At 43.6% G+C, this 144,179-nt stretch overlaps 2 protein-coding genes, 1 long non-coding RNA gene and 1 pseudogene across 6 annotated transcripts; 2 read left to right on the forward strand and 2 right to left on the reverse strand.

The window, feature by feature from the left end:
• Positions 1–6,688: 6,688 nt before the first annotated feature.
• On the forward strand, positions 6,689–27,655 carry LOC112228413 (metalloreductase STEAP4-like). 2 transcript variants are annotated; one of them, XM_024393718.2, is made up of 10 exons: positions 6,702–7,014; positions 7,157–7,264; positions 7,561–7,631; positions 7,751–7,838; positions 18,895–19,173; positions 19,258–19,352; positions 23,654–23,764; positions 23,873–23,915; positions 24,778–24,942; positions 26,408–27,514. In XM_024393718.2, exons 1-10 carry the CDS (start codon positions 6,793–6,795, stop codon positions 26,669–26,671), a joined length of 1,446 nt encoding a protein of 481 aa, XP_024249486.1. In that variant the 5' UTR covers positions 6,702–6,792; the 3' UTR covers positions 26,672–27,514. The 2 variants fall into 2 exon arrangements, with proteins under 2 accessions (XP_024249494.1, XP_024249486.1); XM_024393726.2 differs by lacking the exon at positions 18,895–19,173 and having other exon boundaries at positions 6,689–7,014; positions 26,408–27,655.
• Positions 27,656–43,960: 16,305 nt separating this feature from the next.
• Positions 43,961–60,722, forward strand: LOC112244616 (annotated as a pseudogene).
• Positions 60,723–65,661: 4,939 nt separating this feature from the next.
• LOC112244624 (metalloreductase STEAP4-like) lies at positions 65,662–70,484 on the reverse strand. Of its 2 annotated transcripts, XM_024412357.2 has the most exons (5): positions 70,176–70,484; positions 69,989–70,083; positions 69,731–69,884; positions 66,427–66,597; positions 65,662–66,184 (listed from the first exon to the last, which is right to left on the reverse strand). In XM_024412357.2, exons 1-5 carry the CDS (start codon positions 70,473–70,475, stop codon positions 65,951–65,953), a joined length of 954 nt encoding a protein of 317 aa, XP_024268125.2. In that variant the 5' UTR covers positions 70,476–70,484; the 3' UTR covers positions 65,662–65,950. The 2 variants fall into 2 exon arrangements, with proteins under 2 accessions (XP_024268125.2, XP_042176061.1); XM_042320127.1 differs by lacking the exon at positions 69,731–69,884.
• Positions 70,485–118,754: 48,270 nt separating this feature from the next.
• On the reverse strand, positions 118,755–120,688 carry LOC112244923. 2 transcript variants are annotated; one of them, XR_002952659.2, is made up of 3 exons: positions 120,468–120,688; positions 119,620–119,718; positions 118,755–119,269 (listed from the first exon to the last, which is right to left on the reverse strand). It is a non-coding gene; the product is annotated as an uncharacterized LOC112244923 (long non-coding RNA). The 2 variants fall into 2 exon arrangements; XR_006080590.1 differs by having other exon boundaries at positions 118,755–119,210; positions 120,468–120,685.
• Positions 120,689–144,179: the final 23,491 nt, after the last annotated feature.

Raw genomic sequence — 144,179 nt, forward strand, 5'->3', positions numbered from 1 at the left:
GATGGGAGAGGAGGGCAGATCAGAGGAACCATAAAGACAGTCAACCACTTATACCTTAGACACACACACACACACACACACACACACACACACACACAAAATAACACCCTCCGTGTGATGACAGCTTTGTCTTCAAGGCATGAACTCTTGTTTCTTTGCTATTATACCCTCAAAGGTTGGCTAACATTCAATCATCGTTTGTTTCTAGGATAAAAAAAACAACAATTTATGTTATTTTTTTATTTCACCTTTATTTAACCAGGTAGGCAAGTTGAACAAGTTCTCATTTACAATTAGACCTTGCTATGATAAAGCAAAGCAGTTCGACACATACAACAACACAGAGTTACACATGGAGTAAAACAAACACAGTCAATAATACAGTAGAAAAATAAGTCTATATACACAATGTGAGCAAATGAGGTGAGATGTAAATACAATATAGCAAGTAAAACCCTGGAATGGTTGATTTGCAGTGGAAGAATGTGCGAAGTAGAATTATAAATAATGGGGTGCAAAAGAGCTAAATAAATACATAAATACAGTAGGGAAAGAGGTAGTTTTGGGGATACATTATAGATGGGCTGTGTATTGGTGCAGTAATCTGTGAGCTGCTCTGACAGCTGGTGCTTAACTCTAGTGAGGAGTTAAGTGTTTCCAGTTTCAGAGATTTTTGTAGTTTGTTCCAGTCATTGGCAGCAGAGAACTGGAAGGAGAGGGGGCCGCAGGAAGAATTGGTTTTGGGGGTTACCAGAGATATACCTGCTGGAGCGCGTGCTACAGGTGGGTGCTGCCAGGTCAATGAATATGGCTGCACAGTATTGTTTCTTATCGATGGCGGTTAAGATGTCGTTTAGGACCTTGAGCGTGGCTGAGGTGCACCCATGACCAGCTCTGAAACCAGATTGCATAGCGGAGAAGGTGTGGTGGGATTCGAAATGGTCGGTAATCTGTTTGTTGACTTGACTTTCGAAGACCTTAGAAAGGCAGGGTAGGATAGATATAGGTCTGTAACAGTTTGGGTCAAGAGTGTTACCCCCCTTTGAAGAGGGGGATGACCGCAACTGCTTTCCAATCTTTGGGAATCTCAGATGACACGAGAGGTTGAACAGGCTAGTAATAGGGGTTGCAACAATTTAAGAAGAACATTTTTAGAAAGAAAGGGTCCAGATTGTCTAGCCCGGCTGATTTGTAGGGGTCCAGATTTTGCAGCTCTTTCAGAACATCAGCTGACTGGATTTGGGAGGAGAAAAGGGGAAGGCTTGGGCGAGTTTCTGTGGGGGGTACAGTGCTGTTGATCGGGGTAGGGGTAGCCAGGTGGAAAGCATGGCCAGCCGTAGAAAAATGCTTATTGAAATTCTCAATTATAGTGGATTTATCAGTGGTCACAGAGTTTCCTATCCTCAGTGCAGTGGGCAGCTGGGAGGAGGTGTTCTTATTCTCCATGGACTTTACAGTGTCCCAGAACTTTTTTGAATGTGTGTTGCAGGAAGCACATTTCTGCTTGAAAAACCTAGCCTTGGCTCTTCTAACTGCCTGTGTATATTGGTTTCTAACTTCCCTGAAATGTTGCATATCACGGGGGCTGTTCGATGCTAATGTAGAACGCCATAGGATGTTTTTGTGTTGGTTAAGGGCAGTCAGGTCTGGAGAGAACCAAGGGCTATATCTGTTCCTGGTTCTAAATTTCTTGAATGGGGCATGCTTATTTAAGATGGTGAGGAAGGCATTTTAAAAAAAATCAGGCATCCTCTACTGACAGGATGAGGTCAATATCCTTCCAGGACACCCGGGCCAGGTCGATTAGAAATTCCTGCTTGCTGAAGTGTTTCAGGGAGCTGACCCATTACAGATGCAGGCAATGCGACAGTGATCGCTGAGATCTTGGTTGAAAACGGCAGAGGTGAATTTAGAGGGCAAGTTGGTTAGGATGATATCTATGAGGGTGCCCGTGTTTACGGCTTTGGGGTGGTACCTGGTAGGTTCATTGATAAGTTGTGTGAGATTGAGGGTATCAAGGTCACCTAGCAGCACGAGCTCTGAAGATAGATGGGGGCAATCAGTTCACATATGGCGCCCAGAGCACAGCTGGGGGCAGAGGGTGGTCTATAGCAGGCGGCAACGGTGAGACTTGTTTTTAGAGAGGTGGATTTTTAAAAGTAGAAGTTCAAATTGTTTGGGTACAGACCTGGATAGTAGGACATAGCCTTTGCAACACTGCCCCCTTTGGCCATTCTATCTTGTCTGAAAATGTTGTAGTTAGGGATGTAGAGACAAAGCACAAAGACATACTCCCAGAAACCACTTGTACCAACACTAAAAACACAGGAACAATGTGGAAACAGTGTTGATTCAACCAGAGTCTGACAAGTGGGATATTTTGGACTACTTGTATTTATTGCATCAATAAAATAAATGGGTATATATTTTCCTTCACTTACTTACTTAACCTCTCTAGGGTATGTGGGACGGTAGCGTCTCACCTCGTTAACAGCCAGTGAAACTGCAGGGCGTCAAATTCAAAACAACAGAAATCCCATAATTAAAATTCCTCAAACATACATGTATTTTACACCATTTTAAAGATTTACAACAAGTGTTTCATGCGAATATTCTAAAATACACATAAAAACAAAATGTGCATTTTCCCACCAGAGATGTTTCCATCAAATTGACTTGTGGGTAAAATGTTGTGCGTGATGTAGTCAACATAAAAATACATTCTGTGGTTAAATTCCCATGTACCAAATAAAAAATAGAAGCTAAATTTGTTTGCATTCCATTTTCAACTCTGCCAATAGAACAGCTGGCAGATACAGTGCGGGTAAAGCCTACATGATGAGATTATTATGGACAGAAGAGTATTTGTATTTCTCAAACAGCAGCCAAGCACATCAATCATGATATTACCAGAAAAAGACCCTTAATATTTCTTGGAAAGGAGCATCAAGCTCATAACTGTGCACTTTCACCACTCTGAAGTTTGTCATAACTTATTTCATCTGTAGATTATTAAACTGCATGCTTTCCTGAGTCGTAATGGGAGGACCGCACACTATCATCGTGTTTACTTCAATATGATGTTTATTATATCAATATTTGGCATTTCTCACAATTTATTTTAGACTCAAAAAAAGATCCCACCTTGTCTAGCATGTTTTGTCAAATTCGGAAGGTTTACCGACATGTGCTGTTTCTATCAGGCCTGTCATGTCCTTTTTTTATCTGACAGTTTACTCACAAAGGTTGGATGGAAACCTGGTTCATTAGGAAACTAAAAATGCACAGGTGAATGATGCAGGATGTTTCAAATGCACAATACTGTTTAAATGTACCTTTTCATTTGTTTATGTTCAAATTTTCCACATTTGAAATGTTCTGTTGATTTGTTTGTTTCCCTTTCTGTTGCTTTAGCCTCATCTCCTTTTCTTTCATTGTATGTACTTTGGTATAATGCTATTTTTATGAATGTGTGTTGTGAGTGTTTGTAAAGTACTACATTATCAATGTTATATCAAAACTTGTGACTGCTATTGTTCACCTGGATCAAATAAATATTTATATTGTTATGTTCTTCAATACATATCTACAGTATTAATGAAAACCCTGATGTAAAATTCCCGGTTTAGGAATCATTTCTTGACGAACTCAAAAAAAAAAATGAAGATCTATTGAAGTTCAAGTTGTCTATTATGCTGATGTTTCCTCTTATGTGACTGAGTCAATATTTCTATAAGTAAGGGAACTGGTGAATAATAATACCTGTTTAGGTCAATAATGCCTGTCATGTTTGCATGATATGCCTGTTTCCTTTTTGTGTCATAACTGCTGATGATATAAATGAAACAAGTAGAAGATAAGTATTCAGCTCTCTCCCTCACACACACCAACAAGGCATTTTGACAACCCACAAGGTAAGTTCATGTATTTTACAAATTGATGTTAAACTGGTTGCAATGCTAATATCACCTTGTGTCACGCCCTGACATTAGAGAGCCGATTTATTTCTCTATTTGGTGAGGTCAAGGTGTGATGTGGGGTGTTAGGCCGAGTGTGGTTCCCAATCAGAGGCAGCTGTCTATCGTTGTCTCTGATTGGGAATCATACTTAGGTAGCCTTTTTCCCCACCTATGTTGTGGGATCTTGTTTTTGTACAGCTCTTGTAGCCTACGGAACGGTACGGTCGTTTTGGTTTCACTTTGTTATTTTGTTGCTGGTTCTCATTTAAATAAATATGATGACCATAAATTATGCTGCGCCTTGGTCTCTTTCAAACAACGCACGTTACACCTTGAATCTAAATAAAATGGTCCGCTTTTTAGCATACAGGGCAAATATTTTCATCACAGCTATGATAAATGGTACATTACTGTTCTGCTCAGTAGCATAAAGGGCAGATGTTTTTCATATGCATTAAGAAAGTTCATTAAGACTAACTTTTTTTATTCTTACGAGATGGAGAAATCCCTAATAGTAATTGTGGTGATTACAACATGCTGTGCTGTACCTCAATGTAAGATAGTCACTGTGATAACTGCAATGAAATGTGACAGTAAATAGTAGATAGTAAAACTTATTCTGTTTAGATATGTTTAACGGTTTGTCTTTGCTCACTACTATTTAAACTTTTGGTAGAGTGCACAATTTGCGCCTGTTTATTTTTTCAAGTCGAATGAAATGTAAGCTGAAAAATGCACATAGTCTTTTCTGCTTGAAAATAAAGCATCCAACATTGAAAAGAACAAGAAAGCATTCCATTACAGAACACAACATGTTGTTGTTTCCTATTTCAAGATCAGGATTCGTTCAGCGGGCGTTTCAACCAGCATTAGTCATTTGTTGGCCTGCTGACAGATGTCCACATTTGGGAGTACGTGCTGTCTCCATGTGAGATCCAGAGGTACAGAAACCAGATGAAATTGACCACCAGCGACATGCTCAACAGGCCTTGCCTTCCAAACTAAAGGCAGAACAGACAATCAGACTGTAACCATTATCCCTCAAACAAATTACAACCAAGTATATTTTATGCTATCTGGTAACTTTCCATAATTGTGTAAATTGAAAAGGCCATGACACTAGATGTCATTCAGCTGACAGTATACCATAAGAAACTGACAATGTAAATAAACGGTGAGCTTACAGTCCATACTGTGTCGGTTGCGTGATTTAGCTGTCAGAGGTTCTATCATGCTAGGATAAATATAACCTTGTTACGAATGCCAGAGCTGCTTGAAGGCGTGAAATTAAACATTAATGCAAAGGCAGGATGTAAGCCCGTGTGTTTCACAATGTTGCTGGTGTCGTTACAACTTAATACCGTCCTGAAGATATGCACTGATATCTAATTTTGTAGATCAGCGTTCACCCATGCACTACACACACACATGCGCACGCACGCACACACACACACGCACACGCATACACACACACACACACAAATCAGAACCATTGACAGCCACATCTTATTTAGCTTAACTTGATTGGACTAAATTGTTTTTGGTGTCTTTTAGTTGTCACTGTATTAGACTAATCAGAGGTGATTTGATGATGTTGAAGTTGAAATGGTGCTGGAATAGTGGAGGCAGCTCCTGTTTTCTTTGCGACTTGCGGTAGAATCACTCTCCGTGGTTGTAAATCAATGATTGTTTATTAGTCCGAAAACATTAAATTACTTGACCATGCTGTAGGTCATGTTACTGTTTGTTACATTTAATGTTTTGTGGACTTCACTAGACAGAGGTTGCTCTCTGGTGTTGTGATGAAAAAAAGGTGTGGTTGTATATTATTCTGCCACTGTGTCTTCATATTGTCTCTGACTTGTATATCACAGTCCCAAGGCAAATTAACTAACAGTTTATGTAACAAACAATGGAATTATCACAACACAGGTTGTAATTTGGCTATTTTTTTACTGGCTTAGCTTCCCCAGTGATTTTATCCACACGCTGGTTTAATGTGACTAAGAAAACGTTTAAAAAATATTTTTGCATCTGAGCTCCTAGAGCGTGCGGCTCTCCTTTATTTTGTTAAGTGTTCCACTCCGCTAGCCAGCACCTCGCCTAAATAGGTATGCATTTCTTTCGCCTCTAGATTACTGTAAACTAAGCCCAGTCTAAATCTTGGGTTCACTAATTCTACTGTGCTCTGACCCCACCTCAAGCATTTTGATTGTTCTTGCTTTCATGAAACCAGTGTTTCAAGACACTGTTCATGGTGATGTGACACAGTTCTTCTGGTATTTCACATTCTGTGCTTTTTGAAGATACAAGCTTATTGTTGCACACAATGGAATGTTGGCATCTTTGAACAAAAGCCATTAGAGGTAAGGTAGTATTACAACAAACCAAAGTGCATCTGCTGTTGTGTTATTGTCATGAACTGTGGACCTGTGCTTGTGTGAACCCAGAAAGACCACAGTGATCTGGCATCTCTCCAGGTCTGGTATTCCACTATTATCTAACCTCAGTGCTTCCCAGAAACCATTGGCCTCTCCTCAGAGACACTGAAGAGTGAGTGCCATGGGTTTCCTTCCCACACACACACACACACACACATGCAAAAACACACCGCTCTTCTTCCAAAATAGTTTCCGGCATGGCAGAGAGACTACTCCCTCCCCTCCTCCCTCCAGGAGCATGCCCAGACACAAATAAAGACTCCGTCTGTAGTGTCAGTCAGACTTTCATCTCTGGTCTTTCTGACACTTTCTGTTGACCATCTACGACTCGAGGAGGTATTTGAGGAGGTACTATCTACCTCGAGGAGGTATTTGCCTGTCTCTGTTCAGGCATGACGGGTCAGGAGAGGAGTGAGGAGAAGAGTGAATGTGTGTCCCTGTCTCCGATGAGGGAGGCTGTGCCTGCCCCACCTGAATGTGAGAGGGTGTGTGTGTGTGGGACGGGGGACCTGGGGCGCTCTCTGGGCCTGCGTCTGCTGCAGGCGGGGTACGGGGTGGTGTTCGGCAGCCGACGGCCCCACAGCAGCAGCAGCCTCATACCCCACGGAGCACAGGTACAAAATAAAATAGATCTGGTGACATGTTTTTACTGTGTTGTAAATTTATTTCAATATATTTGTTTGTTTGAAGGAGTATATGTGAATATACTGTATTTGTGTTTATGTGTGTATCAACATGTTGATGATGTATGTGCAGGTCCTGGGCCACGCTGCAGCTGCTCAGTCAGCCCATCTGATCTTCATTGCAGTCCAGAGAGAACACTACGACTTCCTGGTACCACTGGCCAATCAGCTAAAGGGAAAGGTAGCATATATGTTTTATCACTTTTGAAATATGCATGAATGTCTGTTTTGTCAGCATGTAACTGTAAAGTTCCCGAATATATAATGTATATTCTATGTCCCAGTGTATTTCAAATCAAATTTGTATTGGTCACATACACATGGTTAGCAGATGATATTGCGCGTCGAGCGAAATGCTTGTTTATTTAGCCAATGTATTGTAAGTACCAGTGCATTTAGCCAATATAATGTGAATTCCAGTGTTTTTGGCAAATATAAAGTATGAATCAGTGTATTTGATTCCATATTGAATTGCAGGTGTTGGTGGACCTCAGTAACAACCTGAGGAAGAATCAGTACCCAGAGGCCAATGCAGAATACCTGCAAAGGTGAGCGCTATACAGTAAATGTTGTTATTATGTGTATGTTTTTTTGTAAATTAGGAATGTTTTAATATGTTGATGTGTATGTTGATGTAATGTAAATGTGGTTATATGTACATGAACAGCCTGGTCCCTGGAGCTGAGGTGGTTAAAGGCTTCAACACCCTGTCTGCCTGGAGTCTGCAGAATGGACCTTCAGATGCCAACAGACAGGTACACGCATCACGGTTCAAGCCATGCCCATGAAACCAATTGGCTACTAGATTCAAGTCTATATACACTACATGTGTAGTGTGTACACTACATGTGTACAAAAGTATGTGGACACATGCTCGTCGAACATCTCAATCCAAAATTATGGGCATTAATATGGAGTTGGTCCCCCCTTTGCTGCTATTACAGCCCCCACTCTTCTGGGAAGGCTTTCCACTAACATTGTTGCGGGGACTGGCTTCCATTCAGCCACAAGAGCAGTAGTGAGGCTCTCTGTCAGTGTTCCAATTCTCTCAAAAGGTGTTCAACGGGGTTGAGGTCAGAGCTCTGTGCAGGCCAGTCAAGGTCTTCCACACCGATATGACAAGCCATTTCTGTATGTAGCTCGCTTTGTGCACAGGGGTATTGTCATGCTGAAACAGGAAAGGGCCCCAAAGTTGGAAGCACAGAATCGTCTAGAATGTCATTGTATGCTGTAGCGTTAAGATTTCCCTTCACTGGAACTAAGGGGCCTAGCCTGAACTGTGGAAAACAGCCCCAGACCATTATTCCTCATCCGCCAAACTTTACAGTTGGCACTATGCACTGGGGCAGGTAGCATTTTCTTGGCATCTGCCAAACTCAGATTAGTCCGTCGGACTGCCAGATGGTGAAGTGGGATTCATCACTCCAGAGAACGTGGAGCCCATTGGCGGTGAGCTTTACACCACTCCAGCCGATGCCTGGTATTGAGCGTGGTGATCTTAGGCTTGTGTGCAGCTGCTCGGCCATGAAAACCCATTACTTAAAGCTTCCTACGAACAGTTCTTGTGTTGATAGTGCTTCCAGAGGCAGTTTGGAATGTTGTGAGTGTTGCAACCGAGGACAGATGATTTTTACTACGTTACGCACTTCAGGACTCAGCCGCCCCGTTCTATGAGCTTGTGTGGCCTACCTTATCATGGCTGAGCCGTTGTTAATCCTGGACATTTCCACTTCGCACTTACAGGTTATGGGGCAGCTCTAGCTGGGCAGATATTTGATGAACTGACCACCACAGACCAATACTGGCACTAAGACCACACTCAATGAGCTGTATACCACCATAAGCAAACAGGAAAACACTCATCCAGAGGCGGCGCTCCTAGTGGCCGGGGACTTTAATGCAGGGAAACTTAAATCTGTTTTACCTAATTTCTATCAGCATGTTAAATGTGGGGAAAAAAACTCTAGACCACCTTTACTCCACACTCAGAGAAACATACAAAGCTCTCCCTCGCCCTCCATTCAGCAAATTTGAACACAATTCCATCATCCCGATTCCTGCTTACAAGAAAATATTTAACCAGGACGCACCAGTGACTTGATCAATAAAAAAGTGGTCAGATGAAGCAGATGCTAAGCTACAGGACTGTTTTGCAAGCACAGACTGGAATATGTTCTGGGATTCTTCTGATGGCATTGAGGAGTCCACCACATCAATCACTGGCTTCATTAACAAGTGCATCGATGATGTCATCCCCATAGTGACTGTATGTACATACCCCAACCAGAAGCCATGGATTACAGGCAACATCCGCACTGAGCTAACGGGTAGAGATGCCGCTTTCAAGGAGCGGGACTCTAACCCGGAAGCTTATAAGAAATCCCGCTAGGCCCTCCGGCGAACCATCAAACAGGAAAAGCGTCAATACAGGACTACGATCGAATCGCACCACTCCAGCTCCGACACTCGTCGGATGTGGCAGGGCTTGCAACTATTACAGACTACAAAGGGAATCACAGCCGAGAGCTGTCCAGTGACATGAGCCTAACGGACGGGCTAATTACATCTATGTTCGCTTCAAGTCAAGTAACACTGAAACATGCATGAGAGCATCAGCTGTTCCGGATGACTGTGTGATCACGCTCTCCGCAGCCGATGTGAGTAAGACCTTTAAACAGGTCAACATTGACAAGGCCACGAGGCCAGACGGATTATCAGATTGTGTACTCCGAGCTTGCGCTGACCAACTGGCTAATGTCTTCACTGACATTTTCAACCTCTCCCTGTCTGAGTCTGTAATATCAACATGTTTCAAGCAGACCACCATAGTCCCTGTGCTCAAGAACACTAAGGTAACCTGCCTAAATGACCACCGACTCGTAGCACTCACGTCTGTAGCCATGAAGTGCTTTGGTCATGGCTCACATAAACACCATTATCCCAGAAACCCTATACCTACTCCAATTTGCATACCGCCCCAACAGATCCACAGATGATGCAATATCTATTGTACTCCACACTGCCCTTTCACACCTGAACAAAAAGAACACCTATGTGAGAATGCTTTTCATTGACTACAGCTCAGCATTCAACACCACAGTGCCCTCAAAGCTCATCACTAAGCTTAGGACCCAGGGACTAAACACCTCCTTCTGCAACTGGATCCTGGACTTCCTGACGGGGTAGGTAACAACACATCTGCCACACTGATCCGGGGAGCCCTATAGGGGTGCATGCTCAGTCCCGTCCTGTACTCCCTGTTCACTGATGACTGCGCGGCCAGGCACGACTCCAACACCATCATTAAGTTTGCCGATGACACAACAGCCTGATCACCGACAACGACGAGACAGCCTATAGGGAGGAGGTCAGAGACCTGGCCGTGTGGTGCAAGGACAACAACTTCTCCCTCAACGTGATCAAGACAAAGGAGGTGATTGTGGACTACAGGAAAAGGAGGACCGAGCATGCCCCGATTCTCATCGACGGGGCTGTAATGGAGCAGGTTGAGAGCTTCAAGTTCCTTGGCATCCAGATCACCACCAAACTAACATGGTCCAAGCACACCAAGACAGTCTGGAAGAGGGCTTGACAAAACCTATTCCCCCTCAGGAGACTGAAAAGATTTGGCATGGTTCCTCAGATCCTCAAAAGATTCTACAGCTGCACCATTGAGACACCCTGACATGTTGCACCACTGTCTGGTGTGTCAACTGCTTGGCCCCCGACCGCAAGGCACTGCAGAGGGTAGTAAGTAAGGTCCATTACATCACCAGGGCCAAGCTTCCTGTCATCCAGGACCTCTATACCAGGCGGTGTCAGAGGAAGGCCCTAAAAATTGTCAAAGACTCCAGCCACCCTAGTCATAGACCTTTTTTTTAACCTTATGGCAAGCAGTAACAGAGCGCCAAGTCTAGGTCCAAGAGGCTTCTAAACAGCTTCTAATCCCAAGCCATAAGACACCTGAACATATAATCAAATGGCTAACCAGACTATTTGCATTGCCACCCCATCTTTTACACTGCTGCTACTCCCTGTTATTATCTATGCATAGTTACTTTAATAACTCTACCTTCAAGTACATATCAAATCAAATCAAATGTATTTATATAGCCCATCGTACATCAGCTGATATCTCAAAGTGCTGTACCGAAACCCAGCCTAAAACACCAAACAGCAAGCAATGCAGGTGTAGAAGCACGGTGGCTAGGAAAAACTCCCTAGAAAGGCCAAAACCTAGGAAGAAACCTAGAGAGGAACCAGGCTATGTGGGGTGGCCAGTCCTCTTCTGGCTGTGCCGGGTGGAGATTATAACAGAACATGGCCAAGATGTTCAAATGTTCATAAAAGACCAGCATGGTCAAATAATAATAATCACAGGCAGAACAGTTGAAACTGGAGGTGGACTGGGGACAGCAAGGAGTCATCATGTCAGGTAGTCCTGAGGCATGGTCCTAGGGCTCAGGTCCTCCGAGAGAGAGAAAGAAAGAAAGAGAGAAAGAGAGAATTAGAGAGAGCATACTTAAATTCACACAGGACACCGGATAGGACAGGAGAAGTACTCCAGATATAACAAACTGACCCTAGCCCCCCCGACACATAAACTACTGCAGCATAAATACTGGAGGCTGAGACAGGAGGGGTCAGGAGACACTGTGGCCCCATCCGATAACACCCCCGGACAGGGCCAAACAGGAAGGATAGGATATAACCCCACCCACTTTGCCAAAGCACAGCCCCCACACCACTAGAGGGATATATTCAACCACCAACCTACCATCCTGAGACAAGGCCGAGTATAGCCCACAAAAATCTCCGCCACGGCACAAACCAAGGGGGGGCACCAACCCAGACAGGAAGATCACATATTACCTTGATTGATTACCTTCTCTGGTGCCCACTTTACATTGACTCTGTTCCTGTATCCCCTGTATAGAACCTCACTATTGTTATTTTACTGCTCTTCTTTAATTATTTGTTACTTTTATTTCTCACTTTTTTGGGGGTATGTTTCATAAACCTGCCTTGTTGGTTAAGTGCTTGTATACGGCGCGACAAATAAATGTTATTTGATTTCCAATATCTCGCAAAGGGCACCTATTGACAGATGGGTAAAAAAAGGAGACATTGAATATCCCTTTGATCATGTCCAAGTTGTTCATTACACTTTGTATGGTGTGTCAATATACCCAGTCAATACAAAGATACAGGTGTCTGTCTGTACAGGGTTTATGAGAAAACTGAGGCTGGATCAACAACATTGTAGTTGAGTGAAAAGAAGAAAGCCTGTACAGAATAAAAATATTCCAAAACATGCATCCTGTTTGCAACAAGACACTAAAGTAATACTGCAAAAAATGTGGCAAAGCGATTCACTTTTTGTCCTGAATACCAAGTGTTATATTTTTTGGGCAAATCCAATGCAACACATTGCTGAGTACCACTCCATCTATTTTCAAGCATAGTGGTGGCTTCATCGTGTTATGAGTATGCTTGTAATCGTTAAGGACTGGGACATGTTTCAGGATAAACAATTAATGGAATAGAGCTAAGCATCAAAGCCTACTTCACTCAAACATACCCTCGTAAAACTGACTATCATACCGATCCTTGACTTTTGTCATTTACAAAATATCCGCCAACACTTTACTCAGCAAATTGGATGTAGTCTATCACAGTGTCATCCGTTTCGTCACCAAAGCCCCATATACTACCCATCACTGCGATCTGTATGCTCTCGATGGCTGGCCCTCGCTACATATTCGCATATTCATCGCCAAACCCACTGGGACCAGGTCATCTATAAGTCTGTGCTATGTAAAGCCCAGCCTTATCTCAGCCCACTGATCACCATAGCAACACCCACCTGTAGCATGCGCTCCAGCAGGTATATTTCACTAGTCATCCCCAAAGCCAACACATCCTTTTGGCCGCCTTTCCTTCCAGTTCTCTGCTGCCAATGACTGGAACGAATTGCAAAAATCACTGAAGCTGGAGTCTTATATCTCCCTCTCTAACTTTAAGCATCAGCTGTCAGTGCAGCTTACCGATCACTGTACCTGTACACAGCCAATCTGTAAATAGCCCACCCAACTACCTCATCCCCATATTGTTATTTATCTTCTTGCTCTTTTGCACCCCAATACCTCTACTTGCACATCATCATCTGACCATCTATCACTCCAGTGTTAATGCTAAATCTTGCAACTGAAAGGTTGTTAGAGCGTTGGGCTAGTAACTGAAAGGTTGCTAGATTGAATCCCGAGCTGAGAAGGTAAAAATCTGTCGTTCTGCCCCTGAACAAGGCAGTTAACCCACTGTTCCTCAGCCGTCATTGATAATAAGAATTTGTTCTTAACTGACTTGCCTAGTTAAATAAAGGTAAAAAATAGATAAACATAGATTTTTCTGTTGTGTTATTGACTGTACGTTTGTTTATGTGTAACCCTGTGTTGTTTTTGTCACACTGCTTTGCTTTATCTTGGCCAGGTCGCAGTTGTAAATGAGAACTTGTCCTCAACTGGCCTACCTGGTTAAATACAGGTGAAATAAAAATACAATAAATAAAAGCATGAGCAAAATCCTACAGGCGAACCTGGTTCAGTCTGCTTTCCACCAGACACTGGTAGCTGAATTCACCTTTCAGCAGGACAATAACCTAAAACTCAAGACCAAATATACACTGGAGTTGCTTACCTAGAAGACAGGGAATGTTCCTGAGTGGCTGAGTTATAGTTATGACTTAAATCTGCTTCAAAATATATGGCAAGGCCTGAAAATGGTTGTCTTACTTTCTCTCCTCTGTGCTGAATAAGTACATCTTCATTCTGGAGCTAGAAACCTGTATTGTGCATTGTGGGGGACAATTAACCAATTCTTTGTGGATTTTATTAGTGCTTGGGGTTATTGTCTTGCTGGAAATACACTTTCATCCGAGTACCGGCATCCTGGTAGAGGCAATCAAGTTTTTTGTAAAAAATCCAGGTACTAGGTAAAGTTAATGATGCCATTGACCTTAACAAGGACCCAAGGACCAGTGTAAGCAAAATATCGTCTCGATTCTGTCCTATGTAGCAACATTTGAAATGGTGTTTTTTTACATTTGACAAAGTAGAGGCTCAGAGCTAGAAAATAGTGTATCATACACTACAGTTGAGAAACAATGGGAAAGTAATTCTGCTTTGAAACCTCAGTTTTAAGAAAGAACACCCATTCAGCATCATTCACACCCTCTTAAGCCTTACCCCCACCCATCTCTTTTAGGATTCACGCGAGGCCAAATATTTCAAAACTAAAGGTTAGTTTAAAATAAGTCTATCGACATCGACATGTGACATCAGGAACATTCTATTGTCGTCCGGCATCAAACTTGTCGTTGTCGTTAGGAAAAAGTATAAACACAAAAACGAAAGGCTGCATTAGCAGCTTGGTGGTCCAAAATAGAATAACTAATGTATTTAAATAACTTCTTAGGGCTAGGCCTCTTTTTTTCTCAATTTCCGACTGAATGACATGCCCAAAGTAAACTGCCTGTTGCTCAGGCCCTGAAGCCAGGGTATGCATATAATTGGTACCATTGGAAAGAAAACACTTTGAAGTTTGTAGAAATGTTATAGTAATGTAGGAGAATATAACACAAAAGATATGGTAGGAGAAAATCCTAGCCTAGCCCTTAACACCAATAAACCCACCCATTTAAAAATGTATTTAGTATACGTCAATCTAGCAAACCAGGCAACTAAAAGCAACTTTCCAAACAATGTTTTGACTTGTTTCTAGCTTGTTAGCTAGCTAGCTAATGTTAAGTTAGCTGGCTAGCCAGTTCAAATAATGACCATATCATGAAGCTGACAACACCTTAGCTTATTTGTCTTCATTATTACAGGAAAATAAACTCACAACAAGATCGTTATTTACAAGTTGATGGCGAGCCAATTACAGAAAATAGCTTACGGTTGTGAGTGTGACGAAATAAAAGCAGGGCATTCTACCGTAGCATTTTAGTACTTGGACAATGTCTCGTTGGCCTAACATTATACCCTAATTTGACTTTGGTGCAGGTCATGTTCTTCACGTTACCATCTCTGTTAAAAACATACAATATCAATTAAAATCAAAGCTACTTGCATAGTGGAGTCTTCTGTTTAGACATGTAGTGAGCCAGCCAGCTAACTTTAGCTAAACAATGAACCATAATCCCAACTCATAATGTCACTACCCTTCATGAATCTGCATGAATCTGCAACCAACCAGGTTCAATATAATCTAGCTAGCTAATTTTAGGCTATAACTAGCAATGCAAATGGATCATAGATACAAATAATATTACTACACAGATCATACACGTAACGTTAGTAAGCCAGCCAGCCAGCCAGCTAAAGTTAGCTAGCTAGCTAAATATACGCTTTCATTTGAAATGAAAACAACTTTCTGACAAAATAGAAATATATAATATCTGAAAATGTAGCTAGCTAGACTATCTTACCTGGATAGATGGATAGACACTTCCCCCTCTCTGTCACGGATACCATGGTTGTCCTTAGTTTTAAGATGCATTTTATATGTGTTCTCTTTTCGACTCCCTCTGCATATTTGCAATCAAATGCCAGCATTTCCTCCATCTCCTTAGCTATCATAATCTAATTCCACTGGCATTCCACTGATTTCAAAACTTGGTCCTCCAGAAAGTGGTGAACAACACTTTTGCAGTTCTGCATGTACTACGTGATATCTTTTTTTTAAAAACACATTCGAAAGGATTACCTACACAAACTGACCAGATCATGTTATAGACAGAAGCGTGCTACATGGCAACCAATCCGAATAATGGATGGGCATGTCCAGCCCATCCATTATCTCAGCCAATAATGGCTGGCGGGAAGGTTCCTGACTTTTCCATAAAGAAATCAACTAGGCAATTTTATTTGTATTTACTGATGGCATACACATTTGTTATTCTTGGATATAGGGGGCGCTCTTTTAATTTATGGATAAAAAAACGTGCCCGTTTTAAGCGCAATATTTTGTCACGAAAAGATGCTCGACTATGCATATAATTGGTAGCTTTGGAAAGAAAACACTCTAAGGTTTCCAAAACTGCAAAGATATTATCTGTGAGTGCCACAGAACTCATGCTACAGGCGAAAACAAGATGAAACTTCAACCAGGAAATGGGCAGAATTTTTGAAGCTCTGTTTTCCATTGTCTCCTTATATGGCTGTGAATGCGCCGGGAATGAGCCTGCCCTTTCTATCGTTTCTCCAAGGTGTCTGCAGCATTGTGACGTATTTGTAGGCATATCATTGGAAGATTGGCCATAAGAGACTACATTTACCAGGGGTCCGCCCGGTGTCCTTTGTCTAAATTGGTGCGTAAATCTACAAGCTGCACGCAGTCATCCAGTGATTGAGAGGAGAGAGGAGGCTTTCAACGAACGATAGAGAGATATGATGATCATATCTCATGAAGAGATATGTGAAAAACACCTTGAGGATTGATTCTAAACAACGTTTACCATGTTTCAGTCGATATTATGGAGTTAATTTGGAAAAAAAGTTTGGCGTTTTGAAGACTGAATTTTCATTTTTTTTTGGTAGCCAAACGTGATGCACCAAACGGAGCAATTTCTCCTAAACAAATCATCTTTCAGGAAAAACTGAGCATTTGCTATCTAACTGAGAGTCTCCTCATTGAAAACATCTGAAGTTCTTCAAAGGTAATGATTTTATTTGAATGATTTTCTGGTTTTTGTGAAAATGTTGCCTGCTAATGCTAATGCTAAATGCTACGCTAGCTGCGCTAGCTGTTACACAAATGCTTGTTTTGCTATGGTTGAGAAGCATATTTTGAAAATCTGAGATGACAACAGTGTTAACAAAAGGCTAAGCTTGAGAGCTAGCATATTAATTTCATTTCATTTGCGATTTTCATGAATAGTTAACGTTGCGTTATGGTAATGAGCTTGAGGCTATATTCACGATCCCGGACCCGGGATGGCTCGACGCAAGATGTTTTTAAGGCACATGAAAGTTCACATGTTCCAGAAGGCATTTCTGACTAAAAAAGCATTTGGAATTTTTTAATAAAAATTATATTCAAATATCTCTCCTGTGAAGTAGTGACGCGCAACATACGCCTAGTGTCCTGAAATGAGTCAACTATTTAACAGTGTGTTTGAAGTACATTTCTGCATATACTTGTGTTTTTCAATGCCAAATCCACAACTGGTGTGCTCAGTCTTGATTTGGTCTTATGTAGCAACATTTGAAATTGTGTTTTTTACATTGGATAAAAGCAGAGACACAGAGCTACACAATGGTATATCATATATTGCATTTGAGGAACAATGGGAAAGTACTTCTGCTTTGAAAGTTGATTAACTTGTAACCTCACTTTTGAGGAATTGTTTTGGTACATACTGGAGAGCTCTAGTTGAGGTTTGCCTAGTTAAATAAAGGTACAACAAATACTGGAGGACTCTTCTTTGTCTACGCCCATTCAACACCTTTCACACCCTCTTAAGCTTTAGCTCCACCAATTTCTTTAAGGGTTGATCTGAGCATTCTGTCCAAACAACAGCAGTCAAGCACCCAAGCTAACTGGCTAACAGTTGTCGCAGTGACATTCTATTAAAATGGACACTTGCATAGTGGAGTCTTTTGTTAAGACATGTAGCTAGCTAGCTAACCACCCAGGTTCAATGTTAGCTAGCTAACATTAGGCTATAACAAGCAAAGCAAATTGCTCTGAGATATTAATAATAAGATCGTACATGTAATGCTAGCTAGCGATCCAGCCAGCTAACATTAGCTAGCTAGCTAACAGTATACTTTATGAAAAGACTTTATGTCAAAATTAGACACGTGTAATATCTGAATGTAGCTAGCTAGACTATCTTACCTATGGTCTAAAATCGGAGTAGATTGCCAGAGCGAATTTACCAGCTACTTCTATCAGCAGTTGTCGCAGTGACGCTCTATTGAAATGGATACTTTCATAGTGGAGTATTTTGTCAAGGCTAGACTAGCTTACCCGTGTATACATTATGGTTGGATGCTTCTCCTTGTCATGGATGCTTAAAGATGTAATCCGGAGACAAGGGTTTTCTCCATCTCCTTAGCTATCATACTCTAATTCCACAGATTTCAAACTCTTATGCAGTTCTGTTTTAGAAGCCGCGTTAGACAGGATTACCTACACATACTAACCAGCTCAAGTAGATAGAAGCGTGCTATATGGCAGTCCAATCCGAACTCATCTCTCAGCATATCCAGCCCACTCGTTATTTCAGCCAATCATGGCTTGCGGGAAGGTTGCTGCCTTTTCAGTGGCTAAACCAACTAGGCTGGTAATTAAAAAATATATATTTGGTATTTACAGATGGCATACAAGTTTGTTACTAAGGCACATGAAAGTTCACATGTTCCAGAAGGCATTTCTGCCAATAAACGCATTTTGCTTAAAAAAAGATTACGTTGAAATGGCTCTTGTGTGTAGTTGAGTACCCACGATATACACCTAGTTTTCTGAAACGGGTCACATTTTAGAATAAGGCTCAGTGTCGTTAACCTCACAAAGTGAGGTATTGAAAACAGGGGTGTCAATACCTTTTTTAAAGATTATTACTTGTTAAACAAAATATCTTTCACAAAGCACAAGTATTAGTATAAAATAATATAATGTCCCACATTTTTGGAACATACATTATAGCTCAGTATTTTAATGATTTATTTTATGTAGGTATTTTTGTGCATATTTATAAAGGGTGTCAATAATTTCGGGCTTCACTGTATGTGCATAAATATATGTCAGGTGTATATCTGCGGGGAAAGTGTGGAGGCCAAGCAGGCGGTGATGGCGGTAGCCACCAAGCTGGGTTTCAGTGCCCTGGACCGGGGCTTTCTCTCAGTGGCCCGGGAGCTGGAGGACTTCCCCCTGCAGCTGTTCCCCCAGTGGAGGCTCCCCCTGTACATCGCCACTGGCCTCAGTGCTGCCTTCTTCTTCTACCTGCTGATCAGAGACATCATCTATGCATACGTCACCCAGGGCAAAGACATCTCCTTCAGAATCATAGTCTCACTGGCTAACAAGGTACTGGCCACAGGCCCTCGATGTGTTTGTTTCTGTGTGTGTTATCAGCTGTTCAAGGTGGGTGTGTGGGTGTGTTCTCGCCAGGTGTGTCCCATCGTGTCTCTGATCATGCTGTCTCTCTGTTACCTGCCTGGTGTCCTGGCTTCCTTCCTGCAGCTCTACAGAGGCACCAAGTACAGGTCAGACCTCTGTGTGTATGTGAGTGTGTTTGCATACATGTATACAATACAATGTATGTATATGTGTGCATCTACACTACATGACCAAAGGTATGTGGAAACCAGCTTGACAAACAGCTCATTCCAAAATCATGGGCATTAATATGGAGTTGGTCCACCCTATGCTACTATAACAGCCTCAAATCTTCTGGGAAGGCTATCCATTCGATGTTGGAACATTGCTGCCGGGACTTGCTTCCATTCAGCCACAAGAGCATTAGTGAGGTCGGGCACTGATGTTGAGCAATTAGGCCTGGCTAGCAGTTGGTGTTCCAATTTATCCCAAGGGTGTTCCATGGGGTTAAGATCAGTGCTCTGTGCAGGCCAGTCAAGTTCTTCCACACCAATCTCGACAAACCATTTCTGAATGGACCTCGCTTTGTGCACGGGGCATTGTCATGCTGAAACAGGAAAGGGCCTTCCTCAAACTGTTGCCACAACATTGGAAGCACAGAATCATCTAGAATGTAATTGCATGCTGTAGCATTAAGATGTCCCTTCACTGGAACTAAGGGGCCTAGTCCGAACCATGAAAACAGCCCCAGAAAATTATTCTTCCTCCATGAAACTTTACAGTTGGCACTATGCAGTCGGGCAGGTAGCGTTCTCATGGCATCCACCAAACCCAGATTCGTCCGTCGGACTGCCAGAGAACGCGTTTCCACCGCTCCAGAGTCCAATGGTGGAGAGCTTTACACCACTCCTGCCGACACTTGGCATTGCGCATGGTGATCTTAGGCTTTTGTGTGGCTGCTCGCTATGGAAACCCACCTCATGAAGCTCCAGACAAACAGTTATTGTGCTGACGTTGCTTTCAGAGGCAGTTTGGAACTCTGTAGTGAGTGTTGCAACCGAGGACAGACAATCTTTACGTGTCACACGCTTCAGCACTCGGCGGTCCTTGATATGTGAGCTTGTGTGGTCTACCACATCGCGTTTAAGCTGCTGTTGCTCCTAGACATTTCCACTTCACAATAACAACGCTTAACTTTGACCGGGGCAGCTCTAGCAGGGCAGACATTTTAGGAACTGACTTGTTGGAAAAGTGGCATCCTATGACAGTGCCACCTTGAAAGTCACTGAGATCTTCAGTAAGGCCATTCTACTACCAATGTTTGTCTATGGAGATTGCATAGCTGTGTGCTCGATTTGATACACCTGTCAGCAAGGGTGTGTCTGAAATAGCCAAATCCACTCATTTGAAGTCAAAAGTTTTAGAACACTTTTTATTTATTTTGTACTATTTTCTACATTGTAAAATAATAGTGAAGACATCAAAACTATGAAATAACACATCAGGAATCATGTAGTAATCCAGTAGTAATCATGTAGTAATCCAAATCAAATCAAATTCTTGTGCTTCTAGTTCCGACAATGCAGTAATAACCAACAAGTAATCTAACTAACAATTCCAAAACTACTGTCTTATACACAGTGTAAGGGGATAAAGAATATGTACATAAGGAGATATGAATGAGTGATGGTACAGAGCAGCATAGGCAAGATACAGTAGATGGTATCGAGTACAGTATATACATATGAGATGAGTATGTAAACAAAGTGGCATAGTTAAAGTGGCTAGTGATACATGTATTACATAAGGATACAGTCGATGATATAGAGTACAGTATAAACGTATGCATATGAGATGAATAATGTAGGGTAAGTAACATTATATAAGGTAGCATTGTTTAAAGTGGCTAGTGATATATTTACATCATTTCCCATCAATACCATTATTAAAGTGGCTGGAGTTGAGTCAGTGTCAGTGTGTTGGCAGCAGCCACTCAATGTTAGTGGTGGCTGTTTAACAGTCTGATGGCCTTGAGATAGAAGCTGTTTTTCAGTCTCTCGGTCCCAGCTTTGATGCACCTGTACTGACCTCGCCTTCTGGATGATAGCGGGGTGAACAGGCAGTGGCTCGGGTGGTTGATGTCCTTGATGATCTTTATGGCCTTCCTGTAACATCGGGTGGTGTAGGTGTCCTGGAGGGCAGGTAGTTTGCCCCGGTGATGCGTTGTGCAGACCTCACTACCCTCTGGAGAGCCTTACGGTTGAGGGCGGAGCAGTTGCCGTACCAGGCGGTGATACAGCCCGACAGGATGCTCTCGATTGTGCATCTGTAGAAGTTTGTGAGTGCTTTTGGTGACAAGCCGAATTTCTTCAGCCTCCTGAGGTTGAAGAGGCGCTGCTGCGCCTTCTTCACGATGCTGTCTGTGTGAGTGGACCAATTCAGTTTGTCTGTGATGTGTATGCCGAGGAACTTAACTTGCTACCCTCTCCACTACTGTTCCATCGATGTGGATAGGGGGGTGTTCCCTCTGCTGTTTCCTGAAGTCCACAATCATCTCCTTAGTTTTGTTGACGTTGAGTGTGAGGTTATTTTCCTGACACCACTCTCCGAAGGCCCTCACCTCCTCCCTGTAGGCCGTCTCGTCGTTGTTGGTAATCAAGCCTACCACTGTTGTGTCATCCGCAAACTTGATGATTGAGTTGGAGGCGTGCGTGGCCACGCAGTCGTGGGTGAAATTGTAATCCAGAAATTGTAACCATCTCAATTTGGTAGAGGCCAGGTCATCTGATGCAGCACTCCATCACTCTCCTTCTTGGTGAAATAGCCTTTACACAGCCTGGAGGTGTGTTGGGTCACTGCCCTGTTGAAAAACAAATGATAGTCCCACTAAGCCCAAACCAGATGGGATGGCGTATCTCTGCAGAATGCTGTGGTAGCCATGCTTTTCTAAATAAATCGCAGACAGTGTCACCAGAAAAACACCCCTACACCATAACACCTCCTTCTCCACTCTTTACGGTGGGAAATATACATGCAGAGATCATCCGCTCAACCACACTGCGTCTCACAAAGATACGGCGATTGGAAACAAAAATCTCCAATTTGGACTCCAGACCAAAGGACAAATTTCCACTGGTCTAATGTTCATTGCTTGTGTTTCTTGGCCCGATCAAGTCTCTTCCTCTTATTGGTGTCCTTTAGTAGTGGTTTCTTTGCAGCAATTCAACCACAAAGGCCTGATTCACGCAGTCTCCTCTGAACAGTTGATGTTGAAATGTGTCTGTTACTTGAACTCTGTGAAGCATTTATTTGAGCTGCAATTTCTGAGGATGTTAACTCTAATGAATTTATCCTCTGCAGCAGAGGTAACTCTGGGTCTTCCATTCCTGTGGCAGTCCTTATGAGAGCCAGTTTCATCATAACACTTGATGGTTTTTGCGACTGCCCTTGAAGAAGTTCTTCAAATTTGAGCCAGTTTCATCATAACACTTGATACTTTTTGCAACTGCACTTGAAGATCAAATCAAATTGTATTAGTCACATGCGCAGGATACAACAGGTGTAGACCTTACAGTGAAATACTTACTTACTAGACCCTAACCAACAATGCAGTTAAAAAATAAAGAATAAGAAATAAAAGTAACAAGTAATTAAAGAACAGCAGTAAAATAACAATAGCGAGACTATATACAGGGGGCACCAGTACAATGTGTGGGGGCACCGGTTAGTTAATATGTACATGTGGGTAGAGTTATTAAAGTGACTATGCATAGATGATAACAACAGAGAGGAGCAGCGGTGTAAAAGAGGGGCACTCCGGTACCACTTGCCATACGGTATCAGAAAGAACAGTCAATGACTATTATTATTTTCAATGACGGCCTAGGAACAGTGGGTTAACTGCCTGTTCAGGGGCAGAACGACAGATTTGTACCTTGTCAGCTTGGGGATTTGAACTTGCAACCTTTCGGTTACTAGTCCAACACTCTAACCACTAGGCTACCCTGCCTCTTCACGACTGTCTTGGTGCAAATAGGGTTATCTTCCCTACCTTGTCACCACACAACTGATTGGCTCAAACTCATAAATAAGGAAAGAAATTCTACAAATTAACTTTTATCAAGGCACACCGGTTAATTGAAATGCATTCCAGGTGACTACCTCATGAAGCTGGTTGAGAAATGCCAAGTGTGCAAAGCTGTCATCAAGGCAAAGGGTGGCTATTTGAAGAATCTCATTTATTTATTTAACACTTTTTTGGTTATTACAGGATTCCATGTGTTATTTCATAGTTTTGATGTCTTCACTATTATTCTAGTAATAATAAAGAAAAACCCTTGAATGAGTAGGTGTTCTAAAACTTTTGACCAGTAGTGTACTTTTGTATATATATATATATATATATATAATATATATATATATATTGTATTTTTGTTGATTATAAGTGTTTATGTATGTTTAACATCAGGCGCTTCCCTGATTGGCTGGACCGCTGGATGCTGTGCAGGAAACAGCTGGGTCTTCTGGCACTGGGGTTCGCCTTTCTGCATGTGCTCTATACACTTATCATACCCATACGGTCAGTGGAACATTCACTCAAATGCACACGCATGCACGTGCACACACACACACAGTGGAATGTGTCTTCCTTTGATTTTAGTAAAGAAAGTATTGATTTTGTTCCCAGGTACTATGGGAGGTTCAAGGCCACTGAACACACTGTCTCTGTGGTAAGAACACCTACACATTTTCAAACAGTGAACAATGGATAGGCAAAATAGTGTACAGATTTAAGATCTTAATTTGATCACTCTGTTGTCGCTGAGAATTTTATGCGCCGCAGGGTTTACATAAGTTCACACTAATGCATTATATTAAAGAGATTCTCTGGAACTTTTTGTATACTTTTTGGCCAGTAGCTCTGAAAGTAGCACTCACGAGCCAAAAGTGGCGAAAACTAATACTTTGTGACACCACGTCATTGCTTTCTCTAACTGCTGTGGCCACTGAGTCAACCTCATTGGTTAATGCTGGGCTGGCCTCTTGCTAGCTGTCACTCAAATGCGAGGGGCTGAAGCTCTTTGGCTAGAACTCAAATTGCTAGGGAGCTGGCCCACATGGGGGAAATGTAGGGAAAATGGCGATGCACAGCTTCAAGAAAACAGTCACTTTTCAAGTATTTTGTGGCTAATTAAGGTAAGAAAGAAATGTATGAACCACATATTGAGCCATCCAGCCCAATGCAGGAGGTTTAAAAATTCAAGTATTATCTTAGTCGCCAAAGTACTCAAACATGTCTTAACAGCATAGCACTTTTCATGTAGCCTAATTTTGGCCAGCTAATAGCCTAATCACCAATCACGTAACATTACATTGGTGGAAAATTGTGAACGGACTAAACGTTCAAGTGCTGTTGCTGAAGGATTATTTTTTGCTTTGACAAAACTGGTCATATTAAGATCCTACATCTGTATATTGGACACACACCTACAGTATATAGCAGTATTCAGGCACTGGTTTTGATTATAAACACTGGTTTACACCTCTCTCTTCCTCGCTCTTTCTCTCTCTCTCTCGCTCTCTCTCGCTCAGATCAGAGAGAACAGGACCACTGAGTTTGATACAACTACGGCCTGGCGTGGCGACTCCTACTTGTCCCTGGGAATTCTGGGATTTAGCCTGTACGTCCTATTGGGAATCACATCTCTTCCCTCCGTCAGTAACGTTCTCAGCTGGAGGGAGTTCAGCTTCATACAGGTGGGATTACCAGAATGGAGCACACTGAATACTTAGACCAGACATTTTTACTAGCACTGGGTGAATAAATCGACACATTTACATATCGCAATAATATTTTGTACAATATTATATTGATACTTTGACTCCAAGTATCGATTTGCCTAGCGCTAGTCAGCTGTGCCCCTGGTATTTTTCATCCTATAGCTTGTTCTCCATCTTCTTTTTAAATAGTAAGCCAACATGTTTTCAGCACTTTTATTTCCATGACTGATAAAAAAACATTTTTCTCACCCTCTCTCGTCTTTCTGCAGCAGACATACCGTATCGCACCTAAGTATCGTGATAATGTCGCATTGAGGTCCCTGGCAATTCCCAACCCTAATTTGTACACTTATCTCCTTCAGTGTTTCCCTTATTAACGTATTCATGTGGGGTGCAGAGCCAACATCTAGGCCAGAATGCAATAAAACTCCAGGAAAGTAATCTGATTTTCAGCAGACAAGCCAGAGGTTATGCGCTGGGGATATGAAGCTGTATTCCCATCACTACAGGGAACACACACACTCATTCATAAATGCAACTGGGTCAGGAGAAACTCCGGCTCATTCTCTAATTCATTCATTTCCCTCAAATTGATGCAGTGATTTAAATGTTAAATTATTCATCAGATGTAATTTAGGAGGAATATATTACAACAGGCCAGAAGAATTCACCTAGAGATGTGTGTGTGTGTGTGTGTGTGTGTGTGTGTGTGTGTGTGTGTGTGTGTGTGTGTGTGTGTGTGTGTGTGTGTGTGTGTGTGTGTGTGTGTGTGTGTGTGTGTGTGTGTGTGTGTGTGTGTGTGTGTGTGTGCGCGCGCAGTGGCGGAATGCACCCCCAAAAATCTGAGGGGCACAAGGTACGTGAGGATAGCTGGGTGATGGGTAGGCCCCCCATCTGGAAGTTGTAGCATTTTGCGTTTGTCAAACACCTGAAGCAGCTTTTTCCTGTAATCTAGAGCCATAATCATTATGCTTAATTCCATGTATCCTCCTGACTGGTGGTTCTTTTTTTAAAGAAACTAAATATTCTTCTCTGCATCTCTGCTAAAATCTGGGTAAAAGCTTGAAAGGAATGTGAGTCTTATTCAGTACATTTAGTAACTGCTTGCTTTTTTCAAGTCTACCAACCTTGCCAGCAGGCATGCCAGCTAAGATGGTTATACAAGCTAGCTACTCTAACTTGATTGATAGCCAAGAATGGCTTCTTGGCAGCTAGGGTGGGATGAGATAAAAACAATTAAATTAACTAGTTAGATGGGCAATTCACTTAGATAACATTCAAGAAAATAGACACAAATTTACACAAAAAAGTTACATTTCTCATGGGATGGCAAAAGGGCAGGTGCTCAAGCTCCCTTAGACCTCTATCTGTGCACGTGCCTGGCATGTGTTTGTATGTGTGTGTGGTTCATGTGTTTATGTGTTCTTTTCTCCCCCACCAGTCCAAGCTGGGTCACCTGACTCTGCTGTTATGTACGGCTCACACCTACCTGTATGGCTGGAACAAGTTTCTGAGTTCCTCCACCTACAAGTGGTACACCCCACTGGGCTACATGCTGTGTCTGGTGCTTCCCTCTGTGGTGCTGCTGCTCAAGCTACTGCTCATCACCCCCTGTGTGGACCGAACCATCACCCGCATACGCCAGGGATGGGAGAGGAGGGCAGATCAGAGGAACCCTAAAAACAGCCAACCACTGATACCTTAGACACACACACACACAGACACACACAAAATAACACCCTCAGTGTGATGACAGCTTTGTCTTCAAGGCATGAACTCTTGTTTCTTTGCTATTATACCCTCAAAGGTTGGCTAACATTCAATCATCGTTTGCAATGTTTCTGGGATTTAAAAAAAACAGCAATAACATTTAATTGATATGCAGTCATATTTATTTTTGTATTACACTGTAAACATTGTTGCATTTTAATGCATATATTTTCAACCATACGTAAACCAGACACTAGCTTTCACTGGTGAAAGCTCTCTCTCTCTCGCTCTCTCGCTCTCTGTGTATATCCTCTCTCTTCTTTGACTGATTGTACAGTTATCCCCAGATGAAACACAGGTTTCAGAGATGTATAAAAGTGTTTCAATTTATATTTTGTGTCTGTCTGATACATCTCCAGTTGCAGGTCAGACACATAAAACCACATTTATCAGTGTGATCCTCTCTGGGGCTGAGTGTTTTTATTTCCTCCAGAAAACAGACTCTCTGAAACACAGCAACAGGCTTCCCTTTCATCACTAGATAGACAAATTGGCCCACATGTCTTCTGTTATAGGGAGCACTTCCTTTGTGGTGAATATAACTGGCTGTTTGTGTAGATGCCAAAGATCTACATACATAGATGAAGAGGCAAAGCACAAAGACACACTCCCATAAACAGCTTGAACCAACACTAAAAACACAGGAACAATGTGAAAACAATGTTGATTCAACCAGTGTGTGCCCAGTGAGATCTTTTACATGATCTTAGACATGATTGAAGTGACAAGGTTAATTATTTGTATTGCATCAATAAAATAAATGGGTATATATTTTTCCTCACTTACTTACTTAATATTTTGTGTGTGTAGTATTTTATTAAGTGAAGTTCCATTAGCCTATTAGACTTTTGGAGAAATTTGTGATTTCTTCATGAAAGAACAGTTAGTGGCAAAAGTGACACACAATCAGTGGCAACCCATCATTCAGCCCCACCTGTTTATCTAAATAAATGTAATGTTTTTGTTGACTGTTTTGCATGTTATTTTAATAATAATGTAAAAAATATATATAATTGAGTTAATAAAGCTGCATACAAAAATCTTAGCTAGCAAGTTAGACAAGCAGTCATTGTCATGATTCCAGTCGATAATCTACTGGCTAATCCTTTTCAATCCTTGTCGTATGAAGAGAAATTCTAGATAAAATGTATCGGTGCTCATCGGCCATTGAACATACAGTTGAAATCGGAAGTTTGCATACACTTAGGTTGGAGTCATTAAAACTAGGTTTTCAACCATTCCACAAATTTGTTGATAATAAACTATAGTTTTGGCAAGTCAGGTTAGGATATCTAATTTGTGCATGGCACAAGTAATTTTTCAACAATTGTTTACAGACAGATTATTTCACTTATAATTCACTGTATCACAATTCCAGTGGGTCAGACGTTTACATACATTAAGTTAAATGTGCCTTTAAACAGCTTGGAAAATTCCCTGAAAATGATGTCATGGCTTTGGAAGCTTCTGATAAGATCATTTACATCATTTGAGTCAATTGGAGGTGTATCTGTGGATGTATTTCAAGGCCTACCTTCAAACTCAGTGCCTCTTTGCTTGACATCATGGGAAAATCAAAAGAAATCAGCCAAGACCTCAGAAAAACAATTGAAGACCTCCACAAGTCTGGTTCATACTTGGGAGCAATTTCCAAAACACCTGAAGGTACCACGTTTATCTGTACAAACAATAGTACACAAGTATAAACACCCTGGGACCATGCAGCAGTCATACCGCTCAAGAAGGAGACGCGTTCAGTCTCCTAAAGATAAATGTACTATGGTGCGAATAGTGCAAATCAATCCCAGAACAACAGCAAAGGACGTTGTGAAGATGCTGGAGGAAACAGGAACAAACGTATCTATACCCACAGTAAAACGAGTCCTATATCAACATAACCTGAAAGGCCAATCAGCAAGGAGGAAGCCTGTCTCCTAGAGATGAATGTACTTTGGTGCGAAAAGTGAAAATCAATCCCAGAACAACAGCAACGGACCTTGTGAAGATGCTGGAGGAAACAGGAACAAACGTATCTTTATCAAGAGTAAAACGAGTCCTATATCGACATAACCTGAAAGGCCGATCAGCAAGGAGGAAGCCACTGCTCCAAAACCACCATAAAAAAGCCAGACTATTGTTTGCAACTGCACATGGGGACAAAGATTGTACTTTTTGGAGAAATGTCCTCTGGTCTGATGAAACAAAAATAGAACTGTTTGGCTGTAATGGCCATCGTTATGTTTGGAGGAAAAAGCGGGAGTTTGCAAGCCGAAGAACACCATCCCAACCGTGAAGCACAGGGGTGGCAGCATCATGTTGTGGGGGTGCTTTGCTGCAGGAGAGAATGGTGCACTTCACAAAATTAGATTCATCACGAGGAATGGAAAATTATGTGGATATATTGAAGCAACATCTCAAGACATCAGTCAGGAAGTTAAAGCTTGGTCGCAAATGGGTCTTCCAAATGGACAATTGTTAAGATATTTTATCAAGGTTTAAGATAAATTATTAAATAATTATACCCGGAAACGTAACCATTAGGGATTAGAGTTTGTGTAGCATGAACAAAGAGTAACTAAAAATAATAAACACAGCTCCAACTACAGTAGGGAGAACAAGTATTTGATACACTGACAATTTTGCAGGTTTTCCTACTTTCAAAGCATGTAGAGGTCTGTAATTTTTATCATAGGTACACTTCAACTGTGAGAGACAGAATCTAAAACAAAAATCCAGAAAATCACATTGTATGATTTTAAAGTAATTCATTTGTATTTTATTGCATAAATATTTGATACATCAGAAACGCAAAACTTAATATTTGGTACAAAAACCTTTGTTTGCAATTACAGAGATCATACGTTTCCTGTCGTTCTTGACCAGGTTTGCACACACTGCAGCAGGGATTTTGGCCCACTCCTCCATACAGACCTTCTCCAGATCCTTCAGGTTTCGGGGCTGTCGCTGGGCAATACGGACTTTCAGCCCCCTCCAAAGATTTTCTATTGGGTTCAGGTCTGGAGACTGGCTAGGCCACTCCAGGACATTGAGATGCTTCTTACGGAGCCACTCCTTAGTTGCCCTGGCTGTGTGTTTTGGGGTCGTTGTCATGCTGGAAGACCCAGACACTACCCATCTTCAATGCTCTTACTGATGGAAGGAGGTTGTTGGCCAAGATCTCGCGATACATGGCCCCATCCATCCTCCCCTCAATACGGTGCAGTCATCCTGTCCCCTTTGCAGAAAAGCATCCCCAAAGAATGATGTTTCCACCTCCATGCTTCACGGTTGGGATGGTGTTTTTGGGGTTGTACTCATCCTTCTTCTTCCTCCAAACACGGCGAGTGTAGTTTAGACCAAATAGCTCTATTTTTGTCTCATCAGACCACATGACCTTCTCCCATTCCTCCTCTGGATCATCCAGATGGTCATTGGCAAACTTCAGACGGGCCTGGACATGCGCTGGCTTCAGCAGGGGGACCTTGCGTGCGTTGCAGGATTTTAATCCATTACGGCGTAGTGTGTTACTAATGGTTTTCTTTGAGACTGTGGTCCCAGCTCTCTTCAGGTCATTGACCAGGTCCTGCCGTGCAGTTCTGGGCTGATCCCTCACCTTCCTCATGATCATTGATGCCCCACGAGGTGAGATCTTGCATGGAGCCCCAGACCGAGGGTGATTGACCGTCATCTTGACCTTCTTCCATTTTCGAATAATTGCGCCAACAGTTGTTGCCTTTTCACAAAGCTGCTTGCCTATTGTCCTGTAGCCCATCCCAGCCTTGTGCAGGTCTACAATTTTATCACTGATGTCCTTACACAGCTCTCTGGTCTTAGCCATTGTGGAGAGGTTGTAGTCTGTTTGATTGAGTGTGTGGACAGGTGTCTTTTATACAGGTAATGAGTTCAAACAGGTGCAGTTAATACAGGTAATGAGTGGAGAACAGGAGGGATTCTTAAAGAAAAACTAACAGGTCTGTGAGAGCTGGAATTCTTACTGGTTGGATTTTTGTTTTAGATTCCGTCTCTCACAGTTGAAGTGTACCTATGATAAAAAATTACAGACCTCTACATGCTTTGTAAGTAGGAAAACCTGCAAAATCGGCAGTGTATCAAATACTTGTTCTCCCCACTGTAGGCTGGAGGGGGGAAGAGAGGAATGCATGTGTGTGCCTAACGAAAACAAAGAGGATCCTTAAGCAGTCCTCCAGGACTGTTTCCAGGTATGGTCGTTTCAATTCGTGTTCAGTGGACATATTCCCCACAAAGTGGAGTGGTCATTCGCAACGACGTGATGTGTCAATTCTGTTCAAGGTGGAAGCAGATCGACTTTTCGAAGCGTTTGTTGATGGTTGAAACACAAAGCCTGTGTTTGATGGTTGATTTTGGAGAGCGTTCACAATTTCGTCTGTTTTTTCGCTAATGACATAATTAGGGTTGGTATCGCTGCTGAGGTCAGAGATCACTCCTTTTATGGGTGGAGGTTCACTAATTAGCGGAGAAGTGGTGACCACCTCATTTGATAGCTTGCACATTATTAGAAAAATTTTGAGGAAAAATGTTGGGAACATTCACAACTATGGTACACTCCTCCCTAAGGCCGAAGCCACATGGGATTCCCGCTGGTGCGGGACTTCTGTCAGTACTGGATTACTGAATGGGTTTTGCAAAAACCAAATTTTACTGATTGATCAATTTAATGATAAATCAAACCTGTATAGGCTATTTGGGAATTAAACTTTAATTAACCTGAGAAGTTGCTTCATCTAGGTTAGTTTGTAAAACGTTTACAAAGTCTTATTTAGAAAACTCTTCAATTTGGATATTATTTAAAATATCTATTTGAGAATGTAAATCTGGCAATTTCACTTATTAGTTCAATTGAATAAGACATTGATATCCGTCTGGAACGAACCATGAACTGCACCTTGGTCTACTCGCGTGGAAACACGAGAGAGACAGAGAGAATTATCGCTGGTCAAGCTAATATCTCCTGAATTTCAATCGGCTGGCTCTTTGTCCTCGCTCGAGAAATTAATAATGACCAAGCCTACACGCATCTGAAACACGAGAGGCAGAAATAGCCCTGCATTTGGCCAAAGGCTCTATTTCTCAGATTTCTATAATTAGCTTTATCAGCCCAAATACAGAAATGTATTCACTTACGTTACCCACTGACTACGTCAGAACACAACACGGGGAATCTTTCCAGAACACACACACACACACAATAATGCTGCTTGTCTACCACTCCAAAAATGTGTATAATAAACTTAGTATATTATGTAATCTGCTTTTCAATTTTATACAGGCTGAATCAAAATGAAAGCGTCATTCTATTTTAGATTCCTCGCACGTGGGCACCAATATGTTTATGTTCAGACCGTTTTCTGATCATCGAACAATGTTACATTCTTGGTTATCTTCACGAACCCTGGCTAACAAGTTGAATCAGCAATGCAAAATTGTGTTTAATTATTTATTTACTAAATACCTAACCAATCACACAGAATTACATATACACAGAATGAATCATACCTTGATTACAAATTACATCATAAAGGAAAACGTCCCTAGCGGACGGAACAGATATGACAGCTGGTTACGCAAAAGAAAAGGGGGCTGGGTTTGAGTGAAAGAGCGGGATTGTCACGACTCCCACCGAAGGTGGCTCCTCTTCCTGTTCGGGCGGCGCTCAGCTGTCGTCGTCACCGGTCTACTAGCTGCCACCGATCCCCTTTTCCTTTTCTGTTAGTTTTGTCTTATTGGTTACACCTGTTTCTTGTTTAGGTTTTGGTTAGGGCTATTTAAGCCGGTTATGCCCGCCTGCTTTTATGCGGGCTAGTTCCTCTGTTCATTTTGGTGGTTGTGCTATTTTCTTGTTTTCTCCGGACTGTTTGGGTCCTGTTTTTGGGCCGGTCATTTGTATGCGCCTGGTGTTTTGGCGTGACCGTTTTCTGTGCCGAAATAAACATGATTGTCCTTTACCCTCTGCTCTCTGCGCCTGACTCCGCACCCACTACTCCTAGAAGTGCGTAACAGGGATGGATTGAGGAACAAAGGGAGAAGCCATGCTATCGTAAATACAGTATCTTATGCATTCTAAATTACCGCCCATTTGGAAAAGGAAAATGCTATAAATATTTACTCTGAGCTGCACTTCGGTAGGTTGGTGGTAGATGGAAGGCCGTGTTGCCCAACAGAGTCCTTTGTCCTTTGAAGAATGTCTCTGGTGGTAATTTGGATACGTTGTAGTGTCGTCGTTGGGTGGTAGACGGAATACTCTGTCTGTTCATTCCTAGCCCACATTTGCAGCTGCTGTTGCTAACTCAACGGCGAGGAGGTATCACTTCTTTAATGAATATGAGTTCAAAGTTCATACCATTCACAACCAAAGCTCACGCTGAGGTTGGCTTAGTTCTGTAGTTGACATGTTAGTCCTTTTTAACTTCTTGACGCCCCCATCCCGTTAGCGGGATCATTTTCATCAACATCCACTGAATTACAGAGCGCCAAATTCAAATTAAATTACAAAAAATATTTAATTTTCATGAAATGACAAGTCCAATATAGCAAAAAACAGCTTAGCTTGTTGTTAATCCACCTGGCGTATCAGATTTCAATAAAGCTTTTTGGCGAAAGCTATCCAAGCGTTTATGTAAGCACATCTCTCTCAGTAGACAAAATATTACAAACAGCTAGCAGCCAAGTAGATTGGTCACGAAAGCAATAAATTCAATCGCTTACCTTTGATGATCTTCGGATGTTTGCACTCACGAGACTCCCAGTTACACAATACATGTTCCTTTAGTTCCATAAAGATTGTATTTTTATATCCAAAATACCTCCATTTGTTTGGCGCGTTATATTCAGAAATCCACAGGCTCGAGCGGTCACGACATCGCAGACAATTCCAAATGGTATCCGTAAAGAAAGATAGAAAGATGTCGTAGAAAGATGTCACATGTTTTTTATAATCAATCCTCAGGTTGTTTTTACAATATATAATCGATAATATGTCAACAGGAATGTAGCTTCTTCCATAGGAGAGAGAGAGAAAATGGCTGTTGCGCATGAAAAACTCTGCTGGCACACAGCCATCCACTGATGCGATGGGTTCTTTCTCGCTCATTTTTCAAAACTATTTCTAAAAGACTGTTCACAGCCTGAGGAAGCCATAGGAAAAGGAATCTTGTTGATATTCCTTTAAATGGAGGCAAGGCATCCAATGGAACAGAGATCTTTCAGGAAAAACTGCTTTTCCTCAGGTTTTCACCTGCAATATCAGTTCTGTTATACTCACAGACAATATTTTGACTGTTTTGGAAACTTTACAGTGTTTTCGATCCTATTCTGACAATTATATGCATATTCTAGTTTCTGGGTCTGAGAAATAGGCAGTTTCAAATGGGTACGTTTTTTTTGCCAAAAACTAATACTGCCCCCTACACTCAAAAAGTTAACGTATGGACCGTCGTCCTCACGTCCTCGGAACAGGAGATTACATTTTCGTCAAGGCTTTATATAGTGGAGGGAGAAGGGTGTGTTTTCTTAGTTTTATAACCCATGTCTCTTCACAGGGGCGGGCCACTGATTGAGCAGAGCCCTATCCTTATGAAAACCCAAATCTCTCATTTGGAAGCTAAAATCTTTTCACCAATTTTATATTCAAACATTTAAATTGCCCAACAATTTCATGTGAATCTGATAACTCTAATGTGTAGACTTTCCACTGTAGGGTTTATGTCATCCTATCATTGATGAGAATGTCTCAGATGACAACCGAACTGACATCATATTCATTAAGTACCAACCCATATGTTCAACTGGTTGGATTACCAAAATATGGTTAATTTCCCCCACTTTCTGAATCTTTCCCAGAATCTCTATGTTAACCCAGGGATTTTCAAATGTCACATCAGTAGGGTAGAGAGAGGAAAAGGGGGGGTATTTATGACTGTCATAAACCTACCCCCAGGCCAACATCATGACATTGGTATAATGCTATTTTTATGAATGTGTTTTGTGAGTGTTTGTAAAGTACTTAGGGCTGCAAGTTTATCAATGTTATATCAAAACTTGAGACTGCTATTGTTCACCTGGATCAAATAACAATATAAATATTCATCATTTCTTGACAAACTCAAAAAAATGAAGATCTATTAAAGTTCAAGTTGTCTATTATGCTGATGTTGTAATGCTCCGGGTGTCGTGGGTGTGGAGTCAAACGCAGGAGACAGAGAGTGCAATGCTGTGCGTCTTTAATAGCACCAACGCACCACAGGGTGCTCACAATAGTAACGGCCCCAAACACAGGGAATGAAAATGTATAACGGAAAAATCACGACCAGGCACTAACACGTACCTCTACAACAGAGCCAAAGGTTACACTGAAATAATTCCCGCACAACAACCAGGCGGGCCGGCTGTCTAATAAAGACAAACTAATCATACATAAACAGGTGCTACCAATAAACATACAAGGAGGGGGAGGAAAGACAATCAGTGGCAGCTAATAGACCAGTGACGACGACCGCCGAGTGCCACCCGCCCGGGAAGGGAAACCACCCTCGGTCGGACTCGTGACAGTACCCCCCCCCCTGACGCGCGGCTCCCGCAGCGCGCCGACACCGGCCTCGATGTCGCCCCGGAGGACGAGGTGCAGGGCGATCCGGATGGAGGCGATGGAAATCCCTCAACATGGATGGATCCAAGATGTCCCCCACCGGTACCCAGTACCTCTCCTCCGGGCCGTACCCCTCCCAGTCCACGAGGTACTGCAGGCCCCTCACCAGGCGTCTTGAGTCCAGAATGGCCCGGATCGTATACGCCGGGGACCCCTCGATGTCCAGAGGGGGGGGAGGGACCTCCGGCACCTCACTGTCCTGCAGGGGACCAGCTATCACCGGCCTGAGGAGAGACACATGAAACGAGGGGTTAATACGATAATAGGAAGGGAGTTGCAATCGATAACACACCTCGTTTATTCTCCTCAGGACTTTAAAGGGCCCTACACACTGCGGACCCAGCTTCCGGCAGGGCAAGCGGAGAGGTAGGTTTCGGGTCGAGAGCCAGACCCTGTCCCCCGGTACAAACACGGGGCCCTCACTGCGATGGCGGTCAGCACTACTCTTCTGCCGTCCACTCGCTTGTTGTAGAGATTCCTGGACGGCCCTCCAGGTCTCCTTGGAGCGCTGTACCCATTCCTCCACCGCAGGAGCCTCGGTCTGGCTCAGATGCCATGGTGCCAGGACCGGCTGGTACCCCAACACACACTGAAAAGGGGACACGTTAGTAGAGGAGTGGCGTAGTGAGTTCTGAGCCATTTCAGCCCAGGGAATGTATCGTGCCCACTCCCCTGGCCGATCCTGGCAATACGACCGCAGAAACCTACCCACCTCCTGGTTCACTCTCTCCACCTGCCCATTACTCTCGGGGTGATAACCGGAGGTCAGGCTGAAAGAGACCCCCAAGCGTTCCATGAACGCCCTCCATACCCGAGACGTGAATTGGGGGCCCCGATCAGAAACGATGTCCTCCGGCACCCCGTAGTGCCGAAAGACATGGGTGAATAACGCCTCCGCAGTCTGTAGGGCTGTAGGGATACCGGGCAACGGGAGGAGACGGCAGGACTTAGAGAACCGATCCACAATCACTAGAACCGTGGTGTTCCCCTGAGACGGCGGAAGATCGGTCAGGAAATCTATGGACAGATGTGACCATGGCCGCTGTGGAATGGGGAGGGGTTGTAACTTCCCTCTAGGAAGGTGCCTAGGAGCCTTACTCTGAGCGCACACTGAACAGGAGGAGACATAACCCTTAACGTCCTTAGCCAAAGTAGGCCACGAATACCTCCCCTGAAGGCTCCCCACTGTCCTCGTCACCCCAGGGTGACCCGAGGAGGGTAGGACGTGAGCCCACCGAATCAGTTTGTCCCGAACACCAAGCGGCACGTACCTTCGCCCCGCTGGACACTGAGGAGGCGCGGGTTCAGCCCGTAACGCCCGCTCGATGTCCGAGTCCACCTCCCATACCACTGGTGCTACCAGCTTTGAGGCGGGAAGGATGGGAGTAGGTTCGGTGGACCCATCCTCCGTGTCGTAAAGGCGGGACAGTGCGTCAGCCTTTACGTTCTGGGAGCCCGGTCTATAAGACAAAGTAAACCGGAACCGGGTGAAGAATATGGCCCACCTTGCCTGACGTGGGTTAAGTCTCCTAGCTGCCCGAATATACTCCAGGTTCTGGTGGTCGGTCCAGATGAGAAAGGGGTGCTTAGCCCCCTCAAGCCAGTGTCTCCACACCTTCAGAGCTCTAACCACCGCTAGCAACTCCCGGTCCCCCACATCATAGTTACGCTCCGCTGGGCTGAGCTTCCTTGAGAAGAAAGCGCAGGGGCGGAGTTTTGGTGGCGTACCCGAGCGCTGTGATAGCACGGCACCCACCCCAGCCTCGGACGCGTCCACCTCCACTATGAATGCTAGAGAGGGGTCCGGATGCGACAACACGGGCGCATCAGTGAACAGCGCCTTCAACTTGTTGAATGCTCCGTCCGCCTCTGCTGACCACTGTAACCGCACCGGGCCCCCCTTCAGCAGTGAGGTAATGGGAGCCGCTATCTGGCCAAAACCCCGGATAAACCTCCGGTAGTAGTTGGCAAAACCCAAAAACCGCTGCACCTCCTTTACCGTGGTCTGAGTCGGCCAATTACGCACGGCCCTAATGCGGTCGCCCTCCATCACTACCCCCGAGGTGGAAATGCGATATCCCAGAAAAGAGACGGCTCGTTTAGAGAACACGCATGTCTCAGCCTTGACGTATAGGTCATGCTCCAGCAGTCTACCAAGCACCTTGCGCACCAGAGACACATGCGCGGTGTGAGTGGCCGAGTAGATCAGAATGTCATCGATATAAACAACCACTCCCTGCCCGCACAGGTCCCTGAGAATCTCATCTACAAAGGATTCAAAAACGGCTGGAGCATTCTTTAACCCATACGGCATGACGAGGTACTCATAGTGGCCTGATGTGGTACTAAATGCGGTTTTCCACTCGTCTCCCTTCCGAATACGCACCAGACTATACGCGCTCCTGAGATCCAGTTTTGTGAAGAACTGCGCTCCGTGGAATGATTCCACCGCCGTAGCGATGAGAGGTAGAGGGTAACTATACCCCACTGTGATGGCGTTTAGACCTCTATAATCAATACACGGACGCAAACCTCCCTCCTTTTTCCTCACAAAAAAAGAAACTCGAGGAGACGGGTGAAATGGAGGGCCGAATGTACCCCTGTCCCAGCGACTCCGTGACATATGTCTCCATTGCCAACGTCTCCTCCTGGGACAGCGGGTACATGTGACTCTTGGGAAGCGCAGCGTCTACCTGGAGATCTATCGTACAATCCCTTCCCGGTCGATAAGGTGGTAATTTAGTCGCTTTCACTTTACTGAAAGCGATTGCCAAATCGGCATACTCGGGGGGAATGCACACCGTGGAACCCTGGTCTGGACTCTCCACTGACGTGGCACCGATGGAAACTCCCAAACACCTTCCAGAACACTCCTCTGACCACCCCTGGAGAACCCCCTGTCTCCACAAAATTTTAGGATTGTGCCGGGCCAGCTAGGGAGTCCCCAGCACCACTGGAAACGCAGGTGAATCAATAATAAAAAAACTGATACGCTCCCTATGATTCCCCTGCGTCACCATGTCCAGTGGGACCGTGGTCTCCCTGACCATCCCTGACCCTAATGGCCGGCTGTCTAGGGAGTGCACGGGGAAAGGAGAATCTATCGGCACCAGCGGAACCCCTAACTTAAGGGCGAGTCCGCGATCCATAAAGTTCCCAGCTGCGCCTGAATCGACTAGCGCCCTATGCTGGGAAGAGGGAAAAAAGTGAAGAAAAAAGGTTAAGACAAACATGTGGCCAACAGGGGGTTCTGGGTGAGTTTGATGCTGACTCACCTGGGGTGACCGAGAAGCGTTCCGCCTGCCATCTCTACTCCCAGATGGACCCCCCCAGCACCGATCAGACGTGTGTCCTCTCCGACCACAGTTGGTGCAGGGAAGGCCTCCTCTCCGGTACCCCTCGGCGCAGCCCCTCCCAACTCCATCGGAATGGGAGCGGAGGGGCTGGGTGGTGGAACGCACAGGACCCTCTCTGAACGCCCACGGGCAGCCAGCAGATTGTCCAGTCGAATGGACATGTCAATCAGCTGATCCATTGACAGAGCGGTGTCCTGACACGCTAACTCCCGGCGGACGTCCTCTCGGAGACTACACCTGTAGTGGTCCATAAGGGCCCTGTCGTTCCACCCAGATCCTGCTGCCAAGGTCCGGAACTCCAGCGCGTAATCCTGGGCGCTCCTCCTCTCCTGCCTGAGATGAAATAGTCGTTCTCCCACCGCTCGGCCGTCTAGAGGGTGATCAAACACGGCACGGAAGCGGCGGAAAAACTCTGGGTAGTGCTCCCGCGCTGAATATGGGCCATTCCAGACTGCGTTCGCCCACTCCAGAGCACGACCCATGAGGCAGGAGATGAGGACACTCACCCTCTCCACTCCTGAGGGAGTGGGTCTGACGGTGGCCAGGTATAGCTCCAGCTGAAGCAGAAACCCCTGGCAACCCGCCGCCGCTCCATCATAAGCCCTCGGTAGCGTCAGACGGAGGGTGCTGGAGTCGGGAGATGGAGAGTCCGGAGCCGGGGGTGCCGAAGGTGGAGAGAGGAGACCACTCCTCTCCCATCGGTCCATTCTCTCCATTACTTGATCCATCGCGGATCCGATCCGATGGAGGACAGTGGTGCGGTGGAGAACCCGTTCCTCCATTGATGGGAGAGGGTTGGCTGCTGCTCCTGCTGACTCCATTCAATTTGTGGTGCGGGATTCTGTAATGCTCCGGGTGTCGTGGGTGTGGAGTCAAACGCAGGAGACAGAGAGTGCAATGCTGTGCGTCTTTAATAGCACCAACGCACCACAGGGTGCTCACAATAGTAACGGCCCCAAACACAGGGAATGAAAATGTACAACGGAAAAATCACGACCAGGCACTAACACGTACCTCTACAACAGAGCCGAAGGTTACACTGAAATAATCCCGCACAACAACCAGGCGGGCCGGCTGTCTAATAAAGACAAACTAATCATACATAAACAGGTGCTACCAAAAATCATACAAGGAGGGGGAGGAAAGACAATCAGTGGCAGCTAATAGGCCGGTGATGATGACCGCCGAGCGCCACCCGCCCGGGAAGGGAAACCATCCTCGGTCGGACTCGTGACAGATGTTTCCTCTTGTGTGACTGAGTCAATATTTCTATAAGTAAGGGAACTGGTGAATAATAATACCTGTTTAGGTCAATAATGCCTCTCAAGTTTGCATGATATACCTGTTTCCTTTTTGTGTCATAACTGCTGATGATAGAAATGAAACAAGTAGTGTCACGCCCTGGTCTTAGTATTTTGTGTTTATATATTTATTTTGGTCAGGCCAGGGTGTGACATGGGGTTATTTTGTGTTGTGTTGTGGTATTGGGGGTTTTAGTAGGTATTGGGATCGTGGCTGAGTAGGGGTGTCTAGCATAGTCTATGGCTGCCTGAGGTTCTCAATCAGAGTCAGGTGATTCTCGTTGTCTCTGATTGGGAACCATATTTAGGTAGCCTGGGTTTCACTGTCTGTTTGTGGGTGATTGTTCCTGTCTTAGTGTTTTGTATTTCACCAGATAGGCTGTTTCGGTTTTCATTATTTCATTTCGTTAGTTTTGTAGTTTCTGTATGTGTAGGTTTTCCTTCATTAAAATATATCATGAATCATCATCACGCTGCATTTTGGTCCGATCCTTGTTCTACCTCTTCGTCAGAGGAGGAGATAGAAGAGAGCCGTTACAGAATCACCCACCACACCCGGACCAAGTGGCGTGGTAACAGGCAACAGCGGCAGCAGGAGCAGCGCGACAAGAATTTCTGGACTTGGGAGGATATCCTCGACGGGAGAGGACCCTGGGCTAAACCAGGGGAGTGTAGCCGCACCAAGGTTCAGCGAGAGAAGGACTGGACATGGGAAGACGAACTGGACGGTGAAGGACCCTGGGATCAGCCTGGAGAATATCGCCGCCCCAAAGAAGAACTGGAGGCGGCGAGAGCCGAGAGGCGCTGGTATGAGGAGAAGCAACAGCGGCAGCAGGAGCAACAATATCGGGACTACACTACTTGGGAGGAAATAGACAGGTGGGCTGTCGACCCAGAGAAAGTGCCGGAGCCCGCCTGGGATTCGCTGGAGCAGTGCGAAGCAGGCTATAGGAGAATGGAGTTGAAGAGAAAAGCACGGCGGCGCAGAGGGAAGCCTGAAAGTCAGTCCCAAAAATGTATTGGGGGGGGGGCTCAGGGAGAGAGTGGCAGAGTCAGGAGTCAGACCTGAGCCAACTCTCCCTGTTTATTGTGAGGAGCCAAGGAGGAGACCAGAACCAGAGCCGGTGTTAGAGTTGAGCGAAGCAGAGACTGTGAAGGAATTAATGGGGAAATTGGAGGAGAGAGTAATGAGGGAGTTGCTAGTTTGGTGCTTTAGAGACGATATTCGTCCGACGGAGCGAGTCGGGGATTTGATGGCACCTGGGTCAGCGCTCCATACTCGTCCTGAGGTGCGTGTTAGTCGGCTGGTGAAAATTGTGCCAGCCTCACGCACTAGGCCTCCTGTGTACCTACCTAGCCTTGCACGTCCTGTGCCAGCCCTGCTCTCAGGCTCTCCAGTACACCTTCACGGTCTAGCCCATCCTGTGCCACCTCCACACTCCAGCCCTCCGGTAGCAGCTCCCCGCACCAGGCTTCCTGTGCATGTCCTCTACCCAGTGCCAGCACCACGCACCAGGCCTTCAGTGCGCCTCGCCTGTTCAGCGCAGCCAGAGCCTTCCTCCTCTACAGCGCTGCCGGAGCCTCCCGCCTGTTCAGCGCTGCCAGAGCCTTTCTCCTCTCCAGCGCTGCCGGAGTCTCCCGCCTGTCTAGCGCTATCAGAGCCTCTCTCCTCTCCTGCGCTGCCGGAGTCTCCCGCCTGTTCAGCGCAGCCAGAGCTTTTCTCCTCTCCTGCGCTGCCGGAGTCTCCCGTCTGTTCAGCGCTGCCAGAGCCTTTCTCCTCTACAGCGCTGCTGGAGTCTCCTGCCTGTTTAGCGCAGCCAGAGCCTTCCTCTCCTGCGCTGCCGGAGTCTCCCGTCTGTTCAGCGCTGCCAGAGCCTTTCTCCTCTACAGCGCTCCTGGAGTCTCCTGCCTGTTCAGCGCAGCCAGAGCTGCCAGCCTGCATGGAGCAGCCTGAGCTGCCAGTCTGCATGGAGCAGCCAGAGCTGCCCCTCAGTCCCGAGCTGCCCCTCAGTCCCGAGCTTCTACCTCAGTCCCGAGCTGTCCCTCAATCCAGTGGGGTCCTTGGTGAGGGTTATTAGGCCTAGGTCGGCGGCGAGGGTCGCCAATCAAAGGACACGTTACAGGGGGACTAAGACTTGGTTGGAGTGGGGTCCACGTCCCGAGCCGGAGCCGCCACCGTGGACAGACGCCCACCCGGACCCTCCCCTATGAGTTTTAGTGTGCGGCCGGGAGTCCGCACCTTGGGGGTGGGGGGGGGTTCAGTCACGCCCTGGTCTTAGTATTTTGTGTTTATATATTTATTTTGGTCAGGCCAGTGTGTGACATGGGGTTGTTTTGTGTTGTGTTGTGGTATTGGGGGTTTTAGTAGGTATTGGGATCGTGGCTGAGTAGGGGTGTCTAGCATAGTCTATGACTGCCTGAGGTTCTCAATCAGAGTCAGGTGATTCTCGTTGTCTCTGATTGGGAACCATATTTAGGTAGCTTGGGTTTCACTGTGTGTTTGTGGGTGATTGTTCCTGTCTTAGTGTTTTGTATTTCACCAGATAGGCTGTTTCGGTTTTCATTATTTCATTTCGTTAGTTTTGTAGTTTCTGTATGTGTAGGTTTTCCTTCATTAAAATATATCATGAATCATCATCACGCTGCATTTTGGTCCGATCCTTGTTCTACCTCTTCGTCAGAGGAGGAGATAGAAGAGAGCCGTTACAAGTAGAAGAGGAAACAAGTAGAAGATAAGTATTCAGCTCTCTCACACACACCAACAAGGCACTCTGACAACCCATAAGGTAAGATCATGTATTTTACAAATTCATGTTAACCATTGCCCTGTGTAATGTGCCGTCTTTTGGGTGGGACGTCAAACGGGTGTCCTGACTCTGTGGTCACTAAAGAACCCATGGCACTTATGGTAAAAGTAGGGGTGTTAACCCCGGTGTTCTGGCTAAATACCCAATCTGTCCCTCATACCATCATGGCCACCTAATCATCCCCAGCTTCCAATTGGCTCATTCATCCACTTCACCCCTGTACCTATTCCCCAGGTCGTTGCTGTACATGAGAACGTGTTCTCAGTCAACTTAAAAAAGCTTATTTAAAAAAATAATAAACAGCACCATGAATCTAACTTAAATGGTCTGCTTATTAGCATACAGGGCAAATGTTTTTCACACAGCTATGATAAATGGTATATTACTGTTCTGCTCAGTAACATACAGGGCAGATGTTTATAATATGCATTAGAAAAAGTTAATCGATTAAGACAAAATAACCGTTTTTTTATTCTTACGAGATGGAGAAATTCCTACTAGTAATTGTGGTGATTACAACATGCTGTGCTGTACCTCAATGTAATATAGTCACTGTGATAACTGCAATTAAATGTGATAGTAAAACTTACTCTGTTTAGATATGTTTGTCTTTGCTCACTACTATTTAAACTTTTGGTAGAGTACACAATTTGCACCTGTTAATTTTTCCAAGTCAAATGAAATGTAAGCTGAAAAATGGACATAGTCTTTTCTGCTTGAAAATAAAGCATCCAACATTGAAAAGAACAAGAAAGCATTCCATTACAGAACACAACATGTTGTTGTTTCCTATTTCAAGATCAGGATTCGTTCAGCGGGCGTTTCAACCAGCATTAGTCATTTGTTGGCCTGCTGACAGATGTCCACATTTGGGAGTACGTGCTGTCTCCATGTGAGATCCAGAGGTACAGAAACCAGATGAAATTGACCACCAGCGACATGCTCAACAGGCCTTGCCTTCCAAACTAAAGGCAGAACAGACAATCAGACTGTAACCATTATCCCTCAAACAAATTACAACCAAGTATATTTTATGCTATCTGGTAACTTTCCATAATTGTGTAAATTGAAAAGGCCATGACACTAGATGTCGTTCAGCTGACAGTATACCATAAGGTGAGCTTACTGAGTATGTTGCGTGATTTAGCTGTCAGTGGTTCTATCATGCTAGGATAAATATAACCTTGTTACGAATGTCAGAGCTGCTCGAAGGCGTGAAATTAAACATTAATGCAAAGGCAGGATGTAAGCCAGTGTGTTTCACAATGTTGCTGGTGTCGTTACAACTTAATACCGTCCTGAAGATATGCACTGATATCTAATTTTGTAGATCAGCGTTCACCCATGCACTACACGCACGCACACGCACGCACACATACACACACACACGCACACATACACACACACGCACACGCACACACAACCTGCTGCAACCTACAGCAAAAAGTAACAATCTAATATTAACATCAGCAACCTGATAATATGAGAATAACACACACACGCACACGCGACACACACGCGATATGGTAATATGAGAGTGAAAACTGGTGCCCAAAGCAGAACGTTTCACAGGAGGCATCCTATTATCCAGCATCTAACATGTGCATGTGTGTGTATGTGGATAGGATTGGTTTTCAACATCTGAGACCATACTAAGATAATGTTTGTTGCCATAGCTATAACCAGAGTTATAACTTATCCTCTGTAGACCTCTGGAAGGTTTAACAGTAGAAAAACAACAACCACAGGTCATATATCCCAATACTCACATTTTATTCCCAGATGTTGATACAGAAACACCACTGAGGATTCTAATACTACACATGAAGTTTAGAGAACATTCATCCCTCGTCATTTTCTTATCAAACCCTAAACTGTGTTTTCTGCCTATTTAATTTATTCAACTGCAGTTATTCATGTTCTGTGGCAGGACTTGCCTTGGTGTGAATTCATTCCACAGTCATTTTGTGTATAAAATAATTCATTGTGGCAGGAAATTCTACATCAGCAGAGGAATGCTGATGTTTTACAGTAGTCTGTCTGGCTGGAGTGAAGATGGTGGGTGTAGGGACTGCGCACCCATACCCTCCCCTTCATCTACTCCCTGTGCAGGCTTTTTGCTCCACCCCCTCCCCCATCCGCACAGAAGGCCAGCCCTCATGGCCCAACTACCTCAGGAGCACCATCAAGAGCATAATGTCGGGCTGCATCACAGCCTGGCACAGCAACTTCACCGCCACGGACCGCAAGGCTCTCCAGTGGGTGATACGTGCAGTCGTACGCACCATTGAACACACACTGCCTGCCCTACAGGACACCTACAACACCAGGTGTCGCAGGAATTCCAAGATAACCATCAGGGACCCCAGCCACCCAAGCCATTCCCTGTTCTCCCAGCTTCAAACACTCAGACGTGGGCAGTACAGGAGCATCATGGCAAAAACTGAAAGACTGGCCAATAGTTTCTACCCTCAGACCATCAGGCTGCTGAATAGCCACCACTAGTCAGCTACATGCTCCCCCTTCCCCTGCTACTCCACTTATGGACCCCCCCCAAACATACACAGTTTAGAAGATGTTAGTGGGTGCAGCGAAATGGGCCTCCCGGGTGCCGCAGGGGTTAAGGGCGCTGTACTGCAGCGCCAGCTGTGCCATCAGAGACTCTGGGTTCGCGCCCAGGCTCTGTCGTAACCGGCCTGGACTTGGAGGTCCGTGGGGCAACGCACAATTGGCCTAGTGTTGTCCAGGTTAGGGAGGGGTTGGCCGGTAGGGATATCCTTGTCTCGTCGCGCACCAGCGACTCCTGTGGCGGGCCGGGCGCAGTGCGCTCTAACCAAGGTTGCCGGGTGCACGGTGTTGAACTGTGGACCTGGTTGAAATGCTTTTGTTCATCTTCAAGGTGGCCGTTGTTTCTGAATGGGACAATTAAGTCCACGCTCAGGGAGTATGCAGAATCCCAGAGCAGATGGAATTGGGTTGGTCTCCAGGTGGGCCTTGAGGTCGCTGGTCCTTTACACTCTGACATTGTGCACAGAACCAGCATTCCCTGTGTAGATGTTTGTAAAAAATGAGCTGGCTGTCGCACACTACCTAGAGTTCCTGTGGCCATCAGCCACAGGAAGGCCAACACCCTATTTTCAATGGGTCCACCTCTATGAGACACCAGAGGAGCCAGGTCTTCACACAGTATCTGGAACAAAGCAAAATAAGAATCTGTTAGCTCTGTCCTTCAGCTGAGAACACTTAACAATCTTGAGTAATCTGCTATTCATTGGTGTTGTTGATTTACTGCACAATTGCTATGCAAAATCTGCCAGTAGATGGCAGCAGTAGCCTATTGATAGTCAGTTTACAAAGGTTTACAGTGCAGAGTATCTTAAATAATAGGCTGTAATTTATGAGGTTAGTGTTACTAAATTAATTAATGATTGGTAAATTGGTAAATCACTACTTTTTAAATCTGAACACTGAAACATCATGTATTTGCCTATGATTTGATATATAAATGTTTTTTTATCATTCTTTTAATTCAGTTGCATAAGAGGCAATTCTACTGACCAAACAAACCACAAATGGAGACTGCAAAGCTGTGGTTGGCTAGCTAGATCATTTTTATTTTTTATTTTGTTTCACCTTTATTTAACCATGTAGGCCAGTCGAGAACAAGTTCTCATTTACAACTGCGACCTTGCAATGAGGCTGGGCTTGTTTGTATTATGACTGATTTTATTTTATTCAGGAAATCAGACAGCGTTCAGAATTGTTTAAAGAGGAGTATGCACATATCATAAATAGTACATCTATTATAATACATGCAAAATATAATATGCAAATGTGGTGCAAATTACCTGGAAGGTCTTCTGACCCATCTGAAAGTGATCCTGAAAGGAGTGGTCATTGTATGCGGGATTACCTCCTCCACATAATTCAGTATTCATAGTCCTTGTAGTCATAGCAGATAATATTCTAATCTTTGGTGACTTTAATATTCACATGGAAAAGTCCACAGACCCACTCCAAAAGGCTTTCGGAGCCATCATCGACTCAGTGGGTTTTGTCCAACATGTCTCTGGACCCACTCACTGTCACAGTCATACGCTGGACCTAGTTTTGTCCCATGGAATAAATGTGGTGGATCTTAATGTTTTTCCTCATAATCCTGGACTATCGGACCACCATTTTATTACGTTTGCAATTGCAACAAATAATCTGCTCAGACCCCAACCAAGGAACATCAAAAGTCGTGCTATAAATTCACAGACAACACAAAGATTCCTTGATGTCCTTCCAGACTCCCTCTGCCTACCCAAGGACGCCAGAGGACAAAAATCAGTTAACCACCTAACGGAGGATCTCAATTTAACCTTGCGCAATACCCTAGATGCAGTTGCACCCCTAGAAACTAGCTCCCTGGTACACAGAAAATACCCGAGCTCTGAAGCAAGCTTCCAGAAAATTGGAACGGAAATGGCGCCACACCAAACTGGAAGTCTTCCGACTAGCTTGGAAGGACGGTACCGTGCAGTACCGAAGAGCCCTTACTGCTGCTCGATCATCCTATTTTTCTAACTTAATTGAGGAAAATAAGAACAATCCGAAATTCCTTTTTGATACTGTCGCAAAGCTAACTAAAAAGCAGCATTCCCCAAGAGAGGATGACTTTCACTTTAGCAGTGATAAATTCATGAACTTCTTTGAGGAAAAGATTATGATTATTAGAAAGCAAATTACGGACTCCTCTTTAAACCTGCGTATTCCTCCAAACCTCAGTTGTCCTGAGTCTGCACAACTCTGCCAGGACCTAGGATCAAGAGAGACGCTCAAGTGTTTTAGTACTATATCTCTTGACACAATGATGAAAATAATCATGGCCTCTAAACCTTCAAGCTGCATACTGGACCCTATTCCAACTAAACTACTGAAAGAGCTGCTTCCTGTGCTTGGCCCTCCTATGTTGAACATAATAAACGGCTCTCTATCCACTGGATGTGTCCCAAACTCACTAAAAGTGGCAGTAATAAAGCCTCTCTTGAAAAAGCCAAACCTTGACCCAGAAAATATAAAAACTATCGGCCTATATCGAATCTTCCATTCCTCTCAAAAATTTTAGAGAAGGCTGTTGCTCAGCAACTCACTGCCTTCCTGAAGACAAACAATGTATACGAAATGCTTCAGTCTGGTTTTAGACCCCATCATAGCACTGAGACGGCACTTGTGAAGGTGGTAAATGACATTTTAATGGCATCGGACCGAGGCTCTGCATCTGTCCTCGTGCTCCTAGACCTTAGTGCTGCTTTTGATACCATCGATCACCACATTCTTTTGGAGAGATTGGAAACCCAAATTGGTCTACACGGACATGTTCTGGCCTGGTTTAGATCTTATCTGTCGGAAAGATATCAGTTTGTCTCTGTGAATGGTTTGTCCTCTGACAAATCAACTGTAAATTTCGGTGTTCCTCAAGGTTCCGTTTTAGGACCACTATTGTTTTCACTATATATTTTACCTCTTGGGGATGTTATTCGAAAACATAATGTAAACTTTCACTGCTATGCGGATGACACACAGCTGTACATTTCAATGAAACATGGTGAAGCCCCAAAATTGCCCTCGCTAGAAGCATGTGTTTCAGACATAAGGAAGTGGATGGCTGCAAACTTTCTACTATTAAACTCTGACAAAACAGAGATGCTTGTTCTAGGTCCCAAGAAACAAAGAGATCTTCTGTTGAATCTGACAATTAATCTTAATGGTTGTACAGTCGTCTCAAATAAAACTGTGAAGGACCTCGGCGTTACTCTGGACCCTGATCTCTCTTTTGAAGAACATATCAAGACCATTTCGAGGACAGCTTTTTTCCATCTACGTAACATTGCAAAAATCAGAAACTTTCTGTCCAAAAATGATGCAGAAAAATTAATCCATGCTTTTGTCACTTCTAGGTTAGACTACTGCAATGCTCTATTTTCCGGCTACCCGGATAAAGCACTAAATAAACTTCAGTTAGTGCTAAATACGGCTGCTAGAATCCTGACTAGAACCAAAGAATTTGATCATATTACTCCAGTGCTAGCCTCTCTACACTGGCTTCCTGTCAAAGCAAGGGCTGATTTCAAGGTTTTACTGCTAACCTACAAAGCATTACATGGGCTTGCTCCTACCTATCTCTCTGATTTGGTCCTGCCGTACATACCTACACATACGCTACGGTCACAAGACGCAGGCCTCCTAATTGTCCCTAGAATTTCTAAGCAAACAGCTGGAGGCAGGGCATTCTCCTATAGAGCTCCATTTTTATGGAACGGTCTGCCTACCCATGTCAGAGACGCAAACTCGGTCTCAACCTTTAAGTCTTTACTGAAGACTCATCTCTTCAGTGGGTCATATGATTGAGTGTAGTCTGGCCCAGGAGTGGGAAGGTGAACGGAAAGGCTCTGGAGCAACGAAACGCCCTTGCTGTCTCTGCCTGGCCGGTTCCCCTCTTTCCACTGGGATTCTCTGCCTCTAACCCTATTACAGGGGCTGAGTCACTGGCTTGCTGGGGCTCTCTCGTGCCGTCCCTGGAGGGGGTGCGTCACCTGAGTGGGTTGATTCACTGTTGTGGTCATCCTGTCTGGGTTGGCGCCCCCCCCTTGGCTTGTGCCGTGGCGGAGATCTTTGTGGGCTATACTCAGCCTTGTCTCAGGATGGTAAGTTGGTGGTTGAAGATATCCCTCTAGTGGTGTGGGGGCTGTGCTTTGGCAAAGTGGGTGGGGTTATATCCTTCCTGTTTGGCCCTGTCCGGGGGTGTCCTCGGATGGGGCCACAGTGTCTCCTGACCCCTCCTGTCTCAGCCTCCAGTATTTATGCTGCAGTAGTTTATGTGTCGGGGGCTGGGATCAGTTTGTTATATCTGGAGTACTTCTCCTGTCCTATTCGGTGTCCTGTGTGAATCTAAGTGTGCGTTCTCTAATTCTCTCCTTCTCTCTTTCTTTCTCTCTCTCGGAGGACCTGAGCCCTAGGACCATGCCCCAGGACTACCTGACATGATGACTCCTTGCTGTCCCCAGTCCACCTGGCCATGCTGCTGTTCCAGTTTCAACTGACCTGAGCCCTAGGACCATGCCCCAGGACTACCTGACATGATGACTCCTTGCTGTCCCCAGTCCACCTGGCCATGCTGCTGTTCCAGTTTCAACTGACCTGAGCCCTAGGACCATGCCCCAGGACTACCTGACATGATGACTCCTTGCTGTCCCCAGTCCACCTGGCCATGCTGCTGCTCCAGTTTTAACTTCCACCTGACTGTGCTGCTGCACCAGTTTTCAACTGTTCTGCCTTATTATTATTCGACCATGCTGGTCATTTATGAACATTTGAACATCTTGGCCATGTTCTGTTATAATCTCCACCCGGCACAGCCAGAAGAGGACTGGCCACCCCACATAGCCTGGTTCCTCTCTAGGTTTCTTCCTAGGTTTTGGCCTTTCTAGGGAGTTTTTCCTAGCCACCGTGCTTCTACACCTGCATTGCTTGCTGTTTGGGGTTTTAGGCTGGGTTTCTGTACAGCACTTTGAGATATCAGCTGATGTACGAAGGGCTATATAAATAAATTTGATTTGATTTGAATATTCTACCGGACTCATCTTCAATCCCATATATAGCAACTGCTTAGTAGGGGAAACGGTGCTTCAATAGGATCGGGAACAAAATCTTTAAAAAAAATCTTCCACAATTGCTCCAGCTGCAGCAAGAACAGCTGCTCTTCTTGCTACATCCATTTTGTTTTGCCAAGAACTAACAGAAATTGAACATTGAAAACGTTCAACAAACTCTGTTCAAAACAATCTCATAGTTCGCCACGAGCATTCACAAATCAAATCCTTGTGGAACACACTTCTGGTCTCCTCCTTCTACCTCTCTGTCGGCCTCCAAGTCAATACCCAGAAAACAGAAATACTTGCTTGACTCATCTACAGTACCCCAGTGTGCCCTTCAAAGTGGTACCCCATTTCATCTACCTTGGTGCTGCCCTCTCCCCTACATGCTCCCTTGGCAACAAAATCCACACTCTATTTAGAATCCAGCACATCCTAGGGCTAACCTGGGAGGACAGATTACCCAACATCGAGATCCTCGACAACACCAAGTCTTCCTGCATTGAGGCAAGCATGGTTAAACGAATCCTTCACTGACTCGTCCCCACGTGATGTGCATGCCTGATCACCACCTCCCCCGCTGAGTTCCCTACCGCCAACTCGATGCAGCCAAATGCTCCGCTGGAGGTCAGAAAAAAAAACTTTGACTAAATCCCTCCAGCCTGGAAACCTTAGCACTGGTCAGGTGCACCTAGCAGTATACCTGTGCAAGAGGGATTCAGCACCTGGAAGACGCTATCTTACAAATGAGATACAAGAGACTCACCCCAATATGCAGCTGGGATAATGCAATCCGACTCCCAACACAGCTGCACCAGTGTGATGCTCTCGCATCGGCCTCCACAACCAGATGAAGTGACACAAGCACCAAAACATATAACCCACCCCTACCCCAGCGTCCCCAAGGGGAGCACCGGCATCATCGTCTTCGATGGACAACCAAGATGGTGTGTGTGTGTGTGTGTAGGCATGTGTTTGTTTATGTGCGTGTGTGTCATACTAATTTAAAAATCAACGAATAGTGGGAAACTACGCAATCACGCATGACATATTCTCAGTATGCAAAAATATGTTTTATAGTGTGTGGATTTTTGAAAATGAAGTGTGGTTTAAATGCCAGGATGTTATACTCATTTCGGCTCTTCATCTAGTTGAATTCGATGCACACTTTTCCACATTGCATTGGAAGAAGTGGGCTGCAAATGATAGGCCCTAGTTCTCTTCAAGAAGCCAAACAACTAAGCTAGGCTACATAATTGGGAAGATGACGAATAGCAAAGCTTCTGCGGTGGTGTTTAAATGTAGGTGTCACGCCCTGACCTTAGTTTTCTATTTTTTATGTATTATTTTGGTCAGGGCAGTGTGTGACGAGGATGGTTATGCTTGTTTGTATTGTCTAGGTTTTTTTTGTATACCTGGAGGTGTTTGTTTGTCTAGGTTTATTATAGGTCTATGGTGGCCGGAATTGCTTCCCAATCAGACAGCTGTTTATCGTTGTCTCTGATTGGGGATCCTATTTAGGTTGCCATTTTCCATTTTGGTTTGGTGGGTTATTGTCTATGTGTAGTTGCATGTCAGCACTCGTGTTTATAGCGTCACGTTCGTTTTGTTATTTTGTTAGTGTTCTTCATTTAATAAAGAAGAATGTATTCATCTCACGCTGCGCCTTGGTCTCCTCACTATGACGAACGTGACAGAATAACCCACCAAATAAGGACCAAGCAGCGTGTGAATGAGGAGCGGACATCCTGGACCTGGGAGGAGGTAATGGTAGGGGACAAGACCCTGCCATGGAAGCAGGTGGAGATAGCACAGGAGGAAAGGCGACGATACAAAGAGTCAAGGCAACCACAGAAACCCCAATATAATGTTTTGGGGGTGGCACATGGAGCAGTCGGCGGAGCCGAGGAGTAAACCAGAGCCAGTCTGGGAGAAGGAGAATTCGGAGGAGAGAGAAATGGGGGAGTTGTTGAGTTGGTGGACGACGCACAGATTTGGAATAAATAATGTGTTGTCAGTTTGGTGCCACCTGAGTCAGCTCTCCGTACTCGTCCTGAAACGTGTGTTAAAGTTCCGGAACAATTGATGCCGGCTATACACACCAGGTCTCCAGTGTACCTTCAAAACCCAGTGCGTCCCGTGCCAACTCCTCGCACTCTCCCTCAAGTGTGCTTTCTCAGTCAGGTGTGTCCTGTTCCTGCTCCTCGCACTCGCCCTGAGGTGCGTGTCCCCAGCCCAGTACCACCAGTGCCGGCACCACGCACCAGGACTACAGTGCGCCTTGGCAGTCCAGTACGCCCTGTTCCTCCTCCCCGCACTCTCCTTGAGGTGCGTGTCACCAGCCGGTACCACCAGTGCCAGCACCACGCACCAGGCTTCCAGTGCGCCTCCAGGATCCAGTACGCCCTGTTTCTGCTCCTCGCACTCGCCCTGAAGTGCGTGTCCCCAGCCCTGTATCACCAGTGCTGGCACCACTTACCAGGCCTACTGTGCACCTCGGCAGTCCAAAGCGTCCGGCGACAGTACCCAGTCCAGAGCGTCCGGCGACAGTACCCAGTCCAGAGCGTCCGGCGACAGTACCCAGTCCAGAGCGTCCGGCGACAGTACCCAGTCCAGAGCGTCCGGCGACAGTACCCAGTCCAGAGCGTCCGGCGACAGTTCACAGACTGGAACCTCCGGTGACGGGCCACAGTCCGGAACCTCCAACGACGGGCCACAGTCCGGAACCTCCAACGACGGTCCCCAGTCCGGGGTCTCCAGCGACGGTCCCCAGTCCGGGGTCTCCAGCGACGGTCCCCAGTCCAGAACATCCGGCGATGATCCACACAGCGAGGGTCCCCAGCCCGGGGCCTACGGCAAGGATCCGCAGTCCAGAGCCTCCGACGATGATCCACGGGTCTGTGCTACAAGAACGGACTCAGTGTAAAGAAGGGGGGCGGCGTCCGGAACCAGAGCCGCCACCGAGGTTAGATGCCCACCCAGACCCTCCCATATAGGTTTAGGTTTGCGGCCGGGAGTCCGCACCTTTGGGGGTGGGGGGGTACTGTCACGCCCTGACCTTAGTTACCTTTTGTTTTCTTTATTATTTTGGTTAGGTCAGGGTGTGACGAGGGTGGCATGTGTGTTTTTCGTCTTGTCTAGGGTTTTTTGTATCTATGGGGTTTTGGTATTGTCGAGGTAAATGTAGGTCTATGGTGGCCTGAATTGGTTCCCAATCAGAGACAGCTGTTTATCGTTATCTCTGATTGGGGATCCTATTTAGGTTGCCATTTGCCATTTTGGTTTTGTGGGTTATTGTCTGTGTAGTTGCCTGTCAGCACTCGTGTGATATAGTGTCACATTCGATTTGTTTCTTTGTTAGTTTGTTTAGTGTTTTTCCTTCATTAAAAGAAGAATGTATGCTTATCCCGCTGCGCCTTAGTCTCATCAATATGACGAACGTGACAGTAGGTTAAGTCATTTCTTTCTCTTTAAAATGATCACGAGTAGCCTTTTGCGACAGACTACAGCTTTGAAAACAGAAGTGGGGTTTTTTTCTCATTGAAAAGTGTGTCTTGTTCTCCTGGCTTTCATCAGAGATTTTAAACTAAACACCAAACCCTCTTTTGATTTCTGAATGTGTCTGCACCAGAGACTCGGGATGTGGCTGCGCTACTGATGTCATGTTAATCAGGCCTTTTGATTTCTGAATGTGTCTGCACCAGAGACTCGGGATGTGGCTGCGTTACTGATATCATGTTAATCAGGCCTTTTGATTTCTGAATGTGTCTGCACCAGAGACTCGGGATGTGGCTGCGTTACTGATATCATGTTAATCAGGCCTTTTGATTTCTGAATGTGTCTGCACCAGAGACTCGGGATGTGGCTGCGTTACTGATATCATGTTAATCAGGCCTTTTGATTTCTGAATGTGTCTGCACCAGAGACTCGGGATGTGACTGCGTTACTGATGTCATGTTAATCAGGCCTTTTGATTTCTGAATGTGTCTGCACCAGAGACTCGGGATGTGACTGCGTTACTGATATCATGTTAATCAGGCCTTTTGATTTGAACATATGGATTGTTTTACTTTTGTAGGCGTGGCCAGGGTTTCCCAAACTCGTGGATTAAGCCCCAGCAGTCATTCTGATCTCGTTCCCAGAGTTTTAGTTTATTATGTTGCTGTCCAGCAGTTCCGAATTTGCCATGCAACCAACTGTCCAAGATTGTCAATGCACTAGCCTTCTGATTTTAACATCTGAAATGTTTTGGTGTGTGTACTAGGATATTATTTAATTTATACATGCACATTGATTTCACTAATGAATATGTTGAAATTGGACATAATTATCTGTTTCTCTCTTCAGTCTTTTTAAATAGGATAAATGGGCTACATATAAACAGTATGGACTACAGTATATGCCTAAACCAGCCTGAGTAGACTTCAACTCCATTCCTATTCTAGTCAGAGTTTAGATAAATTCATCCAATTGGAAATGAGCTACTATCAGGGATGGATGTCTGTTGAATTTGGAAAAATCCACCCGCACTCGACCCCGCCCCACCTACTCATCCTGTCAGGAGCCGCTACTGCTTTGTTGCGGCTGTGGCATAATGTATGCTTTTTACTAAACAGTACTTGTTAAATAGTATACGAAGATGAGTACATAAACTCAGCAAAAAAATAAACGTTCTCTCACTGTCAACTGCGTTTATTTTCATCAAACTTAACATGTGTAAATATTTGTATGAACATAAGGTTCAACAAATTATACATAAACTGAACAAGTTCCACATACATGTGACTAACAGAAATTGAATAATGTGTCCCTGAACAAAGGGGGAGTCAAAATCAAAAGTTTGCTGAAAATAAACGCAGTTGACAGTGAGAGAACGTTTCTTTTTTTGCTGAGTTCATGTACTCATCTTCGTATACTATTTAACAAGTACTGTGTGGCCACCAGCTGCAGTGCATCTCCTCCTCATGGACTGCACCAGATTTGCCAGTTCTTGCTGTGAGATGTTACCCCACTCTTCCACCAAGGCACCTGGAAGTTCCCGGACATTTCTGAGGGGGAATGGCCCTAGCCCTCACCCTCCGATCCAACAGGTCCCAGACGTGCTCAAGGGGGTTGAGATCCGGGCTCTTCACTGGCCATGGCAGAACACTGATATTCCTGTCTTGCAGGAAATCACGCACAGAATGAGCAGTATGGCTGGTGGCCTTGTCATGCTGGAGGGTCATGTCAGGATGAGCCTGCAGGAAGGGTACCACATGAGGGTACCACCTGTAACGCACAGCGTTGAGATTGCCTGCAATGACAACAACCTCAGTCCAATGATGCTGTGACACACCGCCCCAGACCATGACGGACCCTTCACCTCCAAATCGATCCCGCTCCAGAGTACAAGCCTCGGTGTAACGCTCATTCCTTAAACAATAAATGCGAATCTGAATATCACCCCTGGTGAGACAAAACCGCGACTCGTCAGTAGAGAGCACTTTTTGCCAGTCCTGTCTGGTCCAGCGACGATGGGTTTGTGCCCATAGATGACGTTGTTGCCGGGGATGTCTGGTGAGGACCTTGTAGGCCTGCCTTACAACAGGCCTACAAGCCTTCAATCCAGCCTCTCTCAGCCTATTGCGGACAGGTTCTTTGCTGCAGGAGGGACTGGTGCATTTCCCAAAATAGATGGCATCATGAGGAAAGGAAAATTGTGGATACATTGAAGCAACATCTTAAGACATCAGTCAGGAAGTTGAGGCTTGGTCGCAAATGGGTCTTCCAAATGGACAATGACCCCAAGCATTCTTCCAAAGTTGTGGCAAAATGGCTTAAGGACAACAAAGTCAAGGTATTGGAGTGTCCATCACAAAGCCCTGGCCTCAACCCCATAGAAAATGTGTTGGCAGAACTGAAAAAGTGTGTGCGAGCAAGGAGGCCTACAAACCTGATTCAGTTACACCAGCTCTGTCAGGAGGAATGGGCCAAAATTCTCCCAACTTATTGAGGGAAGCTTGTAGTTGGCTACACAAAATGCTTGACCCAAGTTTAAATTGTTTAGGGCGCTGTTACCAAATACTAATTGAGTGCATGTAAACTTCTGACCCAATGGGAATGTGATGAAAGATATGAAATCTGAAATAATAATAGTAGAGAATGATTTCTGACATCTCGCATTCTTATATGAAGTGGTGATCCTAACTGACCTAATTTTTACAAAGATTAAATGTCAGGAATTGTGAAAAATTGAATTTAAATGTATTTGGCTAAGGTGTATGTAAACTTTAACTGTATGTCTTGATCCCATGCAGATTTTGTATTTGCATAGGAAGGTGGATTAATTGCAGGCATCTAAAAATGGGTATTGGGAATATTGTCAACCCTCAGAGTATCGAATGAGACAAATGTCTTATCAACAAATAGGTCACAATAAAGACCAGACCGTTCCTATGCCAAACAACAAACCTAGGCTACTTAATTGGGAAGATGACGAATAGCAAAGCTTCTGCGGTGGTGTTCAAATGTATGCTAAGTTTTTCTCCTTAAAATGATCACAAGTAGCATTTTACGTTAATCAGGCCTTTTGATTTGAACACATGGATTGTTTTAGTTTTGTAGGCTAGGGTTTCCCAAACTAGGTCCTTGTGTTGTAACGAGGCAGGGGTGGTATACAGAAGATAGCCCTATTTGGTAAATTACCAAGTCCATATTATGGCAAGAACAGCTCAAATAAGCAAAGAGAAACGACAGTTCTTTAGTGTTACCACCCTCAGAATTTGCAGTCAAAATAAATGCATAACAAAGTTCAACAGACACATCTCAACATCAACTGTTCAGAGCAGACTGCATGAATCAGGTCTTCATGGTAGAATTGCTGCAAATAAACCACTACTAAAGGACATCAATAAGAAGAAGAAACTTGCTTGGGCCAAGAAACACGAGCAATGGACATTAGACCGTTGGAAATCTGTCCTTTGGTCTGATGAGTATTTCTGAGACACCAAGTAGGTGAACGGATGATCTCTGCACGTGTGGTTCCCACCTTGAAGCATGGAGGAGAAGGTGTGGGGGTGCTCTGGCGGTGACACTGTCTGTGATTATTTATTTATTTTAATTCAAGGCACACTTAACCATCATGGCTACCACAGCATTCTGCAGCAATATGCCATCCCATCTGGTTTGTGCTTAGTGGGACTATCATTTGTTATTCAACAGGACAATGACCCCAAACACACCTCCAGGCTGTGTAAAGGCTATTTGACCAAGAAGGAGAGTGATGGAGTGCTGCATCAGATGACCTGTCCTCCACGATCACCCGACCTCAACCCAATTGAGATGGTTTGGGATGAGTTGGACCGGAGAGTGAAGGAACAGCAGCCAACAAGTTTTCAGCATATGTGGGAACTCCTTCAAGACTGTTGGAAAAGCATTCCAGGTGAAGCTGGTTGAGAGAATGCCCAGAGTGTGCAAAGCTGTCAAGGCAATGGTTCCCTACATTGAAGAATCTCAAATATAAAATATATTTTGATTTGCTTAACACTTTTGTTTTGATTACCATATGTGTTATTTCATAGTTTTGATGTCTTCACAATTATTCTACAGTGTAGAAAATAGTCAATTAAAGAAAAACCCTTGAATGAGTAGGTGTGTCCAAACTTTTGACTGGTACTGTATGTTGAAATTGGACATAATTATCTGTTTCTTTCTTCAGTCTTTTTAAATAGGATAAATGGGCTACATATATACAGTATGGACTACAGTATATGCCTAAACCAGCCTGAGTTGGCCTATAACTCCAGTCCTATTCTATATAGAGTTTAGATAAATTAATCCAATTGGAAATTAGCAATGGATGTCTGTTGAATTTTGATCCACCCTCACTCAACCCCACCCCACCTTCTCAGCCAGTCAGGAGCCGCTACTGCATTGCGGCTGTGGCATACTGCATGCTTTTTACTAAACGGTACTTGCTAAATAGTATGCCACGATGAGTACATAGTATGTAGTACGCTAGCTTGGGTATTCGGACACAGCAACCCTCAGGTAACAGAAAAGCTCTGTCCATGTTTGTCAAAACTATCTTTATCTCACCCGAAGATAGCTGTCAATTTCTTCTGCAGTCAGTGAAACAGGATGAGAGAGATGGCAACCTATTCCCTATATAGTGCACTACCTTCCCTGAACAAAATACCCTAGTTTCACTTCTAGTAATTATTATCCTTACACCTCTGAAGACTAGACACTTCCATGGCAGTTGGAATTATCTACAGCCTTTCATCTCTGAACACTACCCCCCACATACACCCAATGGGACCTGGTCAAAAGTAGTGCACTAAAAAGGGAATAGGGTCCGATTTGGGATGGACACACACAGTATGCCTTCAGGAAAAAATGAATGTTTGAAACCATGCACTTCATCCAGGGAGAACCTATGTCTGTTATCCATCTACAGAGAAACAATATATCCCCAAGTGCAGGATGAAGTGTATCCTTGGCACTGAAGTCAGTTTAGCATTTATTGCCCTAGTGTTTCAAAAGTTAGGATTTGGGAAGGGTAAACACATCCTAGATATGCACCGGTTCTACGGCAAGTAGAAGATTAATAGCATACAGTGCAGGCTATGCAACAGAAAAAGTGAATAGATGGTGCTAATAATGAACTTAGAGGATATAACCTGTTTTGTATGGACATTGCCATTGGGGGCTTCCACCACCAATATTAGCTTTATACTTTTTTCAAATACAAAAGAAGAAAATGACTACTTTAAAAACGAGATGGCCTCAATGGCACTGCCCTTGTTCACAGATGCCATACTGAAACATACAAAGATGGGTCCCCTAACTGACTCTATGGACCAGACTTAAACGTAACTCTCAACTAGCTGCCTTGAACACCGCTCCTCCATTACCTCAATATGAGCTGCTACTCATTGCCAATCAGCCTCCACACCAGTCCTCACTCTCCTTAATCCCCATGACTTATACCCGACCAAACTAACATTCCTCCTCTCTGTTCTGCAGTGCATGACACTGTAATATAAACAGTTAATTTAATTACAATTATCCTTAACCAATATGGAGAACTTATTACTAGTGCTTGTGGTAATGTAGTCACTGATAACGGTAATGAAATGTGACAGTAAATAATAAACTTATTTTGTAATGTTGGGGCTTTTGTTTGCTCATCTTACAAGCTCTCGCTAGAGTGCACACTTTGTAGCAGTTTTTCTAAGTTGGGTGAAATGTAACTATTTAAGACTACGTAGACCAAAGGTGAAATTAAAGATTTTTTGATCAGGAAAAATTTGTACACTACAATCTGTCTGCAGACCCCTCAGGTAAAAATGTTGACCTTTCCACAAGAGACCGACACAGCTCATGTGAGACTAATGACTTAGAGAAATCTCACACACTGAAAACAAACTGAAGTTTTTTTCATTGACTAATGTTCAACTTATTAAAACAAATGTAACTTTTTGCAAGTTGTATGATGCAATGAACCATAACCATTTCTCACCATGTTTCTCCCTGTCCCTCTACATGTGTCTCCAGGTTTTTCACAAATCTCAGAAGGAACCACATCCTGTTCTCCCTTGCCACACTCATAGATGACGCTTTTGTCATCTTCAAGAGGACTTTGGCAGGTGAGATCGAACAATGTTCCAAGAATGGTGCTGCAATCTTTGATGGCCAGGACTACACCCTCAACACCTGGCAATCTCTGCGCCTCTGCGACAGACCTTGGACAGCTGTGGCTAGATGGCAAACCCAGCACCAGGAAATTCTTCCAATCTGAAGCCATCAAAGGAAAAAACATCATCCTTGGACAGATAGAATTAGTACAAACCCATGGCTGTTTTAAATGAAACCCTATTCCCCATACAGTGCTACTTTTGTCCACATACAGTAATGCTCTTGTGAAATAAAGCATTAAACACAGTTAAGTCAGTTAAGAACCCACAAACAAGAAGGCATTCTATTACTGAACACATTTTCCTGTTTCAGGAGCAGGTTAAGTTTGGCTGGCTTTTCGACCGGCAGCAGTCGTTCATTGGCCTGCTGACGGATGTCCACATGTGGGACAACATGCGGTCTTCCTGTGAGATCCAAAGGTGCACTAACCATATAATCTTCACCCCTGGAAACGTTCTCAACTGGGGGCCCTGGACTTCCAGTCCACAGACCGAGTACTGCTGGAGAACAAGCAGTCCGACTAACCGTTCAAACATGTAATCAATCAAATAAATTGTCAAATGACGTTATGCTGTTGGGTAATGTTCTGTAATTGACAATTGCAATGCCATACCAGTCTTTCAGTTGTGTGGACAATATACCATACACTGTCATGCACCCTACAGCAGACAAAAATTAACACCGGCAATCTGAGAATAACACATCCTCCAGCAATATGTCAATGAGTAATATACAAACTCTTGCCCAAGCAGAACATTTAACCAGAGGCATCCTATTATCCATCATCTACAGCAATATGTATCTGCAATTTTAGGCAGGTAGGATTGGTATTCAACATCTAAGACCATATTAAGATAATGGCTGTGTTCGAGCAGCTACATTTTGTCCCCCTAATGCAAAAATGCTTTGAAAGGTGGTTACAAAGATGAAGAGTTCATGCAGGGTGTTTACCATTAGGGTGGAAAAATAGTCAGTTCCTGTCTACTTAATGGAATGGCTCTCCCACAAACCCTAATGTGATAGCAGCTGGGTCTGGTCTATTTAGTTAAATGACTTCAATTAAACCAGCAAGTGGGGTGTTTTGCTTCCTCTTCAGTCTCTGGCGGTGACCAACGATGGATGTCACTGCCTTTCAAAGTGTTACATTATCGGAATAAAAACCAACTGACTTGCACCTATATTTCGACTTTCATGAACTTCAGAAAATCCTTGTGATGAAAGGTCATGTTGTTTTTTATATTCTCCTTCAAGTCACTGCAGTTACTTCCCAGCAATATGCAGTCATCACCTGTATTGTGGGTAGCACTATTTGTCAACCAATCAATTAGGGGGGTTTTGGTTGAGCAATACAAATGTGACAAACGGGACCCATCTTTGCTGCAACTCTAAAGCTACAGGGATACAAATGAGTGATATTTGAGACTTCTTTAACCAATTTAATTGTACACGTTTCAATAGAAATGTTTATTTCCTTTATATTGAAACATATAAACGCAAAACATGTCAAGTGTTGGTCCCATGTTTCGTGCTGAAATAAAGGATCCCAGAAATGTTCCGTAAGCACAGAAATCGCATTTCTCTCAAATACTGGGCACATTTGTTTACATCCCTGTTAGTAAGCATTTCTCCTTTGCCAAAATAATCTATCCACCTGACAGGTGTGGCATATCAATGAGCTGGGGACAAAAGGTCACTCTTAAATGTGCAGTTTTGACTCAACACTCAACTGTTGCCAGATATTGAAAGTTAATTTCTCTACCATACATACATAAATTTGAGAAAATTTGGCAGTACGTCCAACCGGCCTCACAACAGCAGACCACGTGTAACCACGCCAGCTCAGGACCTCCACATCCAGATTCTTTACCTGCTGGATTGTCTGAGGCCAGCCACCCAGACATCCTTGATATGTTTCTACTTGATTGGAGTCCACCTGTGGTAAATTCAGTTGCTTAGACATGATTTGGAAAGGCACACACCTGTCTATATAAGGTCCCACAGTTGACAGTGCATGTCAGACCAAAAACCAAGCCATGAGGTTGAAGGAATTGTCCGTAGAGCTCCGAGACAGCATTGTGTCGAGGCACAGATCTGGGGAAGGGTACCAAACAATTTCTGCAACATCGAAGGTCCCCAAGAACAGTGGCCTCTGTGAGGGGAAAATTCTGTATTCACCATATTTCTTGGCTATGTAACAATTATTTACTTAACGAACAGTAAGATCTTTCTGTCCTGTTAATGCTGTGTTTTATGGTCTCCACACTAGCACCATGCAGCTAGTCTGGGTGTTGAGGACATGGGTTTTTACTAGAGATAGCTTGAAGCTGACAATTGATTTGTGTTGGTGATAAAAACCTAAAAGCTAGCATTATTATATAGACAAGATGTGGTGTGTGTGACTCGAGATAGAGAGAGCCTAGAAGAGTTAAGAACAATGCCTCATTGTCTCATCTTCCTGGCATCTGGGAAACTAAATAAAATACCATCCTGTGTAGATAACCAAGGTGGCTTATGGGAAGGTTAGAAGTGACTGACTAAGCAATCTTGGTATCAGCTAAAATAAAACTGTGCATCGTCTGTAACGGCTAGACTCTCAGCCTAACAGTTAGTCAAGACTGGTGGGATGACGGTCTCATTATTGCAATAATTAATCAATATTAAATAAAGATATTTGTTTGAAGAAATTACCAAGACCAAGACTCTCTCAGTACTGAATTTCCACGACACCTCCATCATTCTTAAATGGAAGAAGTTTGGAACCACCAAGACGATTCCCAGAGCTAGCCGCCCGGCCAAACAGCAATTGGGGGAGAAGGGGCATTTCAGGTAGGTGACCAAGAACCCGATGATCACTCTGACAGAGCTCCAGAATTCCTCTGTGGAGATGGGAAAACCTTCCAGAAGGACAATCATCTCTGCAGCACTCCTCTGTAAAAGGCACATGACAGCCCACTAAAAGACTATCAGACCATGAGAAACAAGATTGAACTCTTTGGCCTGAATGCCAAGTGCCACGTCTGGAGGAAACCTGGCACCATCCCTACAGTGGAGCATGGTGGCAGCATCATGCTATGGCAATGTTTTTCAACGGCAAGGACTGGGAGACTAGTAGGATCGAGGGAAAGATGAACAGAGCAAAGTACTGAAGTACTCCAGAGCGCTCAGGACCACATACTGGGCAAAGGTTCACCTTCTAACAGGACAATGACCCTAAGAACACATCCAAGACAACGCAGGAGTGGCTTCGGGACACGTCTAAATGTCCTTGAGTGGCCCAGACAGAGCCCCGACTTGAGCTCTATCAAACATCTCTGGAGAGACCTGAAAATAGCTGTGCAGGGACGTTCCCCATCCAACCTGGTATAGCGGTCCTGGATGGTAGGAAGCTTGGCACCAGTGATGTACTGGGCCGTACGCACTATCCTCTGTAGTGCCTTGCAGTCAGAGGCCAAGCAGTTTCCATACCAGGCAGTGATGCAACCAGTCAGGATGCTCTCAATGGTGCAGCTGTATAACTTTTTGAGGAGGTGAGGACCCATGCCAAGTCTTTTCAGTCTCCTGAGGGGGAATAGGCTTTGTCGTGCCCTCTTCACGACTGTCTTTGTGTGTTTGGACCATGATAGTTTGTTGTTGATGTGGACACCAAGGAGCTTGAAGCTCTCAACCTACTCTACTACAACCCTGTCGATGATAATGGGGTGTGCTCGGTCCTCCTTTTCCTGTAGTCCACAATCTCCTTTGTCTTGATCACATTGAGGGAGAGGTTGTTGTCCTTGCACCACATGGCCAGGTCTCTGACCAAGTCCGTATAGGCTGTCTCATCGTTGTCGGTTATCAGGCCTACCACTGTTGTGTCATCGGTAATCTTATTGATGGTGTTGGAGTCGTGCCTGGCCATGCAGTCATGAGTGACCAGGGAGTACAGGAGGGGACTGAGCACACACCCCTGAGGGGCCCATGTGTGGAGTATTAACGTGGTGGGTGTGTTGTTACCTACCCTTACCACCTGAGGGCGGCCCGTCAGGAAGTCCAGGATCCAGTTGCAGAGGGAGGTGTTTAGTCCCAGGGTCCTTAGCTTAGTGATGAGCTTTGAGGGCACTATGGTGCTGAACACTGAGCTGTAGTCAATGAATAGCATTCTCACATAGGTGTTCCTTTTGTCCAGGTGTGAAAGGGCAGTGTGGAGTGCAATAAAGATTGCATCATCTGTGGATCTGTTGGGGCAGTATGCCAATTGGAGTAGGTCTAGGGTTTCTGGGATAATGGTGTTTATGTGAGCCATGACCAGCCTTTCAAAGAACTTCATGGCTACAGACGTGACTGCTACAGGTTGATCGTTTTTTAGGTTACCTTAGTGCTCTTGGACACAGGAATATGGTGGTCTGCTTGAAACATGCTGTTATTACAGACTCAGTCAGGGACAGGTTGAAAATGTCAGTGAAGACACTTGCCAGTTGGTCAGCACATGCTCGGAGTACTCGTCCTGGTAATCTGTCTGTACCAGACGACTGTGGAACAGCTAATGCTCTCATGCATTTTTCAGTGTTACTTGCCTCGAAGCGAGCATAGAAGTAATTTAGCTCGTCTGGTAGGCTCGTGTCACTGGGCATCTCGTGGCTTTGCTTCCCTTTGTAGTCTGTAATAGTTTACAAGCCCTGACACATCCAACTGGCATCAGAGCCAGTGTAGTACGATTCAATCTTAGTCCTATATTGATGCTTTGCCTTTTTGATGGTTCGTCGGGGAGCATAGCGGGATTTCTTATACGTTTCTTATACGGTTAGAGTCCCGCTCCTTGACAGAGGCAGCACTACCCTTTAGCTCAGTGAGGATGTTGCCTGTAATCCATGGCTTCTGGTGTGGGTATGTACGTACAGTCACTATGAGGGCGACGTCATCGATGCACTTATTGATGAAACCAGTGACTGATGTGGTGTACTCTTCAATGCCATCGGAAGAATCCCGGAACATATTCCAGTCTATGCAAACAAAACAGTCCTGTAGGTTAGCATCTGCTTCATTTGACCACTTTTTTATTGACCAGGTCACTGGTGCTTCCTTCTTTAGTTTTTGCTTGTAAGCAGGAATCAGGAAGATAGAATTATGGTCAGATTTGCTAAAGGAGGAGAGCTTTGTACACATCTCTGTGTGTGGAGTAAAGATGGTCTAGAGTTTTTATCCCTCTGGTTGCACATTCATGTTGGCATAAATGAGGTAAAACCTATTTAAGTTTCCCTGCATTAAGAACAGGTGTGCAAAGCTTGTAGCATCATAACCGAGAAGACCTGAGGCTGTAATCACTGCCAAAGATGCGTCAACAAAGTACTGAGTAAAGGGTCCGAATACTTATGTACATTTGATATTTCAGGTTTTTAATTTTAATACATTTGCAAAACATTTTAAAAACCTGTTTTTGCTTTGTCATCATGTGATATTGTGTGTAGATTGATGAGGGGAAAAACAAATCCATTTTACAATTAAGGCTGTAACGCAGCAAAATTTGTAAAAAGTAAAGGGGTCTGAATACTTTTCGAATGACCTGTATCCCGAGACTCGGAGAAGTGTATCCTAGACATATGATATGTCAGTTTTTCATTTTCTGCCCTAATAGTTAAAGTTAAGATTTTTTATGGGTATATCTGTACCTGTGGGCAATCATATAACTCAAATCAAGAAATACTTCATTACTAAGGTATGTAAAAACAACCATTAATCACAGTAATTATTTTCAGAGGTGGCTGATTTTCGTCTCCTACCCCCCTGCCCGGCCCCTCTCCCAGCCCTGGCGTATCCGGGTGACGGTGTGGTCCACACAGGGGGTGATGAGCAGCAGCTTGAGCAGCAGCACCACAGAGGGAAGCACCAGACACAGCATGTAGCCTGGTGGGGTGTACCACTTGTAGGTGGAGGAACGCAAGAACTTGTTCCAGCCATACAGGAAGCCATGGGCTGTACACAACAGCAGTGTCAGGTGGCCCAGCTTGGACTGGTGGGGAGAGCACACAACACAAGTGTCTCAAGTGATCACAATTTGTGACGTATTGATTTAACCATATTTACAGCTCTGATGATAACTGAATCAATCTTATTATTTACAGCTCCATGATGCCGCAGGAAATTCTCAGAGAAACACATTTTCAGAAGTGAAATAGTGATAACAGAGAGGGTTAGATTTTCACACATGTACAGTCACACATGCACAAGAACACATGCATGCATTCCCTGTACCTGTACGAAGCTGAACTCCCTCCAGCTGAGAGCTGCTCCTACAGAGGGCAAGGAGGTGATCCCCAGCAGGACGTAGAGACAGAAGCCCAGGATCCCCAGGACATAGAAGGAGTCTGTGCCCCAGGCCTCTGTGTTGTCAAAGTCAAATGGAGTGGTCTTATTGGCTTTTCTCTGAGAGAGAGAGACAAAGAGAGACAGCAAGAGGCTGGTAAAAACTAAAGATATATTATTATCTTTATCCCAGTCACAAGAATATACAGTTGAAGTCGGAAGTTTACATACAACTTAGCCAAATACATTTAAACTTAGTTTATTTAATCCTAGTAAAAATGTCATGTTTTAGGTCAGTTCGGATCACCACTTTATTTTAAGAATTGGAAATGTCAGAATAATAGTAGAGAGAATGATTAATTTCAGCTTTTATTTCTTTCATCACATTCCCAGTGGGTCGGAAGTTTAAAAAACACTCAATTAGTATTTGGTAGCATTAACTTTAAATTGTTTAACTTGGGTCAAACGTTTCGGGTAGCCTTCCACAAGCTTCCCACAATAAGTTCACAATAAGTTGGGTGAATTTTGGCCAATTCCTCCTGACAGAGCTGGTGTAACTGAGTCAGGTTTGTAGACCTCCTTGCTCGCACATGCTTTTTCAGTTCTGCCCACAAATTTTCTATAGGATTGAGGTCAGGGCTTTATGATGGCCACTCCAATGCCTTGACTTTGTTGTCTTTAAGCCATTTTGCCACAATTTTGGAAGTATTCTTGGGGCCATTGTCCATTTGTAAGACCCATTTGCAATCAAGCCTTAACTTCCTGACTGATGTCTTGAGATGTTGCTTCAATGTATCCACAATTTTCCTTCCCTCATGTTGCCATCTATTTATCTATTTTGTGAAGTGCACCAGTCCCTCCTGCAGCAAAGCACCCCCACAACATGATGCTGCCACCCCCGTGATTCACGTTTGGGATGGTGTTCTTTGGCTTGCAAGCCAACCCCTTTTTCCTCCAAACATAACAATGGTCATTATGGCCAAACAGTTCTATTTTTGTTTCATCAGACCAGAGGACATTTCTTCAAAAAGTACAATCTTTGTCCTCATGTGCAGTTGCAAACCGTAGTCTAGCTTTTTTATGGTGGTTTTGGAGCAGTGGCTTCCTCCTTGCTGATCGGTCTTTCAGGTTATGTCGATATAGGACTCGTTTTACTGTGGATATAGATACTTTTGTACCTGTTTCCTCCAGCATCTTCACAAGATCCTTTGCTGATGTTCTGGGATTGATTTGCACTTTTTGTACTAAAGTATGTTAATCTCTAGGAGAAAGAACGCGTCTCCTTCCTGAGCGGTATGGCGGCTGCGTGTTCCCATGGTGTTTATACTTGCGTACTATTGTATATACAGATGAACGTGGTACCTTCAGACGTTTGGAAATTGCTCCCAAGGATGAACCACACTTGCGGAGGTCTACAATTTTTTCTGAGGTCTTGGCTGATTTCTTTAGATTTTTCCATGATGTCAAACAAAGAGGCACTGAGTTTGAAGGTAAGCCTTGAAATACACAGGTACACCTCCAATTGAATCAAATTATGTCAATTAATCAGAAGCTTCTGGAGAAACTACATAATTTTCTGGAATTTTCCAAGCTGTTTAACACCTGATGGGTAAGGTGTTCCGCTAGCGGAACCCACGACAACATTCCGCTGAAAAGGCAGCACGCGAAATTCAAAAATATTTTTTTGAAATATGTAACTTTCACAAGTCCAATACAGCAAATGAAAGATAAACATCTTGTTAATCTACCCATGGTGTCCGATTTAAAAAATGATTTACAGCGAAAGCACAACATATGATTATGTTAGCTCATAGCCAAGTCAAAAAAACACACAGCCATTTTTCCAGCCAAAGATAGCAGTCACAAAAAGCAGAAATATAGATACAATTAATCTTTGATGATCTTCATCAGATGACACTCATAGGACATCATGTTACACAATACATGTATGTTTTGTTCGATAATGTGCTTATTTATTTATATTTAAAATCTCTTACATTGGCGCGTTAGGTGCAGTAATGTTTTGATATCAAAACATCCGGTGATTTCCCCAGAAATACTCATAATAAACATTGATAAAAGATGCAAGTGTTATTCACAGAATTAAATATAGAATTATCCTCTATGCAACCGCTGTGTCAGATTTTTTTAAAACTTTACGGAAAAAGCATAATCTGAGAACGGCGCTCAGTACCCCAAAACAGCCAAAGACAACTCTGCCATCTTGGAGTCAACATTAGTTAGAGAAAACACTATAAATATTCACTTACCTTTGATGATCTTCATCAGAAGGCACTCCCAGGAATCCATGTTTGACAATAAATGACTGATTTGTTCCATAAAGTTCCATAAATCCCATCATTTAGCCACTTGTTGTTAGCGTGTTCAGCCCAGTAATCCATCTTCACGAGGCACGACCATTTCCTCCATGACAAAAACTCAAAAAGTTCCATTACAGGTCGTTGAAACAAGTCAAAACATGTCTGAAATCAATCTTTAGGATGTTTTTAACATATATCATCAATAAGGTTCCAACCGGAGAATTTCATTGTCTGAAGAAAAGCATTGGAATGTCATGAGACCATGAGTCATGAGACCGAGGCTCTCTGCCAGACCACTCACTCAAATAGCTCCTATGAGCCCCTCCTTTATAGTAGAATCCTCAAACCAGGTTCTAAAGATGGTGACATCTAGTGGAAGCCCTAGGAAGTGCAATCACATCCATAACTATCGGGGATTTAAATAGGCACTGTTTTGAAATTCGACTTCTCACTTCCTGTTTGGATTTCTTCTCAGGGTTTTGCCTGCCATATGAGTTCTGTTATACTCATAGACATCATTCAAACAGTTTTAGAAACTTCAGAGTGTTGTCTATACAATACTAATAATAATATGCATATATTAGCATCTGGGACAGAGTAGGAGGCAGTTCAGTTTGGGCACGCAATTCATCCAAAAGTGAAAATGCTGCCCCCTAAAGGTTAAAGGCACAGTCAACTTGGTGTATGTAAACTTCTGACCCACTGAAATTGTGATACAGTAAATTACAAGTGAAATAATCTGTCTGTAAACAATTGTTGGAATAATTAAATGTGTCATGCACAAAGTAAATGTCCTAACTGACTTGCCAAAACTATAGTTTGTTAACAAGACATTTGTGGAGTGGTTGAAAAACAAGTTTTAATGACTCCAACCTAAGTGTATGTAAATTTCCAACTTCAACTGTACACATACTCGTCCCCAGTTCTCCTACCTCGTTGATAACCTGTGAGATAAGTGTGTGTCGTACGGAGTAGCGTAAGGGTATAACCATTGTATAGAGCACATGCATAAAGGCGAACCCCAGTGCCAGAAGACCCAGCTGTTTCCTGCACAACATCCAGCGGTCCAGCCAATTAGGGAAGCGCCTAATGTTAAACATACATAAACACTTTCAATCAACATAAATACATATACAACATTGTATCAACATACATGTTTGCAAACACACACATACACACAGAGATCTGACCTGTACTTGGTGCCTCTGTAGAGTTGCAGGAAGGAAGACAGGACACCAGGCAGGTAACAGAGAGACAGTATGATCAGAGACACGATGGGACACACCTGGCGAGAACACAAACACACCTTGAACGGCTGGCAACACACATAAAAACAAACAGAACAAACACACACTCAGAGGGACTGTGGGCCAGTACCTTGTTGGCCAGTGAGACCATGATTCTGAAGGAGATGTCTTCGCCCTGGGTGACGTATGCATAGATTATGTCTCTGATCAGCAGGTAGAAGAAGAAGGCAGCGCTGAGGCCAGTGGTGATGTACAGGGGGAGCCTCCACTGGGGGAACAGCTGCAGGGGGAAGTCCTCCAGCTCCCAGGCCACTGAGAGAAAGCCCCGGTCCAGGGCACTGAGACCCAGCTTGGTGGCTACCGCCATCACCACCTGCTTGGCCTCCACACTGTCTCCGCAGATATACACCTGACATATATTTACACACATAAAGAACCATTCAAAAGTTTGGACACACCTACTCATTCAAGGGTTTGTCTTTATATTTACTATTTTCTACACTCTAGAATAATAGTGAAGACATCAAAACTATGAAATAACACATATGGAATCATGTAGTAACCAAAAAAAGTGTTAAACAAATCTAAATATATTTTATATTTGAGATTCTTCAAAGTAGCCACCCTTTTCCTTGACAGCTTTGAAGACTCTGGGCAGTCTCTCGGTCAGCTTCATGAGGTAGTCACCTGGAATGTGTATCAATTAACATCTGTGCCTTGTTAAAAGTCAATTTGTGTGATTTCTTTCCTTCTTAATGTGTTGGTGCCAATCAGTTATGTTGTGACAAGGTAGGGGTGTTATAAAGAAGATAGCCCTATTTGGTAAAAGACCAAGTCCATATTATGGCAAGAACAGCTCTAATAAGTAAAGAGAAACAACAGTCCATCATTACTTTAAGACATGAAGGTCAGTCAATCTGGAAAATGTGCAGTCGCAAAAACCATCAAGCACTATGATGAAACTTGCTCTCATGAGGACCGCCACAGGAAAGGAAGACCCAGAGTTACCTCTGCTGCAGAGGATATGTTCATTAGAGTTAACTGCACCTCAGAAATTGCAGCCCAAATAAATTCTTCACAAAGTTCAAGTAACAGACACATCTCAACATCAACTTTTCAGAGGAGACTGCGTGAATCAGGCCTTCATTTATTTAATTTTATTTAACTAGGAAAGTCAGTTAAGAACAAATTCTTATTTACAATCATTAAAAATAAATACATAAAATATAAAAATAGGACAAAATACACATCACGATAAGAGAGACAACACAACACTACATAAAGAGAGACCTAAGAGAACAATATAGCAAGGCAGCAAACATGTCAACACAGCATGGTAGCAACACAACATGACAACAACATGGTAGCAACACAACATGGTAGCAGCACAAGACAAGGTATAAGCATTATTGGGCACAGACAACAGCACAAAGGGCAAGAGGGTAGAGACAACAATAGATCACGCAAAGCAGCCACAGCTGTCAGTAAGAGTGTCCATGATGAGTCTTTGAATGAAGAGATTGAGATAAAACTGTCCAGTTTGAATGTTGTTTGCAGTTCGTTCCAGTCGCTAGCTGTAGCGAACTGAAAAGAGGAGCGACCTAGGGATGTGTGTGCTTTGGGGACCTTTAACATAATGTGACTGTCAGAATGGGAGTTGTATGTGGAGAAAGAGGGCTGCAGTAGTAGATATCTCAGATAGTTTACAGAGGAGTATAGAGTGCAGTGGGGGAGTGAGGCCTATAAGAATGGGGTTTGAAAGAGGAGCGATTAATAGAGGAAATCAAGTCTCGCTTTAGCCTGCAGCTTTGATATGTTTTATTTTTTATTTTTTTACTTTATTTAACCAGCCAAGATAAAGCAAAGCAGTGCGACACAAACAACAACACAGAGTTGCACATGGAATAAACAAGCGTACAATCAATAACACAATAGAAAACAATGTCTATATACAGTGTGTGCAAATCGTGAGGAGGTAACCAGTAGGAAGTCTTGCAGATTAACATGGGTATACAGAGATGATGTACAAGTAGTGATACTGGTGTGCAAAAGAGCAGAAAAGTACATAAAAACAGTTATGTACAGCTGCACAGCTGCTCAGATAGCTGATGTTTAAAGTTAGCGAGGGAAATGTAAGTCTCCAGTCACAATGATTTTTTCAATTTGTACCAGTCAATGGCAGCATAGAACTTGAAGGAAAGGCGACCAAATGAGGTGCTGGCTTTGAGGATGACCAGTGAGATACAGTGCCTTGCGAAAGTATTCGGCCCCCTTGAACTTTGCGACCTTTTGCCACATTTCAGGCTTCAAACATAAAGATATAAAACTGTATTTTTTGTGAAGTCAACAACAAGTGGGACACAATCATGAAGTGGAACGACATTTATTTGGATATTTCATACTTTTTTAACAAATCAAAAACTGTGCAAAATTATTCAGCCCCCTTAAGTTAATACTTTGTAGCGCCACCTTTTGCTGCAATTACAGCTGTAAGTCGCTTGGGGTATGTCTCTATCAGTTTTGCACATTGAGAGACTGAAATTTTTTCCCATTCCTCCTTGCAAAACAGCTGAGCTCAGTGAATGGAGAGCTGAACAGCAGTTTTCAGTTCTTTCCGCAGATTCTCGATTGGATTCAGGTCTGGACTTTGACTTGGCCATTCTAACACCTGGATATGTTTATTTTTGAACCATTCCATTGTGATTTTGCTTTATGTTTTGGATCATTGTCTTGTTGGAAGACAAATCTCCGTCCCAGTCTCAGGTCTTTTGCAGACTCCATCAGGTTTTCTTCCAGAATGGTCCTGTATTTGGCTCCATCCATCTTCCCATCAATTTTAAATCTTCCCTGTCCCTGCTGAAGAAAAGCAGGCCCAAACCATGATGCTGCCACCACCATGTTTGACAGCTGTGTTCAGGGTGATGAGCTGTGTTGCTTTTACGACAAACATAACATTTTGCATTGTTGCCAAAAAGTTCCATTTTGGTTTCATTGACCAGAGCACCTTCTTCCACAAGGTGGCTTGTGGCAAACTTTAAACAACACTTTTTATGGATATCTTTAAGAAATGGCTTTCTTTGCCACTCTTCCATAAAGGCCAGATTTGTGCAATATACAACTGATTGTTGTCCTATGGACAGAGTCTCCCACCTCAGCTGTAGATCTCTGCAGTTCATCCAGAGTGATCATGGGCCTCTTGGCTGCATCTCTGATCAGTCTTCTCCTTGTATGAGCTGAAAGTTTAGAGGGACGGCCAGGTCTTGGTAGATTTGCAGTGGTCTGATACTCCTTCCATTTCAATATTATCACTTGCACAGTGCTCCTTGGGATGTTTAAAGCTTGGGAAATCTTTTTGTATCCAAACCGGCTTTAAACTTCTTCACAACAGTATCTCGGACCTGCCTGGTGTGTTCCTTGTTCTTCATGATGCTCTCTGCGCTTTTAACGGACCTCTGAGACTATCACAGTGCAGGTGCATTTATACAGAGACTTGATTACACACAGGTGGATTGTATTTATCATCATTAGTCATTTAAGTCAACATTGGATCATTCAGAGATCCTCACTGAACTTCTGGAGAGAGTTTGCTGCACTGAAAGTAAAGGGGCTGAATAATTCTGCACGCCCAATTTTTCAGTTTTTGATTTGTTAAAAAAGTTTGAAATATCCAATAAATGTCGTTCCACTTCATGATTGTGTCCCACTTGTTGTTGATTCTTCACAAAAAAATACAGTTTTATATCTTTATGTTTGAAGCCTGAAATGTGGCAAAAGTTTGCAAAGTTCAAGGGGGCCGAATACTTTCGCAAGGCACTGTATACCTGCTGGAGCACGTGCTACTGGTGGGTGTTGTTATCGTGACCAGTGAGCTGAGGTAAGGCGGAGCTTAACCTAGCATAGACTTATAGATGACCTGGAGCCAGTGGGCCTGGCGACAAATATGTAGCGTGGGCCAGCCGACTAGAGCATACAGGTCGCAGTGATGGGTGGTATAAGGGGCTTTGGTAACAAAACGGATGGCACTGTGATAGACTGCATCCAATTTGCTGAGTAGAGTATTGGAAGCTATTTTGTAGATGACATCGCCGAAGTCGAGGATCGGTAGGATAGACAGTTTTACTAGGGTAAGTTTGGCGGTGTGAGTGAAGGAGATTTTGTTGCAAAATTGGAAGCCGATTCTAGACTTCATTTTCGATTTTGGATTAGATTTGATTTTGGTTTACAGTCTAGCCAGACACCTAGGTATTTGCAGTTGTCCACATATTCTAGGTCAGAACCGTCCAGGGTAGTGATGCTAGTCGAGCGGGCGGGTGCATACAGCGATCGGTTGAAAAGCATGCATTTGGTTTTACTAGCGTTTAAAATCAGTTGGAGGCCACGGAAGGAGTGTTGTATGGCATTGAAGCTCAGTTGGAGGTTTGTTAAGTTAACACAGTGTCCAAAGAAGGGCCAGATGTATACAGAATGGTGTCGTCTGTGTAGAGGTGGATCAGGGAATCACCCGCAGCAAGAGCGACAATGTTGATATATACAGAGAAAAGAGTCCGCCCGAGAATTGAACCCTGTGGTACCCCCATAGAGACTGCCAGAGGTCCGGACAGCAGGCCCTCCGATTTGAAACACTGATCTCTGTCTGCGATGTAGTTGGTGAACCAGGCGAGGCAGTCATTTGAGAAACCAAGGTTATTGAGTCTACCGATAAGAATAAGGTGAAAGCCTTGGCCAGGTCAATGAAGACGGCTGCACAGTACTGTCTTTTATTGATGGCGGTTATGATTTCGTTTAGTACCTTTAGCGTGGCTGAGGTGCACCCATGACCAGTTCGGAAACCGGATTGCACAGCGGAGAAGGTACGGTTTGATTCGAAATGGTCAGTGATCTGTTAATTAACTTGGCTTTCGAAGACTTTAGAAAGGCAGGGCAGGATGGATCTAGGTCTTTAACAGTTTGGGTCTAGAGTGTCACCCCCTTTGAAGAGGGGAAGCTTTCCAATCTTCAGGGATCTCGGACGATACGAAAGAGAGTTTGAACAGACTGGTAATAGGGGTTGCAACAATGGCGGAGGAGAGTTTTAGAAAGAGAGGTTCCAGATTGTGTAGCCCAGCTGACTTGTACGGGTCCAGGTTTTGCAGCTCTTTCAGAACATCTGCTATCTGGATTTGGGTGAAGGAGAAGCTGGGGAGGCTCGGGCAATTAGCTGGGGGTGTGCAGAGCTGTTGGCCGGGGTAGGGGTAGCCAGGAGGAAAGCATGGCCAGCAGTAGAGAAATGCTTATTGAAGTTTCCGAAAGTATTTGTAAACCTGCTTGTCTAACATCTCATTCCAAAATCATGGGCATTAATATAGAGTCGGTCCCCTCTTTGTTGCTATAACTGCCTCCGCTCTTCTGGGAAGGATTTCCACTCGATGTTGGAACATTGCTTCCATTTAGCCACAAGAGCATTAGTGAGGTCGGGAACTGATGTTGGGCGATTAGGGCTGGTTCGCAGTCGAAGTTATAATTCATCCCAAAGGCCAGTCAAGTTCTTCCACAGCGATCTCGACAAACCATTTATGTAAGGACCTCGCTTTGTGCACAGGGGCAGGTAGCATTATCCTGGCATTCATCAAACCCAGAATGTGAAATGTCAGAATAATAATGGAGAGAATGATTTATTTCAGCCTTTATTTCTTTCATCACATTCCCAGTGGGTCAGAAGTTTACATACACTCAATTAGTATTTGGTAGCATTGCCTTTAAATTGTTTAACTTGGGTCAAACATTTTGAGTAGCCTTCCACAAGCTTCCCACAATAAGTTGGGTGAATTTTGGCCAGTTCCTCTTGACAAAGCTGGTGTAACTGAGTCAGGTTTTTAGGCCTCCTTACTCGCACAAGCTTTTCCAGTTCTGCCCACAAATATGCGTTAGGGTTGAGGTCAGGGCTTTGAGACGACCACTCCAATACCTTGACTTTGTTGTCCTTAAGCCATTTTGCCACAACTTTGTAAGTATGCTTGGGGTCATTGTCCATTTGGAAGACCCAGTTGTGACCAAGCTTTAATTTCCTGACTGATGTCTTGAGATGTTGCTTCAATATACCCACAATATTTCCTGCCTCATGATGCCATCTATTTTGTGAAGTGCACCAGTCCCTCCTGCAGCAAAGCACCCCCACAACATGATGCTGCCACCCCCGTGCTTCACGGATCGGATGGTGTTCTTCGGCTTGCAAGCATCCCCCTTTTTCCTCCAAACATAATGATGGTCATTGTGACCAAACAGTTCTATTTTTGTTTCATCAGACCAGAGGACATTTCTCCAAAAAGTTAGATCTTTGTCCTCATGTGCAGTTGCAAACCGTAGTCTGGCTTTTTTATGGCGGTTTGGAGCAGTGGCTTCTTCCTTGCTGAGCGGCCTTTCAGGTTATGTCGATATAGGACTCATTTTTACTGTGGATATAGATACTTTTGTACCTATTTCCTCCAGCATCTTCACAAGGTCCTTTGCTGTTGTTCTGGGATTGATTTGCACTTTTCGCACCAAAGTACGTTCATCTCTAAGAGACAGAACGCGTCTCCTTCCTGAGCGGTTAGACGGCTGCATGGTCCCATGGTGTTTATACGTACATTCTATTGTTTGTACAATAAAACCTTTAGTCTTTTGGAAATTGCTCCCAAGGATGAATCAGACTTGTGGAGGGCTACAATTTTTTTCTGAGGTCTTGGCTGATTTCTTTTGATTTCCCATGATGTGAAGCAAAGAGGAACTGAGTTTGAAGGTAGGCCTTGAAATACATCCACAAAGGCACAGTCAACTTAGTGGTTGTAAACTTCTAACCCCCTGGAATTGTGATACAGTGAATTATAAGTGAATCTGTCTGAAAGAGCTGCTGGAAAAATTACTTGTGTCATGCACAAAGTAGATGTCCTAACCGACTTTCCAAAACTATAGTTTGTTAACAAGAAATTTGTGGAGTGGTTGAAAAATTTGTTTTAATGACTCCAACCTAAGTGTATGTAAAACTTCAACTGTATAGTGTATTGGGGAGAGAATCAAGAGTAGTTTCACTAGATATTGTGTGTAAGTGGACCGGGCAGTGAGCCGTGTCTCTGTACATTACTAGTAAACTAATAGTATGGGGATGTGGACCAAGGATCTCTGTCTGAATGTAATTGTGACACAAGCAGAGCACCCCTGTGGATTTAATCAAACTGCAAGGCAGGGAATGCATGCATGCACACTCACACACACACACACCTCTTTCTCACGCACGCACGCACGCACACACACACACACACACACTCTTTATCTTTCTCTGTCACATACACACATTAACACACAAACAAACACTACTGCAGTGCTCTATTGTGTTGAAAAATAGGTAGTTATGAGGGAAGAGCAGTGTGTGTGTTCAAAGAGCATGTGAGGCAGATTCAGGTCTGCTCTCCAGAGGGTTGAGGTGTTTGTTTTTCTCTCTGAAGCTGAGGCATGAAGTGCCTCATCTCCACAACATAGCTAAGTGTGTGTTTGTGTGTGTGTGTGTTTGTATACTATAACAATGCTGTCCTTGTTTCACCAGGCAATGGAAATTCACTAAAAAAATGTAAGTAAAACAAACAAAATGCCTCCACACTGGCCCCACAACCCACAGAATACTCCCTTATATTTTCTCAATTATTTGTTTTCTTTATTGTCAGGTGTTTATGTGCGTGTACCTGTTTCCCGGCCAGTGGTCCATTCTGCAGAGCCCAGGCAGACAGGGTGTTGAATCCTTTAACCACCTCAGCTCCAGGAACCAGACTGCTCAGGAACATAACATTATAACCACATTTACAGTACATCAACATACTGTAAATGTAAATACTGTAAATCTACATACTGTAGATACACATCAACATATGAAAACATTCCTCGTCTAAGGCACTGCATAGCAGTGTGGCGGCGTCGCTATAGTCACGGATTCAATCCCAGGCTGTGTCACAACCGTCTGTGACCGGGAGTCCCATAGAGGGGGGGGCAAAGGGCAAAGTCCCCAATCACTACCCTGGGGCATTGGGAACATCTCTCTCTCTCTCTCTCTCTCTCTCTCTCTCTCTCTCTCTCTCTCTCTGTGTCTCTCTCTCTGTGTGTCTCTGTCTCTCAGTCTTATGGCTTGGGGGTAGAAGCTGTTCAGGTTCCTTTTGGTCCCCGACTTGGCGCTCCAGTACCCGCTTGCCGTTCAGTAGCCGATTGAACAGTCTATGGCTTAGGTGGCTGGTTTCTTTGACAATTTCCCAGGCCTTTCTCTGACACCACCTGGTATAGAGGTCTGCACCACCTTCTGTAGCACCTTGCCATCATTGTCATACCAAGCAGTGATGCAGCCAGTCAAAATGCTCTCAATGGAGTAGCTGTAGAACTTTTTGAGGATCTGAGAGGCCATGCAATATCTTTTCAACCTCCTGGGGGGGAGAGGAGCTGTCACGCCTTCTTCAGGACTGTGCCCCATCGATTTGGAAGGGGGCGTGCTCGCCCTTCCATTTCCTGTAGTCCACGTTCAGCTCCTTTGTCTTGCTGAAATTTAGGGAGAGGTTGTTGTCCTGGCACCACACTGCCAGTTCTTTGGCCTCCTCCCTGTTGGCTGTCTCATCGTCAGGCCTACCACCGTCGTGTCGTCAGCAAACTTGATGATGGTGTTGGTGTCACGCCCTGGTCTAAGTATTTTGTGTTTTTCTTCATGTATTGGGTCAGGCCAGGGTGTGGCATGGGGTTTTTGTATTGTGGTGTGTTTTGTCTTGGGGTTTTGGTGTGTATGTATTGGGATTGTAGCTAGTGGGGTTATCTAGCAAAGTCTATGGCTGTCTGGAGTGGTTCTCAATCAGAGGCAGGTGTTTATCGTTGTCTCTGATTGGGAACCATATTTAGGCAGCCATATTCTTTGAATATTCTGTGATTGTCCTATGTGTCGTTGTTCCTGTCGCAGTGTTAGTTTACACAAGTATAGGCTGTTTCGGTTTTCGTTAAGTTCTTTGTTTTGTAGTGTTTGTTATTGATTCGTGTTTTATGTTCGTTCATTAAACATGGATCGCAATCTACACGCTGCATTTTGGTCCGACTCTCCTTCACACCTAGAAAACCGTAACAGTTGGAGTCGTGAGTGGCCACACAGTCATGGTTGAACAGGGAGTACAGGAGGGGAGTAAGTGCACACCCCTGAGGGGCCCTGTGTTGAGGGTCAGCGTGGCGGATGTGTTTTACCTACCCTCACTACCTCAAATCAAATCAAATTTTATTTGTCACATACACATGGTTAGCAGATGTTAATGCGAGTGTAGCGAAATGCTTGTGCTTCTAGTTCCGACAATGCAGTAATAACCAACAAGTAATCTAGCTAACAATTCCAAAACTACTACCTTATAGACACAAGTGTAAGGGAATAAAGAATATGTACATAAAGATGTATGAATGAGTGATGGTACAGAGCGGCATAGGCAAGATACAGTAGATGGTATTGAGTACAGTATATACATATGAGATGAGTATGTAAACAAAGTGGCATAGTTAAAGTGGCTAGTGATACATGTATTACATAAAGATGCAGAAGATGATATAGAGTACAGTATATACGTATACATATGAGATGAATAATGTAGGGTATGTAAACATTATATTAGGTAGCATTGTTTAAAGTGGCTAGTGATATATTTTACATCATTTCCCATCAATTCCCATTATTAAAGTGGCTGGAGTTGAGTCAGTGTGTTGGCAGCAGCCACTCAATGTTAGTGGTGGCTGTTTAACAGTCTGATGGCCTTGAGATAGAAGCTGTTTTTCAGTCTCTCCATCCCAGCTTTGATGCACCTGTACTGACCTTGCCTTCTGGATGATAGCGGGGTGAACAGGCAGTGGCTCGGGTGGTTGTTGTCCTTGATGATCTTTATGGCCTTCCTGTGACATCAGGTGGTGTAGGTGTCCTGGAAGGCAGGTAGTTTGCCCCCGGTGATGCGTTGTGCAGAACCTCACTACCCTCTGGAGAGCCTTACGGTTGTGGGCGGAGCAGTTGCCGTACCAGGCGGTGATACAGCCCGACAGGATGCTCTCGATTGTGCATCTGTAGAAGTTTGTGAGTGCTTTTGGTGACAAGCCAAATTTCTTCAGCCTCCTGAGGTTGAGGAGTCGCTGCTGCGCCTTCTTCACGATGCTGTCTGTGTGGGTGGACCAATTCAGTTTGTCTGTGATGTGTACGCCGAGGAACTTAAAACTTACTGCCCTCTCCACTACTTTTCCATCGATGTGGATAGGGGGGTGTTCCCTCTGCTGTTTCCTGATGTCCACAATCATCTCCTTAGTTTTGTTGACGTTGAGTGTGAGGTTATTTTCCTGACACCACACTCCGAGGGCCCTCACCTCCTCCCTGTAGGCCGTCTCGTCGTTGTTGGTAATCAAGCCTACCACTGTTGTGTCGTCCGCAAACTTGATGATTGAGTTGGAGGCGTGCGTGGCCACGCAGTCGTGGGTGAACAGGGAGTACAGGAGAGGGCTCAGAACGCACCCTTGTGGGGCCCCAGTGTTGAGGATCAGCGGGGTGGAGATGTTGTTGCCTACCCTCACCACCTGGGGGCGGCCCGTCAGGAAGTCCAGTACCCAGTTGCACAGGGCGGGGTCGAGACCCAGGGTCTCGAGCTTGATGACGAGCTTGGAGGGCACTATGGTGTTAAATGCCGAGCTGTAGTCGATGAACAGCATTCTCACATAGGTATTCCTCTTGTCCAGATGGGTTAGGGCAGTGTGCAGAGTGGTTTTGATTGCATCGTCTTTGGACCTATTTGGGCGGTAAGCAAATTGGAGTGGGTCTAGGGTGTTAGGTAGGGTGGAGGGGATATGGTCCTTGACTAGTCTCTCAAAGCACTTCATGATGATGGAAGTGAGTGCTACGGGGCGGTAGTCGTTTAGCTCAGTTACCTTAGCTTTCTTGGGAACAGGAACAATGGTGGCCCTCTTGAAGCATGTGGGAACAACAGACTGGGATAGGGATTGATTGAATATGTCCGTAAACACACCAGCCAGCTGGTCTGCGCATGCTCTGAGGGCGCGGCTGGGGATGCCGTCTGGGCCTGCAGCCTTGCGAGGGTTGACACGTTTAAATGTTTTCCCCACGTCGGCTGCAGTGAAGGAGAGACCGCATGTTTTGGTTGTGGGCCGTGTCAGTGGCACTGTATTGTCCTCAAAGCGGCCAAAAAAGTTATTTAGTCTGTCTGGGAGCAAGACATCCTGGTCCGTGACGGGGCTGGTTTTCTTTTTGTAATCCGTGATTGACTGTAGACCCTGCCACATACCTCTTGTGTCTGAGCCGTTCAATTGAGATTCTACTTTGTCTCTATACTGACGCTTAGCTTGTTTGATTGCCTTGCGGAGGGAATAGCTACACTGTTTGTATTCGGTCATGTTTCCTGGGGGGGGCGACCCGTCAGAAAGTCCAGGGCCCAAAGCATTTCATGGTTACAGATGCGAGTCCTACGAGACGATAGTCATTTATGCAGGTTACTTTTGAGGAACAGGAAGAGGTACAATGTTGGTCTGCTTGAAACATGTTGGGATTACAGACTGGGACAAGGAGATGTTGGACATGTCCGTGAAGACGCTTGCCAGGTTTAGTATTGGGTTCAGATTAAGGTTTAGGTTTTGGAGAAGAAGCTGGGGATTCTAAGGAAGAATAAAGATGTGAGAAAAAACAGAACGTCCCATAAGTATACTCCATAAATATTCCATCACTGGCTTCGCAGACAAACACAGGCGTTCATTATGAAACTATTAGAAGATGGCTTTATGAGGAATAAAAAACAGATTGAATGAAACCGCTGCTTTGGGGATTGTGTGTGTGTGTGTGTGTGTGTGTGTGTGTGTGTGTGTGTTAGCTCTTTCCCTGACATTTGTGAGTGTGAGAGTAACCCTGCTAGATACTATGCAGTATCTAGGACAGGACAGATTGGCTGAGCTTTATCATCTCTGTCTTTAAATGTGAAGTTTACAGTTTGATGGACATTTGAAGTCCTGAATCTTATCAGCCCGACCCAAGCTGCAGGTATCAAAGCTGGGAGGAATTTCATGAAACTGCTGATTTTAGAGATTTCGATGGTTTCCACTTGCATTCTGCAGCATTCCCTCTCTTTTACGTAGACTTTTACAAAGTAAACTGCAACATTTTTCTAGAAGTCTCTACTCTATAGAACACTCACAACAATGGTACAGAGCTGCCTCTGCATTAAGAGCCAGGCTGTGTTAACATGCTTGTCTCTTTTCAGATGAGAGTGTTCTTTAAATCATTAAGTTGCCTTGAGTTTGACATGATGAGGCTGTTGGTAGACTAATGAGCAATGGCCTCGGCGCAGTGGTATATCAGGGTTTGTGATTTCAATTCTCGCAGGGGCCTTCAACAATTTTGACCAACCATGTGCTATTCACCCACATCATTGGAATGTGCTATTTCAGTAATAGCTCAGAATTAAATTTCCCTGGCTTGTCTGTCAGAACAGAATGCTCCAACTAAAGTGGTTGTGTGCGTTCAGGCAATGGTGAGCTATGTGGAACATACTTTCTGTGGAATTCCTGTTTTATTGGAAATTATAGGACATTGTTATGGTAATTACATCCTATCTTTACTATAGTAAAATAACAACAACATGAATACTAACAAACATAAATAATATTTATCATAACTTACTGACAAAACAGGCAGAATTATATCCTGCCATGTTCCTATTGACATGCTCATTAGAAAATAAACATTATTTAGTACTGTATTGTGTATTATATGAATGAATTCTGTTTATTATTCCAATTTGTTATGTTGTGTTTTAATTGAACATGTTACCAGATGTCTGTTTGCCCCAGTCAGCAGTTAATACAACATGTACCATATCACAGTAATAAATGGATGAAGATGAATGTCATTTCTAATATTCCTTCATCCCACAGAGGTTTTAGTGCAAAACACTACTACAAATGCACTTTATGTTACATACATGTCGTTGAACCCGGATCTCCTCTTGGGCAAGCTCTGTCTGTCTGCGTGTGTGTGTGTGTGTTTGCACGTGTATCAGGGAAAGGTTAAGGGATCTAGTCTGATAGAAATTATTCATGTCTTTGTAGTGTGTGTGTGTGTGTGTGTGTGTGTGTGTGTGTGTGTGTGTGTGTGTGTGTGTGTGTGTGTGTGTGTGTGTGTGTACATGTCTTTGTAGCATAGCAATGTATGCAGTGGGCATGCAAACCTGAACAGGCAGGTGTCAGGCAGGAAACACTTACCTGAGAATCACACATCAGATGAAGTCCTGTGAACTGGATGGTGGATGAGAGAGCAGATGAAGTTCTGTGAACTGGATGGTGGATGAGAGAGCAGATGAAGTCCTGCGAACTGGATGGTGGATGAGAGAGCAGATGAAGTTCTGTGAACTGGATGGTGGATGAGAGAGCAGATGAAGTTCTGTGAACTGGATGGTGGATGAGAGAGCAGATGAAGTTCTGTGAACTGGATGGTGGATGAGAGAGCAGATGAAGTCCTGTGAACTGGATGGTGGATGAGAGAGCAGATGAAGTTCTGTGAACTGGATGGTGGATGAGAGAGCAGATGAAGTCCTGTGAACTGGATGGTGGATGAGAGAGCAGATGAAGTCCTGCGAACTGGATGGTGGATGAGAGAGCAGATGAAGTTCTGTGAACTGGATGGTGGATGAGAGAGCAGATGAAGTCCTGTGAACTGGATGGTGGATGAGAGAGCAGATGAAGTTCTGTGAACTGGATGGTGGATGAGAGAGCAGATGAAGTCCTGCGAACTGGATGGTGGATGAGAGAGCAGATGAAGTTCTGTGAACTGGATGGTGGATGAGAGAGCAGATGAAGTTCTGTGAACTGGATGGTGGATGAGAGAGCAGATGAAGTTCTGTGAACTGGATGGTGGATGAGAGAGCAGATGAAGTTCTGTGAACTGGATGGTGGATGAGAGAGCAGATGAAGTCCTGTGAACTGGATGGTGGATGAGAGAGCAGATGAAGTCCTGCGAACTGGATGGTGGATGAGAGAGCAGATGAAGTTCTGTGAACTGGATGGTGGATGAGAGAGCAGATGAAGTCCTGTGAACTGGATGGTGGATGAGAGAGCAGATGAAGTTCTGCGAACTGGATGGTGGATGAGAGAGCAGATGAAGTCCTGCGAACTGGATGGTGGATGAGAGAGCAGATGAAGTTCTGTGAACTGGATGGTGGATGAGAGAGCAGATGAAGTCCTGTGAACTGGATGGTGGATGAGAGAGCAGATGAAGTTCTGTGAACTGGATGGTGGATGAGAGAGCAGATGAAGTCCTGTGAACTGGATGGTGGATGAGAGAGCAGATGAAGTCCTGCGAACTGGATGGTGGATGAGAGAGCAGATGAAGTTCTGTGAACTGGATGGTGGATGAGAGAGCAGATGAAGTCCTGTGAACTGGATGGTGGATGAGAGAGCAGATGAAGTTCTGTGAACTGGATGGTGGATGAGAGAGCAGATGAAGTCCTGCGAACTGGATGGTGGATGAGAGAGCAGATGAAGTTCTGTGAACTGGATGGTGGATGAGAGAGCAGATGAAGTTCTGTGAACTGGATGGTGGATGAGAGAGCAGATGAAGTTCTGTGAACTGGATGGTGGATGAGAGAGCAGATGAAGTTCTGTGAACTGGATGGTGGATGAGAGAGCAGATGAAGTCCTGTGAACTGGATGGTGGATGAGAGAGCAGATGAAGTCCTGCGAACTGGATGGTGGATGAGAGAGCAGATGAAGTTCTGTGAACTGGATGGTGGATGAGAGAGCAGATGAAGTCCTGTGAACTGGATGGTGGATGAGAGAGCAGATGAAGTTCTGCGAACTGGATGGTGGATGAGAGAGCAGATGAAGTCCTGCGAACTGGATGGTGGATGAGAGAGCAGATGAAGTTCTGTGAACTGGATGGTGGATGAGAGAGCAGATGAAGTCCTGTGAACTGGATGGTGGATGAGAGAGCAGATGAAGTTCTGTGAACTGGATGGTGGATGAGAGAGCAGATGAAGTCCTGTGAACTGGATGGTGGATGAGAGAGCAGATGAAGTCCTGCGAACTGGATGGTGGATGAGAGAGCAGATGAAGTTCTGTGAACTGGATGGTGGATGAGAGAGCAGATGAAGTCCTGTGAACTGGATGGTGGATGAGAGAGCAGATGAAGTTCTGTGAACTGGATGGTGGATGAGAGAGCAGATGAAGTCCTGCGAACTGGATGGTGGATGAGAGAGCAGATGAAGTTCTGTGAACTGGATGGTGGATGAGAGAGCAGATGAAGTTCTGTGAACTGGATGGTGGATGAGAGAGCAGATGAAGTTCTGTGAACTGGATGGTGGATGAGAGAGCAGATGAAGTTCTGTGAACTGGATGGTGGATGAGAGAGCAGATGAAGTCCTGTGAACTGGATGGTGGATGAGAGAGCAGATGAAGTCCTGCGAACTGGATGGTGGATGAGAGAGCAGATGAAGTCCTGCGAACTGGATGGTGGATGAGAGAGCAGATGAAGTTCTGTGAACTGGATGGTGGATGAGAGAGCAGATGAAGTTCTGTGAACTGGATGGTGGATGAGAGAGCAGATGAAGTTCTGTGAACTGGATGGTGGATGAGAGAGCAGATGTTGGGCCACAATGCTAAATTGTGCATTTGTTTATGCCATAAAGACATAATAATAAGAATGTTTCATATTATTTGTTGCTGTATGGATCTCAAATCTTTTATTGTAGGCAGATCCCAGAATAAACTGCTTAGCAGCCATAAAGTATCCGAATTCTCCCAGAATGAGACAGTGAGAGAGCGAGAGAGAGAGAGAGAGAGAGAGAGAGAGAGAGAGAGAGAGAGAGAGGGAGGGTTTTGTACACTGGCATTTTTGTCTCGGTGTGTATGTGTGTACACCGGTTAATTTCTGTCTGACCGCTGTGAGACTAGTGGTCTTTGACCCGCCCTGTTACATGCTGTTACTAGGGTTACTCCAGGGCTGATCTGATTGGTTCTCACAGGAGAAAATGCTTAATTAGTCTGAATCCCCTTCCTGTTAACCTTGGGATTCAGCAGAAACCACACACACACAGACACACACAGCAACCAGGTGGAGCTGACAAACAGTGACCATCATGGAGTGAAAAACGTTGTTATTGTAAATCATTCATATTCCTCCCCTGTTGAGAGACAGACAGAGACAGACAAGTCTCACAGCAGGCAGTAGCATAGAGTTCTCATTCAGACACTTTCACCAGTTTCCTCCGGAAAAAGTGCTATTTTAATCTCTGACTAATTCCAGGAGAGGACAGCTCTGGTCTGGGAGAGCTGTAGGGTGTGTAAGGGTTAGTTTGAGCACAGCACTAACACACTGAGACTTTCCCCTGGCTGTGAGCGGATGTGAACATACAGGCTTCAACAGGATCTGAGAAACACTGAGCTCAGAATTACACCTCAGAAGAGGCTGTCATTGTTGTGTGTGTGTGTGTGTGTGTGTGTGTGTGTGTGTGTGTGTGTGTGTGTGTGTGTGTGTGTGTGTGTGTGTGTGCACGTGTGCCGGTGTGTGTGTGCACGTGTGCCGGTGTGTGTGGGTGTCTGTGTGTGACAGTAATCCCTCTAGCTGTGTCCAGGTCACATAGCCAGCCAGGTAACTGTGGAGATTCAATTAAGTAGCCAATGGAACGTGTTTATGTGAATGGAGGCGTGTTATTATTCAGTGACTGGGTTGACATTTCAGTGTCACACTGCACTCCAAAAAATGTAAGTGCCAGACAGAATACACAATTTTTGCAGTATAACTTGTCATAACAGATGACCGACAGGGATATAACACGTTATGATAGTGGTAAAATGACATTCTGACAGGCCGATGACAGTAAAGGACTGGATGTGTCTTGATCAATATAAACATTATCCTTCCTAATGAGATGAATGAGTGCAGTGCACTGTTTTGTTGAGTTATAAAGTATATGCCGTATATATTGTAATTGTCAGCACAGTAAACTTGTATGACCTGGCATTTGTTACTGACCGGAAGATGGGCCTGACTGCTACTGACAACACAAACTGTGTGTATGTGTCACGTTGCACTACCTAGTGCTAATGCCAGGGAGGAATGTGTGAAAGCTGTCAGAACATGAGGTTCCTGCAATAGACTAAAACACCTTCCTATGGGAAAGGGTTAGGGGGGGAGAGAGAGAGAGGATGGAAAATGAGAGGAGGAGGAAGAGCGAGTGAGAGAGGGAGGAGAATGAGAGGGGAGAAAAGAAAGAGATGAAGCAAGGGTGGAGGATGGCGAACGAGAGGGGGAAGAAACGATAGATGGAGAAAGAAAGGAGTTGAAAGAGATAGAGATGGAGATGGGAGGAGAGGGGAGTATAGAGCAAGATTTCACTTTGTGAGACAAAAATCCAAGATTCCAGGACAGTGGCAATGATGAGTTATAGATAGGAGATCACACACAGTAAACTCCCACCAATGATAAATCCTTTATGTGGTTTTTATGGTCTATATTCTATTCAGCCTGTCAAAAGCCACTAATATAACAGGGGGTATGTGTACAAATTCACCTAGGACATATGGGAAAAGATTAGCAACAAACATTGTTGTTGATCTATATCAGCATGAGAGACCAATGGGGAATTGACACTTTCACTCATTTATTTATAATGGAGAGAGTCAATACTTCACCCACTCTTTCACTTGAAACATTTATGATTCCAGTCACTTAATTAAAGATGGAGAGAGAGAGAGAGAGAGAGAGAGAGAGAGAGAGAGAGAGAGAGATACACAATCATTCTTTCAATCACCTCGAATCTGTTCCTATAAAAAAGAGAAAGATGGTCTATAATTCTGCTACCTGGGTCTCCATACCACCACTCTACTCTGAGGCGTTCTCTATAAGAGTGAAACATTTACCAGAGTCATCACATAGCAATAGCTTGACCTTGATCTTCACATTTGATAAGAGGGATAATGGTTGGGGTGTATAAGTAACACAGGAGGTTGGTGACACCTTAATTGGGGAGAACTCATAGGCTCATGGTAATGCCTGGAGTGGAAATCGTGGAACGTTTGATGCCATTTCATTTGTACCGTTCCGGCCATTATTATGAGCCATTCTCTCAGTCATACCCATTCTCTCAGCCATACCCATTCTCTCAGCCATACCCATTCTCTCAGCCATACCCATTCTCTCAGCCATGCCCATTCTCTCAGCCATACCCATTCTCTCAGCCATACCCATACTCTCAGCCATACCCATTCTCTCAGCCATGCCCATTCTCTCAGCCATGCCCATTCTCTCAGCCATACCCATTCTCTCAGCCATTCTCAGCAGCCTCCTGTGATAATAAGTACACTGTTTTGAATGATGGATAGATTGTGATGTTTAATTCTATAATGGATATGATTGTTTTTATCCATTATCAATCTTCTTACTAAAAGAACAATGAGAATCAAGTGGATGGAGCGAGGCCAAGGTGTGGTCCTAATGTTCTGTCCTGACTTGAACCCAGCCCATCCTGGAGTAAAAGTGTGTGTCAGAGTCTGAGGCTGGGGAATGGAGATCGTTAAGGTACAGCCCTTCTTTGCCCTCACACTATTAATGGCACTGCAACACATTCACTAAAAGTTATGCACTGTGGGTGTGTGTGTATGTGGAATGTGTGTGTGTGTGTGTGTTAGCGCGCCTGCGCTCGCACACAGCACAACTATCCCCTCTTGCCAAATTCCAGAGATTAAATGTAGCTTAAATGCACTTCGACAGCAATTCACTGCCCATATCTCATCCACCCCTTCCTCTTGCCAAGCCTCCCTCCCCCTCCTCTTTCATCCCCCATCCTTTACCCTCCCCTCCTCTCCTCTACTCCCTTAATCAGCATATATTCAGACAGAGATGAGAGTAATGTACTAGAGAGCTCTAGATCAGGAGTACAGAAAACCCCGGAACCAACCACTTAAATTCAAGGATGGTGTGTGTGCTTGCGTGCGTGCGTGCGTGCGTGTGTGTGTGTGTGTGCGTATGTGTGTGTGTGTGCTCGTGTGCCTATCCTCTCTACGTCTATCAAATAAAGTGGACTGTCGATCCTGAGGCGCTTGGAGTTTCTATCCAGTGTTTTTATTGATCTGGTCCTCAAAAAACAGCTAATCAATGCTTGTGATGATTCCAGACAGGTGTTCGAATCAATGACAGTGATCATCCTAGACAGACAGTTGTCATTATGGACCCGATCACACCTGCATGCTCTGGGGAGAAAGACACTCTTCCTATCTGTCTTCATTCCAAGAGGTTATATGTTATATAGAGCCAATCATAGAGTCTGGTTGACAGTTACTTCCAGGTTGTGATGTTCAATCAGCTGACGAGATGAGACCAGGCATAGAGTTAACAGAGATGTATGGAACCACTAAATTAAGATTGGGAAGTTCAGCATAATAGAAAACAGTTTAAAAAGGAAAGTGACAATGACTCTTCACAAATGCTCTTCTAAAACCCTGTTGTCAGCCAATACTCTCTTGCTCCTCTCCTCTTCGACACATGGCCACAATGTGTTCTGACTGGCTGAGAGCAGGGTCACAGGAAGGGATGTCCTGTGAATCATGGAGCGGTTAAAGAAGCATTTGGCAGCAAAAGAGGTTTTCACACCGAAGGTCAGACATACATGTGCAGTTGCAAACCGTAGTCTGGCTTTTTATTGGTGGTTTTGGAGCAGTGGCTTCTTCCTTGCTGAATGGCCTTTCAGGTTATGTAGATATAGGACTTGTTATGCTGTGGATATAGATACTGTTGTACCTGTTTCCTCCAGCATCTTCACAAGGTCCTTTGCTGTTGTTCTGGGATTGATTTGCACTTTTCGCACCAAAGTACGTTCATCTCTAGGAGACAGAACGCGTGTCTCATACCTGAGCGGAATGACGGCTGCGTGGTCCCATGGTGTTATAACATGCGTACTATTGTTTGAACAGATGAACATGGTACCTTCAGGTGTTTGGAAATTGCTCCCAAGGAGGAACCAGACTTGTGGAGGTCTACAATTGTTTTTCTGAGGTCTTGGCTGAATTCTTTTGATTTTCCCATTATGTTAAGCAAAGAGGCACTGAGCTGGAAGGTAGGCCTTGAAATACATCCACAGGTAAACTTCCAACTGTCTCAAATTATGTCAATTAGTATATCAGAAGCTTCTAAAGCCATGACATCATTTTCTGGAATTTTCCAAGCTGTTTAAAGGCACAGTCAACTTAGTGTATGTAAACTTTTGACTCACTGGAATTGTGATACAGTTGAATTATAAGTGAAATAATCTGTCTAAACAGGACATCTACAAAATGCACATAGTAGATGTCCTACCCGATTTGCCAAAACTATAGTTTGTTAACAAGAAATGTATGGAGTTGTTGAAAAACAAGTTTTAATGACTCCAACCTAAGTGTATGTAAACTTCCGACTTCAACTGTACATCACCTCAGAGAGCGAGAGAGAGACAGAGAGAGCGAGAGAGAGACAGAGAGAGCGAGGGAGTAGGAGAGAGAAAAAGGAAGAGAGTGGGAGAGGGGAGAAGGGGATAGGTTAAGTGGGGAGGGGGGGGCATAGATAGAGAGACAAAGAGAGGAACAAACCATCGCTTATCTCTCGCATCCTTTCTCTGAGAGAGAGAGAGAGAGAGAGAGAGAGAGAGAGAGAGAGAGAGAGAGAGAGAGAGAGAGAGAGAGAGAGAGAGAGAGAGAGAGAGAGAGAGAGAGAGAGAGAGAGAGAGAGAGAGAGAGAGAGAGAGAGAGAGAGAGAGAGAGAGAGAGAGAGAGAGATTGTGTATTGCCCACAGTATCATTATGGCCAGTCAACCAGAGGACGTTTATGATGTTGTTTTTTTCTATGTTGGGAGATACACAATGGTTTCTTTCTCTCTGAACTATATCGTAGGGTACATAGATTCTGAGGCTAGAGTATATGAACAAAAGTGTTCTGTGTGTGTGTGTGTGCGTGCTTCGGGAGTGTTTGTATCAGAAGTTGTTGCCCCCAGGTCAGCTGACCTCAGGCTATCAAGCTGTTGATTGGTTAATGTGTTTCTGCAGACTCAGTCTTCGTGAGGGAAGACCTGATTAACTGACCCCAAATCCACCTACACACTGTTTACTGACACACGCACATTCACGCACGCATGCATGCACGAACACACGCACACTTTTCACTGCTCTCTTCCACACACACACATGAACAGTCTCTGATAGGTAAAGGCTTGAATGTGTGTGAGTGTGTACATGCATGCATGCATCTTAGAATGTGCTTGACTGGGTCTCTGACTTCCTCAAATTGAGTGTAATCTAATCAGGGACCAGGTCTCCAGAGTTTGTGACTTATAATGATTTACAGCTGACCTCTTCTCTCTAACTCAATACAGTATAAGTCAGCCATTCTGTGTGTGTGTGTATGTGTGCGTGTGTATATATGTGTGTGTGTGCGTGTGTGTGTGTGTTTCTGCATCAACTATTGAAACTATTGATTCACCTACCCAGGTGTGCCCTTCTGCATTCAATAGTGGAGTAAATACCACAACCTGATTTAGCGCCATACAATATGTCAGCTCCATGTAGTCAAATCTGCTTTAATGTCCTTTAATATCATAGTGTTGTTTTCAGACTCTGCAGGTAGCCTGACAATGGAAGAGAGTGATTTTGAGTGTATGAGGAGAACAACATAAAGTGGTGGTTAATTTTGTGTCTGTGTGATTGAGAGAAAAGGTTATGCGTGTGTATCATGGAAACCTATGTGTCTAATCACAGCGGGGATGGCTCTCCCTGACCAATGTGTTTAGAGTGGGAGGTACCTCTACTCCCATACAGTCCAACCTCACTCACACACACACACACACACACACTCGTAGTTATTGAAGTGATAACTGGCCTCTCCCTACTGCTCCTTCTCTCTTTCGCTCTCACACACACCTCTCTGTGTGTGTCTTATACGAGAGATTCTCATAAAGCCTTTCAAAATCTCTGTCATTATCTCAGGATTCGGCAAAGCCCTGGTGGACTCCTGCCACACACACAGAGACCCGCAGACACACACACACAGACACACACACACAAACCTGCAGATTGCAAGTGCGAGAGGGAAATAGGGAATGGAAGTGGGACAGAGGTAAAGAGACCGAAAGAGCAAGGGGGGGAAGAGGTATATAAAAAATAGTGTGACAGAATTGATCAGTCTATCCCAGAGGATAAGGAGCTGTTGGAGGAGAGTCAAAGAGAGACAGGGAGAAAGAGAGAGGGAGATTTTTATAGTGCTGATAATGTAGAGGATACTAAAAATATAGTCACAATCCGATTGTGACAACTGAATTCAACAATTCAGCACAATCCAAATTCAGTTGGAAGAAGACTGTGTGCATTGCATTTGTGACTAATCAGGTATCAAAACAAGTTGTTAGGGTGCCTCAAGACTGTACTGTGTTGTTAGTAAACCTTGTTATTTATTTCCATAGGCTACCTTTCAAAGATTTCTACTCGAATTAGAAATGTTTAGTAGGTGAGGTGTGAGGCTAAGGATAACAGAAGATGGACACTGAGGTCATATGAATGTTGGAATTGTAGATGTTTGACATTCCTCCATTTTGTTGTATCATGCCTTTAAGTTGCTACCATGGTTTCTAGCAGTGATACAGTTACTGTGAAGTCAGAAATGCCAATCAATAAACAGTTAACCCAGCTAACATGGTTTGTCAGTGTGTGTGTGTGTGTGTGTGCGTGCGTGCGTGCGTGTGGAGCTCATTCCAGGGTGTCAGAAAACAATGTTTTTCAATCTCCAACTGAGAGCTTTGCCCTGTAGGTCACACCCTGGGAGAGACAACAACTGACACCCCCCTCTCTCTCTCTTTATCCCCCGTCTAACCAGCATCCCTCCATACACCCCCTGCCCTACAACATCCTTATCTTTATCGCTTCTTTCCATTCTCTTCTATTCTCTCCATCCTCTCCCTCACTCTCTCCCTCTCTCATACAAACACAACAGTAATAAATATTAGTGTAGGTAATTACATAGCAGCCAACAGTAAATTTCACCTCCATTTACATTTAGATTACAGAATATTTCATTCCTATCAATTTGAACACAGAAGACAGATGCCTGATTGTATATCCAGGCACAAACTACTCTGTTGTTCATGGCATTTTTATATTCTGTCTGCTCTACATCCACACACACAAATAAAAACACACAAAAACCACATACACATACGGCAGTAAATTGCAGTATTCCCACTACTCGGCCAGCCTTTGTGTGTGTATGTACGGTGCGCACACACACAAAAACACATGGTGGATACTTGGGCACGTGGGTGTGATGACTGCACATAAATTGTGTTTATAAATTGTTTCTAATGGTGTAAATACCCACGTAATACACAGTAGTAGCCTACCTTGAAATGTGTGTGTGAACGTGTATAAGCATCTTTGTGTATGTGTGTGTGTGTGTGTGTGTGTGTGTGTGTGTGTGTGTGTGTGTGTGTGTGTGTAATCTGCTGTTTACCTTGAACTGTGTGATCCGTGTACGCTGATAACATTAACCCTCACCCTTGATCGCTCTCTCTCTCTACACACACATTGGGACCAACAGCAATAAGGCATAATTAATAACAGTAGGAGTGGAAATGGGATTACCATTACAGAAATTACAACAACAATATTAATGAGAATAACAATGCATTAAAGCAATAGTAGTAGACCAGTCTCAAATTCTTCATCTTTATAGTTTCAAATTCTTTGTACTGAATGATAATTTTGGGAAAGAAAGATTCTCTTACGTCTGAGTATTTGTCACAGTGTATTAGGAAATGCAGCTCTGTCTCTCCCCTATTCACATCGAACACCCCCCTATTCACATCGATGGGACAGCAGTGTAGAAGGTGGAAATTTTAAGTTCCACGGTGTACATATCACCGACAAACTGAAATGGTCCACACAACAGCGCCTCTTCAACCTCAGGAGGCTGAAAAAGTGTGTCTTTTCACCAAAAACCCTCACTAACATTTACAGATGCACAATCGAGAGCATCCTGTCAGGCTGCATCACCGCCTGGTATGGCAACTGCACTGCCCACAACTGGGCTCCCCAGAGGGTGGTGTGGTCTGCAGAACGCATCACCGGGACAAACTGCCTGCCCTCCAGGACACCTACAACACCCAATGTCACTGGAAGGCCAAAAAACATCATCAAGGACAATAACCACCCGAGCCACTGCCTGTTCACCCAGCTTCCATCCAGAAGGCGAGGTCAGTACAGGTGCATCAAAGCTGGGACAGAGAGATTGAAAAACAGCTTCTATCTCAAGGCCATCAGATTGTTAAACAGTCACCACTAGCACAGAGAGGTGGCTGCCTACCTAAAGACTTGATATCATTGGCCACTTTAATAAATGGAATACTAGTCACTTTAATAATGCCACTTTAAGAATGCTTACATATCTCGTATTACTTATCTCATATGTATATACTGTATACTGTATACTACACTATCTTTCTATACTATCTATTGCATCTTAGTTGCTCTGTCACTACTCATCCATATATTTTATATTTATATATTCTTATCCCATTCCTTTACTAGATTGTGTGTATTAGGTTTGTTGTGGAATTGTTAGATATTACCTCAATCAATCAATCAATCAATCAAATGTATTTATAAAGCCCTTCTTATATCAGCTGATGTCACAAAGTGCTGTACAGAAACCCAGCCTAAAACCCCAAACAGCAAGCAATGCAGGTGTAGAGGTACCTGTTAGATACTGCTGCACTGTCGGATCTAGAAGCATAAGCATTTCGCTACACTCACAATAACATCTGCTAACCATGTGTATATGACCAATAAATATGATTTGATTTGAAATATATATTTGTGATCCTGATTTCCGGACATCTTTTGGAATATCATTACATTTGTTTTTTTAAGGTTAACTGTCAGAGCCCATGTCTGTCAGAACCTGTGCAGATGATCTAGATGCTGCTGTAACCTCTCCTTAATGGGAGACCGCAGCACCAGGTCATCTGCGTACAGCAGACACTTGATTTCAGTGTTGTGTAGTGTGTGACCAGGTGCTGCAGATTCTTCTAATGTTTTTGCCAATTCATTAATGTAGATGTTAAATAGTGTTGGACTTATTGAGCAGTACTGTTTCACTCCACATACCTGAGTGGAGAAGCCAATTTCAACCACACATTTATTTTTCATGTACATTGATTTAATAACATAATATGTTTTCCCTCCAATACCACATTCTATTTGTTTATTAAAAAAATACCTTTGTGACAAATTGAATCAAATGCTTTCTTGAAGTCTACAAAATATGAGTAGATTTTTCCTTTGTTTTGGTTGACTTGTTTGTCAATTAGAATGTGTAAGGTATATATGTGGTCTGTTGTACAGTAATTTGGTAAATATCCAATCTGGCTTCTGTTCAGAACGTTGTGTTCATCAAGGAAATTACGTAGTCTGCTATTTATGATACTACAGAGAATTTTCTCCAAGTTGCTGTTAAAGCAAATTCCTCTAATTATTTGGGTCCAATTTGTCTCAATTTTTATAGATTGGTGTAATCAATCCTTGGTTCCAAATATCGAGGAAAACACCTGCAGTGAGGAGAATGTTGAAGAGTTTGAGTATAGCCAATTTGAATTTGTGGTCTGTAAAATTGATCATTTCATTTAAAATACCTTCAGCACCACAACCTTTTTGGGTTGTAGAGTGTATACTTTTTCCAATAATTATGGTTCTGTAATTGGGTTATCCACAGGATTTTGATAGTCTTTAACTGCTGATTCAAGGATTTGTAATTTTTCTTGTATATCTTTTTGTTCCGGACTCTTTGTTATATTGCTGTAGAGGCTTGCAAAGTGATTTCTCCACATACTGTATCACCATTTTGGATTGCCAATTCCTCATGATGAGGTTTGTTTAATTTATTACAATTCTCCCAGAAGTGGTTTGATTCTATGGATAACTAAATTACGTCCAACTGATTTCTAATGTGCTGTTCTGTTTTTGTTCTTAGGGTGTGTATGTATTGCTTCAGTGTTTCCCCATATTTTTGTTGTATATTGTTGTTGTCTGGTTCTCTAGATATACTGTACAGTACCAGTCAAAAGGTTGGACACACCTACTCATTCAAGGGTTTTTCAGTATTTTTTTACTATTTTCTGCATTGTAGAATAATAGTGAAGACATCAAAACTAGGAAATAACACACATGGCATCATGTAGTAACCAAAAAAGTATTACATAAATCAAAATATATTTAATATTTGAGATTCTTCAAAGTAGCCACCCTTTGCCTTGCTGACAGTCTTGTCATTCTCTCAACCGGCTTCATGAGGTTGCCACCTGGAATACATTTCAATTAACAGGTGTGCCTTGATAAAAGTTAATTTATGGAATTTCTTTCTTTCTTAATGCGATTGAGCCAATCAGTTGTGTTTTCACAAGGTAGGGGTGGTATACAGAAGATTGCCCCATTTGGTAAATGACCAAGTCCATGTTATTGCAAGAACAGCTCAAAGAAGCAAAGAGAAATGACAGTCCATCATTACTTTAAGATATGAAGGTCAGTCAATCTGGAAAGTTTCAAGAACTTTGAAAGTTTCTTCAAGTGCAGTCGCAAAAACCATCAAGTACTATGATGAAACTGGCTCTCATGTGGACCGCCACAGGAACAGAAGACCCAGAGTTACATCTGCTGCAGAGGATAAATTCATTAGAATTAACTGCACCTCAGATTGCAGACCAAACAAATGCTTCACAGAGTTCAAGTAACAAACACATCTCAACATCAACTGTTCAAAGGAGACTGTGTGAATCAGGCCTTCATGGTCGAATTGCTGCAAAGAAACCACTACTAAAGATCACCAACATTTGTTTTTCAACAGGACAATGACCCAAAACACACCTCCAGACTATGCACGGGCTATTTGACCAAGGAGGGTGATGGAGTGCTGCATCAGATGACCTGGCCTCCACAATCACCTGACCTCAACCCAATTGAGATGGTTTGGGATGAGTTGGACCGCAGAGTGAAGGAAAAGCAGCCAACAAGTTCTCAGCATACTGTATGTGGGAACTCCTTCAAGACTGCTGGAAAAGCATTCCTCATGAAGCTGGTTGAGAGAATGCCAAGAGTGTGCAAAGCTGTCATCAAGGCAAAGGGTGCCTATTCTATGAAGAATCCAAAATATAAAACACATTTTGATTTGTTTAACACTTCATTGGTTACTACATGATTCCATATGTGTTATTTCATAGTTCTGATGTCTTCATTATTATTCTACATTGTAAAAAGTAGTAAAAATACAGAAGACCCTTGAATGATTAGGTATGTCCACACTTTTGAAAGGTACTGTATTTCTCAATGACTTCCATAGATTTTTGCAATCATATCAAACCATTTTCCCTTATTTGTTTGCTCTTATATTTCATTAGATTAGCCAAGGAGGCACATTTGTCAAATATAAGTTTATGTTCCAAATGGCCAAATTTACACCTTGCTGTAGGAGAACGTTAAGGCTAAAATGTTTTCTAGGAGAGATTGTATTTTTTGGCTACTAATTGCGCTCTCGCTCTTTCTCTCTCTAGGTCTCTCTTACTCTTTTAATCTTTGCATAGAGCCGATATCCAGGGTTAAGGATTGCAGCCCTTTATTGCTATCCCTTCCTCCCTCCCTCCCTCCACCCACACACACACACACACACACACACACACACACACACACATACACACACACACACACACCAGATTATTATATGTTCGGAAGCAATCTTCGCCACAGAGCATAAAAGTGAGAAATAATAGTGAAAATATGACACCAAACCATAACTGTGATATTTCACTGTTTTTATAAGGAGAGGAGAGAGGGAATAGCCAGAGGCATTAACTGGAAAGAAAAGATTCCAGAGAGAGCTACTGTCTCTTCCCTCTCACTCTGCTTCTCCCTCTCTCGTTCTCCCTCTCACTCTTTTAATCTTTGTACAGTGCCAATATCCAGTGTTTAGGGGTGTAGCCCTTTATTGCTAGCCCTCCACCCACAGACTCACACAAAACACACACACCCTCCCCCCAGATAATAATATATGTGAAAGCAATCGTAGCTGCAGAGCATAAATGTGAGAAATAAGAATGAAAATATGAGGCCAAACCATAAGTGTAATATTTCACTGATTTTATAAGGAGAGGAGAGAGGGAAGAGCCAGAGGGAGGAACTGGAAAGAAAATATACCAGAGAGAGCTACTGTCTCTTCCCTCTCCCTCTGCTTCTCCTTCTCTCTCTCTCTCCCTCTCTTCATATGCACATGCAGGGTTTGAACCTACAATGTTTGGTTCCTTAACCAGATCACTAACCCTCTCCACAACCATGGGATAGCTGTGGCCTTGTTTTTTGTTCTTTATATTTATATTATTCTTTATAATATTTATATCTTTATAAGAAGAAGAAAAAACAAGGACACAGCTATCCAAGAGTGGGCAAAGCTATGGTCAATCAGGAAGCATCAGGAAGCATACAAAATAATAATATGTATTTAAATTAAGCTCTACTCAACAAAATCACATTTTATAAGATGTTACAAATACACAGCATATGGAGTGAATGGGAACATTTTAATAACCCAGAAATTGTGTTCCATGTCTTGATTGACCATATTTTACTGAAAACACAAGGCCACAGTTAATTATCTGGCTGCGGTTTTGAATAGTGCAGGTTCAATCTCACATATTCTATATGTTTCCTTAGAAAAGAAAAGGTGAAAGTGAAGCTCAGATATACTGTACTAAAAGAGAGGATGTCTTTATTTCGTGCAGATTCAGAAATCTAGTCAGAAATGCAGACTGTAAATAATAAAACATTTAAAAACATTTAAAAATTAAAACAAATTTTTAAACGCACCTGATATAATTCCTAATTAGAGGCACTTGATATGGTCCCCGCTGACTTATTTTTCATGATCTGAAAAGCAAAAGTGATCCTAGATCAGCAGTCACAGTGTTGGATACTTTGTAAATATGGTCCCAGAAGTATGCAGCATATAAAGAGGGTGGGTGAAGTGATGGTGAATAACCCAGTTAACACTATTTCCATGGGTAAGAAGGCTAAAAAGGAGCATGGAATTACTGACTGGCCATACTGCCATGGCTGTATACTGAAAAAAGGCAATTAAAGAGCGCTTCCCTGGTGGTACACAGGATAAAATATCTGGTTTTGGAAGCAAACATTAGTTTCTACATTTTTTTCAGGGGGTGGATCAGCTTTAATATTGCGGATAGACTGTTGCTTCCATCAATGTAATTGTCTGCATCATATCCAATCCCTCATAGATTTTTGTAGTAAATATATATATATATATATATACAGTGGCTTGTGAAAGTATTCACTCTCCTTGGCATTTTTCCTATTTTGTTGCCTGACAACCTGGAATTAAAATAGATTTTTTTTGGGGGGGGGGGCTTGTATCATTTGATTTACACAACGTGCCTTCTAGAAGAAAAAGAAACGCACACCTATTTAGGCGAGATGCTGGCTAGTGGAGTAGAAAACTTGAAAATAAAGGAGAGCCGCACACTCTAGGAGCTCAGATGCAAAAATGTAATATCCAACGTTTCGACAGCCAAGCTGTCTTCATCAGGGTGTAATCACACCCTGTCTTTTATACTGATAACAAGTTCAAACAGGTGCCATTAATACAGGTAACGAGTGGAGGACAGAGGAGCCTCTAATGAAGATGTTACAGGTCTGTGAGAGCCAGAAATATTGCTTGTTTGTAGGTGACCAAAAACTTATTTTCCACCATAATTTGCAAATAAATTCAGTAAAAATCCTACAATGTGATTTTCTGGATTTCTTTTCTCATTTTGTCTGTCATAGTTGAAGTGTACCTACGATGAAAATTACAGGCCTCTCTCATCTTTTTAAGCAGGAGAACTTGCACAATTGGTGGCTGACTAAATACTTTTTTGCCCCACTGTATTTATAATGCACTAAGTAGATGTCCTAACGGACTTTCAAAAAAGTTTGTTAACAACAGTACATACAGTTGAGGTCGGAAGTTTACATACACTTAGGTTGGAGTCATTAAAAGTTGTTTTTCAACCACTCACCAATTTCTTGTTAACAAACTATAGTTTTGGCAAGTCGGTTAGGACATCTAATTTGTGCATGACACAAGTCATTTTTTCCAACAATTGTTTACAGATTATTTCACTTATAATTCAACTGTATCACAATTCCAGTGGGTCAGAAGTTTACATACACTAAGTTGACTGTGCCTTTAAACAGCTTGGAAAATTCCAGAAAATGATGTCATGGCTTTAGAAGCTAGATGCCCTCAATGTCACACAAATCATCAAGGAACCCACCAGGTACAACCTTAAATCTGTAAACAAGGGCACCCTCATAGACGTCATCCTGACCAACTGGCCCTCCAAATACACCTCTGCTGTCTTCAACCAGGATCTCAGCGATCACTGCCTCATTGCCTGTATCCGCTACGGAGCCGCTGTCAAACGACCACCCCTCATCACTGTCACACGCTCCCTAAAACACTTCTGTGAGCAGGCCTTTCTAATCGACCTGGCCCGGGTATCCTGGAAGGACATTGACCTCATCCCGTCAGTTGAGGATGCCTGGTCATTCTTTAAAAGTAACTTCCTCACCATTTTAGATAAGCATGCTCCATTCAAAAAATGCAGAACTAAGAACAGATACAGCCCTTGGTTCACTGCAGACCTGACTGCCCTCGACCAGCACAAAAATATCCTGTGGCGGACTGCAATAGCATCGAATAGTCCCCGCGATATGCAACTGTTCAGGGAAGTCAGGAACCAATACACGCAGTCAGTCAGGAAAGCTAAGGCCAACTTCTTCAGGCAGAAGTTTGCATCCTGTAGCTCCAACTCCAAAACGTTCTGGGACACTGTGAAGTCCATGGAGAACAAGAGCACCTCCTCCCAGCTGCCCACTGCACTGAGGCTAGGTAACACGGTCAAACCAAATGCATGCTTTTCAACCGTTCGCTGCCTGCACCCGCACGCCTGACCAGCATCACCACCCTGGATGGTTCCGACCTTGAATATGTGGACATCTATAAGTACCTAGGTGTCTGGCTAGACTGTAAACTCTCCTTCCAGACTCATATCAAACATCTCCAATCGAAAATCAAATCAAGAATCGGCTTTCTATTCCGCAACAAAGCCTCCTTCACTCACGCCGCCAAACTTACCCTAGTAAAACTGACTATCCTACCGATCCTCGACTTCGGTGATGTCATCTACAAATTTGCTTCCAACACTCTACTCAGCAAACTGGATGCAGTTTATCACAGTGCCATCCGTTTTATCACTAAAGCACCTTATACCACCCACCACTGCGACTTGTATGCTCTAGTCGGCTGGCCCTCGCTACATATTCGTCGCCAGACCCACTGGCTCCAGGTCATCTACAAGTCCATGCTAGGTAAGGCTCCGCCTTATCTCAGTTCACTGGTCACGATGGCAACACCCATCCGTAGCACGCGCTCCAGCAGGTGTATCTCACTGATCATCCCTAAAGCCAACACCTCATTTGGCCGCCTTTCGTTCCAGTTCTCTGCTGCCTGTGACTGGAACAAATTGCAAAAATCGCTGAAGTTAGAGACTTTTATCCCCTCACCAACTTCAAACATCTGCTGTCTGAGCAGTTAACCGATCGCTGCAGCTGTACATAGTCTATCGGTAAATAGCCCACCCATTTTTACCTACCTCATCCCCATACTGTTTTTATTTATTTATTTTTCTGCTCTTTTGCACACCAATATCTCTACCTGTACATGACCATCTGATAATTTATCACTCCAGTGTTATTAATCTGCAAAATTGTAATTATTCGCCTACCTCCTCATGCCTTTTGCACACAATGTATATAGACTCCCCTTTTTTTCTACTGTGTTATTGACTTGTTAATTGTTTACTCCATGTGTAACTCTGTGTTGTCTGTTCACACTGCTATGCTTTATCTTGGCCAGGTCGCAGTTGCAAATGAGAACTTGTTCTCAATTAGCCTATCTGGTTAAATAAAGGTGAAAAAAAGCTTCTGATAGGCTAATTGACATCATTTGAGTCAATTGGAGGTGTACCTGTGGATGTATTTCAAGCCCTACCTTCAAACGTAGTGCCTCTTTGCTTGACATCATGGGCAAATCAAAAGAAATCAGCCAAGACCTCAGAATGTTTTGTTGTTGACCTCTACAAGTCTGGTTCATCCTTGGGAGCAATTTCCAAACGTCTGAAGGTACCACGTTCATCTGTACAAACAATAGTACGCAAGTACAAACACCATGGGACCACGCAGCTGTCATACCGCTCAGGAAGGAGACGCGTTCTGTCTCCTAGAGATGAACGTACTTTGGTGCGAAAAGTGCAAATCAATCCCAGAACAACAGCAAAGGACCTTGTAAAGGGGAAACAGGTACAAAAGTATCTTTATCTACAGTAAAACGAGTCGTATGTCGACATAACCTGAAAGGCCGTTCAGCAAAGAAGAAGCAAATGCTCCAAAACCGCCATAAAAAAGCCAGACTACAGTTTGCAACTGCACATGGGGACAAAGATCGTACTTTTTGGAGAAATATCCTCTGGTCTGATGAAACAAAATAGAACTGTTTGGCCGTAATGACCATCGTTATGTTTGGAGGAAAAAGGGGGAGGCTTGCAAGCCGAATAACACCATCCCAACCATGAGGCACGGGGGAGACAGCATCATGTTGTGGGGGTGCTTTGCTGCAGGAGGGACTGGTGCACTTCACAAAATAGATGGCATCATGACGAGGAAAATTATGTGGTTATATTGAAGCAACATCTCAAGACATCAGTCAGAAAGATAAAGCTTGGTCAAAAATGGGTCTTCCAAATGGACAATGATGGAGACGCCATCACAAAGCACTGACCTTAATCCTATAGAAAATGTGTGGGCAGAACTGAAAAAGCGTGGAGGCCTACAAACCTGACTCAGTTACACCAGCTCTGTCAGGCGGAATGGGCCAAAATTCACCCAACTTATTGTGGGAATCTTGTGGAAGGCTACCTGAAAAGTTTGACCCAAGTTAAACAATTTAAAGGCAATGCTACCAAATACTAATTGAGTGTATGTAAACTTCTGACCCACTGGGAATGTGGTGAAAGAAATTAAAGCGGAACATTCTACTATTATTCTGACATTTCACATTCTTAAAATTAAATGGTGATCCCAACTGACCTAAGACATTTTTATTGGGATTAAATGTCAGGAATTGAGAAAAACTTAGTTTAACTGTATTTGGCTAAGGTGTATGTAAACCTCAACTGTATATAGGAAGAGATATATAAGATGGACTAGTTTCTTACTGAAACGTCCTGTATTGTATCTTTATATTTATGGGCAGTAGAAAGTCCCTGAGGATGTGATGGGATGTTTCAGGACATCCTGATACAGACAGTTACATCTCATACTGTGAAGGCATGGCATTCACTAAAGACATTTATGTTTCACATATTTCTTCAAAGTATTTATAGAGCAAGTTGTGTTTGTGCTTAGTTCATTCAGTCACCAAACATTACAGTTTCTAGATCTCTCCCATAATTTTCAAACAATTTTTTAAAATGTTATTTATTTTACTAGGCAAGTCAGTTAAGATTTTTATTTATTTTCAATGACAGCCTAGGAACAGTGTGTTAACTGTCTTGTTCAGGGGCAGAATTACAGATTTTCACCTTGTCAGCTCAGGTATTCGATCTTGCAACCTTTCGTTTATTAGTCCAACACTCTAACTACTAGGCTACCCTGCCGCCCCAATTGCAGTCAGGCGTTCGTTGTCAAGTGGTTCTTGTTTTCTATTTGTCCAGCTAATTAAAGTGATGATCCAAAGGTTTTGTATCATTTCAGCCAGTAGTTTTGAAAGTACAGATGTAGGATCTTAATTTGATCATTCTTTTGTTTATGAGAATTGACCTGCAAAGCAGGAAATGCAAACTTGTAGTGTATTCAAGGTTTTAAAAGGCTTTTAAAGTTTGTAATTTCACCTTTTAATTTTCAGACTTGATTTACCCTAACATAAAATTTATCAACTCCTACAAAAAATATCCATTCATTAGAAACGACATAATAATTCAAATTTCCTGTTGCAACATGATTATTTTCCTGCTGTAGCAAATTGGCTCAAATTAAGATCTGTAGTGAGCCAAAATGGGTCGCTAAAAACTGTGAACAGTTGTGTTTAACATCATCCATTTCGTATGATATGCTACGAATTGTATTTCGTACAATATGTTACGAATTTATAAATGCTTACAGTTTTTTTCAATGGCTTTGACACAATTCTTAGAACAACTCACCATTTTCTCAAATCCACACACACAATTTTAAAAACTCACCCAATGGTACAAACATCTTACTTCTGGGTCCCAATTCAGCACACACAAGCTGTCAAAAACACAGACTACTGTACATGACTGTTTGTTACACTGGAGGGATTCATTCAAAACACTGCTACCAAAATGTTTAGAATGGGTTTTCAGATAAATAATTTGGAACTTCACAGGACTGACTGTGTTATCACCCAAATGTGCCCTATATGTGGAAACGTTGCCATCGCTGTCATTTGTTGTCCCATTTCCTCATAAATCGAGTTTGCACAACGGTTATGGATCCTAAAACGGATACGAGTTGACTACCAATGTTTGACTAGTAGCCGATCAGCTCTGTGAAAAGAGCCATTTGGGTTTTCTTACTGAATTGGTGCTTTTAATTTGATGGTTGCTATGAAATGATGAGGGAGGGAAAAGAGAAAGAAAGAGGGAGGGCGGGCGGGGTGAAAGTTCCTGGAAGACACGCTGTATCACCGTCCCCAAACAGACATGTGCCACACACACACACACACACACACACACACACACACACACCTGACTGATTGTCAGACACAACAGAACCGGTTTTAGCTGTAGTGCAGCACCTATTACGCAGACGGGACTCTCTCTCCTCATCGACCCCGTTCCCTCTCACAGTGTGCGGAGGAAAGAGAGAGTGAAAAGGCGCCTCTGATTACTCCGACTGAACCGAGGCATGAGCGATACCCCCCTCCTCCTCTCTTTCTCTGCGCCGGAACCCGGGTGACTGGAGCGCGCGTGTCACAGTGACAGCTCCACCAACGAAAGAGACGAGACAGATTATCGGGGAACAGCCTCTGTAGCTTTGTTGAACACTCCGTGCTGCAACAGCAAACACCAAAAACTCACGCGCTCTTTTCAGAGAACGGACACAGCTTCTGCTGCACCTGTGTCTGTCTGTCTGCATGCACCAGAGATAACTATAAACTCGGTGACTGGATTTACAGTTATACACCCACGAACTAAACCGTCTGGAATCTATCAGGAAAATAACGGGATTTTTTTCTTCCAGTGGTTCAATACACCTGTCGACAGCATCTAACTCTACTCGGTAAATCTGCTCGAGACGTTCTCAATGCCATCAGATACCGCCACACTAAACACCCTCGCCTCTCCCCAGAACTGAAAGGAGAGAGGGATAGTCGAGAGAGGGGAAAGGGAAGAAGGAAAAAGAGATAAATAATAACTATTCTTTACCAGGAGCTAGATTTCTCATTTTACTTGAACATTGGCTTGGCAACCTAGGGCATCAACAGGCTACAAATCCTACCGCCCTAACTATTTAACGGACCCTCAGTGCATTACTCATGCTTATTTCTGTAAGCAACCTGAATTATTAATTTAATAATAAAGAAGAAACAGTTTATTGAAGTTCCATTTTCCCGGAGCAGTAGCTGAATATCCTCGCCTCCCCTCCCCTTGGTCGGACTCGGACACTTGACTCTGCTTCAGCTGGTGAAGAGTCCGGTAAGCCGGACGGACCGACGTCCGCAACACGCGAACCCCTGCGCATGGGGGAGCGTGGCCCCACAAGGTCGGATGGCGTGCAGCACGTGCTATTACCTGGTCATCAGCTCCACACACCTGAGCAACGGCCACTTCCGGCGTGTGAAGGGTGTCTTCAGGGGACCACTCTGTCTCACGGCCTCCAACCAATCACCGGTAATGTACCTGTGTGTGTGTGTGTGTGTGTGTGTGTGTGTTTGTATGTTTTTGTATGTTTATGTGGAAAATGCCAAACCTTCTAAGATACTTTGGTGCTCAGGTGGAACCTTCTTTCTCTACAGATGGTGGTGCTGGCAGACTATCCTTCTAAGGGACCATTCGAAATTTAGGCAATTGTTACCTGGAGGCAAATGGGGGAGTGTCATGATTTTTCAATTTCAGTCAGCTGGAGGGTTTAGTATTTATTTAATATTTATCCAGGGGAGGGTCATGTAATTTTTTAGCGATTAAATGTAAGCATTTGTCAGTATTTTGGAATTTAGGTATTGAATTTGACTATGTGGAACTTTAATGTACAACCCTGCTCTCTTTCATCTCGCTTACCCCAACTGTGTGGGCATTTAGCATTTGCCTTTCCATTGGCTGTTCGATCAGTCCCTCTTTGTGTTTGGCGTATCCAGAAGGTGGGCATGTAGAGTATCTGGCGAATAAAATAGCATGTGTAGTGACGACGTAGGGCGCTGGTGCGCAACAGAATTGCGCGATCAAAACAACTGGGAACTCTGAAATCTCCGACTTCCAACTTCAGCGCGCTTTCTTCCGACTTTAGATTAAGTCGGAAACTATGGCATCTTTCTAAAGCTCAGACTTTCCGACCTGAAGATCACTGAGATTTTAGAGCCTAGAAAAGTTGGAGTTGATAGGAGATGGTTCCTCAATGCGGAAAAAAGTAAATAGATGAATTAAATCTGGTGTTGGAGGAGTTGCGACAGAATGGAGAAGATAACAGTCCATGTGGATGGCTGGACTATCTGGATACCTACGAGTTGTTCTCCTTTTCGTTTTGAGTGATAAGTTTATCCTAGGCCGCCTGTTATTTCATATAAATCTGATTAGTAAAATGTTGTAAATGACTATTGGAGCTGGAAATGGCAGATTTTACACGTACAGTGGCCCATTATCAACAACCATCACCCCTGTGTTCCAATGGCACGTTGTGCTAGCTAATCCAAGTTTATAATTTTAAAAGGCTAATTGATCATTAGAAAACCCTTTTGCAATTATGTTAGCACAGTTGAAAACTGTTGTTCCGATTTAAAGTATCTGGAGGATCAGCATTTGTGGGTTCGATTACTTGCTCAAAATGACCAGAAACAAAGAACTTTCTTCTGAAACTCGTCAGTCTTTCCTTGTTCTGAGAAATGTGTGGACCCGAGGAAGACCCAATGAGAGAAACTGCCAAGACACTGAAGATCTAGTACAACGCTGTGTACTACTCCCTTCTCAAAACAGAGCAAACGGGCTCTAACCAGAATAGAAAGAGGAGTGGGAGGCCCCGGTGCACAACTGAGAAAGAGGACAAGTACATTAGAGTGTCAAGTTTGAGAAACAGACGCCTCACAAGTCCTCAACTGGCAGCTTCATTAAATAGTACCCACAAAAAATATGTATTTTTAATATTAGGCCTAATAGGCTTTTTGTGGAGAGAAGCAGGCTAATTGCTGAATGTAAAATTGGCCTAGGCCAAATTAACTGTCGGGGTAAGTTGCTGAGAGAATTAATCACTGGCCAGTGATGATAATATTGTTGCTCTGATATATTAAATGGTTGCACAGGACAGACAGTGATGAGCACAGTGAAAAAGAATATCCAAACGAATTGACATCCATTAGAAAAATGGAAATCACTTGCAAACCACTTGAGCAATGAGGCAAGAAATGTCATGATGTAAAAGATGTGCAGGCTAAACAGCATTTGTGGTTGATTATCTACATTTCATTTAAATGTGAGTTTCTATATTATATTTTTCATTAGCCTACATAGTAGTATTGAAGCAGTATTAGCAGTTGTCACTATGACGACAAACACACCCTGAACCACTGAATGGTCTGTGTTACCACCTTAATAATAGGCCTATACAGTGTGCAGTAGGATGCTTTGATCTGTTGATTGACAGGTGTAGGCTACTGAACGATAAACTTTCAGCTAGTGTGGATGCTCGCCAACGTTTTATAGTTATGTAGCCTAAAGTTTATCATTATAGTTATCGTCCTTGGTGTGGACCGTTCTTATTATTGCTCAGTGGTGTGGACGGCCCCTAACGCTTAAATTGGTAAATGCCGCCTTCTAGAAGATAGCATGAATATGGTATGAATACAGCAGTGTTTCTCAACCACGGATTGATTTGATGGAAATCCCAACTGCAACATTCAGACGACTAAGAATTGATTTTAATATTCCCTGCTATTTGGTTTTAATTATCATTTTGGAGGGGAAAGGTTACATGCCATCCATTTTCATTTCAAAGAGGTCCAATTACCTCTAGGTATCTTCAATATAAATAACGTTCACTTCCTAACCTTTCAGGGGGGGGTATGCTCCAAGGGTCTCAAGGAATTCACACATTATTTATGAGTTGTTAATGTGAGAATGAGCCAAACTAGCAGAGCTGACGGAAGAGAGGAGCAGCTGCCGTGTGAGTGTGTGTTTACTGTTTCTATTACCAGGCTGTCGTGTTCGGTCTGATAAGAGGGTGTCATGAGAGAACAGAACCACTGTCTTCCACAGCAGGGTCTCCCAAACTCGGTCCTGCATGTTTTGGGTCCTGCCCTAGCACTACACAGCTGATTCAAATAATCCAAGCTTGATGATGAGTTGGTTATTTTAATTATTTGAATAATAATGTGTGTGTTGTTATTTGTGTGTGTGACGTAAAGTTTAGTTAAACTATACAGTGCGTGGAGTCTTGTCGTTCTTGAACAAGTCTTTAACAATGTCTTTAACAATTGAACCAACTTGTGAAGTGGAGTCCTGAGGCCGTATCCAAGTTGTTTCCATATGTACATTATTATCATGATTAGTACAGCGCTCCTGTAGCATCATCACTGGTGAGTCATTGTTCCAACCTTCATTACCACTACAAAGCTTACTTTCCTATAGTTATCTGAGGCCTGAGGGTTTAAGAGCAGCGGGGGAAGAGGGGGAGTGAGGAGAAAGAAGTAAAGAGAGTAGGAGAAAAAAAGAGGTGGAATTAGAGAGGGGAGAGAGAGGAATTCTCTATACCCCTCAAGGCAAGGGACTTCTTACCCCTTCAGCTCTTCTCTCTCTCTCTCTGTCTGTTTGGAGAGGTTTGTCATCACAACGCAGTACCCATTTTGTTCATTAGCTTAAAGTGGCCTGATGGGGTTATTTCAACTGCATTTCAGCATTTAGTCTGTTTCTTTTACCCTTATTTTACCAGGTAAGTTTACTGAGAACACATTTTCATTCATATCTACGATCTGGGGAATAGTTACAGGGGAGAGGAGGGAGGATGAATGAGCCAATTGGAACCGGTGCACTATTTGATTACTATAGCAGCACACCGCCATAACGGCTGCTGTCACTTATATGGCAAGTGTCCAATATTGACTTGCCTATAGCCAGTTAGTCACCAGGGGTCTGAACAGTGCTGTAGGAGGACATTAGTGGTGATCAGTAGAGCACTTTGTGGTGGTCAGCACTGAACCAGTCTAACACTGATGTGGTGGAGCGCGCGCACACACACACACACACAATCAGGCCCAACTGAAAGCATTTCAGACTGGCACCTCTTGGCACGTATTGTGTTGAATACCAAACTGCCAAACTTCCAGACACAGTCACAGTTCTGCTGTTTCAGCCTATTGCTGGTATATGTGTGTGTATGTTATACTGTGCTCTATCGTTACTGGTGTTTCATCTGATGTCTAACCTATCAGTGAAATATACCTGTACATCAAAACAGTTTTAAGATGGCGCCGAGAAGAAAGCTGACGTTTTACGTGTTCCTATCCAATTGTGTTTTTGTTAGTTTCTTTGCGTTGTTTGTAACTTACTTTTTAAACTGATTTTGTACATAATGTTGCTGCTACTGTCTCTTATGACCGAAAATAACTTCTGGACATCAGAAGTGTGATTACTCACCACTAACTGGCAGAATCCTTTTTTTCCTCTAATGAGTCCGACGAGCCCGACGTGAACGACATACTGCTTTCCCGAGAACAGGCCCAGATCCCTGTCATTTGCGTGAAGAGAAGGTGGAGAAAAGGGGCCGGAGGGCGGGCTGCCTTCGGAGAATTCATAGGCGATCGAATAAACCCCCACTGCATTCCATTCTGCTAGCAAACGTGCAATCTTTGGAAAACAAAATGATGACCAACACAGAAGATTTAACTGCCTACGGGACATTCAAAACTGCTTCACGGAGTCGTGGCTGAACGACGACACTATCATCATACAGCTGGCTGGTTATACGCTGTATCGGCAGGATAGAAGCCGCGGTCTAGCAGTCTGGTAAGACAAGGGGCGGCGGACTATGTATTTTTGTAAATAACAGCTGGTGCACGATATCTAAGGAAGTCTCAAGGTTTTACTCGCCTGAGGTAGAGTATCTCATGATAAGCTGTAGACCACACTATCTACCTAGAGTTTTCATCTGTATTTTTCGTAGCTGTCTACATACCACCACAGACTGATGCTGGCACTAAGACTGCACTCAATGAGCTGTATTCCGCCATAAGCAAACAGGAAAATGCTCACACAGGGGCGGCACTCCTAGTGGCCAGGGACTTTAATGCAGGGAAAGTTAACTCGGCCTTACCAAATTTCTATCAGCATATTAAATGTGCAACCGGAAGGAAAAAAACTCTGGACCACCTTTACTCCCCACACAGAGACTCATACAAAGCCCACCCTCCCCCTCCATTTGGCAAATCTGACCATAATTCTATCCTGATTCCTGATAAAAAAGCAAAAATTAAATCAGGAAGCACCAGAGATTCGATCATTAAAAAAGTGGTCAGATGAAGCAGATGCTAAGCTACAGGACTGTTTTGCTAGCACAGACTGGAAAATGTTCCAGGATTCCTCCGATGGCATTGAGGAGTATACCACATCAGTCATTGGCTTCATCAATAAGTGCATCGATGATGTCTTCCCCACAGTGACCATACGTACATACCCCAACCAGAAGCCATGGATTACAGGCAACATCCGCACTGTGCTAAAGGATAGAGCTGCTGCTTTCAAGGAGTGGGGCTCTAACCCGGAAGCTTATAAGAAATCCCGCTATGCCCTCCAATGAACCACCAAACAGGCAAAGCATCAATACAGGACTAAGATTGGATCGTACTACACCGGCTCTGATGCTCGTCGGTTGTGGCAGGGCTTGCAAACCATTACAGACTACAAAGGGAAGCACAGCCGAGAGCTGCCCAGTGACATGACACTACCAGATGAGCTAAACTACTTCTATGCTCGCTTCGAGGCAAATAGCACTGAAACAAGCATGAGATCACCAGCTGTTCCGGAAGACTCTCTGCAGCCGATGTGAGTAAGACCTTTAAACAGGTCAAGGCCCATTATCCCAGAAACCTTAGACCCACTCCAATTTGCGTACCGCACCAACAGATCCACAGATGATGCAATCTCTATTGCACTCCACACTGCCCTTTCACACCTGGACAAAAGGAACACCTATGTGAGAATGCTATTCATTGACTACAGCTCAGAGTTCAACAACATAGTGCCCTCAAAGCTCATCACTAAGCTAAGGACCCTGGGACTAAACACCTCCCTCTGCAACTGGATCTTGGACTTCCTGACGGGCCGCCCCCAGGTGGTAAGGGTAGGTAACAAAACATCCACCACGTCACCTACAAACAAGCAAGATTTCTGGCTCTCACAGACCTGTAACTTCTTCTTTAAGAGGCTCCTCTGTCCTCCACTCGTTACCTGTATTAATGGCACCTGTTTGAACTTGTTATCAGTATAAAAGACACCTGTCCACAACCTCAAACAGTCACACTCCAAACTCCACTATGGCCAAGACCAAAGAGCTGTCAAAGGACACCAGAAACAAAATTGTAGACCTGCACCAGGCTGGGAAGATGGAATCTGCAATAGGTAAGCAGCTTGGTTTGAAGAAATCAACTGTGGGAGCAATTATTAGGAAATGGAAGACATACAAGACCACTGATAATCTCCCTCGATCTGGGGCTCCACGCAAGATCTCACCCCGTGGGGTCAAAATGATCACAAGAACGGTGAGCAAAAATCCCAGAACCACACGGGGGGACCTAGTGAATGACCTGCAGAGAGCTGGGACCAAAGTAACAAAGCCTACCATCAGTAACACACTACGCCGCCAGGGACTCAAATCCTGCAGTGCCAGACGTGTCCCCCTGCTTAAGCCAGTACATGCCCAGGTAGGCCCATCTGAAGTTTGCTAGAGAGCATTTGGATGATCCAGAAGAAGATTGGGAGAATGTCATATGGTCAGATGAAACCAAAATATAACTTTTTGGTAAAAACTCAACTCGTCGTGTTTGGGGGACAAAGAATGCTGAGTTGCATCCAAAGAACACCACACCTACTGTAAAGCATGGGGGTGGAAACATCATGCTTCGGGGCTGCTTTTCTGCAAAGGGACCAGGACGACTGATCCGTGTAAAGGAAAGAATGAATGGGGCCATGTATCGTGAGATTTTGAGTGAAAACCTCTTTCCATCAGCAAGGGCATTGAAGATGAAACGTGGCTGGGTCTTTCAGCATGACAATGATCCCAAACACACCGCCCGGGCAACGAAGGAGTGGCTTCGTAAGAAGCATTTCAAGGTCCTGGAGTGGCCTGCCAGTCTCCAGATCTCAACCCCATAGAAAATCTTTGGAGGGAGTTGAAAGTCCGTGTTGCCCAGCAACAGCCCCAAAACGTCACTGCTCTAGAGGAGATCTGCATGGAGGAATGGGCCAAAATACCAGCAACAGGTTGTGAAAACCTTGTGAAGACTTACAGAAAACGTTTGACCTCTGTCATTGCCAACAAAGGGTATATAACAAAGTATTGAAATAAACTTTTGTTATTGACCAAATACTTATTTTCCACCATAATTTGCAAATAAATTCATTAAAAATCCTACAATGTGATTTTCTGGATTTTTTTTCCTAATTTTGTCTGTCATAGTTGAAGTGTACCTATGATGAAAATTACAGGCCTCTCTCATCTTTTTAGGTGGGAGAACTTGCACAATTGGTGGCTGACTAAATACTTTTTTGCCCCACTGTATATACTAGGTGGTGTCAGAGGAAAGCCCAAAATATTTTTCAAAGACTTCAGCCACCCTAGTCATAGACTGTCCTCCCTGCTACCGCACGGCAAACGGTGCCGGAGCGCCAAGTCTAAGTGGCTTCTAAACAGCTTCTACCCCCAAGCCGTAAGACTCCTGAACATCTAATCAAATGCCTACCCAGTCCTCTTTACACCGCTGCTACTCTCTGTTTATTATCTTTAATCACTATGACTATGTACCGGTACCCCCCTGTATATAGTCTCGCTATTGTTATTTTACTGCTGCTCTTTAATTACTTGTTACTTTTTTTACTGCATTGTTGGTTAGGGGCTCGTAAGTAAGCATTTCCCAGTACACCTGTTGTATTCGGTGCATGTGACTAATAAAATTTGACTTGAGTTGATTTGAAACACACACAGACAAGAACACACAAATACACACACCTCTGATCCAAGTGTGGGGAATAAACAGAGCTCTCAACACTTCCCTCTTCAGCTGTCTATCACACTACTTCAAAGATAGAAAGGGGTAGGGGCAGCAAAATAACTGTGTGAGATGTTTGTGTGAGAAAGAGGTATGAATGTGTGATTCTCTGACTCAGATAATTACATTTTACAGAGTTTGACTTCAGCTCAGTCATTGTTAATATTTGATTTGCGCAGACTAATGAATTCATTACAGTTTTAATTGCATCACCTTTGGTTGATAAATGCAAGTATAATATCAGCACTGTGCCCCTGCAACAGGACCACACAGGCAAGCAGGCACACACGTATAGAAAAATACAGTCTGGGCACTAAAAGCTAAACTCAGACTAAAGGACATTCTGATCCAGATGCACATTCAGTCTACTCTGGTGATTGAGTGCCTATATGGAGTTGTAGTAATGAAGTCCTGAACGCACACACACACACACACACAATAACTCTCTCTCAGGTTTCCCACCTCTCTCCCTGTGGATTAGAGGCAGCTGTTTTCCTTTATGGTCATTACTGATCATTATTAACACACACCCAAGTAATTGGAGAATTTGATAATTACTAACCATCTGGAGTCCCATTCTAGCTAATCACCTAGAGAGAAAGAGAGAGAGAGAGATATGTGTAGAGGGAAGGAGAGATCTTACAGGGAAATGTCACCGCTGGGGTGTTTTTTTGTTGTTGTCTCCCTACATAATTATGAGTGATGAGAGGGTGTTTCAGACATAATTATGCACTATTGCAGTTTTTTAGAATTTTTGGTCAACCAATGATTGAGCCTGCTGTCTGATCTAAAAATGAATAGATTCATGTTTTGTAGCAATTTTTGTGGATTTTGTGTTTTTTTGTGGATTTTGTGTTTTGCCGATTGCATCACGCTAGCTGCGAGTAGATATGTTTGTCCTTGTTCAATAGAGCCATTGGACTTGTCTCAAGAATGTTCCTATCTGCCAGGACATTGCTGGATATCTAGATTGACTCATTGTCCCTGGTTTTTTAAAGATTACAGCCAACGGGAGCCCTATTTCCTTGTTCCCATCCTCTGTACGTTTACAGCTTCATGGGAGCTATGTTAACGTGCAGTGTCTATCCGAGATTGCTAAATAATTAGTTATAATGGCTGCTTCTAATGATTCCTTTTTCCAAGAAGAGCTGGATGACGATTTATTTGTTGTTATTTTACATAGGAACATACAGCCCTATTTATTTGATCCAGAAAACACTGAAGAGCAAAAAAGAAAAGTAATTGCGTGTCCAGCAAGTAGTGGCAGCAGCTCAAACCAGCTGGAACAAGACTCGGGAGGGCAAATGACAAATAAGTAAGTTGTTTTGCGGTCGGTACAGAGCTACTGTAACAATACCAGCTCTCTTTTTACGCAAGGCAATATTGTTCAGTACAGTACAATTTAGTGATCGATTCAGCCATAACAGCCTTGCTAGTTCCACAACAAGCCAAGCTAGCCAAGTTTCGCTAGCTAGCTAGGTATGTTTGCTAACCTAAAATGTACTGTAGTCTAGCATTATAGCTAGCTGGATAACTAGCCTAGCTAGCCTCAGTGCCACTCATTAGGAAAATAAAGAAGAACTGTACATACAGTACCAGTCAAAAGTTTGGACAAACCTACCAATTCCAGAGTTTTCTTGATTTTTATTATTTTCTGGTTGAGAGAATGCCAAGAGTGTGCAAAGCTGTCATCAAGGCAAAGCGTGGCTACTTTGAAGAATCTCAAATATATTTGGATTTGTTGAACACTTTTTTGGTTACTACATGATTCCATATGCGTTATTTCATAGTTTTGAGGTCTTCACTATTATTCTACAATGCACAAAATAGTTAAAAAAAAACTAAAACCCTTGAATGAGTAGGTGTCTCCAAACTTTTGACTAGTACTGTATGTCATAAATTGGCATAACTGTTCCTGCTGTGTAAACTCACATTGAAAAAAATAAACGTTGTTTTGAATACAAGCCATGTCTATTTATTTGCTATCTTGACAGACTAATTTACTGAAGCATGTTTACTTTCCATCAAATTAAAGTTTAAATGATACACCAACTCCCTGCATAATTTATTTTAGCATTAAGCTTGAAGCTAGTTTATCCAAATACATTTCAAGAATTTCACAATGAATTGATCCAGAAGTTGTCATCGACACTTTATTGGTTTCTGATACAGCTGTCATCACTTGTCAATACATTTGTAAAAAAATATATAAAACACCACTATATACTTGGAAAGTATTCAGACCCCTTGACTTTCCCCATGTTACGTTACAGCCTTATTCTAAAATTGATTACATTGTTTACCCCCCCCCCCCTCAATCTACACACAATACCCCATAGTGACCAAGCAAAAACACGTTTAGACATTTTTTGCAAATTTATTTAAAAAAATAAAGAACTGAAATATCACATTCACACAAGTATTCAGACACTTTACTCTGTACTTCTCTGAAGCACCTTTGGCAGTGTTTACAGCCTTGAGTATTCTTGGGTATGACGCTACAAGCTTGGCACACCTCTATTTGGGGAGTTTCTCCCATTCTTCTCTGCAGATCCTCTCAAGCTCTGTCAGGTTGGATAGGGAGCGTCGCTGCACAGATATTTTCAGGTCTCTCCAGAGATGTTGGATTGGGTTCAAGTCCGGGCTCTGGCTGGGCCACTCAATGACATTCAGAGACTTGTCCCGAAGCCACTCCTGCGTTATCTTAGCTGTGTGCTCAGGATCGTTGTCCTGTTGGAAGGTGAACCATCGCCCCAGTCTGAGGTCCTGAGTGCTCCAGCACTGGCATTCAGGCTAAATAGTAAAATCTTGTTCATCAGACCAGAGAATCTTGTTTCTCAAGGTCGGAGAGACCTTTAGGTGCCATCTAGCCACTCTACCATAAAGGCTTAATTGGTGGAGTGCTGCAGAGATGGTTATCCTTCTGGAAGGTTCTCCCATCTCCACAGAGGAACTTTGGAGCTCTGTCAGAGTAACCATCGGATTGTTGTTCACCTCCCTGACCAAGGCCCTTCTCCCCCGATTGCTCAGTTCTAGGAAAAGTCTTGGTGGTTCCAAACTCCTTCCATTTAAGAATGATGGAAGCCACTGTGTTCTTGGGGACCTTCAATGTTGCAGAAATGTTTGGTACCCTTCCCCAGATCTGTGCCACGACACAATCCTGTCTCTTGAGTTCTACGGACAATTCCTTCAACCTCATGGCATGGTTTTTGCTCTGACATGCACTGTGGGACCTTATATAGACCGGTGTGTGCCTTTCCAAATCATGTCCAATCAATTGAATTTACCACAGGTGGACTCCAATCAAGTTGTAGAAACATCTCAAGGATGATCAATGGAAACAGTCTCATAGCAAAGAGTCTGAATACTTACATAAATAAGGGGTCTTTTTATTTAATACATTTTCTTAAATCTCTAAAAACCTGTTTTCACTTTGTCATTATGGGGTATTGTGTGTAGATTGCTGAGGAGAATGTTTTCTTTCAATCCATTTTAGAATAAGGCTGCAACATAACAAAATGTGGAAAAAGTCAAGGGGTCTGAATACTTTCCGAAGGCACTGTCCATACAGTTAAAGTTGGAAGTTTACATACACCTTAGCCAAATACATTTCAACTCAGTTTTTCACAATTCCTGACATATAATCCTTGTAAAAATTCCCTGTCTTAGGTCAGTTTGTATCACCACTTTAGTTTAAGAATGTGAAATGTCAGAATAATAGTAGAGAGAATTAACTATTTCAGCTTTTATTTCTTTCATCACATTCCCAGTGGGTCAGAAGTTTACATACACTCAATTAGTATTTGGTAGCATTGCCTTTAAATTGTTTAACTTGGGTCAAGCATTTCGTGTAGCCTTCCACAAGCTTCCCACAATAAATTGGGTGAATTTTGGCCCATTCCTCCTGACAGAGCTGGTGTAACTGAGTCAGGTTTGTAGGCCTCCACGCCTTTTCAGTTCTGCCCACAAATTTTCTATAGGATTAAGGTCAGGGCTTTGTGATGGCCACTCCAATACCTTGACTTTGTTGTCCTTAAGCCATTTTGCCACAGCTTTAGAAGTATACTTGGGGTCATTGTCCCTTTGGAAGACCCATTTGCGACCAAGCTTTAACTTTCTGACTGATGTCTTGAGATGTTGCTTCAATATACCCACATCATTTTCCTTCGTCATGATGCCATCTATTTTGTGAATGGCACCAGTCCCTCCTGCAGCAAAGCACCCTAACAACATGATGCTGCCACCATCCGCTTCACGGATGGGATGGTGTTCTTCGGTTTGCAAGCGTTCCCCTTTTTCTTCCAAACATAACAATGGTCATTATGGCCAAACAGTTTTATTTTTGTTTCATCATACCAGAGGACATTTCTCCATGTGCATTTGCAAACCGTAGTTTGGCTTTTTTATGGCAGTTTTGGAGCAGCGGCTTCTTTCTTGCTGAGCGGCCTTTCAGGTTATGTCGATATAGGACTTGTCTTACTGTGGATATAGATACTTTTGTACCGGTTTCCTCCAGCATCTTCACAAGGTCCTTTGCTGTTGTTCTGGGATTGATTTGCACTTTTTGCACCAAAGTACTTTCATCTCTAGGAGACAGAACACGTCTCCTTCCTGAGCGGTATGACGGCTGCGTGGTCCCATGGTGTTTATACTTGCGTACTATTGTTTGTACAGATGAACGTGGTACCTTCAGGCGTTTGGAAATTGCTCCCAATGATGAACCAGACTTGTGGAGGTCTACAATTTCTTTTCTGAGGTCTTGGCTGATTTCTTTTGATTTACCCATGTCAAGCAAAGAGGCACTAAGAAGGTAGGCCTTGAAATACATCCACAGGTACACCTCCAATTGACTCAAATGATGTCAATTAGCCTATCAGAAGCTTCTAAAGCCATGATTTTCTGGAATTTTCCAAGCTGTTTAAAGGCACAGTCAACTTAGTGTGTTTAAACTTCTGACCCACTGGAAATGTGATACAGTGAATTATAAGTGAAATAATCTGTCTGTAAACAATTGTTGGAAAAATTACTTGTGTCATGCACAAATTAGATGTCCTAACCGACTTGGCAAAACTATAGTTTATTAACAAGAAATTTGTTTTGTGGTTGAAAATCAAATTTGAATGACTCCAACCGAAGTGTATGTAAACATCCCACTTCAACTGTATGTACAACAGCTAGCAACATATATACCACAATGCAGTTGTAATCATACTAGGCATTTACATATTATATTACAAAATATGGATGTTATGTTGGTTGAATGTTCCAGGTAGGTTCCTGAATGTTTTTCAGCTGGTGAACCTCTTCTTGTGTTGGGAAATGATAGCTGGTTTAGCAGGCTTTGGCGCTGTGGTGATGTTGGCAGAGATGTTTAGTGGAGCTGTGACTCTGGCTCCTTGTAGACAACAGTCTGCTCTTTTCTGCACTTCACAGCCTTGTGGCCTCTCGTACACCTTTTCACTTCCCACTGCTTCGACCTCTTGCAGAAGATGTGTTTGTACTGCAAGTCTCCTGGAAAGCCATTAAGACTGATCATGAGGATGTGTAACCATACAATGATCTGTGTTCATCTGTAAACAAAAAAAGGGTACAATAGACTGGTATGTGTTTCGTTACACTGAGAGTCAATAATGGGGCATTGAGATGGGCTGTTAGCAAAGATGAAAAAATTTTGAGGTGGGGCTTGACTTGTAAACAGTCTAGTTGTGTATTGTTGTGTATGAGCACATACAGTTGTGCTTTTGAGTAGACAAGAACTACCAACAATAGAGGGAATAGAATGAAGAGTATATGAACAGCCCCTTTCCCCCCATGCCAAAGAACTGACTGGAAGGGTGTGAAAAATTTCATAAGGACTTGTCTTAGCTTAGTGTATTGGTGATTTTGTTTTCTAAAGAGGGTATTGGGCTTTCATAAATACCTTTGGCTGTCCTGGCTTGTTTCAAATTCAGATGTTGTTGAGCTTGAGCTTATTTCAGGCTGAAAGCTTTCATCCAATGGGTCTACAGGCGCTGTACTACTAAAGCCGGTGTCAAAGCCATCATCATCAGCAGCAGCAGGATTAGTGTGTAGGACACACAGAAGTCAGTGATTAGGCAACATTTTACTACTTTGTCCCCATCAATACACACTCATACAAGATACTATATCCACCCACCCCATTCATGTCAATAGATCATGCATACTAACCTTCACACAATACCCACCTCCAACAGACACAAGTCAGTCACCCACACCATCCCCTCCTTACTAATACCTATTTTTCCCCAATTTAAACTTCAAGCCTTGCATGAACAATCAACTAAGCCTTCATAATACAGAGAAAACTACAGTAGAAGTTGTAGCCTACTTGTAAACACACCAACTATGACAACAAGACACGGGCCATGTTTTTGCCTAGCTCCAGTTTATTTATTTGCTTATCATGGAGTTATGGAAAGATTTAGTAGATTTTAGGTTCTTGGTGCTGAGCTTGATGTTGATGGGATCATACTCTAAGTGAACACATAGCCACGTTAGCCTCTACGATAGTTAGTTAGCTAGCTAGCTAATGGTTAGCTAACATAACCTAACGAAGCTAATGTTAGCTTGCAAAGTTAAAAATCACATCGCCAGATAGCAGCTGGCTGATGACATTGTTATGCTTTGAAATGTCTAGCCAGCATATCATGAACGCTAGCTAACTAGATTTTGGTTTAGATAAACAAATGTAGTTCACTAGTTATCTAGCTAGTTAGTTAGTTAGCTAGGTAAAGTTAGCTACGTTACCTCAGCTTAACTTATTTTCTGCTGCGCGGATCAGATGCCTTCCTCTTTGAGGTGAAGGGGAATTTCAATGGAATATCATCAATTTTCAAAGCTCAACGACATTGCAACCCCATCAGTGAGACTTCAGTTCCGTTTCGAAATCCTCTGTCTGAAAATGCTGGCTGCAAACACAGACATTTAGATTTTTTCTTACGTCAACTGTATACAGCTCCAAATCGCAAGGAATTCTGGACATTGTGGTTTGCTTACAACCAGGAAATGTAGCTGGCCGTTTCTACCGGTGAGAGGCAGAAACACTTGTATTTGTGTGTAATGGGGAAATTAAAACATTTGACTACACATATATGTTAATAACATATTAATGGCCATATATAGTGAAATAGAGCAACAGTAAAATTTGACTTTAAGAAAATGCACTCACAACCACAAATCAATATGGAAGAAACATAATTGGTGTATAGATAGAAGTTTAAACATTCTTCAAGGTTTATCTCATATGGGAGCTTTTCCCTGGTTCATCTCTGAAAACATGTTTTGTGTTGCTACTAACTTCTCTATTTATTTTTACCATGAATCTTGTTCTGGAGGCAGCTTTGCATAGTAGTCACTAGCTGGCACAGCCACAAAGTCATAAAATCTGATTTTAAACCTAACCCCAACCATACTGCTAACCCTAAGGCTTAACCTTAACCTCCAAATAAGACCTAAAAGCTCATTCTTGTTTTCAACCTGCCCTTTGCTCTCTTTGTTTCCTTCGTACATTCCCCTTTGCCATCCTTTTCCCTCTCTCCTCAGCTCTCATCTCAACTTTTTATTTTCACAATTTTCTTTCTTTCTCTGCCCACTACCTGTTCTCTCATCTCTCACTCCATATTGCGTTTCTCCTTTCATCTCTCTTCCCCATACATTTTTTAGCAGGTCAACTGATCAGTGGTTCGACCATCCTCTGTGCTTTAGGTGTGTGTGTGTGTGTGTGTGTGTGTGTGTGTCTGTACTTGTTTGTGACCGCACGTGTTTGTGCCTGTAGCCCTATGTGTGCATGTATTTGTGCACGTATGTGTGTAGTTTATATTAAATCAAAGTGTTTTGATTTGATTACCGTTTGTATTTCCATGTTTATGTATGAGACCAGGTCAGAGATAACCCTGAAAGAGCACCGTGCATCAATACCAACAACTCAGAGACACACACACGGGCCATAGGTCTGACATAGAGATATACTGAACAAAAATTGAAACGAAACATGCAACAATTTCAATGATTTTACTGAGTTACAGTTCATATAAGAAAGTTAGTTAATTGAAATACATTCATTAGGCCCAAATCTATGGATTTCACATGATTGGGCAGGGGCTCAGCCATGGGTGGGCCTGGGAGGGCATTGGCCCACCCATTTGGGAGCAAGGCCCACCCACTGGGGAGCCAAGCCGAGCCAATCAGAATGAGTTTTTCCCTACAAAAGGGCTTTATTACAGACATAAATACTCTTGTCTAAGACGAGGATGCAGGATGTGGAGGTCCTGGGCTGGCCTGGTTACACCTGGTCTGCGGTTGTGAGGCCGGTTGGACGTACTGCCAAATTTTCTAAAACAAGGTTAGAGGCAGCTTATGGTAGAGAAATGAACATTAAATTCTTTGGCAACAGCAATGGTGGACATTCCTGCAGTCAGTATGCCAATTGCACACTCCCTCAAAACCTGAGACATCTGTGGCATTGCGTTGTGTGACAAAACTGCACATTTTAGAATGCTTTTTTATTGTCCTCAGCACAGGGTGCACCTGTGTAATGATCATGCTGTTTAATAAGTTCTTGATATGCCACACCTATCAGGTGGATGGTTTATCTTGGCAAAGGAGAAATACTAAGAGAGGTAGAAACAAATGAGTTGACAAATGTGAGAGTAATAAGCTTTTTGTGCATATAAACAATTTCAGGGATCTTTTAATTCACCATGTTGCCGTTCTATTTTTGTTCGGTATATTAGAGATAGATATTACACATAGAGAAATGCAGTAGAGATGGACAGTAGAGTTGGACAGTAGAGATGGACAGTAGAGATGGACAGTGGAGATGGACAGTAGAGAAGGACAGTGGAGATGTATAGTAGTGATAGACAGTGGAGATACTGTAGACAAGTAAAAGCAGAGATAGACAATAGAGATAAACAGGCAATATGGGGCACATTAACAATGAAGAGAGAGTTTGGACAGAACTCTTTATTTCCCACACCAATGCAAAGAGCCTATGGGTTGTTTTGTATGCGGGCCCATTGCCCACGTTGTGAATGTGTGTATGTGTGTCTTTGGCTGTGAGGTATATCCATGTCCTGCGGTGTTGGATTACTCATTAAATAGAGAAGAACGGAAGGAGGAGAGGAAGGGAACCCCTCCAAAGATGAAAAGTATGTAGGCGGTGTGTGTGTTGTGTGTGCGTATTTTGAGTATTTATACATTTCCCATCTGACTCTTAAGAAGTAGATAAAGGGTCTCGTTTCCAAACTCCGAAAGTATCCCTTTAAACATTTCACAGTCTTCCATTGTCTCCAAGCCCAGAGGCCAGGAGCAAGTAGCATCAACATACTTCTGCTTTCCTATTTTTCTTTTCCATGTGTCTTGTCTGACTCACTATTTCTCTCTCTGTCTATGTCTCTGCTTTGTAACACATTGATTTTGTAGTCAGTCCGTGGCGTACTGAATCTGTGTTGTAGTAGAACTTTACTGGGAAGAGAATGCTCTCAAATAGTTAAGGAGAATCCAAAACAGAGACTTCAAAACACATGAAAAAAATACACAAAGACAAACGTCTCTGTTACTCAGTCCTTATTAGTGTCCATTCACTGTTGTAGCAGTAGGGAACTTCTGTGTGTGTGTATGTGTGTGTCAGTGTCTATGTGTCTGTGTGGGATTAAAACTTTTTGTCACATGCGCCGAATACAACAAGCCCGTAACCAACAATAACCAACAATGCAGTTCAAGAAGGAATTAAGACAATATTTACCAAATAAACTGAACTGAACAATAAAAAATAATAAAAAGTAACACAATAAAATAACAATAACGAGGCTATAGACATGGCGTACCAGTACCGAGTCAATGTGCAGGGGAACAGGTTAGTCGAGATCATTTGTACATGTAGGTAGCGGTAAAGTGACTATGCATAGATAATAAACAGCGAGTAGCAGCTGTGTAAAAACAAATGGGGGGGGTGTAAATGTAAATAGTCCGCGTGGCCATTTGATTAATTGTTCAGCAGTCTTATGGCTTGGGGGTAGAAGCTGTTAAGGAGCCTTTTGGTCCTAGGCCTGGCACTTCGGTACCGCTTGCCGTGCGGTAGCAGAGAGAACAGTCTATGTGTTGGGTGACTGGAGTCTCTGACCATTTTTTGGGCTTTCCTCTGACACCGCCTAGTATATAGGTCCTGGAAGGCAGGAAGCTTGGCCCCAGTGATGTTCTGGGTCGTACGCACTAAACGCTGTAGCGCCTTACGGTCAGATGCTGAGCAGTTGCCATACCAGGCAGTGATGCAACCGGTCAGAATGCTCTCGATGGTGCAGCAGCAGAACCTGGGTGGAAAAGGTGTTATCATGCCCTCTTCATGATTGTCTTGGTGTATTTGGACCATGATAGTTCATTGGTGATGTGGACACCAAGGAACTTGAAACTCTTGACCTGCTCCACTACAGGTCGATGTTAATGGGCACCTGTTCAGCCCGCCTTTTCCTGTAGTCCACAATCAGCTCCTTTGCCTTGCTCACATTGAGGGAGAAGTTGTTGTCCTGGCACCATACACTTCCAGGTCTCTGTCCTCCTCCCTATAGGCTGTCACATCATTGTCGGTAATCAGGCCTACCACTGTTGTGTCATCAGCAACTGAGAACACGTTCTCATTTGCAGCAACAACCTGGGGAATAGTTACAGGGGAGAGGAGGGGGATGAATGAGCCAATTGTAAACTGGGGATTATTAGGTGACCGTGATGGTTTGAGGGCCAGATTGGGAATTTAGCCAGGACACCGGGGTTAACAACCCTACTCTTACGATAAGTGCCATGGGATCTTTAATGACCTAAGAGAGTCAAGACACCCGTTTAACGTCCCATCCGAAAGACGGCACCCTACACAGGGCAGTGTCCCCTATCACTGCCCTGGGGCATTGGGATATTTATTTAGACCAGAGGAAAGAGTGCCTCCTACTGGCCCTCCAACACCACTTCCAGCAGCATCTGGTCTCCCATCCAGGAACTGACCAGGACCAACCCTGCTTAGCTTCAGAAGCAAGCCTGCAGTGGTATGCAGGGTGGTATGCTGCTGGCTAAACTTAATGATGGTGTTGGAGTCCTGTTTGGCCACACAGTCCTGGGTGAACAGGGAGTACAGGAGGGGGACTATGCACGCACCCCTGAGGGGCCCCAGTGTTGAGGATAAGCGTGGCAGACGTGTTATTGCCTACCCTTACCACCTGGGGACGGCCCGTCAGGAAGTCCAGGATCAGTTGCAGAGGGAGGTGTTTAGTCCCAGGGACCTTAGCTTAGTGATGAGCTTTTTGGGCACTATGGTTTTGAACGCTGAGCTGTAGTCAATGAACAGCATTCTCACATAGGTGTTCCTTTTGTCCAGGTGGGAAAGGGCAGTGTGGAGTACAATTGAGATTGCGTCATCTGTGGATCTGTTGGGGCGGTATGCAAATTGATGCTGTTGATGTGAGCCATGACCAGCCTTTCAAAGCACTTCATGGCTACCGACATTCATTTAGGCAAGTTACCTTCGATTCCTTGGGCATAGGGACTATGGTGGTCTGCTTGAAACATGTAGGTATTACAGACTCGGTCAGGGACAGGTTGAAAATGTCAGAGAAGAAACTTGCCAGTTGGTCCGTGCATGCTTGGAGTACACATCCTGGTAATCCATGTGGCTTTGTGAATGTTGACCTGTTTAAAGGACTTTCTCACATTGGCTACCGAGAGCATTATCACACAGTCGTCTGGAACAGCTGGTGCTCTCATGCATACTTCAGTGTTGCCTGCCTCAAAGCGAGCATAAAAGGCATTTAGCTCGTCTGGTAGGCTCGCTTCACTGGGCAGCTTGCGGCTGGGTTTCCCTTTGTAGTCCATAATAGTTTTCAAGCCGTGCCACATCCGACGAGCGTCAGAGCCAGTGTAGTAGGATTCCATCTTAATCCTGTATTGACGCTTTGCCTGTTTGATGGTTTGTCTGAGGGCATAGCGGGATTTCTTATAAGCGTCCGGATTAGTGTCCTGCTCCTTGTAAAGTGGCAGCTCTAGCCTTAAACTCGATGCGGATTTTGCCTGTAATCCATGGCTTCTGGTTGGGATATGTACGTACGGTCACTGTGGGGACGATGTAGTCAATGCACTTATTGATGAAGCCGATGACTGAGCTGGTATACTCCTCAATGCCATTGGATGAATCCCGGAACATATTCCAGTCTGTGCTAAAGTAGAAAAACAGTCCTGTAGCATAGCATACGTTTCCTCTTACCACTTCCGTATTGAGCGAGTTACTGGTACTTCCTGCTTTTAGTTTTTGCTTATAAGCAGGAATCAGGAGGTTAGAATTATGGTCAGATTTGCCAAATGGAGGGAGGAGGGAGAGCTTTGTATGCATCTCTGTGTGTGGAGTAAAGGTGGTCTAGATATTATTTTCCTCTGGTTGTACATGTGACTTGCTGGTAGAAATGAGGTTAAACAGATTTAAGTTTGTCTGCATTAAAGTCCCCGGTCACTAGGAGCGCCACTTCTTGATTAGGATTTTCTTGTTTGTTTATGATGGCCTTATCCAGTTGGTTGAGTGCGGTCTTAGTGCCAGCATCGGTTTGTGGTGGTAAATAGATGGCTATGAATAATATAGATAGTGTGGTTTATAGCTTATCATAAGGTACTCTACCTCAGGCGAGCAATACCTCAAAACTTTTTTAATATTAGACATTGTGCACCAGCTGTTATAGACAAATAGACACACACCAACCTCCCTTGTCTTACCAGACGTAGCTTCTCTGTCCTGGCGATGCATAGGAAATCCCACCAGCTCTATATTATGCAGTGTAGCTGTCCAGTACAACAGGTAATCAATGTAGCTTAATGCTTTTACAGGAGCAAGTAATGTCCACACACAAACACACACACACACAAAGACCCACAGTATGCATGTTTTAAGTTCACTTCAGTTTAGCAGCTCTAGTTAACTTACTTCTCAGGCAACGGAGAATGTGTGTGTGTATCAGAAGCTTGGTGATTTATGTAGATGAGTGTCGTCGTCCGTAGAGGAGGATAATTCCCAGGCCTATCTAGTGGCTGAAAGATTCATCAGTCTGGCTGCGGCAGGCATCAATAATCAATGGCATAGCAGGGCATGCAGGATTCCACTCCCCGTGATTAAAACTGCCCCACTTCAGAGCTAAACACCTCACTTCCTCTCTTCTCCTCTTCCTGCAGGGTTTAAAACACACCTCTACACACACACACACACACACACACACACACACCACTTAACTTCCTTAACTTCTGTTAAGAGAATTATGTTCTCAATGTTCATAACCCAATTCGATTAAACTACTCGGTCTGCAACCCATAATTTGTAAGATACTGGTTGAAATGAAACAGACGGAGGCCCAGCTAAATAGTCCAAATGTTTATTCACGAGAGCGCTGGTTCGTTGTACAAAACCATTCATTTTATACTAGCTCCTTATGCACATTCTTTTGCACACAAACAGAAGGTATCCTACGCACATACATACACACGAACAGTAGGTATCCTACGCACATACTGTATCAATACCCAGCCGGCAAACTTTAGGGACCGTGAGAAGCACTCCCTGTCCTCCCTCAAAATTAGGGAGTACTCACTACCCTCTCCCAAATCTCTCAGAGGCCCTTAGCAAGGTCGGCACAGAATTCTGCTCAGACAGTCTGTGTTTAAGATACTATAAAGCTATATTGTACAGATATATTGTTTTACCCTAATTCTGACTAAAACTACACACATCATTAATAATCATTTTATGATCAGAATCAATTTCATACAATCATATGGTTTCAGGGTGGAATATTCTAATCATTAATTTAAACATATAAATTCCATTTACAATCCACCCTTAATGACTAAATAATACACACTGATACCTCAAATACTATATGGAAACATAAATGGCATACAAGAATAATTCAAACGAATACATGTACAGTGGGGCAAAAAAGTATTTAGTCAGCCACTAATTGTGCAAGTTCTCCCACTTAAAAAGATGAGAGGCCTGTAATTTTCATCATAGGTACACTTCAGCTATGACAGACAAAATGAGAAAAAAAATCCAGAAAATCACATTGTAGGATTTTTAATTAATTTATTTGCAAATTATGGTGGAAAATAAACTTTTGTTATTGACCAAATACTTATCTCAATACTTTGTTATATACCCTTTGTTGGCAATGACAGAGGTCAAACGTTTTCTGTAAGTCTACACAAGGTTTTCACACACTGTTGCTGGTATTTTGGCCCATTCCTCCATGCAGATCTCCTCTAGAGCAGTGATGTGTTGGGGCTGTTGCTGGGCAACACGGACTTTCAACTCCCTCCAAAGATTTTCTATGGGGTTGAGATCTGGAGACTGGCAGGCCACTCCAGGACCTTGAAATGCTTCTTACGAAGCCACTCCTTCGTTGCCCGGGCGGTGTGATTGGGATCATTGTCATGCTGAAAGACCCAGCCACGTTTCATCTTCAATGCCCTTGCTGATGGAAGGAGGTTTTCACTAAAAATCTCACGATACATGGCCCCATTCATTCTTTCCTTTACACGGATCAGTCGTCCTGTTCTCTTTGCAGAAAAAAAGCCCCAAAGCATGATGTTTCCACCCCCATGCTTCACAGTAGGTGTGGTGGTCTTTGGATGCAACTCAGCATTCTTTGTCCTCCAAACACGACGAGTTGAGTTTTTACCAAAAAGTTGGTGACCATATGACATTCTCCCAATCTTCTTCTGGATTATCCAAATGCTCTCTAGCAAACTTCAGACGGGTCTGGACATGTACTGGCTTAAGCAGGAGGACACGTCTGGTATTGCAGGATTTGAGTCCCTGGCGGCGTAGTGTGTTACTGATGGTAGGCTTTGTTACTTTGGTCCCAGCTCTCTGCAGGTCATTCACTAGGTCCCCCTGTGTGGTTCTGGGATTTTTGCTCACCGTTCTTGTGATCATTTTGACCCCACGGGGTGAGATCTTGCGTGAAGCCCCAGATCGAGGGAGATTATCAGTGGTCTTGTATGTCTTCCATTTCCTAATAATTGCTCCCACAGTTGATTTCTTCAAAGCAAGCTGCTTACCTATTGCAGATTCAGTCTTCCCAGCCTGGTGCAGGTCTACAAATTTGTTTCTGGTGTCCTTTGACAGCTCTTTGGTCTTGGCCATGGTGGAGTTTGAAGTGTGACTGTTTGAGGTTGTGGACAGGTGTCTTTTATACTGATAACAAGTTCAAACAGGTTCCATTAATACAGGTAACGAGTGGAGGACAGAGGAGCCTCTTAAAGAAGAAGTTACAGGACTGTGAGAGCCAGAAATCTTGCTTGTATGTAGGTGACCAAATACTTATTTTCCACCATAATTTGCAAATAAATTCATTAAAAATCCAACAATGTTACTTTCTGGATTTTTTGTCTTCATTTTGTCTGTCATAGTTGAAGTGTACCTATGATGAAAATTACAGGCCTCTCTCATCTTTTTAAGTGGGAGAACTTGCACAATTGGTGGCTGACTAAATACTTTTTTGCCCCACTGTAGGTGCTGTGAGGTTATGAATTGTCAGTCACAATAACGATAACCTTTCAGCCATTAAAATCATCTAAGTTCTCGGTGCCATTCTTGTATCTATAACACTGGTACTCATCAGGAGTTGAAGTGAACCGAGGTAGGTTGGCCGAGTACTTCAATCTGGCCAACCCAATCCCTGTAGAGTAATTTGCTTTCCTAGGGAATTGTTTAATGTTTACCTTAAATCCAACATCTTGATCTTCTTTGACTCCTTATTCTGTAGTTTGTCTTTTACTTTTTATCTATGACAATGGCATCATATAATTAGTACTGGCAGTTGGTGGATCTGGAAGTATCAGAAAGGTTACCAAGACTATGATGCAGCTCAGAGCCCCTACTCTTCCCGAAAACCGCCAACCCTCTCCTGCCCTTAGTCGGTCTGCAAGGTACCACCCCATACTCACACTTCTAGGAGCACACACAGTGATGAACGGTCAGGATAGGAAATCTTCGATAAGGAGGTAACCCCCGGACCCTGTTGGTACTCGGTTCTTCTCCTAACTCTGTGTGTGATCAGGAGTGCTTATATGTGTACATACCTTCTTGCAGTGGGTAATGTGGACCCAAGTGACTCTCTCAACTATTCTAATGGCAAAGGCGGTGGTTTTAACAGAACCTGGTATGGGCCTTCCCAATGGGACTGCTTCCAGTATATTCTTCTCAGGGACTGGATTCACACCCCGTCTCCTGGTTGGATTGAGTGAATCACCTTCTCCTGTAATTCACCTGTAGGACACAAAATCTTGGACATACGGATTTGGTTAACTTCTCTAGGATAGTGGGCAGCATTTGGAATTTTGGCTGAAAAGCATGCCCAAATTCAACTGCCTGCTACTCATCCCCTGAAGATAAGATGGGCATATTATTAGTAGATATGAATAGAAAACACTCTGAAGTTTCTAAAACTGTTTGAATCATGTCTGTGAGTATAACAGAACTTATCTGGCAGGCGAAACCCCAAGGACAAACCATTCAGATTTTTCTTTTGAGGTCACTCTCTTTTCAATAGGTTTTCATTGGGAATCCAGATTTCTAAGGGACCTTCTTGCAGTTCTTACCGCTTCCACGGGATGTCAACAGTCTTTAGAAATTGGTTGAAGTTTTTCCTTTGAGAAATGAAGAAGTAACACTGTTCAGAATGAGGCACGAGGGAAGTGTACTCTTTGTTAGAGGCGCGTGACCTGAAAGCACGCTCCACTTTGTTTTCCTCCTGTATTGAACACAGATCATCCCGTCTTCAATTTGATTGATTATTTACATTAAAAAAATACCTAAAGTTGTATTACAAAAGTAGTTTGAAATGTTTGGACAATGCTTACAGGTAACTTTTGAGATATTTTGTAGTCACGTTGCGCAAGTTGGAACGGGTGTTTTTCTTTATCAAACGCGCCAAATAAATGGACATTTTGGATATATATAGACAGAATTAATCGAACAAAAGTACCATTTGTGATGTTTATGGGACATATTGGAGTGCCAACAGAAGAAGCTCGTCAAAGGTAAGGCATGAATTATATTTTTATTTCTGCGTTTTGTGTCGCGCCTTCAGGGTTGAAATATGCTTTTCTCTCTTTGTTTACTGGGGTGCTATCCTCAGATAATAGCATTGTTTGCTTTCGCCGTAAAGCATTTTTGAAATCTGACACATTGCCTGGATTCAGAACAAGTGTTGCTTTAATTTGGTATATTGAATGTGTGATTTCATCAAAGTTGAATTTTTACAGTAATTTAGCGCTCTGCATTTTCACTAGATGTTGGCCAGGTGGGACGCTAACGTCCCACATATCCCGGAGAGGTTAACAAACAGTCTTCTCATGTGTTCTGCTAGTATATCTTCAACTTCTATATGTACCTGTTCTGGTCCTTAACTCTGGCCTTCTATTTGTTCTACCTGATTAGCTAAACTGTCATCCATTATTTAAAGAAATAGATCCTAGTACACCAACTCTAGGGATAATATCTTTACCTAACATTTTAGTTACCATAATCGTGTCCGCCAAGTACGTTGGGAACGCTTCTACCCATTTGCTATATTTATCTATTATAAAAATATTTTTTTTTTAGTTTATTATCCAATAGGCCACAAAGTGTCCTAACCTATCCCCCCTATTGATACATGGCTCTGCCCATATATCAATATTGCCGCATATCTAAACAATGACAGGTAAGATTAGTAAATTATCCTTATGTCGGACATTATCTTGTAGGATCGCCCCTTTTATTTTCCACATGTCCAATTCTCCCTGGGGCATTCGTTTATGGCTATCCTGTAACAAATATCTGTCAAGTGTCTTATCTTCTTTGGTTTTAAATGCCTATGTGCTTGTCTGTGTAAATAGTAACTGTTCTTATTTCACAGGCACTAGTCAAGGCTACTATTTCGGCCTGTTGTGCCAAATAATTTCTAGGCAATGGTTCAGTGTCTAACACCTTAGTTTCTGAAACCAACTAAGCTTTCATTCCCCTTTTATCTCCACTCAGTAACTGTTATCTACCCATTCTGTGTCACTTCTATCTTCTCTCCTTATGCAACTCCCCAACCATCAAGGTCTCAGCAGTGCGAGGAGAGCTTCTCCGTCTGCCCTTCCTTCTATCTGTCTGTCGCTCTTTCTCATAACAGTCATTATCAAATATGGGTTGTTTCCAAATATTTACTAAATGGCTCACTGTCTCCCTGTCTGAACTCATGGATTTTAGAAAAATCACCTGTTATTACATAGTTTGATTAAGGTTATCTCGATGCGCTCAATGATCCCGAATCACCACAGATGTCATACATCCCTGTCCTGTTGGCTTGGATTAGGTTCTAAATACTTAACCTAAGTCTACCATTAATCCAAGGCTATGCCATTTCTTTCTTCTCATTGGTTGAAATTACAAATATGTCAAAGAACTATAAACTCATTCATAATTATCGATTACACAAATTACCTTAAACTCAGTATCACAAATGACCTTAAATCAAATGTATTTATATAGCCCTTCGTACATCAGCTGATATCTCAAAGTGCTGTACAGAAACCCAGCCTAAAACCCTAAACAGCAAGCAATGCAGGTGTTGAAGCACGTTGGCTAGGAAAAACTCCCTAGAAAGGCCAAAACCTAGGAAGAAACCTAGAGAGGAACCAGGCTGAGGGGTGGCCAGTCCTCTTCTGGCTATGCCGGGTGGAGATTATAACAGAACATGGCCAAGATGTTCAAATGTTCATAAATGACCAGCATGGTCAAATAATACGTCTGGGACAGGTAGCACGTCCGGTGAACAGGTCAGGATTCCATACCCGCAGGCAGAACAGTTGAAACTGGAGCAGCAGCACAGCCAGGTGGACTGGGGACAGCAAGGAGTCATCATGCCAGGTAGTCCTGAGGTATGGTCCTAGGGCTCAGGTCCTCCGAGAGAGAGAAAAAAAGAGAGAAAGAGAGCATTAGAGAGAGCATACTTAAATTCACACAGTACACCGGATAAGACAGAAGTACTCCAGATATAACAAACTGACCCTAGCCCCCCGACACATAAACTACTGCAGCATAAATACTTGAGGCTGAGACAGGAGGGGTCAGGAGACACTGTGGTCCCATCCGATGATACCCTCGGACAGGGCCAAACAGGAGGGATATTTTCAACCACCAACTTACCATCCTGAAACAAGGCCGAGTAGAGCCCGCAAAGATCTCCGCCACGGCACAACCCAAGTGGGGGTGCCAACCCAGACAGGAAGATCACATCAGTGACTCAACCCACTCAAGTGACGCACCCCTCCTAGGGACCGGATGAAAGAGCACCAGTAAGCCAGTGACTCAGCCCCTGTAATAGGGTTAGAGGCAGAGAATCCCAGTGGAAAGAGGGGAACCGGCCAGGCAGAGACAGCAAGGGCGGTTCGTTGCTCCAGAGCCTTTCCGTTCACCTTCACACTCCTGGGACAGACCACACTCAATCATATGACCCACTGAAGAGATTTAAGATAGTCTCTAGGAAACATGGAAATCTCCTCAAAGCCAGAGGCTAAAAACAAACAAAACATTTCCAGGCCTTTTCAATTTGGTAGAAACATGCGTCTATCTCACTCGCTCCCTTCAAGATTACAGCCCCCAGAAAACATTCCAAAGAAAGACAATGAAGCACTCCTTTTCACAGAAAAAAACGCTTGGTCAGCATTCATCATACTACCCCGATTCAGAAACCCAAACGTTGACTACAAACAAAACCTAATGACAATGATTCCATTGTATGATGATTCCACAATAATTCCATTGTACTCCCTCTAATCATTAGTTTTCCATTTCCTCAATGGTTATATGTACTTAATTGAACATGCGCTACCCTTGGTTACAATACTGTACTTTAAACCTATGCGATTCCCCTACTACTTGAGTAGTTTAGCCCAAGCTTGCTTTGCAACATTAAAACCCATTCAGTCTGTCTGCAAACAGTCTCTCAAAATGCTTGATAGGAAGACCCTGCCATTAGACCCACACAACTGTGATTAATGTGCACTGTCCCTGCAAAATAAAATGTACTCAACCTGCAATCCACTTTACTGACTTGACATTGTTCCACGTAATGGAAACAGATTATAATGCTAGTATACATTAACTTCCTGCTCAAATTCACTGGTGTTACCAAAACAATCAAACCAAAAATGTATAATCAAAAACGATCACGAATCGTAAAGGTTTTAACTATTCCGACCTGTATTCGTCTCAGCCAAAAACCAACTCACCTATCCTTTCCTGCAGGCGAAAATATAACCCCTACTCAAACAGAGTTCTGCTTTAATTCTATCGTAAGAGTAAAACCAAACTTTCCAACTTTCTCTTCTCTTTCGGCTTCACCCTTATTTCACCCTTATGAAATGTCCAAAATGTAAAAGTCGCTAAAGGTACTTCGCTAACGTATGTCAGTCAATCCATAAGAAGGAAAAACATTTCGTTGGGCACCACTCTATCGCCATTATCTCTCCGCTATTATTTAGAATTTCTTTAATTTAGGTAACTGCCTCCTCTATGATACAGTAATTTTAATACGACTACCATTCTCAATATGTTATTCCAGCAGATCAGTTAGGCAAGACAACGTATTACATCGAAATCGCCTCGCTATTATTCAGAGTGAATTAGTCTTTCAATTTAACCTAAACAAGCTATTAAAACGCTCAGTTTATATCTTAAACAAACACTAACAACCGTATCTTTCCAGGCCAAACATATCAATAGTGCCAAACATATCAATAGTGACGGAGACGCAAATAACCCTATTATTATAATTGTCTGTAGTCGTAAACTCTGGCACATACTACCGAGACAATTCCCAGAAAATAACCCTAAGTTAAAGGTCCAAGCGTTTCCCCAGCGAGGATTCTCCTTACTCTCGTTGTCTCTCATTCGCCTACGTTCCCTTTTCTGTCTATCCCTAAACTGTCTCTGTCTGCTGTTCCTTGGTGGGGCCCGACAATCCTCTGCCATGTGGCCTGTTTTATCTCAGTTGTGGAACTTTCTGTTCTCGGGTTCTATGCATTTTCTACTCTCTGGGTACTGATCCGGACTGGAGGGAGACTGGCGGATCCGGACTGTGACCCGTCGTGGTAGGTTCCGGACTGTGACCTGTCATGGTAGGTTCCGGACTGTGACCCGTCGTGGTAGGTTCCGGACTGCGACCCGTTGTAGGAGGTTCCGGTCTGCGGCCCGTCGTGGTAGGTTCCGGACTGTGACCCGTCGTGGTAGGTTCCGACTGTGACCCGTCGTAGGAGGTTCCGGACTGTGACCCATCGTGGTAGGTTCCGGAACTGTGACCCGTTCCGTGGTAGGTTCCGAACTGTGACCCGTCGTGGAAGGTTCCGGACTGTGACCCGTCGTAGGTAGGTTCCGAACTGTGACCCGTCGTGGTAGGTTCCGGAACTGTGAGCCCGTCGTAGGTAGGTTCCGGACTGTGACCCGTCGTAGGAGGTTGGACTGTACTGTCGCCGGACCCTGGACTGGGTAGGTTCCGTCTGCAGCCCGTCGTAGGAAGTTCCGTCTGTAGACTGTCGCCGGACACTCTGGACTGGGTACTGTGGCCGGACGCTCTGGACTGGGTACTGTCGCCGGACGCTCTGGACTGGGTACTGTCGCCGGACGCTCTGGACTGGGTACTGTCGCCAGACGCTCTGGACTGGCGAGGCGCACTGTAGGCCTGGTGCGTGGTGCTGGCACTGGTGGTACCGGGCTGGGGAGACGCACCTCATGGCGAGTGCAGGGAGGAGGAACAGGGCGTACTGGACTGCCGAGGCGCACTATAGGCCTGGTGCATGGTGTTGGCACTGGTGGTACCGGGCTGGGGACACACACCTCAGGGCGAGTGCGAGGAGCAGGAACAGGGAGTACTGGAACCTGGAGACGCACAGGAAGCCTGGTGCGTGGTGTTGGCACTGCTGGTACTGAGCTGGGGACACGCACCTCAAGGCGAGTGCGGGGAGCAGGCACAGGACGTACTGGGCTATGGAGGCGTACTGGAGGTCTAGAGTGTAGAGCTGACACAATCCTTCCTGGCTGGATGGTTATACTTGCCCTGCAAATGCAAATGCTGGTCCATGGAGACATACACCCCCCCCAAAAAAAATCTTGGGGCTGCCTCTCGGGCTTCCGTGCTAGCCGTGTACCCTTATATCATCGCCGTTCCTCCATTCTCCTGTATCACTTCTCGCACTGTTCCATAGAATCCCAAGCGGGCTCTGGTACTCTTCCTGGATCGATCGACCACCACTCTATCTCCTCCCAGGTTGTTACCCACTCATCCTTCTCCCGGTTCCATTCTTCCACAAAGCGCTGTTCCTCCCTTTCACGCTGCTTGGTCCTTGTTTGGTGGGTCATTCTATCACGTTCGTTGTATGGAGGAGACCAAGGCGCAGTGTGATGTGAATACATGTTACTTTTAATGAAGACGGACACTAAACAAACTATACAAAACAACAAAACGACCGTGAAGCTATATATGATAAGTGCAGACACAGGCAACTAACACATAGACAATGACCCAGGAATTACCCAAGGAATATGGCTGTCTAAATATGGTTCCCAATCAGAGACAACGATAAACAGCTGCCTCTAATTGAGAACCAATCTAGGCAACCATAGACATACAAAACACCTAGACTAGTAACCACCCCATAAACATACAAAAACCCTAGACAGTACAAAAACATATCACTCTTGGCAAACCCTGACCTAACCAAAATAATAAAGAAAACAAAGAATATTAAGGTCAGGGCGTGACAGTATGTGCTCTTTTTCCCATTTTCCAATTACTATAGTTGCTCTCCTGCCTGACTATGTTGTCTCTTTCATCTCTAACTGAATTGCTATCGACCTTTTCTAATGTGTATATCTCCTTTCTTGAAACTTTATCTATAGAGGTGTCTTTCAATCGGACATTAGGTCTCACCCCTATACAACCTATAAGCTATTTTCCAGGGGTCGTAAATCCCTAATCAACAGCCTATTTTTCTGTTGTTCCTTGTTCTTCTGACATTAATATCTCGTATCTCACTCTGCTATATTTTTTATATATATTTCCTTCTTTCCGTTAGTTTATATAGGTAGTGTCCACTGATAGTCTTGGTGGTAGCCACTGATACCTCGTGTCGTTACGGACCTAGTTTATATTGGTACTGCAGATACCTCGTGTCTTTACGGACCTAGTTTACATTGGTATCATGTCGTTGCGGACCTTCTTCTGTTGCCTAGGTGGCTCTACACCCAATTCCTATTTTCCAATTGCCTAGAATACTACCTATATCAGGGTTCTCTACACAAAATTCTAAAAATAGGTCACCAGGTAAGAATGCCCTATGGGAATTTTAAAATCAACACCTAAACTACACAAAAACAATCAAAAATATATTTCTGAATGTAGCCCAAGCGTCAATTCCCCATAATCTGTGTATAAAGATATTACTGACCTTCGTCTCGTAGACTGGGAAAAGCAATGTAGGTTAGATTCTGTCACCGTCTCTGCCGACCTTAGATATATACCGGCCTGTTATAGAAGCCCAATGTCAGGGGACAGGTCTTTAATTTACGGGTCAATGACACGCCCGTGCACGGTTTTCGGGGTGGTACCTTCGGACGGCAGGGACAGGTATTAGAATCCGGCTCTCGAAATGAAACAGATGGAGGCCCAGCTAAATAGTCAAAATGTTTATTCACGAGAGTGCTGGCTCATTGTACAAAACCATTCATTTTATACTAGCTCCTTATGCACATTCTTTTGCACACAAACAGAAGGTATCCTACGCACATACATACACACGAGCAGTAGGTATCCTACGCACATACTGTATCAATACCCATCCGACAAAGATTAGGGACCATGAGAAGCACTCCCTGTCCTCCCTCAAGATTAGGGAGTACTCACTGCCCTCTCCTAAATCTCTGAGGCCCCTAGCAAGGTCGGCTCCGAATTTTGCTCAGACAGTCTGTGTTTAAGATACTATAAAGATATATTGTACAGATATATTGTTTTACCTTAATTCTGACTAAAACTACACACATCATTTATTATAATTTTACTCACTAAAACTACACACATCATTAATAATAATTTTAATAATAATCATATGGTTTCAGGGTGGAATATTCTAATCATTCATTGAAACATATACATTCCATTAACAACTTCCCCTTCACAGCTAATCCATCTCTACTCTTTTATTTTAACATCATCTCACCTTAGACACACACACAAGCTTTTATTTATTTATTTATCCTTTATTTAACTAGGCAAGTCAGTTAAGAACAAATTCTTATTTACAATGACGGCCTACCAAAACGCAAAAGGCCTCCTGTGGGGACAGGGACGGCTGGGATTATAAATAAATAAATAAATAAAACATATCAAGGCAGCAACACATGACAACATAACATACAGCATGGTAGCAACACAACATGGTAGCAGGCCAAAACATGGTACAAACATTATTGGGCACAGACAACAGCACAATGGGCAATAAGGTAGAGACAACAATACATCACGCAAAGCAGCCACAAGCTTAACATTGCCTCATCACTACCTTTCCTTCCATACAATCATCCCTTCACTTTGAAATCTATTTCTTTACAGTAAGTTCATCACAGAGAGAAAGAGGGAGTATGAGAAGATAAGGAGTCAAGGGGGAGAGAAGAGAGAGAGAGAGAGAGAGAGGGAGAAGGAGAAGAGAGGGAGAGGGAGAAAGAGAAGAGGGGGAGAAGGGAGGTAGAAGGAAAAGAGAGGGAGGGAGAGGGAGAGAAAGAAGAGAGGGAGAGAGTGGAGAAGAGAGGAGATGGAGAAGAGAGGAGAGGGAGAAGAGAGGAAGAAGAGGGGGAGGGGGAGAACTGCTGGACCTTTCCTTCCTGAGACACACTCAGAGATCTCATCCCCCCTCTCTCTGTCCCTCCCCCCCTCTCTCTCTCTCTCTCTCTCTCTCTCCCTCTCCTCTCCCCCTCTCCCTCTCTCTCTCTCAAAGCTGTATGTGGGTGTTGATGTGACAGAACAAATCTGGGCCGATTAGGAAACATCACCCCTCCACATTTTACTCCATACTATACATACTAATGCACAACTACAGAGACAGAGAAAAGAGAAGGGGAGAGAGAGAATCTGTGTGTGTGTGTCTGTGTGTCTGTGTGTGTGTGTGTGTGTGTGTGTGACTGTCTGCCTGCGTGCCTGCCTGCGCTCCTGCCTGCGTGCGTGCATTGAAATATGCTCCTCATAATCGTGTTACTTTCCTGTAAAATGAGGATGTTTGATGCCGGAGATGGCATTTAGGCATAAAGTGGAGAGACGTAATGAACAAGAAAAACAGAGTGAGAGAGAGATAGAGAGGATGAAGGGATGGAGGTATAAAGGTGTTAGTTGAGCCAGCCTGTGGAGAAGTGTAGGGGATACAGTGTATGAGGCGATGTGTGTAGAGAGACGGTCAAAAGGAAACCAGTCAGTTTGAGAAGCAGAGAGTTAAAGTATGATATTATTGTACAGTGGGATGAGCTGAAAGACTGGATGGGGAAAGAGAGGGAAAGAGTGAATTAAGATCAAATGAGGGGAGAAGCAGGAGAAAATAATGGAAGGGGTGAGGATGGAAGCGGAGGGGGTGAGGAGGGAGGGAGTAAAAGGGATGAGGGTGGAGGGAAGGAGAGGGAGAATGGGGATAAAGAGGGAAAGTGGCTATGGCTACCCTTGGGGACACAGGCTGTGTGGGAGTTTAAAGAAGCGGATTCACGGACATCTCCCTTTCTCTCTCTCTTTAATTGGTTTGTGATGTTTTCTTAAAGCAGAGAGAGAGAAAATCTCTAATTCAGAGCATTAGTTGCAGCTACAGAAGTACCCTCCTCCAACACACACATCATGCAAAGCCCTAGAGAGCACAGAAAGAGCAGAGCAGCGGGATCAAAACAGTACATTATGAGTCACAGGAGAGAACACACAGCTGTTTAAATGGTAGTGAGTGTTCTGTGTGTGTATATATGTCTGTATGTGTGTGTGTGATGGTCTTCTAGGAACTTCTGTCTTGTCCTGCTCTTTCGTATGAGATTTTAAAAAAGCATACAAAGAGAGGAAACGAGAAAGGAGAGGGAGAGTGGTATGATAAATGATCAAAAAGAAGAATAGAAGACATGTCCCAGGGACTTGCTGTGTGTGGCTTCAGAGAGAGAGAGACTGCTGTTCAGGTATTCATGTGCGTAATCATGCAGCTGTAGAAAGTGCTTCGAACAGGCCGTTGTTTATTCATCAGTTCCTCCCGTCATCTACCCATCCACTCCCTCCATCCCTCTTTGGGATCTGACTGTAGCAGTTGCACTGTTCTTCGTCTGTCTGGAACTGTCCTTTATGTCCTCTCTGTGTAGCTGCTATATGTCTGTGACTCTGTTCAACTAGAAAGACCTTATGTAAGGCACCATACACCTATGTTCACTCTACAACCCTGTTCCTGGAGAGCTCCCGTCCTGTGTAGAGAGAGCCCCGCTATAGATGGTGGGAAAGAGGAGACAGAAATCATGTTTGATGAACAGAGAGGCAGATGGGGGAGAGATGGGGGAGAGAGAGTGAGGGAGAGAGAGAGAGAGCATGAGGAGATGGAGGTAGAAAGGTGTTAGTGTGAGCCAGCCTGTGGAGAAGTGTAAGGGATAGAGTGTATGATGTGATGTGTGTAGGAGACCAGAAGGAGTCAGAAGGAGACCAGTCAGTTTGAGAAGCAGAGAGTTAAAGTATGATATTATTGTACAGTGGGAACGAGCAGAAAGACTGGATGGGGAAAGAGAGGGAAAGAGTGAAATAAAAGAAAATGAGGGGAGAGAGCAGGGGAAAAGGAGAGAAGGGGTGAGGATGGAAGTGGAGGGAGGGAGATTAGGATGGAGTTAGGGAGAGAGAGAGGGGGGATAAAAAGGGAAAGTGGAGGCCTACCGATTGGCGCTGTGCCACTAGAGATTCTGGGTTCGAGTCCAGGCTCTATCGCAGCCGGCTACGACCAGGAGGCCCATGGGGCGGCGCACAATTGGCCCAGCGTCGTCCGGGTTAGGTAGGGTTTGGCCGGCAGAGATATCCTTGTCTCATCGCGTACTAGCGATTCCTGTGGCGGGCCGGGCGCAGTGCACGCTGACATGTTCGCCAGGTGTACGGTGTTTCCTCCGACACATTGGTGCGGCTGGCTTCCGGGTTAGATGGGCATTTTGTCAAGAAGCAGTGCGGCTTGGTTGGGTTGTGTTTTCGGAGGACGCACGGCTCTCGACCTTCGCCTCTCCCAAGTCCGTACAGGAGTTGCAGCGATGAGACAAGACTGTAACTACCAATTGGATACCACGAAATTGGGGAGAAAAAAGGGGTGAAAAAAAAACAAACAGAAAGGGGCTGTGGCTAGCCTTGGGGGACAGTCTGTGTTGGAGTTTAACGGAGTGGATACATGAACATCTTTCTCTCTATCTCTCTAGAGAGAAAGATGTTCTCTCTCTAATTAGTTTGGGATGTTTTCTGAAAGCAGAGAGAAAAGAGAAAATCTCTAAATTCGGAGCATTAGTTGCAGCTACAGAAGTACCCTCCCCCCAACACACACATAATTCAAAGCCCTAGAGAGCACAGAAAGAGCAGAGCAGCGGGATCAAAACAGTACATTATGAGTCACAGGAGAGAACACAGAGCTGTAAATCAAAACCAAATCAAATGTTATTTGTCACATGCTTGGTAAACAACAGCTGTAAATGGGTGTAGAATAACACTGAAAGGTTTACTTATGAGCCCTTCACAACAATGCAGAGAGAACAGTTTTTTTTTTTATTATATAAAAATGATAACTTGGCTATATACGAGGTACCAGTACCGAGTCGATGTGCAGGGCTACAAGGTAACTGAGGTAGATATGTACAGTACCAGTCAAAAGTTTGGACACACCTACTCATTCAAGAGTTTTCTTTATTTTTACTATTTTCTACATTATAGAATAATAGTGAAGACATCAAAACTATGAAATAACACATATGGAATCATGTATTATCCAAAAAAGTGATAAACAAATCTAAATATGTTTTATATTTGAGATTCTTCAAAATGGATAAATGAGAAATGGAGCGGCGATGGTTAGAAAGCCGGTGACATCGAACGCCGAACGAACAAGGAGAGGAGCCCACTTCCGCGGAAGATTGCTGAACACTACAAGGTTGAAATTAGTGATAAACTCAAATTCTGTTAGGTTCAAATTGAAGGCCAATCTCATAGAGTGGTATTCTTGAAGTTCCCACTGGGGCAGCCTCTGCTGAGGCCTCGCCGTCTCCCCGTTTCATTACAATGGCTGCTCCTGTTATCTGTTAGCCCTAGTAGTTGTCTTTTTGAACAGCAGAAAGAACTGCTCCTGTTATCTGTTAGCCCTAGTAGTCGTCTTTTTGAACAGCAGAAAGAACTGCTCCTGTTATCTGTTAGCCCTAGTAGTCGTCTTTTTGAACAGCAGAAAGAACTGCTCCTGTTATCTGTTAGCCCTAGTAGTCGTCTTTTTGAACAGCAGAAAGAACTGCTCCTGTTATCTGTTAGCCCTAGTAGTCGTCTTTTTGAACAGCAGAAAGAACTGCTCCTGTTATCTGTTAGCCCTAGTAGTCTTTTTGAACAGCAGAAAGAACTGCTCCTGTTATCTGTTAGCCCTAGTTGTCTTTTTGAACAGCAGAAAGAACTGCTCTGTTATCTGTTAGCCCTAGTAGTCGTCTTTTTGAACAGCAGAAAGAACTGCTCCTGTAAGCCCTAGTAGTCGTCTTTTTGAAAAGAAAGAATTGGAATTTAAAAAGGATTTGGTAGTGTCTTTTGCTAAAATCAAGCTGCAACAAGTATGATCGGGTAAAGTATGAAAAGGAATTGGTTGGATTTAGGGAAGGCAACAAAGCTAGAGTTGGTTCTCAGATTTACCCGAGCCCCGGACACGTGATATTGTTGAACTTACAGTTGTTGCCAAAATTTAATAAGAAGGACCCTGAGACATTCTTTTTGTTTGAGCGTGTTACTGGCACTAGGAGTTGGCCTGATTCTAACCCCATTTTAATGTTGCAGTGTGTGTTGACTGGTAAAGTGCGGGAAGCATATTCAGATCTTAGTGTAGCCGACAGTCAGTAATGATGAGGTTAAAATGGCTGTGTTACAGATTTACAAATTGGTTCCTGAGGTTTACCGCCAACGATTTAGAACTTTAAAAAGGAATGATAATGATAACTCGCGCAAACTCAACATGAGTCTGTTTATCTTCACAGTTTAATCACTGGTGTTCCGCCCCTGCAGGTATGACTTTCCAAATGCTATTGGCAGCTGCCACTGACGAGTAGAACACGTGAAATCTCTGCCTTTATTACACCCTCTGGTCTGTACTCGTATTCGGTTATGAGTTTCGGAGTGTGTAAAGAACCTGCCACTTTTCAGTTACTTAAGAACAGGGTTGTCTCCGGTCTGGCCGGGTGCGCTGTTTATATGGATGACGTAGTGATATATGCAGATACTTGGAACATCTGTCCCGTATTCAAGCTTTGTTCGGCTGCCTAGATGCGGGTCGCCACACGATCAATCTGGCTAAATGAGTTTACATACCTTGGAAAGATAGTTGGGCAGGGTGAAGTGCGTCCTGTTCGGGCTAAGGTGGTAGCTATTGATGCTTTTCCACAACCAACTACTAAAAATGAACTGATGTGTTTCTTGGGAATGATTGGTTATTACCGTGGTTTTTGTAGGAACTTCTCTACTGTTGTCGCTCCCTTTTTTTATTTTTTATTATTATTTTTGTTTTTTACCTTTATTTAACTAGGCAAGTCAGTTAAGAACAAATTCTTATTTTCAATGACGACCTAGGAACACTGGGTTAACTGCCTGTTCAGGGGCAGAACGACAGAATTGTACCTTGTCAGCTCGGGGGTTTGAACTTGCAACCTTCCGGTTACTAGTCCAACGCTCTAACCACTAGCTGAAAGCTATGGCTGTTTACGTATGGTCTTCTCGTTGTCAACAGGTTTTTGAAGATGCAAAGAGATTGCTTACCTCAACACCGGTGCTGGCTGCTCCTCGCGTGGATTTGTCATTTACCTTGCAGGTGGATGCTAGTCATGTGGGGTCAGGTGCAGTTTTGCTGCAAGCAGATGTGTCTGGTGTTGAGAGGCCTGTTGGTTAAACTTTTTGGAAAATAAACTATTATCACTTGAACTGCTCGGTCATGGAAAAAGAAGCGCTAGCACTCATATGGGCGCTACAACACTTTGAGGTGTATGTCGGGTCGGGAGTAGTACCTATTGTGGTCTACACCGACCATAATCCTCTCACCTTCTTGGGGTTCGTTATTTGTCCTAATCAGAGGATAATGAGATGGTGTTTATTTTACCAAGCATTCCATTTCGATGTGCGGCACATCAGGGGGACTGATAATGTTGTTGCT

This window comes from Oncorhynchus tshawytscha, linkage group LG03, assembly GCF_018296145.1.
Source record: "Oncorhynchus tshawytscha isolate Ot180627B linkage group LG03, Otsh_v2.0, whole genome shotgun sequence".
Taxonomy (NCBI): domain Eukaryota; kingdom Metazoa; phylum Chordata; class Actinopteri; order Salmoniformes; family Salmonidae; genus Oncorhynchus; species Oncorhynchus tshawytscha.

Bases quoted from the DNA above. Each gene is read 5' to 3' on its own strand.
- LOC112228413 (XM_024393718.2), top strand. From the start codon at position 6,793: ATGACGGGTCAGGAGAGGAGTGAGGAGAAGAGTGAATGTGTGTCCCTG. The intron at 7,839-18,894 runs GTACACGCATCA...AATATATGTCAG, and splicing joins CTTCAGATGCCAACAGACAG to GTGTATATCTGCGGGGAAAG. The intron at 24,943-26,407 runs GTGGGATTACCA...CTCCCCCACCAG, and splicing joins GGGAGTTCAGCTTCATACAG to TCCAAGCTGGGTCACCTGAC.
- LOC112244624 (XM_024412357.2), bottom strand. From the start codon at position 70,475: ATGTGTGTAAATATATGTCAGGTGTATATCTGCGGAGACAGTGTGGAG. The intron at 69,885-69,988 runs GTCAGATCTCTG...GTTTAACATTAG, and splicing joins TACAGAGGCACCAAGTACAG to GCGCTTCCCTAATTGGCTGG. The intron at 66,185-66,426 runs GTACAGGGAATG...TCTCCCCACCAG, and splicing joins GGGAGTTCAGCTTCGTACAG to TCCAAGCTGGGCCACCTGAC.